Raw genomic sequence first — 144,179 nt, forward strand, 5'->3', positions numbered from 1 at the left:
GTAAGCAAGCTCTCTAACTTTCTATTACAATATCTATTAGCATAAACCTGCAGATTTTTCTCACTTACCTCAAAGGGCTTCCATAAAAAACAGAAAATAATATGGGTTTTTTTTTTACTGATGTGTTTAACAGCAACTTGTACAAGCTGCAGATTGATGTCAATAAAGGTCAGAGACCAATTAAATAGCCCTAAGCGGACATGCATCCATACATTAGTTTTACTCCTTTTTCTTTTTAATTGTTTATGTCATTATCTCAGGATAACGCTGCACCACAGTAACTGCTGCCAAAGCACAAGACAAACATAGAAACAGGCTTAACTTACCTCATTAGTGTGCGCGTGTCCTGGTCTGTAATATCACAGTGACCAGCCTGTTGTTTTGTTTTCTAGATGATCCCGTCATCACGAGAAAACCAGCTTTGTTATCTCAAGATAGCGAGAAAAATAAGTCAAGATCTCAAAAAACTTCCTCACAGGAAAAAGGAGTAGCCTAAATAAAAAGTATGGATGCATGTCTGGTTAGGGCTTCCGTACTTAAAGCTTATCTCCATCTTATTAATTCTCTGCCAAGGTAGTTTTATCTGATGAGTTAGTATCTACATGGACCAGCTCTCCATCGCTACATTGAATCAGAGGTGCCACAGAAGATGAAGGTTTCCGATCAAGGTCATAGGTCAACAGTAATTTCCTGCTCACAGTGGCCGATGCAGAAGTTAATTAAAAATGCTCAGAATCAAGTATAGAAATGATACTTCTTTTGGAGTCGTGTTCAAGTGAGTGGATGTGTGTACTAAAGCAACTCGTGACTGAACGATCGTTTAAAAGGATCAGGCAGGTTACATGCAGGTTCATGAACACCTCTGACCTTAATGATATTGATGCTATTGTTGATGATGAGGTTTATGCTCAGTAGGACTTTCATGATGATGATGATCACTATGCTGATCTTGTTGATGTTGCTGATGATGATTATTATTATTTAAAAAAAGAAAAACACCCCATACACTGCCTGTTGGCTCCAGTGTCCGATCGCACTCAAAGCTGTTTGTTGGCTCTTACTGACTTCGTTCCCTCCTGTCTCGATCGTTGCTTGTGTTGTATAAACTCTAAGATGTACATCGCTTTGGACAAAAGCGTCTGCTCAATGAGGACCCGATCAGACAGGACGCGTTTTAGCAGCTGGGGGCGGCTTTTTTGTCATTGTTTTCAATGAGAGGGACACTTTTTGCGCGCTGCTTTTGCTTTGCAGAGCGCCTCGCTTTTTTCTGCTCTGCGCGCCTCGCGTTTTTGAGGAAAAGCTCTGAGCGCCTCGAGTTGAAAAAACTTCAACTCAAAGCAGAAAAGCATCCGACGTCAAGGGCATTTTTTCTCATTGTCCAATCGGATGAAAGGAGAGACAGGCCTTCTGTCAGTTTACAATGTATCGGTTAGGTTAATGACAGTTAATGATTCAGTGGTTGCCTTAACAACAGTGGGGGAAGAAAAGCCGCCCCCAGCTGCTAAAACGCGCTCTGTCTGATCGGGTGTTTACTTCCACAAAAAAGGCAGTGCGGTGCGCCTCGCTTTTTACGGCCTGCAAAGCTGAAATTGTGACATTGTAACATTGTACCATGCACATACCAGCTGTTCAGCATCAAATATACATTTACAGTAAAGTTTAAGTCTCCCTCTTTTCTGTAACTTGAGTACAAGTTGTGGAAGTCGTACGTACGTGTGGAATCTTTAAGGTCTAACAAATGAAGCCACCAACAAAAAGGACACACAAGACAAACAAACAGGACAAGAACTGACTTTAAAAGAGAGAGTAAACACATTGATCCGTGTCCAGATCAATCTAACTTGGCAGCTCTCCCTACCTCAACCTGTTGCAGAAGTAGTGAAAGTACAAACAGAGTGAAGAGCGAGTGGATGCAGGAAAGAGTCCTTTCTTTCTCTCCTGAAAGCGCGTCGACAGAAAGCTGTGCGTAAGTGGCTTTTTGTTTACTTCTCTTCACATGTGAGAATATTTGTACTTGTAAGTGTAGCACAAGGTCATGTGAGAATGTGTGAAAGGTAGGAGAAGACTGACATGTACTTTTTCTTTTTACGATAGTTTAAAAAGCTTCCTGAATGCTTCCTTCCCAGGGCCGTGTTCTTCACTAAAGCATTCCCTCCAAACGTGCTTTTTAAAATCTTAAACAGCACATTTTTCTTTCTTCCATTCATGTTTTCACTCCTGACCCTCCCTCGCCCTCCTCAGCACGATGAACCGGCGACTGCGCTTTCGCTCCAGGACAATCTGTCTGTCCTTGGCCTTCTTCACCATTTTCCTCCACCTCCTCCTGGCGTTTGTCTCTCTTCCCATTTACCACCAACCCTGTGACCCCCCGCTGCCCCCCAGGACACACATCCTCAGAGACCTGGCACGCACCACCTACACCTCCACAGGTAGCAGCGACCCAGCTGAGACACCGACTGAAACCACACACAGAGTTTATTCCACTAAAGGTGCCAAGAAGGAAGCCAAAGGTCATGAGCAAACACTTTCTGACATGAGATTACCAGTGACGGAGGGTGGAAATTCTTCAGTGAACATGCCAGTTAATGTTGGCCGCCATGTCAGCCACAGAGCGGGCCTCGTGGAGCCTGGTCTGTTAAAGCTGGAGGCGTTGTTTGACCATCCTCTTTACAACTTGCCCGTACCTCCGATACCTGAGGAGGACTGGCTGCTGAAAGTGAGGACGAAGGTAAAGGCCAGCGAGAAGAGCTCCCAGATGTGGTCAGTATGAGAGACAGTTATTGTGCTAAAGACTCTCCATGCTTTCCAAATCACAGACTTTTCCCGTTCGCTAGCTAGCAGCTGTCCTTTCAAGGTAATCACTTTCCATGAAGTAGTCATACAAGGGAAACACTACTTTGTACATATTCAGTAGAAAGGAACCGCACCATCAACAAGGTGCGTTTGAGCAATTTATACCTGAAGAAAGGTTGAGGATAGGTCCTTACGTGTGCCGTCTGCATAGTGGGGAATCTTTGGTAGGGAATCTGCCATAGCACCTGGGCCCAATGGACCCCCCCAAAGGACCCTATACATAGAAGGAAGGACAGAGAATGAGAGAGGGAAAGAGGATGAGAGTCTGTTGCTACAAAGCTTCAACTCAAACTACTCTTGCCCAGGGCGCCGGTTTAGCTCAGCGGTTAAACTGTGTGTCTCATATACAGATGCTACAGGTCCGACTCCCCACCCTCAACCCTCGCACGCCATCCTCCCTCTCTCTTCCCCTGTCGTCCCGACACTATCCTAACTTTTGTACATATTTACATCACGGTCTGTAGCTTAATATTTCAATCTTTAGACCTTAGAGATGCTATTTGCTGAGCTCAACAATCGATGTGATGTGATGTATTTGACCTGCAGAGGATTATGGGGCAGAAAGCCAAAAAACTAGCAGGCTTGAATACGTCTATACATGGCTGTAGGACATCCTGACATCTTTTGCATTTGGGACACATGCAATCTTTTTCTAACTCACTAAATAGTATGGAAATGTGTGTATTGTGTGTATGTGTGGGACAGTGTGTGTACGATCGCTCCTTTGAGACCATCTCTCAGCGTTCTTGCTCTCTTTCCTGAAGCAAAACACACTTTGTTTAACTTCTGTCAGCATGTTTCAGCTCCTAGTTGATTCAGTACAACTCCATCCCCGCAGCAGCTATTATATTAAACACCTCTCTACCCAGGACAGTACGTGTACACACACAATGTCTAAGGAATAAAGCTTAACATTGTGAGGACACTGTTAGTCTGGTTATATTGCACCATTATGTCTCTGAAATAGAAATGCATGTATAATAGATGAAAGATTGTCAGCAGATGGGTCAGGCTGCGGGGACATGATGTCCTGTTGTTAAAGATGCTCTGTAGGTGTCACAACGTTGCCGCTATAGATTTCTGTATTCTATGTCGGTCCATGTACGTCCTGCAGAAGTCAAAATAAAAAGGGGTACACTGAATTTGTACACACAACAGGAACATTGACCGCCATCCCATTTTTTCGGGGCAGCCTCACCCTCCTTAACATGCGATCCATAGTCTCTGTACCATCTCTGTTTTTTATTATAGTGGCAAAGTATTGTGTTCATTATCAATCTAATTTATCATTTAATTCATTACATGTTTTATCTTTAATTGTAAGAAAATATTTAAAATTCATGTCACAACTGTAAACAACAGCTTCCAATAACCAGCAGTCCATAAAGAGACATATTAAATTATAAAAAAGCTTTTCATTTTCACACTTTTACTTGATAAATGGCCTAATCCGAATATTGATTAGCAGATTTGTTAAAGTCGAGGTGAAATAAAAAAAGTCATTTTAATCCTTTCAGATCACATCCCCGGTAATATTGTGCATCTATTTGACAATATAGGCCCAAAAAAATACAGAAAATCCATTTCTTCGTGTTCTTATATCAAAATCTGATCATTTTTTCTTCCAGTAAAACTAAATTTCACGCGTGCTTACGTAAGTTAGCACCGAACAATTTCAACCAATCAATCTGCAACATTTAGCCGCAGAGCACCAAGAACGCTCGGTCAGTTAGCTAGCTACTGCGCTGTGGAGAACGTCTGTCTACGCCCACTTCTCAACGATCAAATCAAATCCCTTTAATGATATGTCCCGCCTGCACGTCCTGTTTCACTCGGAAATACGTCACGATACGGAAGCTAGATAGACTCTCGAATACAGACTGTTTCTTTTAGGTAATTTTGATGGACAAATCATCAATTCTTTGTCTGATGTGCTCATTTCAAGTGCCAGTACCTGTGTCCCAAAGTCAGGCTCGCCCACGGAAATGGCTGGACCCATTAAAGGTGCAGCGAAAAGGCCCTTAACTATTGATTTATTCATATCAACTTGCTCGCTCCTATATAAACACATACAGTACATATACACTGAGAGGCCTTTGCTAGGGCTACATAGGCACAGGCATCAATATTACTCACAGAAGTCACTGTGGGTTTCACTTCTAGAGACAAAAAGAGCTGCGTCTTTAGCAAGGAAAGGGACTCTGCGGACAGAGGAGGGATATGAGTGAAGACCAGTCGCGCTGCTGCGTTCTGGATCATCTGGTTTGAGTGTGCATGCAGGAAGGCCTGCACAGCAGGGAGCTGCAGTAATCAATGCGTGATATCAGGTAGGGTAAAGGTAAAGGTAGGGTCTGATTTGCCTGATGTTGTACAGGGCAAATCGACATGACCGAGCAATCGAGGCCACGTGAACTTTAAAGGTTGGCTGGTTGTCAATTGTGACGCCCAGGTTCAGGGCAGACTTTGTGGGTATGAGTTCAGTCTGTGCAAGCTGATATTGATTTGCCATCAGTGTGTGTATGAAAAGGTGAATGTAGTCTAACACATGTAGTGTAAAAGCGCTTTGAGTGGTTGTAAGACTAGAAAAGCGCTATATAAGCACAGTGCATTCACCATTTATTAAGCTTATACAAGAATAACAAGGTTATTGCTTGCCTCCAGGGCCCCCCAAGCATCTGGGCCCCAGAAAGCTTTCCCCTTTTGCCCCCTTTATGGGCGGCCCTGCCCAAAGTTAGTCCGTTAGAATACCTCTCATTTTTCCCATTCCCCTCCTGAACCTTTCCCTCATCCCTTCCTTCCTCTCGCCAGGGTGAGTGCCAGTCAGGAGGGCTACGAGGACATCCAGTGGAACAGCAACAGTAACAGCCATCCTCCATGGCTGCGCTTCCACCTGGGCATCACCCGCTGGCAGCTGTACCCCCACCGTGACCCCAACATGGAGCTGCTCACCCAGCAGCTCTCCACGCACCGCATCGTCAGTGCAGGTGTGACACAAAAATTCTGAGATGTGTTTTTGCTTTCTCTTTGTCCTAGAAACGTCCTTGTCCTTATATTTGTTCAACAGTTTTACTCTAACACAGTATGACTGGAGCGGAGCACAAAGCCTGACGCTGTTACAACATCAAAACGCTCATAATACATGACAGAGGATGTGTCAGACGAGCAAAGGCGAGCTGTTTTTTGAGTTAAGTACTGGAGGAGCTGAGTCAGAACAGAAGGTGACTCAGTCTTCAATTAATAAGTGAATAAAAGACAAGAAAAAGGAGTGTATGTATCAAAACATGAACATTTTTACCCCAGACCTTCATGGTCAAGGAGGGTGGGCTTCATGTAGGCCGAGGGCAGATGAAGGGGAGGATTGTTGTGATTGTGTGACACCTGAGGTTATAGGCTTTCAAATGTAGGCTGGCTTTGAAGTCCTCATGAAATGAAAGGTAGCGTGAAGCTTTGAAGAGCCATCGAGGCTCAGCAGAGGGTGGAGAGGAATATATGAGCCGGTGAAGGGCTCCAGATGAACTTTGGTGGTTACTTTCTCAGTAGATTTTTCCCGCACCTTCGACTTGACTTGACTTTTGTCACAAGTCGACTGAAGACGATTTGGATTTGGTGAATGGCACTTCCTCTTTCAATAAGTTACAGGCAGTGTTGAACATGATGACCATTTCATTCTCCTCCATTGAGTGATTACTGGGTACGCTCTTCTTCAGTGAATCCTTCTTTGCTAACCTAACTGCAACGGATCAGGAGCAAAGAATCTCTATAGTTCACTAAGGTCACTCACAGACTCTTTACTCCATCTTGTCAAACTAGACATGGTTTGAGAGCACCAGGCATCACTTTCTGTCCATGGAAATATGAAAGCGTTAATCTAGAAGATCTCAGCTTTTTTCTCCTTGGGTGGCACCTTTGGCGATAAACGGTAATTGCGGGAGCACACTTCCCAGATATCCAGACAGTGCTGCATGTGTGACGTCCACGGTTGGCTCCGGTTGTAACTCTTGATTTTCCTCCAGACGGTCGCTTTCCTTTTCAGACTGTTTGCTTCATCTGAGCGTCGAGTTTGTTTCTTTTTCTTTGGATTTTCACTTATTGTTGAAGTTGTATCTGTCGTCATCCATCTTTTCTTTCTTTGTTCAGCCATAGTAGATTACTGTTTACTCGCAACACTTGCAGAGATGGGAAAAGCAGCCGCTTAGCTCCGCCTACCCTCTCTGGCAGACCAACCACTGCTGGCTGATGGCGTCACTAACTGGGCGCTGCTTGTGATTCTTCCTGCAAATGTAAAGGCTTTCATCAGTGGGCCATAGGCTCAATCACCATTGTGTTACCTCATTCAGTGATAGCTAGTGAGTTATTTAAATGAAGATTTTCAAGATTACTACTTTAAGGTTGCTTAAGTGGCTTTTTTTTGTAACAGGAAGACATACAAAAGAGTGGAAGAAACAGTTGCATTGTCATTTTAGGTTTACTATTCATTTATTTTACCTTTAACTTTCAAATAAGACAAAGTTTGTGACTAACAGCCCTGTGAAAACATGACTACAACCAGAAGAGTTCAAGGACAGAAACTCTGTGCACAAAAAGGGTGCTTGTTGCTGGGTCTAAACAACTTTTTCACTTTTAGATATCAAAATAAATACGTCACTGAGAAGAAGAAAAACAACATTCACTGGTGTAAAAAATAATGATGCAATGATGCACATATTTTTACATTAGTGTGTGTGTGTCTGTATGAGTGTTTGTGCCCCATTAATGGCCTGTGTGTTTAGTCAAGGCTTTGTGTGTTATACTGTGCGTGTGCTTTGTTGCTATGGAAACATTCTCAGTACTGTTTTTCAGTGCAGAAGTCTGGGGGGACGCAACTGAAGCTGGTGATGTCATTTCCCAACTACGGACAGGCCATGTTCAAACCCATGAAGTGAGTCTCGAGCGGCAAATCCAACATATCGCTCTTATTACAGAGAATGTATCAATATCTGATCTGTTGTTTTAAAATGAATCTATTAAATCTTGAGGGAAAAGTGTAAATGAAGCAAAGAGAGGGAATTTTTTAAACCTTCATACTTCACGGAAGTGTGTTGTTTAAATATTAAGAATGAAGATGTCTTGTATTTCATAATCTCAAGTGTATTTTGATAGATTTTAAGATGAAAGAAACTTCTATGTGAGCTAATCTAAAGCAAATGAGCAGACAGAAGAGGCTTAGCGTTATGTAAATTATTGAATGTATATATGTACTATTATTTGACGTTTGCTCTCCTCGGCAGGCAGGAGAGAGATGAAGAAACCAATTACAACCTCTACTACTTCTCTGACTTTGAAAGACACAATGCAGAAATCGCAGCTTTCCACCTGGACAGGTACCAAATCCATTATTCACTGCTTAGTGTGAGCAAAGACTGATGAAATAGCAACATAATGGCTACATGTAACAGAACACCAGTCTTCCCTCCTCTCTTTCATGTTTGGTCTCCTCTGTCTGTCTGTCTGTCTGTCCGTCCGTCCCGTTTGTCCTTGTCCTCTTATTGCACTTTCCTTCACTCCCCTGCAGGATTCTGGGCTACAGGAGGATCCCCCCGGTGGTGGGGAGGCTGGTGGACGTGGTCAAGGAGATCAAAGACGTCACCACCGACCGCAAGCTGGCCCGGACTTTTTTTACCTCCCCTGGTACCCGCTTACACAATCCTCCAATTATTCATTAACTCTGCTTAAAATCCCATTATGTGCCAACTGATTATAAATCTCTTTGAATTATGATCCTGTCTTCTAATTCTCTCTGGTCACAACCATCCATAACCTCTTTCATCCCAATTTTCCCTTTGTCATTTCTACTCCTCTCACTCTCTCTGTGCTCCTCTGGCTCCCCCTAGTGGGCTGTGTGTGTTTCTACGGTCAGTGCTCCTACTACTGTTCCACAGAGCATGCAGTGTGTGGCCGCCCCAGAGACCTGGAGGCCTCGTTGGCTGTCATGCTGCCAGATCTCTCCCTGGCGTCCCGCAGGTCGTGGAGATCCCCCTGGAGGCGCTCGTACAGCCGCAGCAAACTGGCAAAGTTAGTGGGTACACGGGTCAGGAGTTATAGAGGAACAAAAGTGCTGGGTGATATAAGTGAATCAAAATATCACCATAAAATGTCCCCCAAAAATCTATATAAATCCATAATAATAAAGAATGAATTACAGGAGATTATTGTTTAATCATGTTTCTATTTATGCTTCAGTTGCAGTACAGAAAAATAACAAAAAAATGGCAAATTGCAATAGCATCAATACTGCATCTGGAGGTGTGATTTTCAATAGTTACTGATTTGTGTTACAAATACTTGTAAAAAATGATTGGAAGATATGTATCAACTGTTTCAAAATGACAGTCAGAGGTCTTTCTGCATTGAAGTAATGAAATTACTAGAATGTAGTTTTAATTTGGAGTCATATCATCCAATTGTGTTTTTGTTTAATTATGTGAATTGCGTTTGTCTCACAGGTGGGAGACAGAATCAGACTACTGTTCGACAGTGAAAAAGACTGCGCCGTACGACAAAGGCACAAGACTGGTGGACTTCATGGACATGGTCATACTGGACTTCTTGATGAGTAGGTTAATGGTGTATATGGTATTTTTACAGGTCAGAATTAAAAGTCAACCTCTGTTAATACCATGGAAGACTTAAGAGTCTGTAAAAGGTTCACCTTTAAAAAAAAAAACGTTTTGTTTTAGTGTTAACAGATATTTTACAGCATTTTTAAAATTTCATAGCACAAAAAACCCCGGTGTAACTAATAGATTTATAGCTGCATTCATTTAAAGATTAGCGACTCCAAGGCTATAGACAGTGTTTTATAAATCACATAATCAGTTATTATTGCAATGTTACGCCAAAGGATGATTCATCTGAAAAGCAAAAACATACCAACAGTGCAACAGATTAATAAGACATAAAATGAAATTAATTAACTACTACTTTTGTCTCAATCTCAAAAACGTATTATTTATCTATTTAATAGAATTTATTTTAAAGTTTTACTTTTGTTATACATAGAATATAGATTTAAAGTTAGTATTTAACATCTATGAGGCGACATAGAATAGCCTACTGGAAATAAAAATTGTTGCAACCGTCCCTAGTGTCCCCTACTACTTATTTTACACTTTAGTATAACTTCTTTTCCAGATTTTAATTCAACATTTGAAAAATCACAGCTTAAATCTTCAGCTATTTCTCTTCATGTTACTCTCCACATACTAAAACCAGATTTTATTTCAACAAGGTTGTAGCCCCACAGGCAGCAGAAGAAATGGGCTGCTGGAATGATTTCCTCTGATTTCTTGTTACCTAGTGTTTTCTGCTGTTTGGTGTAGTTTTGACAAGCTTTATCGGATAAAGATAAGGCTATACAGCTTTGAACCGTTAAAGTTTGCCTTGCCTACTTGACCTTCAACCGGTTCCACAGCACAACTCGAGTTACTGTGCGTTACCATGGCAACAAGCCGTCGTCGTGGTTGCGCTGACAACTTCTCCACAGACAGGTAAGAAAGTCACACAAGTTAGTTTTGTTCCTTATATATGTTTGCTGTTAAGTGGTTTTTAAGTACTTATTTTACGTTAGAGAGTCACCATAGGCTTTCTATCGCTCTGGGTGACTGAACTTCAGCAGTATTAAGAAGAGGTGCGCCAAATAAGACGTATTTGATTTACTGACGTTTACTTACGGAATTAACCGAAGACGTTGAAATAGTTAGCGTGATCAAGCTAACGCTATTTCAAGTTACCTAGCAAAATGAGCTTGTTCCTAAGCTTTACAAGTAAACTTTGTGCAGTACTGTTATTGAGGAACCCAAAAGAGTTCAATTTAAATGATTTTAAACTTCTGTATACTGTACGTAAATTCGTATAGAGGTCTATCAGTCGAAACAATATATGTCAGTGCTTTATAGATGTTTACTTTATGTAATGTTAGCTAAGTGAAGGTAAATCTGTACAGGGACTTATTATTAATTGTTTGCATCTTCCAGAAATCCCTGGTGAAAACTGCTGATGGTATTCATAGAGACAGCAGCAGCATGTCCGCTGCCCCCTCAAAGGAAAGATCCCATGATGGAGCTTTTCAGACCTGTGGTAAAGACATTACTAGGCCTGGATCTAAGGCTAAGAAAAAGGCCCACTTACCACCTCTATGTCCAGAGAAACCCTCTCTCTCAGCAGCTTTTTTTACCCGGCCTCTGTTCAGTTGTACCCCCATCCTCAGCAGTATCCCCTCTGACAGACCTTTATCTGTGGTGGAACTCCCTCGTCTTATAGCACAGGTAGGACCTGGGAGAGCTGTAGGGGACACAAAATGGACAGAAGGACCTCGACTAATGGCCTCAGCATTGGGGACCAACGTCCCAATAAGAACTGTTGATCAGTCAACGGCACAGAGGTACTTGGAATAATTGATTTTAATGCACCCATATGAGATTTGCAAAGAAATGGTTTTCATTAGCATAATATATTTTAAATCACAAATTTATTTTACTTGAAACTTTACTTATTTTACAAATTCAGCTGTTGACGTTCACTATCCTAAAATTTGCTCTGTTGTTAAACTCAATTTTTATTGTTTCAGTCTTACAGGAAAAGACGAATCCATAAAAGTCACAACCTGTAATGATAAAACGAAAACTACTGTGAAAAATGGGAAAGCGACCAAATCAAATAAAGTACCTCTAACTGGCACAGAGGTACTTCATGTCTTTGCCAAGAAAAGAGACCTGGGAGAATTGGCGCTTTATTACCTACAAGAAGTGGATGGGGACTCTTACAGGTACACTGAAATAAGATTGTCTGCCACAATTTAATTTCACACAACCATAAATGCTCTTGTTAATACATTTGGTGTGATTTAATGCACACAATTAAACTTGTGTCCTCTTTGTTTTTAGACCCTATGACCTGCAAGTGGTCCATTCCAGTAAAGCTGGCACTGAGCACTACGTCTTCTCCCCTAATTCTGTACTACATGTTACAGAGAGGGGTTATGGTGGGATCGTCAGCCTGGCAGAGTGGTACAGAGAATCTCTTTTGTGGACAGCTTTGCAGGAAATCCCATTTTTTAGGGACTTTAGACTGCAGAAAGCATTCACATGGTAAGAACATATAAGCCGTCCTTTATGTTTTGTCACTCAGTTTGTTTGTTTTTTTATCTTCAACCTTTTCTTTCTTCTGTGTTTTTTTTTGTGGCAGGTGGCATAGAAATGTGCGCAGGATCATTTTTCAGCACAGGTGTAAGGATCTGCAGAATAGGCTGTTTATAGCTGTGCCTCAGTTCAGAAATGCTCTTTTCCTGTTCACCAGGTGAGTCTCCTTGACATGTTCAATGTTAAATTGTTGATTTGTTTTTAGACTTGAAGCCAATATTGGATTTGACCTTTTACTGTTAGAGTATTGTTCACACATAATCTGAACAACTAATGTTAAAGGAGCCATATATTTTAAATGGATATTCTCACATTTTGCATGGGTTTCAAATTTTTGGGTGTTTATTGTTCACAGTGAAAAAGTGAAAACTGCATAATTCCGTGTTTTTCCAGGACTACATTTTTAAAAGGTCGCCTCTGAAATGGGCCGCTCAGCTGCAGGTTTCTACGTAGAACCTTGCTTTCTCGGAAATTGACCAATCATCATTCACCGTCATACACCTCAGACTGCCTTCTTGCACTAGCTTGTAGTCAAGTTGTTGTCAAGATTTCAACTTACCATTCCAATACCTCCTGGCCGTTCTGGCTCGTACATATAAGACCGAATAACCGATCCTAGAGCAGCCATGTTTTCTTCAACTTTTGGCTGCTCCCCCATGTGGGATTGCACACAAATACTGTCAGCCAATCGTGGCTACGGTCTTAACCCTTGAATGGCAAAATGGCTTGGTCGTTTCCGGAGGAAGGAGAGGCTCTGAAAAACAATTTAATTAAAACATGTCTACAATTTTTAAAACGAAACAAACTTTACCAACGTGATTCAAGAACCCATTAGAATAAAAAATTGATTGCATAGCTAAAATATGTCCCCTAACATCTGTGTCTTATCTTTCACAGAATAACTGAAGAACTCAAAGAGACACACATGCTGCCCCAGGAGGAGTCTAAAACCTACACTTTGCAGGAATTCAAACATGTCCTCAAAACCCTGAATCAAGAGAGTTTTGAGATATTGAAAAAGCTGTCACATTATCGCTTTGTCATCTTAAATAAGGTACCACAACTTTTTTCATTAAAGAATAACAAAGATGAACCTAAATTAGGAAGAATGTTAAATTAAAGAATGTTAAAGAATATTTTAATGAGAGATCAATTTAGTGTAGTACTTTTTTTGATGAGTTCATGAATACAATTTCAGAGCATGCACATTTTCTAGAAAGCATTTTTTGAAGAAGTTTTTGAAACTAATATTTAGTCAGACACTTTATATATTTATATATTTAATGCAGTGACGTTCTTTTATCTCCAGGTGAAAGCTGACACCTACAAGGCACACCAGGTGCTGCAGCTGCACATGGAATATGCTAAAAAGCCAAATAAGTGCTACGAACCCATTCACCTCCATCTGGCTCACCAGCAGGAGCTTAGGCAAGAGTTGGTCTGGTCTGAAAGCATCTTGCAGAAAATGGGAAACTTTGCTGCTCTGATTAATCAGATGACTGTGCAGAGTCTCGTCATGAAGATCCGGAATGACGTCTCTTCTTTTCTCAACAATGTTTTGAAGGTGACAAGAAAGCCTTTTTTAACTTGTGTAGCACAACACCAAACATCCTGCTACAAACAAAACAACATTCTCACTTACGTCTGCACTGTTTTATCTGAGCATGGCTGCAACCTGCTCTCAGGCTGTTGGCAGTAGAGATATGGACAAAAGCTGAGTAACTATGAAGCACTACTGCTTCATAAAATAATAGAGGAAGAATCAGAAAAAGCAGACTCACAAATGATGTACATAGCTTCAAGATTAACTTAATTAATGTCACCAATGTATTTTTGTTTGTTAGAGGAAGGAATCTGTCCAGGGCTGTCTTTTCCACACTCAGCTGTGTTTAAGTTCCAACAGTCAGCTGATTGTGGAACCACCAATACATCTGTACCAAGAAGCAGTGAATGAAGCACTCCTGAATGTTGGAGACTCCATTATTCAGGTAAATTACACATTTTCACTGTTATAAAATACCCGTTTATTCATTTTTGTTCATAAAGGAATCATTAGCCTCATGATACTTATTGTCCTGTAGATGTGTGAGACTTGTGGATTCCTTAAGGAGAGCAGCAGCAGTGTCGTCAGCTCTGATTATGTGCAGGACTGTGGTATTGAGCACCCTTCCAATACAGGTACAGCCACTGTTTTGGTTGATTTGAACTTCTTAAACCTTTAAACGTGTGCAGGTTTGGGTCAGCAGAAAATGTACCTGAAATGGCTCAACGTTCTTAATTCACAAAGAATAAACAGTAGAAAGACTTTAATATTATTTATTATTCCAATTCCATGTGTTAACATTTCTAGAGAATTACAATGGTGGTATAAGTGGTCGTGGAAAGTCTTGCTGCCTGCAGTGTCTCAGAGACTTGTCATCTGGCTGGCTCGTGCTGCATAACGAGGCCTCACCAATGGCACAGGGCAACAGGGTGCATGGCTGCTACTATCCCCTTTCCAAGAGACAACTTGAGTGGCAGATCAACATCAATGACGTTAGAAAACAAGTTGAGAAAGAGCAGGCCAACCTCATGCAGGCAAGGCCCACTTTCAAATCAAATACAAGCCACTGTTAATGCATACACATTAGTTGTGTTTAAGAATTAAGATGTCTGGTCAGTTGTTTCAAGTAACTCTTATTGTTCTCTGGACAGGAAGCTGAGATAGAAATGCAGCAGCTGTGTGAGAGCTACTCATGGTTGGTGGACATCCATTTAGTAATTAGTCATTGGAGTCCAGCCTCTCTGGAATCCATGAAGGGTCAGCCTGCTTTACTGTATGAGGATTTTATAAAGAAGGTGCGCCACTGGTGTGAAAGAATCTACACAGTTCCTTCATCAATCTTAACCTCCAACCAACTGTTCATCATCCAGCTCACTAGCATAAAGACAAATCTTGGTATGTATTGTCTACAGTGCATGAATCGCTCAAGTGCTCAATTCATATTTAAGAACTTTGTGATTTGTGTTCCAAGCCAAGAATGAGTAATAAAACAACAAATGTGACCATTTGAAAACTATTCATCTGTATAGTCAGCTGATGGTTTCTTGTCTTATTGCTGGAAGCTCTAACTCTGCTTTGTTTTTTAAGGCCAGCAGCTGAGGTGCATTGAGAAGGAGGTGCTACAGCAGCTTGTTGAGCAGATAAAGCTACACTCAGAAAGCCTCGTATCCGACCTGGACGGGGCTGCTGCTGAACTCAAGATAGAACCCAGAGACTTACATGACATCTCGAAATATGCTCTAAAGGTATGGAAAGTCTTTAAAATTGTGACACAGTGGCATGGACAATACAATTGAGCAATAGTTTACCGTCCTAAATGGTTAGAAAAAGGGTCTCATAAAATGACAATACCCTGGTTTCCCCAGTTTTACCTTTACAAGGTTGGCTGAATGAAAGATTTAGATCCTCCAGGACTCCTTTTTTTCTGTCCCCCATCACATAGATTTAATTATTCATCCCAAAGGCTCTGTCTGGTCAGAGCAAATGTGTACCAAATTTAGATTCCATTATTCAAGAATAACAAGGTGATGCCAAGTCCAAGAGTTTCCTCAGTGCTGTTATTTTAAGGAAGAAAACATGTTTATACTTGTGTAACTTGCGTGGTTAGAACAACAATTAAGTTTAGTAAGTTGTTAGATGCTTTCAAGCTGATGTTCAAGTCAAAATGAGAGTTTAAGGGTTGGTTGTATGTGTGTCACTCAATTGTCCCCCAGCTTACTTTTCAACCTCATGTGTGTTTAAAAAAAAAAATCCAAACATTCAGCTATCGTTTTCTGGACTTGGCCTTGAACACATGTCCGTGTTGTTCGCATTCTTGCAAGTGGAAATACTGACAATATTTTAGGCAGACCATGACCTTAGGGTCAAGAGATACATTTAGATGACTCAAAAAATAAAGTTTTCCAGACATGCTTTCTTGTAAAATTGATCAAAATCCTAAATATGTCTTCTCTTTTCAGGTGACGGAGTCTGTGAAAATGTTGGCAGACACACAGAAACGTCAAGAGTACATTCACTCCCTCCAGGATATTGTTTGCATGAACTATAGGAAGATGACAGAACAGGAGGTGACTTTGGAAGAAAAGGTTTGTAGTTCTTAAACTGCATGCATCATTTGATAACATGACAGCTGTTTGATCACAAGCTATAAATTATTTTTAACATTGCAGTGTCTGCGCTTCTTTTTGTGTTATATTCTAGATGCTGACCATGTGGGATTGCTTCATCCAGGTCTTAAAGCAGGCAGAAAGCACTGTATGCAGCAAACGTCCTTCAATGTCCAACGCATTGGACACAATGTTCTCATATTTGGTCTGTGACCTCAAAAATACGGCCTCCAAGGCAACATCTGGACCTTTCCTTGACCCAACCCAGAATGCCAAAGAGATGGTCTCTGCATTGAACGTCATGTGTGTACATGTGCATGGTCTCAGTGCAAAGCTGAAAGAAATGAGTACGATCAGTCAAGACCTACAAGGTGAGATTGGATTAATAGTGATGTAAATTATATGCGGGCTAAATAAAGTTGCTGTTAAATTGTTATGTTTTTACAAAAATCCTGATTTTATCTACGTCTTATTTTTAATGCCTCCCATTAGAACATCCATTGGATTCCACTGTTTTCACGACAGATGTGCAGAAGGTAGATGCTCGTAAGGAGTTGTGGGAGCTGATAGTTGTGAGTACAACTTGGATGGAAGAATGGAAACAGCTGCCTTTTAGTGAGGTAACATGACAAAACCTTAAGTAAATGAAATCCCTACCTTAGCTAGTGTGTAAAAGTCAAAAACCGATGTATTAGCAATCACAGCCTGATCTCAGGCCTGATACATATCTGCAGAGTTGCAACACAATGCATATAAATGATTTTGTTTTGTGATGATAATAAGTCGACCACCAAACATTTTGACATATATTTCTGTCAGGTTGTGGTGTCACAAGCCCAGGAAAACATTTTCAAGTGGAAGGAGCAGGCTCTATCTCTTACAGGTGTCATACCCACCAATGATGCAGTGCTGCAAGAGATTTTAGGAGTCCTGGAAAGCTTAAGTTCTCAGCTTGCAGTCATGGCCAAGCTGCAGAGCAAAACACTCAAACAAAAACACTGGAAAGCTATTTTAAAAGGTCAGACACTTTGCCCATATTTTTACATTTGCATAAAAACATAGCAAATCTAAAATGATCAAAATGCATTTCATCTGGCAGGCATGGGCCTCCTGTATGACTCAGAGAAGATGGTGAGGGTTGCTGAACTGATGTCTCAACAGTATGAAATTGTCGAGAAGTTCATTAACAAGGTGAGAGTAGGAGAGATGCTACAGATTGATTATGGGTTTTTTTTTCAAAGTTCAACTAAAGTCATGAATCAAAAAGAGTGAAATAATTTGTTGAGATATTTCCTGGTAGAAACATACTCAGTAAACAACAAACTATCCTATCCTTATTTTTGTGTACCTTTTTACTCAGATATGCAGAGAAGCACAAGTCGAGTTTAACATGGAGCAGACCTTCCTTAAGCTTCAACAGGGATGGGAAGCCAGACTCTTCCAGCGGGATACATTCAGTCTCCCTGTTTGGCAGAACTGTGAGCCACAACATGGATTACTAGAGGCAGAGAAGTCCAGAGAGGGAACAATTTCAAATCTTCAAACTTCTGGTGGACAATCCTGTCAGGATGCAAGATTTACCATCATCATTGGTGAGACCATGTAACAAGCTGGCAAATTAATAATGCATATGTTGTCATTGATAGCATGCTTGTTGAATTACTACTTGACCTCCATTATTAGGGAGAGGGATGTTAAAAAGCAATATTCTGCTTTCAAGTTTCTGGCACGTGTTTTTTCCACCAAGGTCTGGAAGTACTCTTTGATGAGGTCGACAACGATTTGATGACTCTGTCTACTATGCTGAAGTCCCCACACAGCATTGACTTTAAGCATCAGATGGAGAAGTGGGTGCAATCACTACAAGATATTGGTATGGTGGATATTCAGAGAAAAGGGTAGATTTAGAAACTTTTCCACCAAGTGCAGAAACCTTATGAACCTTGTATTGTCTTTTATTTTCCCTTTAAATTTTAATAGGGAGGCTGCTTGATTTATTTGAAAGATACCAACAAATATGGGCCTTCCTGACCAAGATGTTCCATGGAACATCCTTAAGTGTTCAGAGAGTGGATTTGGTATGTACCTTTGTCAAACGTATCTAATGTTTGCCATGCCATGTAACTGGTAACTGTACAAGTCATATAATTGTTGTTTTTCTATCTTATCATAGATGCAGCTATTCCAACCAGTTCATAAGACATTTCAGGAAATTATGCACTCTTTAACAAGTGACCCTCATGTGTTGAACTATGTTCATCCCAAGAAGGAAAATGACAGATTCCACGGTAATAGCCTTTGCCAGATTCTCACTGATGGTCTGTCTACAATGGAGTCTATTTCCAACCAGTTGACGGATCAATTGGACACCCTCCGTGAACAGTTTTCAAGACTATGGTTCTTGAGTGACAGGGAAGTGATACAACTACTTTCATTTTACCCAACACCTTTCACGCTGCAACCCTTTGTGAGAAAATGCTTTGAAGGGGTGCGCTGGCTTGAAGTGGATTGTGAAATACCATCTAATACACAAGATGTAAAGAGCTTAGGGGCTACACTGAAAAGCCATAGACAGATGAAGGTACTGGGTGTCTTCGGCAGCCTCCAGGAACACATTACCTTTCTGTCTCCTTTGGAACCAAATCCTAATACCTCGGCTTGGCTTTGTGCCTTTGAGAAACAATTCAAGTTGGCCATGGTACAGCTCATGAAACAATGTGCTGTTGAACGAAACCAGCTTGAAGCATACAACCAAGATCTGAAGGTTGATAAAAAAGTTGGATACGTCCTGCCCCACATTGCTAATATGAGTAAAATTGCACTGCCTGTGCCGGATCTGCTTTCAAAATATCCTCTTCAGTGTCTGCTGGTGGCTGAGGAGGCCGTTTGGTGTACAACCGTTCATCAAGCTTTCCAAGAATCGAGCCCAGTGAAGTTTAGCAACATAAATGGATTCAACTCTGCAAAACTGGAAAACCTTGGACGTTCCATTAGGGATGGAGTCACAGGGGCTAAAAGGAAATCTCTGGTTTCTAAGTACATGATGATGTGTCTGCGTGCTTTAGTTCAACTTACCATGAATCATGCACAACAGCTATCTCGACTCATGGGGGTACAATATGTAACTTTGGAGTCGTCCTTTGAGTGGCTAAGTTTGATGAAATATCACATAAACACAGAAGGATTATGTCTGAACAGCAATGATGATCCAACATGCTATGTGGATGTTTTGGGCCATCGAATCCAATATGATTATGAGTATTTCAGCCCAGAAGATTGGGAAATGGTGCATACTCCATCCACAGATCGGGCAATACTGGGGATCCTCCTTGCTTTAACAAGCTACAGATTTGGGTTTGTGAGTGGACCTTCCATGTCAGGAAAGAAAAAGACTGTGGCCCAGTTAGGAAAAGCGCTTGGGCAACAGGTTATCAAAATACAGTGTTGTCCAAGCATTACACCTGCTGTTGTTCAGCGGATGCTGTTGGGAGGCCTCCAGACTGGAGCATGGCTTTTGCTGGTCTCTGTGGACCTACTTACACAAGGTGTCTTGTCATTACTGGGACAGCATCTAGAAGACATTCACCAATCCTTTTCTGTGTCAACAAGAAATAAGAATAAAAGAGAGAATGAGGAGCCAAAAGAGATGACTGGAGATTGCAAAAACATTGCTGATTCACAATGCCATATGACACTTGTCGGAAAAAGCATTTCTGCCAGACTAAGCTATGGATGTGTTCTCATCTCATCAAAGGGGTATACATCTGAGGTTCCAGAGAGTCTGCGATGTGCAACCAGACCCATTGCATTAACCCATCCAGATTACAGGATCATTGCAGAAGTAATGCTGACTTCAATCGGTTTCTCAGAAGCTATGTCCTTAAGTCAACATCTGGCATCGTTCATCAGCCAGGCTAAGAAATCGAATTGTCTGCCTGATTTTATCACTAACAACCAGACCTGTTTTCTTGTTGTCTTGCAAAAGATTATCTCTGCCTCTGACATGCTCTTACAACAAAGTGTAAGGCAACGTGAAATATCAGATGACCCTGAAGGACTTGCTGCAGAACAACCTGATCTTACATCACCAAGAAATGTGACATGTGATAAGTTTGTTGAGAATGTTGGAAACGAAAATAAAAAGCCTTCAAGGTTGCGCAGTGCTCATTTGTCAGTGATACAGGGGTTAATGGAGGAGGCAGCCATTGTCAAAGCAATTATTTCTGTCTTATTACCTTTTCTTTATGAGCACAATAAAGCCTCAAGTTTCAACATGATTTTCAAGGAAACATTCCCTTTCGCCTGCCAGTTTCCTTTTTTCCAACAATACATTGAGGCAGAGGAAAAGAACCAACTCAAAGATGCAGTTACAGAAGAATTACAAAGGAGAGGCTTTCAGTCTGACACTGAAATTATGTGCGGTGTTCTTACTCTCTACCAGACCATGAAATTCTCTCAGGCAGTTGTGCTTATAGGCCCCTCGGGTAGTGGAAAGACAACCTGTTACTGTGCTCTAGCTGGAGCACTCAATTGTCTGGCAGCCAAAACAAGCTTTGAAACCGACAATATGATTAAAGAAGATACTTTACAGGCAAAGCCAAAGAGCTCTGCTTCAATCTGGAACTTTGTTGACACTGTGGTCTTATTTCCTAATGCCGTGTCTCATGAAGAATCATTCGGCTTTTTTTGTGAGAAAAGGGGATGGCAAGATGGAGCAGTTGCAAAACTGCTGAGAGATTTGGGACGACGTGAAGAAACAAGTACAAACTGTAACAATAGGAAAACTGATCACACACCAATAATGTCATGGTTGGTAATGGATGGGAATCCTGTGGGACAGCCTGGCTGGTTGGATTACTTAACCACACTTTTCAGCCCAGAGGACCCATTTCTATACCTGCCATCATGTGAAACACTGCCATCCCAATCACACTTTAAGCTACTCATTGAGACCACTGACCTACGTCATGCAAGTCCATCTGCAGTGACACGTTGCAGCCTGGTTAATTTTACAAGTACCAATCTGTGGAAGGCTGTGTGGACGAGTGAAATAGATGCACTCTCAGTTGAGCACAAACCACATCAGGAAACCTTAACAATTTGGAATCGTCTAGCTCAAGATCTTTTCTCCAGCACTCTCAGTTTTCTTAGGGAAAAGGCTTTAACCTCTGCAGTCCATAAAGAAGGAGAATCTTCGAATAGCCTCCTGTATGGACTGCAAGAAATCTTGTCATTTTTTCGGATCCTTCGCGCACTCCTACAACATTTTGGGACGGAAGTGGAGAAAGCTGAGGCAATGCCACAAAGTGACAAAAGAGGTGATGCCAATACTCATTTCACCTCGTAGACATGCACACAAGCTAAGGTAGGGACTTCACTTTAATTTGTCTACTGATTCTCCCACCAGGTAGAGTTCAAGAGCTGCTGGCCATAAATCTTTTTCTGGTGGCCTATATTTGGGGATTTGGTGGACATTTACATCCTCGGTAAGTTAAATTACATTTTTGTACTCATGTATTTTGGAAAAACAAGATTATATATACATATGTTATTGCTGTAAACATGTGTAATCACTTTGTATTTTGAGAAAAAAAACATCCCAAATGAATATCAGGTACTCATTTGTCATGTTTTTTACATTTTACTGCAGCCACTGGCCGCAGTATGACTTACTAGCTCGTCAAGTGCTGTTTACTTGCCGGTACAAAATTGTGGTTCCAGATGAAGAGAGTGTATTCGACCACTTTTTCAACATAGACGGAAGGATATGCCCCAAGAACACACTGTTAACCAATTCCATCCGTCCTAAGGTTTGTCCTTGTATTGTGTATCATTCTAACATGTGTTGTGAATGTACATAAATTGCTTTTAAACATTTTAACTGACAGCTGTCCTCAATCTATTGACATAGTATGGGAACTACACATTCCTCATGAACCTCATGTTGGAGGCTAACCAGCCAGTGTTGCTCGCAGGAGAGCCTGGTTCTGGAAAAACTACACTGTGCAAAACATTGCTCAGCTTCGACAAGCCACATGTTAGCCTACCAGCTAGTCCCCTCCTGAGCTCCAGAGACATTCGGACTGTAATGCAGAACATCAGCTACAAGAAGAACTCTGCAGATGCCACAGGCCCCATGACAAAACAGCCCAGACTGCTTCTGTTTGTGGATGATTTGCATGAAGCCCCCTGTGGTGAGTCAACATTGAGAGCATATGTTAATTAAATTAAATGTAATTTTGCACCATGTGAAGCTTCATAATTAGTTCATGTCTCTGTTGTTCCTGTTAGATGCCTTTGGGAAGACCTCAACGGCTCTAGAGATGCTACGACAAAGTATTTCAAAGGGAGAGATTACAGCATTTGATACCTATCACTTCAATGTGACCAGTTCCAGATGTATCAGCTACATGGCTACCTGTTGTGTCTTTGGCTTGGGCAATCACCAGAGCGATGTGATTTCCTACAGGCTCTCACGGCTCTTCTCCATCCTTGTGCTCCCTAGCCTATCAGTAGACGTTATATTCTCCATCCATTCTTCTCTGATAAAACTCTGGCTTAAAGAAATGGCACTTAAGCAAAATAGTGAAGATATGGCATATTCTATCATCACTGCAACTAAAAGTTTGTATGATGCTGTCTATGACCAATTTCAGCCCACTGCGCAGAGGCCCCATTTCCTGTTTTCCCATCATGACCTTCAGAAGGTGTTTTTGGGGATGTGCCTGTGGCAGCCTAATATCCCAAAGGAGAAAAAGGAGGACTCACTCACAGGCTTTCCCCAAGTCCTGCCAGGGCCCGCAGTGTCAGTTCTTCACATAGCACATCTCTGGATGCATGAGTGCATGCGTACTTTCAGTGACAGGTTATGCTCTGAGGATGAAAGCAAAACTCTTGTGTCACTTATAGCGAAGACAGCAGCAACACACTATAGGGTACGTTTGATTGATGAAACCCAGCCTGTCTGTTCAGATGACCCAGCCTTTATCAAAAGCCATGCTATTGAAGAACATCCTGCAGTCACAACAGACACCTGTAAGCCAAGTCAAGTGGCACTAAATCTGCCTGAAGAGCCAAAACCAGTCAGCCAGTCAGCCCTGAAGAAATGTCATACATTGACAGAGCCTTCTGCCCCATCGGAGGACAATCTTTCAGAAGAGGAAAGTCTACAAACTCATCCTCTGCAGCCCCAGAGTCTTCAGGACATAGTGTCTAAACTTGTATATGCTCCTTTGCTCTCTGAGGCCCTAAAGACAGGGAATCAGGATGACAATTTTAGATTTACCCACTCTTATCAGGGACGAGACCTGGATGTACTGCAGAAGGAGCTGTTTGCACTCACTGACAGAAAAGAGGAAGGCAATGGACAGAAAGTTGATAATGACTACGACTTTACAACTAGATACATCGTACACAGACAGAGGGTGATTCAGCTGTTACACATCCTCCGGGTGTTGCTCATACCTGGAGGTCACGGAGTGCTGATTGGCACAGAGACAGGCACAGGACGTAAAACCACTGTGCGTCTAGCATCCTGTCTTACAGGCTACCAGTTGATGGAGGTGCATCCCGGTAATGAGGATAAGTTGCACAAAATCCTAAAAGAAGCAGGAAATCAAACTAGAGTGGAAGGAGTGAGTGTCATCATACTGGCCCATGAAGGAATTAGCTGGTCCGTCAGAGAAGAACTTCTAGTGGCGATGGCCCACAGAACCTACCCAGGGCTCTACACAGATGAGGAGTTGGGAAATCTTGTCTCCACAGTGACGCATGCGAAGTACTCAAGAAGATATATTATGGACAATTGGATGTTTGAGAAGTAAGTAAAGAATAACTGATTAATGTGTTAGTCCAAGGGTTAGTTTGCTGCATTGTTTAGGCCAAACACAGAAACAACTTGTATCCATTAAACACAATAATTTGAGTCATAAAATATTCGGCCTAGAGCTACATTTAATGTATTTGCTGAGCTCCAGATTAATCGGTTATTCTAGCGTGATTTATCCATGCACTAATTTGTATTGTAGTAGTACTTATTATTCACAAGAATGGGCTTATAAAAACATTTAATTTTCCTTCTGTAAATGTTTAAGAAGTTAATTGTTAACTAAAATGTGTTTCTTTTAAACAAAGGTGCTTGGGCCAAATTCACAGAAATGTCCATGTGTTTCTGTTGCTTCCCTTCGACACGACACCTGAAAACAATCGATCCAATGGATGGAATGTAAGTAAGAATTTTATTTAAATAACTACACTTGTTATTGAGCCTTTCTACCTGTATTCCACAAAGAAAACCTACATTTCAAACCATTTAAATGCAGAAAATCCTTTGATCCCTACAGGACCCTTTGTATCCTAACCATCACAATACATCTTACTCCTTAAGGTCTATGTTGTTGGGTATATGAATGCGCACCGCAAAGGGCTCTGTATACTAATTGCAAGTTGTGCTATTGAGTATGTTCACTTTCCAATGTAAATTGAAATAGTAGACTTGAAGTGATTATTTTTTATCCTCTGTGATCTAGGCTCAGCTGACTAAGGCCCTATGGTGCAGTTGTTGTGTGGAGGTGTACCGCCCTTGGTCAAACCAGTCTTTAGTCGAAGTTGCTGCTCAATGCTTCAAAGCCTGTTCACACAGAAGTGAGTCACACCACCAAATTAATACCTTCTTATTTCTTTCCCTTTTTTTAACGATGGTAACACAATTTTTCCTTCATTTTAATTTAGTTGAGAAAGAAGGGTCAGAGACCAGCCTGGCAGTGGCCATGGCAGGAATCCACCAATCTGCGTGTCAGTATGCTTCTGTCCTTCTAAGAGCTCAGCCTTTCAGCCCTCAGACTTATATGGAGTTCATCACCCACTTTGGTTACATCTGCAAACATCTGCAGAAGCAACAGCAGAGCAAAGCCGACAGGTTGGTCTTAAATTGACAGGTTGTAGTTTCCTATTTTTTCTCTTGATTCTCCAGTTTTTCTTCTCCAGTAATACACACCATTTTAGTGGATTGTAGGTGTTCAGGTCTAAATGATACTTTCTTGACACTATAATATAATTTTCCAAACAAAGCAAAAAAAAGATGCTGGTCTACAATAATCCATGTTTTTTTCCAGAGTTGCCACTGTTCTGTCTCATATGGATGCCATAAACAACACAGCTGTGCAGTATAAACAGGAGTTAACAAGACTACAGGAGGAGGTTGCTGAGACGCAGCAGGTAATTCAGCAGTTCAGCAGATGCAAGTTCAATCAATATGTTGTATAAAATTGCATCTGTATTGACTGCCGCAATTTATATACCACAATAGGTCATTTTTCACCACAGTCAAAAATGATCTAAACCACCTCGTAAGCAATATATTCATTGCACTCTAGAGGACTCTGGATGCTAAGAAGATGCTGCACACTGAGAAGATACAGTTTATTAATTTCAAACTGAAAAAAATCTTAAGAGTAGCATTCATTGTTTGTACATTAAGTACAATTAATGTAATGTAATAATACACTCTATCCTGCAGCAAGAGAAAGAGCTTTGCAGAGCTGTAGATTACCAGAGGAGCCTGCTTGAGGAAGCTAAGAGGACACGGGTTGTAGCAGAGAACAAGCTGTATCACTTGGAAGAGAAGGTAAATCATGCTCAGAAACAGGTAAACAGATTTTATATTTTGAAGGTAATACAAGATGCACTAAAAAGACTAACAAACCACATCATAAAACTCCTTTCCTTTTTCATCCTACAGTCGAAGCTCTTGAGATATTTTGTGCTCAGTTCTGTTAGAACAATTTAGAAGATATAGCATCATACAACATTTTAATATTTACACTTTTTTCTTCCAGATGAGACCTGTGTTTCTGTCAGGCCTCAAAATTCTGAATTGTCTGAATCCATCTGACCTGGAGGAGGTGCGCCACTACAGAGATCCACCTGATGGAGTGGTGAAAGTAATGGACGCCATTTGTTTGTTGTTCGATCGTCCACCAGGCTGGGAGACTGCTAAACAGCTTCTTGGACAACCCAACTTCTTCCAGGTGTGTGAAATATAATATCCATATTTGAAATACCCTTTAATGATAAACACAATCCAGTGGTGTCGGGCATTAGTTATATCCCTTAAGCATTGGTTTAATAATGGCCTAACTACTCTGAGTAAAATAACTTGCTCTCCTGCTAACGTTTCTCCTAGGACTTGGAATTTTTTGACCGCTACAGTCTGACAAATGAGCAGCTGCAGCAGCTCGGTCAGATAGTCCACAGTCCCCAGTTCGTCTGTGAGTCTGTGCGAGAGGTGAGCAAGGCCTGTGAGTCCTTGTGTCGATGGGTCCAGGCTGTGTATGAGTGCTGCTGTATGCAACACCAGCATCTGGTCAAGCAGCAATTGGAAGAGGAGGCACGACGACAGCTGTACCTGGCCATACAGCACAGGAAGGATGCATATCATCGTCTGGAGGATGTTAAGCTTCAGCTGCAGCTGGTTCAAAATAAACTGCAGGAGCAAATGCTCGAGCTGCACACAGCTGAGACTTTAGAAAGAGACGCTGCTAGAGCTGCAGGGCTGTATGAGACACATGTCAGAGCCTGGAGGGCATATGCTCAGGTAAGACAACATTGAAAATATAGATACCACTTAATTCATACTTTACTGTTGTGGTTATGGTTTATGGTTTTCCCTGTTTTCCCTGCAGGAGGCGGAAGTAAATAGCCAAACCTTACTCGGAGATGCCCTTATCCTGGCAGCAATCATCTCTTATGTAGGCCCATTTGAACCTGATACACGCACAGAACTGCTGAGCAAGTGGAGGGAGCTATGTCAGACTGGAAGCATCAACATTAACCCCAAGGAACCCAGAACTTCCCTGTTTATACACACTGACACTGAACCTTCTTCCCCCTGTCCTGGTTTTCCCATCCCTGTGTCTGAAAGGCTGCAGCTGCCTCTGGGTCAGGCATTAGGTATGCGCCACGATGCTCCATTTGACAGAATGCTTGTAAAGCTGCTGCTGTGGGGCTGCAGGAGAGCCTGGGTTCAGCACTGGCCTTTATTGGCAGACACCCAGCAACATCTAGCTATAAACTCCAGAGGCTCGCTCAGCACAGGTTGGTCCTTAGGAAGCAACAAATGGGTAAATCCCCATTTTAATAATTGTGATTGCTACTTGAACCAGTATTACAAGCAACATTACCTTGTTCATAAAGAATGCTTGTAGCAAATACTGCATTAATTACACAGTGTTTAACCCTTTGTTTAAATAGAAAACCCCTGCAAAGTCTATGTTAATTCTAGATTGAAGTGAAAAGCTTACGATCAGTACTATACGTTTTCTTCTCTGCAGGTGAGAATGCTGAGCTTCAGAAACAGACAGAGTGTGAGATGTTGATTTGTGCTGATGATCCAGAGCTGCTGGACAAGCTTGACGAGGCTGCAGTGAAAGGTGATGAATGAATGTAATGAATGTAGTTGTTAAGTTTGTACCCAATTTCATGCATTTACTAAATATGTTATTTTGTCACCCTAAAGCCATTTTAACCTGTTTTTTTTTTCCAGGTTTAAGAGTCCTGGTAACTCACGTGGAACGTGCGGCTCCCAGTCCACGGTTTCTTGCCAGATTGGCATGTTGTTCTCCAGGGTTTAAACATCACGTCCGGCCAATCCACCCCGAGTTCTGCCTCGTCTTTAGCACCCATCTGCCAGTCAAAATGCTAAGTGATGGTAAGAAGCCTCTACGTTATCAGTACAACTGTACAGGACTTGTCTCTGCTGAAGTCACTTACTTGACTGCAGGATTTTTAAATTGATCATCCCAGCACAAATAATACGTTTGTTGACGTGGTTTAGATTGTGATTGATGCTCAGATATACAATAACTTTCAACAGATTATAATGACTATCACTGTTAAGATAGCATGCTGCTCTGTTTGTATTCTGAGTTTAAAGAGTTTTAATCCTTACTTGAGGTATCTAAAATGTATAAATTGATGAAATGAACACTTTGGACATTTTGTAAATCCACTCTTCTAACTCATCTGAAAACAGATATACTTTATACTTTGTGTTTTTGCCTTTGTTCCACAGAGATCCATCCGTCCATCCTTGCTCAGGTAGGCGTGGTTGACCTCTCTCTGAGCTCAAAAGAGATCCAGGAGCTGATGCTGACACAGCTGCTGCAGTCTGAATGCAAAGAGCTGCTGAGTCAGCACTTGCGGTTCCAGAATGACAAACAGTTGCTGCAGGAGAAACTGGTGTCAGAAGAGGTGACGAGACCCTCATTTATAATCATATCGAGCAAATGCTTTTCCTGTTGGTTATGTAGTCTCATTTGATTCAGTGAAGGAGAATTAACTCAGTGTTGAAATTTGGGCTTCTTTTCTTTAGAACAAAACATTTTTTTTTGTTTCTTAGCTGTGCACAAAATCAATGTGCGAATGGGAGCCCATATAGCTGCAGATTTCTGCATTATATACAAATTTGCAATATCTCAAATACATTTTGAAAAGAGAGTTTAGAGTTCTGTAAGTGCCAAGTTGTGTCATCAACTAAATACTATTTGCAGGTTGTCCATCGTTCTTGCTGATAGCCTTCATGATTCAATGATCGTTTTCCAGACTTGAATCTTATAATGTTTCACCCTCAAGCTGTAGTCTGTCTTTGCATGTCCACACTAGATAATGGACAATGTAAACTTTTTTATCTGGGCTGCAGTTTAATGTGACCAAGTGGACTCAAGTGGATGATGTTGTTGTCTATTGTTTTTATCTGCTGTACATTAGTTGACTGTACACTATTTATTTTTAGGATGCTCTGATGGACGACATCCTACGCTGTGACACCTCGCTGCTGCAGGACTCGGATTTTCTCTCCTGTGTTTCTGCTTGTCAAGAACGGTTGAAGAAACTGCAGGCTGAGATCCTGCAGCTGAGTGAGGAACTCGAGTACCACGTGTCTCTGCTGGCTGTGCCCCGACAGTTAATGAGGCTGGCTGCTGATCTTTACCAGACGCTGCAGGGGGTGTCCCGTCTCTCCCCTGCATACTACTTTTCCCTACGTGGCTTCATCTCAGTTATGCAAGAGGCCTTTAAGGTGAAAGAAAGGCCATTGGTGCCGTATACCATTGGGAAAGTGCCAAAGGGAGTAAGACAAGAGGTCACAAACCGGATGGTAACCCAGCTGCTGCTCCAATACCGGCCTCTGCTCTTCAAGAGTCACTTCGCTGTTCTGAAACTGCTGGTTTCTGTGGCTCTACTCCAACACAACCAGCTCTGCTCTGAGGCTGAGAGGGCGGCTTTATTCAGGGGCCTTCAAGACATAGAACATCCTGTCACTAAGATAAAACCCTTTCCCCCTCCCTGTACTGTATCACAGTCCACTAGTGCTCTGCCCAGCTGGATACCCCCCAACATTCACGCAGAGCTCCTCTGCCTGGAGAAGGTCCGGGCCTACAGAGGGTTAATTGCCTCTCTCTCCACTTACCCCACACAGTGGCAGGAGTACCTGCGCTTCCCTTCCTCAACTGTAGCAGGAGCTGTTCCCTGTCAGTCTCACTCTCATCTGACCCTGCTACAGCGTGCCATTCTCTGGAAGACCATGATCCCGCATTGTTTGGAAGGACTAGCAGAGGCCATGGCCACCTACCACCCGTTCCTGCCTGGACAGACAGGAGGGATTGAAACCCCTAACACTGGGAACCCAGAGGCCCTCTTACAATATCTCGTCAAACATGAGGGACCCATTATTCTTACATTGCCCAGTCCAAGGGGAGATGAGATGACAAGCATTCAGCCTTTTCATTTAATAAATAAACTGGCCCACTGTATGGAAGACACAAATGAGGTAAAACACACCGTTATTTTATTTTTAAGTTAAGAATTTCAAACAATCAATCAATCATATTGCAGCAATCACACTGCAGTCATTTTCCTCTGATGCTGCATTCAAGGTTTGAGGCTGCTTTAATGCTGTTTTAATGTTTTGCTGATGTTTTGGAGTGTGCAAGTCGTGTGAATGAAGGGCATCTAACAATAGTCATTTCACTGCCTCTCAATTAATAAGCAACTGAAAAGACAATTTATAGGGAAAATCTAGAGTAACACCAGGCCAACATATTTGATAACCTATAAGTTTACAGTTAGATAACAGCTAATGCTACCTCTGAACCACTACCTAGGTGGTATAACGTGATCTAGGGCTTTACACCTTTCCCACTGCATTATGTAACACTACAAAACAAAATAGCTAGCATCAGTATTATCTATTAAGTGGCTGAATGTTATTTTGAATATCATTAGCTGTTGCCTGACTGTAGCTAATTGGTTACCAAATATATTGTTTCATTTTGAAATATGGCCCGATTTTATTCCAGATTTTTACTGTTCATTGTCTTTTCAGCAGAGAAATGATTTTGAATTTGAACTAATTGAATGAAGGAATTCATTTCTTAGTTATTTCAGTTGTTTTTTATTGAGTTTTTATTCAGACAGAGAGAGATATAGAGAAAGAGAGAGAACCAACAACCCACAGATGGTACCAAAAAGCATACTTACATATGTAAAGTACATAAGTACAGTATCCTACCCACCTGCTATTTGCAGTGTCAATAGAACAAACACATGAAGGCAAGGTAGGTGATACAATCATCAGGAAGGAACAAAAGGAGGGTGGGAAAAGGTTTGGGTAGAGATGCAGGGACCTACTAATCTAAAGTGTTTGTATCAAATTGGTTAGTATAATAATCTTAAAAAGGGGTGGCAAGTTTTTATGAACCTTTTCAAGGAGCGAGTTTGCGAACCAACATAACCTCACAAATCCAGCGTGAATGATATGGAGGAGTGGGTGATTTCCAGTTAAGAAGAATAAGCCAGCAGGGCAATGTTGAGAATGCCATTAGATCTGATTGATTACTGGGATTCCCGCTGTTGCTAGGAACAATAATTTCTTAGTTACCCTAAATCTATATGACCTATAACCTGGAACAAAAAGGTACGACATTACAACATTTTAGCTTCCCACCCTGAGCGTGACGGCAGAGGAACATGGCCGCTGTGTGAATATGGTCGATGCAGTGCTTGATATTTTCCTTAATGTTTTAGGTTCAAGTGAGAGTCATTTCTTTTGGGGCTCTGTGCAACAGAGAGGTGATTCTCTCAAAGCTGGACAAAGCTGTTAATGATGGCCACTGGCTGGTTTTTAACAACTGTCACCTCTTAGAACAATGGGATGATAAAGTAGTGGCTCGCCTCAGTCGGTTGGTCCCCTCTTTAAGAGGTAGGTGATCCACTGAGAAACAATTATTCTGTATCATCAACAAATGCTTGCTACATAAGTTTTAACCCAGCCTTAATGTGTATGTGTCAATCTATTTGCTTACTTAACTGCCTACTTATCGCTCAGGGGAGGAAAGCCTGATTCACCCACGCTTCCGATTGTGGTTTATAACTCAAGAATATGCATTATTATCCATACCAGGTAGGTGTATTATATAATATTGCAATTACTGCTCTATCCAAGTCTTGCTTTAAGTCAATCATGATAGCTACAGTCGTGACCCTCCACGCAACACACACATCAAGAGCATAAAGTTTGTCTACTCTTTTCGATTATACACACAGATACTGTTGTTGCCAGTCAATCTAGATTATTGCCTCAGGTTTAGCAAAAACCTCTGTCTTTGTTTTGCTGATGTTGTAATAATATAAATACGTTATTAATGATATTCTTGGGGTTAACAGCTACAGTGTGGCTGTGCGCCCTGCCTGTGGTCTGCGACTCTCCCTGGGATCTGAAGGAGGAGCTCAGCTGCTCTTTTCGAGAGGTGGCGTCCATCATGCAGAGTAAATCACTGTCAGGTGTCACAGCAGACAACATGGATCTCCTCCTCCGCTGTGCCATCTTCCACTCTGTGTTACTACAGAGACAGAGCTATAAATACTTAGGCCAAGGGAACATCTACAGTTGGTGAGGAAATAGCTCCACAGACTGTTTTCTTGAGTAAATTACAGTAGAAGGGTTGCCGTAATATATTGGATATTTGTGTTTGGATTAAACCAGAAATTACCAGAATTTATTTTTTAGTAATTTATAATAATATATTATTCTTCAAATGGTGAATGATCAATGACGGACTTAGATTTTATGCCTTTGTTTCTGTATCAAAGGTCTCAGGAGGACCTCCTGTCTTTGATGGATGCACAATTTCGCATTGCCAGCCTCTGCCAAGACAAGACTAAGGCTTTGCATTATATTGCAGGTGAGGCAGCATTAACAAATAATACTGTTCCTCTTTTTCAGTTACTTTATTCTTTAACCTTATTGTACCTTTCATTCATAGTCAATCTTGTGCATGGTGGCCATGTACTGGACTCTGCAGATTTGGAGGTGTTGGATAGCGTTGCGGAGACCTGCCTCAGCAGAGTGTCGCCTCTCTCAGGCAGTGGACCACACATCCTCTCAGATGTTATCAGCAACACTGGCAACTTTGGTACCCAAACAACGCATAGTATACATCTTATAAGCTAATCGATGAGATAATGAACTGACGAAAGTGGATCACAAGTAGCTGGATGTTCAAGCATTAGATTCCCAGTAGGTGTTTGGTTACTGTTCTTTCTAAATATAATGTATTGATTGTTGTTATATTTCACATCCACAGATTTTTCAGAACTGCTGCAGCTTTTGGAGAAGGATTCAGAAAACATAAATGATCCCCTTGTGCTGGGCTTCAGTGCGGATGTGACAGCTGAGATAATCAAGATCAATAGCCAAAACTTGAATATACACCTGCAGGCTTCCCAGATTCCTCTAGGTACAGTGAGGAGTTTGTGCCCCCAGCTAAACCAGTGTGCCACACTGCCAGCCTGCAGCCATGCTAGAAGCAGACTGCAGGCTCTGAAAAGTTGCCTCTTGAAAAAGAATGACAGCACAGATACAAATGAAGGAGCTGCTTCTCCCAGTCCCGTCCGTGACTTCCTCCAGGCTGAGTGGGATGATCTGATCGATTCAGTGTCCTCGCTCCTCTCACAGCTCCAACAGCCCGCTCAATACACCACGCTGACCTTCGCTTCCCTCCTCGAGTTCGCTGACTTGTCTCGTTTCGAGAGGAGGGCAGAGTGGCTCAGCGCTTACCTCTTGCACCTCAACACTTCAGATCCACCTGGTGCCTATCGACTATCTGCTTTCAAAAATGCCAGAGGCTTTCTGGCGGCAGTCATGAGAGAGGCAGCTCGAGTAAATCGCAAAAATATCAGTGACATAGCCCTGCATTTTCAGGTAAAGCATACAAACAATGAAATCATACTAGAATGTCATTTCAATTTTTGAACCCAGCTGATGAAAATACTAGTTTGATTTAGGTGCAGTTTGATTACTTATATTGTTTTCATCCCTCCAGGTTCTGAGTGACAGTACATACCCGGCTTCACTTCCCCTGGATGCTGTGTATTTGAGTGGCCTGGAGCTGAGAGGGGCATCGTGGGATACAAAGCTAGGAGCTCTACTTGACACAGTCTCTCCGCAGCCATGCTCACTGCCACTTGTTTGTGTCAAGGCTCAAGTCAGGAGCAGAAATACAGCCCGAGATACCTCCTCATGTAAACATTCACTTTCAAAAGAAGACAGCAATGTCTTTGTTGCACCGGCTTCTTCATCGACTGCCCCACAGTTACCTCTCTATCACTGCCCGCTCTATCTTGATGGAGAGCGGGACAGTGGAAACTGGGGACTGGCAGATGTTAACATCGTAACTACGGTTCCCCTTCATACAAAGCTAAATCCTGTGTTGTGTAGTTTGAGACGTGTGAGGCTAGTGAGCATGCTCTGACTAAACCAACCTGGTTACACCTGCTGTGATGCACCAGACTGACACTGTAACTGACTAAACAACTCCGGATCGATAAGGGTCCTTTCTAATACCATATGACAAATCTTTAAATGTATCACTAGGACTCCTGCTCACATGAATTTATATGACTTTCTGTAATTGATGTTGTATAATGTTTATTTTGTATATTTTTTAATGTTTTGAATTGTCTTTTTCATTAAAATGTTTACACAACGCCATAATGCCAGTGTATAGTGTTTTTGCTGATCCACCATCAGTGTTAGCTGTGGTCAGAGGTGTCTTAAACACACTGTAGCAGACTTCTGTATCAGCTGTTTAAAGCTAGTGTTACGTAAGTACTTTTGAAAGCTGTTTAAATGTTTATATAATTGCATAGGATTTTGCACACACACAATACTGTACTATTGCAAATTATGTGTTTGTAAAATTACAAGTTGTTTATGTTGGAACTTCTATTGTACAAAAGTTTAAGGTTTATATTGTTGGCAAAGAAGACATGAAATTGTTCTTTATTGCTTAAATACTTACAACATGTTTTATTATTATTATTTTATTATTAACAACAGAAAGTTCTAGAGGAGGTGTGAACTTTGTTGACAACATTGCCCAAATCCCTATTTCTCCTCCTCTAGGTAACATGGACAGACATCATTATGAAACGTTTGAGAAGTTTGGCAACGACACCTTCCTAATACATCTTGACAACGGGAGGGCGTGAGTATATTTTTCTAGCGTGTCAGTTTGTGTGTGTCCCCTTTGGTACTGGTTCCTTGGCTTGTATTTGTGATGTGGTTTGACTTACTCGGGGTGCGTTCTCTTTCAGATTTGGGCGTCACTCCAAAGATGAGCCTTCTATCCTGGCTCCTCTTAAACAGTGTTGCAGGTACAGTCAAGGATGTGATTGAATTTAGTGTTTTGTTTTTAACCTGGGGTTTTATGTAGTTACTTTCTTGTCTTCAGCAAACTCAGAAAGATGGAATAATATTTAATTTATCACAATTGAGGGAACCAGTTTTCTGTAATATTTATTAGCTAAACCTTGTTGTTAGGAAATAAATCAAACACAATATCACGGTACTATTTTCTCCCCTTTTATTTCCTCGTCCCTTATCACCCCATCCTGTCCTCCTGTCTCTATCTTTTTGCTCTTCCTCTAGAATCAAACACTCGACTTTGCTACGCCTCCGTCTGCTGTCTCTGCCACAGTATCGTCTAAGTGACGTCATGAGGGCCTCACTCTCCCTCGATCCCCTTCACAAAGTGGCCCCGCTCCTGTCAGAGCCCTATCTCGACGCTCTGGATCGGCGCTTGAAAACTGTGCTGGAGACTGTAAGTCATTGCCTCGAAAGACCCCCCGAGGACAGTGGTGGCGATGAGGTCATCTACGACGACATTGAAAAAGACATGGTGACACCTGCTGGGTAGGACGGACTGTACCTGTAAACTACTCTTGTATATTGTGATATTTAAGTGTAAGATAACAGGTTACAATAGCAGAGGCAAAATCATGTTAGTGGTTACATGAATTTCTTAGTTTAAGTCACAAGGACTTTTAATGGAAACTTTACATATTCTCAGTTAAAGTAATAATCTCGAAGATTTTCATTTACATAAATGTCTGTTAAGTCTCTATCTATCGCTGAATGAGGTAACACAATGGTGATTGAGGGTATGGCCCACTGATGAAAGCCTTTGCATTTGCAGTATTTCAGTGCGGGTGTCTGGTGCGACATTTGTGGATAAAATCACAAGCGGCGCCCAGTTAGTGACACGTTTTCCATCAGCCAGCAGTGGTTGGTCTGCCAGAGAGGGTAGGCGGAGCTAAGCGGCTGCTTTTCCGGTCTCTGCAAGTATTGCGAGTAAACAGTAATCTACTATGGCTGAACAAACAAAGAAAAGATGGATGACTACAGATACAACTTCAACAATAAGTGAAAGTCCAAAGAAAAAGAAACAAACTCGACGCTCAGATGAAGCAAACAGTCTAAAAAGGAAAGCGACCGTCAGCCAGGAAAATCAAGAGTTACAACCGGAGCCAAATGTGGACGTCACACATGCAGCACTGTCTGGATATCGGAGAAGTGTGCGCTAAAACAGATATCTTCGAGATTAGAACTTTAAAGTAAAAAAGTTAGTATAAAAAAGACAAGACATGAGGAGGGATTCAACCCAAACTAGTCAGTGAGCTTTGTCAAATTGTGGATTCAGCAGAAATTCATTTTAGCTGTTGTTATCAAACGGTGAACAAGGACTTTACAAATCAACAAATCCATGTCGGCATCCCCCCATTTTTTTTTTATCATACAAATGTGATGACACAAAATTGTGTTAGAATTAGGTTTGTGTCTGTGTGTGTAATAAGGGATGGGGTTTGAAACTGCATGTCAGACAATTTCCAACAATTTTATTTCTGTTTTGTCTGTTTTATCTGAAGGTGACAATAATATTTTGTTCTTGATATAAAAATAGTTCATTTACCACATTGGACTGATCTGTTTTTAAGGTGACTAACAGATAATGTCACATGTACATTTTCATGATTCAATAACCCATTTTATTTATTGGTTTATTAGTTTATTTTTCAGTGACAATGCAAAGACATTGTGACAGGTTACAGTAACATGAGACATATGTATTGCATATAGAGTTTCTAGCCGAGGCTAATTTGCAACCCCTGTCCCTGTTTAGGCATTTCTACTAAAAGGTCAGTACAAGTCATCTTTAAATAGAGCACATACTTAAGTTGCATTCTCATACATTATAATGTATTTAAGTTTTTAAAAATTACAACAAGAAGAATACACCTTACAAACATTTTAAAAGTGGCACATATAGAATGTGTGTTTAAAGTGTCTGTGTGCATGATTGGACTTCAGTGGTCGCAGGTTTGATTTAGTTTCAGCCAGTGTTTCACCTTTTCATTAAAAGTCTTCATATCAGTTTGACAAACTGACTGATGAAGGCAAACCGAAAATCGAGGAAGATACTGGTGTTTTTTTGTTACTTTTTATTTCACGAGTCAGTGTGGTTTGTTTACACTACAATAGGAAAAAAACAGCTTAATTTAGGGATTCAAAAATGATCAGGCCTCAGATTCTGGCACCAGTTGTTTTTATTTATATTATTACAATGATCTGTTTGGAGTTCTGCCTCAGTACATAACACGTGGGCAGAATAAATATTTGAGTAGACCTAGAATAGTTCAACTGCAGTCCAAGCTACACTACATCAGAAGCATCCTCTAAATGTTGAATTGCAGCTTCCAGTTTTTTTATGCGCATGTGAATTGTTTCAAGACCCGTTTTCAACCTGCCTCCACTCTTCGTGATTGACAGCTAGAGTTTTAGATTGCAACTTTCATTTAGATTAGATATGTTGCTCTGTTTATGCTCAGAGGAGATGATCATTATTCTTATATTATTTTCATGTTCTTGGTCTGTGGTGTTTACAGTACACAGCTCATAGATATTTGATAGTCTTGACAGTTTAAAGTCTCATAGTGCTGATGTGTCTGTGACAAGTATTCCTTATGGTGTGTGGAGCCATGTGTGTGTATCTAATTGTGTATGAGTTCCACAGAGGTCCCTCAGGTGTGAGTGTACGTCACAGTAAGTTGGGCAGCCTGCTGTCCCCCTTCTCCTTTTCTTTCAGGGCATCGATCAATAATTTACCTGCCCCGGCCGTATCGATGGCACCTGCTCTCTTTTCTCTTCCCCTTACTCGCTTGCTCGTTCTTTCCACGAAAACTGTTGATGACAAGTGGGGTAAAAGAGCTCAATAACGAATGACAGACGTAAAGAGTGGAGGGAAGAAAGAACTATCATTTTATCAGACAGGTGTTATCAGTCTTTAACAACCGCAGGGACAGTGGGACTGCCGTGAAGGTGACTTTCACTGAGGAAGCTGATACACAACGGACAAGAAACGCCTGAGGAATCTTAATCGGGAGTTTGAATGGGATTACAGACTCCTTACAGAAGTTCGTTCTGTCTCTGACGTTCATTTTTTGAGGCCTTTTCTTTGTTTGAAGTCCATATTTTCTTTGACATTTGTCACCATGTCTGGAGCCACCAGTGACCAGCTGCACCGTTCAACTTTAACCGTCTATGCGGTGAGTTCATGTCTTCTTTTTGTTCTCTACTTTTTGTGTCTGTCCACGGTGGCTATATATGGGATGCAATTTAGTATTTCAAAGGGCAGGAGGCCTTTTCTTTGATGTATATTTAATTGTGGCCTGGCTGGAGGGACTTGGCTGAGTTTATATCAGGTTCAAAATATCAGTGTGTTTACTGACAGCTGAGGTAACAACTGTGTCTTTAAGTGTGTTGGTTTGCATCCAATTCTGTGTGTGCGTGTGTGTTCCTGTAGAACCTGATGGAGCAATTCAATCCTGGCCTCCAGAAGCTTGTTGCTCTAGGAAACAGCTATGTCAAAGCTTTTCAAGGTGAGTGACTTATTGAACGACTGGTGGGCAGATGTGTGGGTGAAAGTGTTTTGGGGTATTTGCAAGTGTTACAACACGATCCTGAAAATCCTCTACTTTTTATATGATTGTTAGGTAACAGTCATCGCATATCAAACGGGCCAAAGGTACGGCACAGAACCAGAACAAAAAACGTATGAATTTCACATTAGGTGTAAAATATGTAACACAAAATCAATTGTTAATATAATACTGAAGTTGCAGTAACTGGTGTTTTCTGAGTTGGTCTTAGATCTAGAAAAGATGATTTTAAACACAACATTAAGACACCGATTGTGCAAGTACAAGGGGCCTTAAGAGGACGGTTATAAATATTACAAAGAAGTCACTAAAATATAAATGTGTATTCATTACTCATTTATAGCAAATCAAGTTTTCGCTGTTTTTATGCACCAGCAAAGTTCATTTAGTGTTTGTTAACAAGCCAGCAGCTTTTCCCTGGAGTTAGAAGTCACTGGGTTTGTGTGAGGTGTTGGCATTTTGGAGTCATAGAGAACACTTTGAGTAGTGAGCCGAAATGAGGTCTTTATTTTATAGTATGTAAAAGTGAAGTTTAACTTTCAGTTCTGGTTCCTCAGAACAAGACGTACCAAAGTTAGAACAGAAGCTGTTGCGTGTTACACACTGTCTCCGCCTGTCTGACCTCACTAATCCTTCCTGTCTTCCTTCAGTCTTTATTGTTTGTTACGCTGGTAATTGAATGAACAGAATGTATCATTAATGCACCTCCCTGCCTGATAAAACAAGAAAAGGCTGCCAGTCACAGGGCTACGAGGCAGTGGAGTAAAACTAAACCCACTGGCACAGGGCTTTTCCTAGATCAAAATCAGATATCACTTGTCAGCACTGCGAGGCTTGTATATGTAAGGAATGAAAGCGAAACTGACAGACCAAATTCAGAGTTGTTTAACTGGCTGTGATTTTACTTGAAGCCTATTATTTCATAATGTCAAGCATTTGAAAAGCTTTTGGTTTACTGTGCATTGCCGTGCGTGTGCCCTTCAGCTTTAGCTGTTTGCAGCGAGGCCTACTTCAGCGCTGTGGCTAAGATGGGCGACCAGGCCCTTCACACACTTTCATCTCGCTCTCTTGGTAAGTGTGTGTGTGTCTGTGTTTTATGTGTGATTGATTACTCAGCCTCTGCATTACAGGCTTCACACTTAATTTATTGCATTTATTACAGCAACATAATTGTCCTTTAGAGATTGCAAAGTGCTCTATCAAGTTAATGTCAAGTCCAAACATTTTAAATACCACAGGCACTTATTAACCTTAAAATTGCACCCTTCCACTTATACTACGTCTCTGTTTGTGCTCATGTGTGTGTTTTTATATGCACAGTCCTGAGTGCATGCATGAGCACGTATTTTCCACTAGCTTCACTTTCACTCTGACCCCGGGGACGTGTGATAGCATTGTTAGCAGTAATGAGCATCATGCTAACGCGCCCCCATTGAGAGTGTGTAAGCTCCTGACACCAGCGCTAGCACAGCATGACACATGTGGTCTTTCTGAGTTGTCTAACTGAGAAGGTCAGAGAGCCACAGCGTGACCAGGAGGCCCTATTGAGTGACGGCCTCTAAATTATAGATGGGCACAGTCTTTCAGCTGCACTCAATTCATTAGCTCACCCACAATCCAGGACAATAGACAAGCCCAGAGGCACCCATAATATCAAGGGCTTAGCTAACTTTCCACCATCTAAGCAGTCCAGCTGATATGATCAGAGGAATCCCTGGATGACTTGAGCGGTGTGTAACTGTGTTAAAGTCATGTATCAAATTAAACTGCTCCTTTCTTTTGTTCTTTTGTATGGACATGACTGTGAACACAGTGAGTGATAGATCATCATCATTAAAAATTGGGGAAAAAAGTGATGAAAAAATGACTATTTTATCTTACTTTCATCCAATGTTATGTTACAAGTACATATAAATAAATAATGTATGAAATATTTTATAATATATAAAGCAACATCACCTTGAGAAACAGTTCTCAGGTATTTGACAGTCACGTTTCTGAAGTGTTTTCGTTTTAAACAGGGGATGTCCTGATCCAGATATCGGAAACACAGAGGAGACTCACTGCAGAGATGGAGGGAGTGGTCAGTACACGTCTTCAGTCAATACTCATGTCCATTCAGACCAAAACACAAGATCCAAAAAGTCTTTGAAAAGCTGGCTGAACTCTTAAGTTTGTTTAAAGTTATAATCTCGAAGATGTCCGTTTCGTTCTCTCTTGCGGCACCTTATGGTGATAAACGGTAATTGCGGCACTTCCCTCATATCCAGACATCCACGGTCGGCTCTGGTAGTAACTCTTGATTTTCCTCTCTGACGGTCGCTTTCCTTTTTAGACTGTTTGCCTTCATCTGAGCGCAGAGTTTGTTTCTTTTTCTTTGGATTTTCACTTATTTTTGAAGTTGTATCTGTAGTCATCCATCTTTTCTTTGTTTGTTCAGCCATTGTAGATTACTGTTTACTTGCAACACTTGAAGAGACCGGAAAAGCAGCCGCTTAGCTCCGCCTACCCTCTCTGGCAGACCAACCACTGCTGGCTGATGGAAAACGCGTCACTAACTGGGCGCCGCTTGTGATTTTTTCCGCGAAAGTCGCACCAGACACCCAGTCTGTAATACTGCAAATGTAAAGGCTTTCATCAGTGGGCCATAGGCTCAATCACTATTGTGTTACCTCATTCGGTGATAGATAGAGACTTAACAGACATTTATTTACATGAAAAAGTTTGAGATTATCACTTTAAATAATAAAATTTCCTTAAAAGTGAAAAAACTCACACTCTAGTTTTAAATTCATAGTGCTACTCGAACCCTTCTGCTTGATTGCAGTGTGAATAAGCGAAATATGGCCTTTGATTAAAACATTGGCCTTAGGGAGAAACACATTTACATATAGATTTATTCAAACAACTCAACCTGATAAGTAAAACTACTGCTCGATTAAGGGGACTGTTTCTGTAATGACTTGGCCTTGTCACATAGACATTGTTTTTCTTCCTGCCGCAGTTTCGATGGTTCCAGGTAGAGGTGTTGCAAGCCATGGAGAAGAATGTGAAGCTGGACGAGGAGTACATTGATGTGAGTTTGCATTTATTGCATTATCATCAACATGAATATCAAACAAGCTTTAAGTCCTCATCTGCAGAACGGCCAAAGTACTGGACTCTGATTTAGATTATGCACCGCTTGAAATCCACATAAAGCCATTCTGCAGATTATAAACTTTCTGAGGTCACATATAAACATCAGAACTCTTTAAGGAGTTAAAATTAAAAGTGTCCGTAAAGTGAGATGTTTGCAGCAAATGTCTGATTGTGAACAAATTCAGAAACAAAACTTTTTCAATCTAAAATCAGAGCTCGTTAAATCAAAGTGTTTTCTGTGCTGCAGGGGAGTCGCAGAGTGTATGAGCTGGAGGTGAGGAACCAGGCGGAGGCTTTAGAGAAGCAGCTCCGACGAGGAGCCTACAGAGACTCTCTGGTAGTTACACAAATACACAAACACATAACCACTATGCAAGGCCACACACTCACTGAGATATACTGTACCAAATGTAGTCACACACACAGTCTGAGAGCAATACTTCTATAACTGGATATGTATAATTTCTTGTATGTGTGCATGTGTCCTGTGTGTGTGTGTGTGTGTGTGTGTGTGTGTATTTAGGAGAACAGTGAGTATATGCTGTATCTGAGGCAAAGCCAGCAGGAGATCCTGAAGGAGGAGGAGAGAAGGTATCGCTTCCTGGCAGAGAAACACTGTGGCCTCACTCAGTCACTGCTCTTCCTTATTAACAAGGTACACACACACACACTAACATACACACACCAGCACCACACAGCAACTCAGCAATCCAGAGCATCCTGCCTTGTCCATTGTCCTGTCTTAAAAAGTGAGATGAGCAGCTCAGTGAGCTAACTTAAGCCCCTACCCCACTGGTCAAAAACACTTGGCTTCTTTGCTTAGTGGGAAAGGCTACAATCGGCATTCAGACCGGGGTTAAATGACTCTGCCGTAGACCCCGGTAATTATGGACTCCGACTGGCATTGATGGGAACACAAAACCAGGGTCAACACGCTAATCTCCGCCCCCTTTCCGGCGCATTATTTGCATTAGATATAGTTGTTGCAAGGAACTATTCATCAAAGCTGTGAGCTAACTGTTGATACTGTAAATAAACACATTATCAACATTGTGGCCAAGACACTGGTCTGCACATCCTGTTTATTCCATTGATGTAATATTAAGTTAATTGCCTGATTATATAATGAAATTCGAGTCCTTGCTCTCAATACACGTTTTCCTTTTCATTTAGCTACTGCCTGATCTGGCTAAGATGTCATGACATGCTCACCTTTCATCTGTTTTCAGACCGGTGCATCTCTCCAGCAAAAGGCAGACGGATGGAAGGAGAAAGTGAACGACACCAGAGGGTCCAGACCTCGAACTCCCACCCATTTGGACCAAGAGGCACAGGTACCCATGCTTTATGGAGTTTTTGCAATTATTTTGCAATCCAATGGAGACGTTACACTCTGCGAATTATTGTTAAAAACAGCAGAAAGAAGCTGTTCTGGCTCGGGATGCTGCACCAATGTCTGTATAAAGCATCAGTGATGTGTTAAACCTACTATAAGTGACCAAACCATTGCCTGGATCTTTTTAATTATCTGAAGCGAAAACAGGTCTTAAATTGAAACAGGTTATCATTAGGCACAGTCCTTATTGCGTTATTCTTTATTATATATTAGTAAGAAGCATTCCCTGTTGTTCTTGGTTCCAGTGATTCAGGGCTCTCATTTTCTTCACTAAATTGAAAGGCTTTTAGTGAACACTCAGTGGCCACTTGACTGGACTGCATTGCATTGAGGGATGTTTGTAATATTCTCTCCTTGTATTTGGAAACATTAGAAATGTCTCTCAATATAACACAGGCAGTTAAAATACACTGCAAACTTCCACCACAAAAATAAACATATACTTAAGTTAATACCTCTCTGACAGTGACAATAAAACTGCACATTTTTGTCTTCGTAAAGGGAGAAGATATGGCTGAGCTGTTCTATTAACAGGTGTAAACAATAAAGGGCGGTGTGTGCATCATCTGCCAGAAGTGTTGATTTTCATAGAATGGATTTCAATTACTTACTCAGTGACTGACAAAAGTATTTCAGTTAAAAAAGGTGTGTACACATTAAGACAAGATCAATTTGGCTCTATACAGATGCTCCAACTTAGTTCCTTTATTATCCATCTGTTGAGAGCAGAGACCGTACTGTGCTAGTTCTCTATTAAAAATTGATAGAGAGTGGGCACAGCAGTTAACCTGTGTGTGTTGTTTCGAAGCAGCTGCGGGGTTCAGTGAGCTCCCTGCTGCAGACAGTGGCCAGAGATGAAGACATGTCCTGGGCCAGGAGGGAGCAGCAGGCGCTGGGCAGAGTGCCCTCTAGAGGTGAGAGGAAGACTCTACTGTGTGACAGCTACTGTGTGATTGTTGTAGAGTAATTTAATTACATTCTGGCAACATTTGCAACCCAGCAGGAGCAGCAGTATGTGCATCTGCAGCATCAGATAACACAATAACACAAACACAAGATACTCTTTTGTTTATTTACATTACAGAGTTCTTGCATTAATGTCTGAGTAATTTTAATTTTGTATATGAATTAATTCATGATAAGACAAAACATCTCCCCTTTCCCTCTCTGTCTTATGTCTCAATCTGCCTCTCCATCCTGTATCTGTTCCTCCTCCACTTCTCCTCTCTCCAGCGCCGTCTCCCATCCCCAGCCGCTCTCGCTCCAGCTCAGTTGGGGAATCGCTGGGTCTGGCCGGAGGGAGATCCATGAGGGCTCTGGTGTCTCACCCGTCCTCGTCCAACCCGAAGCTTCTTCCTTTCAACAGGGGAGAGACCATCACCGTGCTGGTCCAGGAGCCGCGAAATGGCTGGCTGTACGGACGCACGGACAGCAGCCTGCGGTGGGTTGCTGAGATAGAAGGCATATGTTTTATAGATTGAAATTAAGGTGTTTTTACATTGCACTTAAAGTTACTTTTTATGATTGCAAGCATCAAAAACAAATACTAACGGTCGTAGTGACTTATAGTTACTTATCACAACAAAAAACATGCTAATTTGAGCTGTAAACTAAGTGATTCACATGTGCTGTGATGTGCAATGCCTTATTTTATATTAACATTTCGTACAAATTGAACATGCTGAGCATTTACTGAGCATTGCCAGGCCAATGATAACAACATTTAGAGATATTGCGACTTATTAGAGCCATGAAATGTATTTAAAAAATAAATAGTATCAAGGAAATAGGAGGAGGAAGGAGTGCGAGTCGTTTTGTTATCCGTTTCCTCATTTGTATCTGTCTTATATTTTCAGTCAGGGCTGGTTTCCTGCTGCTTATGTGGCCCCTATCGAGGAGTTCTCCAACAATTTATCTATAAGGTGAGAATTACAGTCAACACACAAATGACAGGTTGTCAGATCTCAGCGTGTCAAGTATTTGGCCAGCATACAGGCTGCTTGAAGGTCAACATTTTTGGAGCACTCTTCAGTTGCAGATCATTCAGCCTGACACTAGTCCAATAGAAAAGAGTGTTGTGTTACAGGAATTACACCACAGAATGGATGTACTAACACCTAAAATGCACATCTAGTTTGCTGCTCTGTGTGGATATATACATAGGCTTGTGTAACCGTCACACCGTCTTCAAGGTCACTGTCCTGTAATTAATGACTGAATGTGACCCCACAGTGGTGGCTCTCTAAGAAGCCACAGTATGAACAACCTGCTGGACACAGACCAGTCAGAGAACAAGAGCTATGGAGATGTCCCTCCACCAGCCACGCCCAACCGCAGAGCCTCTGTAGACGTCCGACCGATCTCCCCTCACCCTGAGAAGAAGCTGGAGCCGGCAGCGGAGACAAAGCCCAGTCAGACGAAGATCTACAGCGAACACCCACCTCCACCTCCACCCCCACCGCCTCCTCCACCCCTGAGTCAAAATCTCAGAAGGGCCTCTGTGGATTTTCGGCCAATCTCTCCTCTTCCTGACAGGAAGGGGGAATCAGCAGCTGATGTCCAGGTACTGAAGGTTTGATTATGAAAATAATTTACTGTCAGATAACAGCTACATGTTTTTTCTGTCTCCTGATCAGGTCAAAGTAACCATGCTACACAAAAAACAGTATTTAATCTGATTGTTCACAGCCATCTTGTCTTTTCTCAGGCCTTATCCCCCCATGGGCAACCTGAAAACCCACTGTTTCCCAGGTAATCTCAGAGTGAGAGTTTTTACTCCCCAGATTCAGTGTTGTATCTGGGAAATCAATTGACGCAGCCTGTGCTAACTCAGCCAGAGATGGGTATGGATTTAAGAGGGAATAAAAATCATCGATTAACAATGTGGCAGGAATAACAATAGAATAACAATAGAACTTTTCTATGTGGATTGTGTACTGCTTTTGCATCACATATGACTACGCAAAGGCTTTGTTTTCTGCATTATATGTTCTTTCTTCTTATTGGCGCATCATAGAAAAAATACAGTACATGCACATACTGACATTTATTTGATAGGCTCACATCAGCTTGATATCGTACCAACAGATACACTCACCGGCCACTTTATTGCGACACCTTGCTAGTTCTTCCTGTTCTTCGCTGACAGGAGTGGCACCTGGTGCGGTCTTCTGCTGCTGTAGCCAATCTGCTTCAAGGTTTGACGTCTTGTGCGTTCAGAGATGCTTTTCTGCACACCTCGGTTGTAACGAGTGGTTATTTGAGTTACTTTTGCCTTTCCATCAGCTCAAACCAGGCTGGCTCAGACCTCTGCCATCAACAAGGCATTTTTGCCATGTGATTGGCTGATTAGATATTTGCCTTAACAAGCAGTTGAACAGGTGTACCTAATAAAGTGGCCGGTGAGTGTATATCAATCCGGTTTTACATTCAACACGATGACTGAATTTCTTGCAAGCATACATGATCATTCATTTGTCAAAATGTACCTCAGGTTGGGATCTGGTGTTACTTTTCCAAACATTGTGTGTCTGTGTTTTGTTCATGTTGGCAGAAAGCAGTTGCGAGTTGGGAGCTATTGTGTTTCATTTTCCGTCATCCTCTCGTTTCAGAGGCACAAACCCATTCGCCACTGTGAAGCTGCGCCCCACAACGACCAATGACAGATCTGCGCCTCGGATGCTCTGAACCAATAGCGCTCGTGCAAGCAGGGTTTGAAACTGAGGCTGCCAGATGAGGATGTGAAGTCAGAATATGTATTTCTGTTTCAGGAGAATATAATCGCTTCTCTGAAATATGACAGCTGTGAGCAGAAGGTTTGCTGAGTCTTTGTACATTGTTAGTTAAAGTAAGGTATTTCTTATACGAAAAAGTGATACTGTAGAATATCATTTAGTACCCACACCATTTTGAAATTGTTGTTTAATCAATTCTCTGTACAGTAATTTAGTTTTTATATAGATGGATCTGTTTTCATATATTCAAAATAATTAAGGAATAGTTAGATATTTTGAAGCTATGCTTACTCACTGAAGGACATTGATACCAGTCATCTGTCTGCAGGTTGTTAGAAAAAGGGATAAACAATTAGAGAGGAAACTTCCGCAAACTAGCACCTTGTTTTACTCTGGACAGAGCCAGGGCAGCTTTTTTCAGTCTTAATGCAAAGTTAACCTAGCTGGCTCCAGCAATAAATCTAAAACACGGACATATGATGAGATGGTCTCACATTATGATACATATCAGATCCTTTACATCAATCAATCAATCAATCAATCAATCAATCAATCAATCCATTGTTATTTGTATGGCCCCACTTTACATAAAGAGCAGGGGGGTATACTACGAAGCAGGATTTGCGGTAATCGAGGTAACTTCAGGGTTAACTCCGAGCTTTCAGTACTACGAAGGTGGTTCACTTCTTACCGGGATAGATCACCATGGTAACTTATGCTGAACACCTAACCTGATCCCGAGCAGTTTATGTCGGAGATAAGAGACTAACCTGGAGAGGAGGGAGAGCGAGTGTCTGGCTTTATGAAATATATATTAATGAAAGATATTCATCATGCTTTATTGATACATCTACAACAGAGACTGATAAAAGCACTGATGCCTGAAGTACTCTTGTAAGAGATATAAGATAAGATATGAAAGTGAGCATTTAAATTGTGGTTTTATATTTATTTTTTTTACTGTATAGCTTGATACGGCTGAGAGAATAAATCTAAATCTGTCATTAAGGCAACACAAATACATCTGTGCAACGTTTTAATCTAATGAAACACACAAGTGTTATAATAAATAAATCCAGATCAGGAACAGATACCCTGGGTATGTTGAACTTGCTTCATAGTATAGGCCCCTGGTCTAGACCGTACCCTTTTTTTATATATTTAGAGAGACCCAACATGAATCCACCACGAGCAGCAACATTTGGCAACAGTGGCAGAAAAACTTCCTTTTAACAGGCAGAAACCTCGAGCAGAACCAGACTCATGTTGAACTGCCTCGACTGGATGGGCCCAAAAGTGGGATGGAGGATAGAGACTGTTATAGTTTTCAGCCAAGGTTACACTTAGGCCACAGCTTCTCACCTTGTACTTGTAAATATGTGATCCTCTTCACTGTCCTGTGACGGACATGTTTGCGATGTTCAGTGTGTTTTGTGAGATTAATGTTTTGTGTCCGCGGTGAGTAACCAAAAGTAAAGAGGCAGTTATTACTCAAGGTTTTTTTATTATCATTTCTTACTCTCTTCACAGCTCTCCTTATATATAATTTTATTTACTACATCATCTGATCGGGGGCAGGGAGCGAGGAGGAGGAGAAGATAGAGGAGAGGAGGTGAGGTGAGGGAGGGTGGATGAGAAAGAGGAGTGGGAGGAAAGTGCACTGATATGTGAACATCTAGGAGTAAAACCAATCAGACAGAATGCACGACCTTAAATACACAAAGAAATGAAATTAAGAGTTAAGAAGTCTTTATAACATCTACACCATCTACAGCACTAGCACCACCTGTTTTCAGACCACAAACTATCTTCATGAAATCATTCAAATGATTCTGAAATCCATACAGCATGTGTGATTAAATATATATAAAAAATGGAATTGGTGCTTGTTTATGCCTCCTCGTGATAACTCCCGGTTGGCCTGCTTCTGTAGTGTTTCGTAGAGAGCAGGCCTGGTCTGACTCCATGTTCAGGGTCCCGAGGAAGGTGAGAGGAGTTTGATGGTGGCAGTTACAAAATATGAATGCAGGGAGAGGAGGAGGGAGAAAAAAAAGGGGTGTTCAGCTGCCCCCTACTCATGCACCAAGACCTCAAACTCTGAAAGAGAAAAAAGAAACAAATGATCAGACAAACTCTACTAACCTTAAATGATAAGGCTGCAAATATTTTATGTTTTCTCATCGTCAGCAAATCTTACGGAAAGATCAACAATAAATCGATGCTACAGCAATGGCCTGATTAGGCTGTTGGATCGTAATCCGCTGTGCACTATAATTATTACTAAACTATTGCACTGTATTACAACACAAACAAACACACATACGAGTCTATTTTAAACCAGTCCTGCATTCACCATCTCGCTGCAGTGAAGTGCCAAATGTACTTGGGGCTGGAAACGGGGATCTATTAAAAGATGGCCTTATGCTTTGTCAGTTTTGGTATTTTCAGGCAATTTGCAAACATGAAAACTACAGAATATTATCAGTCTTATCATTTAAAGCTAGAATGATATTAGGTGAGTTCATACATTTAGCTTTTACAATATATAGCCCCTCTTCGTAAGCCCAGCATGTTGGAAATTGTACTTACTATTTACTGGTACAAATTGGTACCCAAAGGATATTCTGAATGTACCCCACTTTCCACTTTTGTTATAACCAAGCTGTTACCAAGCAAGAGAGGTAAGCATGTGGCCACACAGCAACAGTATGCAACTGAGACTATAGAGTTGTATATTCTGTTATCCTAAAGCTTCTGAAATCCAGGTTGCATTTCTCAATGAGGCAGACCTTTAGCCTGCATGCTAACCTGAACCCTTCCAACCCTCTCTACCTTTTACTCTTCTCTTAAGAATAATACATTTTATTATTCTTTGCAGCTTTCCTCTGTTCTCTCACCATCAATGCCGATCTTGCCGTCTCCATCTTTGTCTGCGGCTGTGAGGAATGCTTTTGTCTCCGCGTCAGTCAGTTCTCTGCCCTCCTTGGAAAAGCCCTGCAGTACATACCTGAGTAAAGTACAGAGACGTATCAATGCAGGACACTGTTAATGAAGACCGTATGCAGGAAACACACTTCATGTATTGTATGTAAAAGGCCCAGCCTCCTTCCACTGTATTGTGTGTTTTCGTGTTCCTCACTTGAGCTCCTCCTCCTCTATGAAACCACTACCGTCCACATCCAGAACCTGGAAGACCTTCTTGACGTCTTCAGCTGACATTGCCCTCAATCCCACAATTTCAAAGAACTTTTTAGGGTCGAATGCTTCTCCTATAAAAGACACGACAGAGCTTAGAGACTGATTGATCAAACACCTCAAAGAGCAACACAGTGGTTTGAAAAGATAAGAAAAATGTCTGTGAATTTATTGTGTCTATAAGTATCTGAAACTTTGTTGGCTAACTTGTGCCAAGAATACGACGTCAACAGACCTGCAAAGAATTCAAGAGATTTCTTGATGTCCTCTGCTTTCAACAGATCCAACATTGTCAGTTTGCCAGCTGGAGAGAGGGACAGAGAGTGAGAGAGAGAGAGAGAGGACATAAAAGGTACAATGTGAGAAACAAAAGATCAATATTTCAAAGATTTGAGTGCAGACAACAGTCAGAAAGTCCGCGTAAGTGTGGAGAGTTTAGAAAAAGCTAAAAGCCGACGTGACTGTTAAGATGATGTGTCTGAAAATGTTTTTGTTGTTGAAAATGAACAAAAGGTCTGACCCTCAGATACTTATGGACTCTACTTATGATACAGTCTGTTAGTTGGAGATGACACAGACATACACAAAGAACATCTTGACCCTGTTTAACCTGTTACACTCAGGCATTCAAAAGATGGCCGCAGAGGAACTCAACGAGAGAGACCATCCAAGGTCATTGTTTATCATTTAAAACACAGGCATAAATACAGTCTGGCATACACTGAGGGCACACACACATACCACAATTGCACACACACACGCTCATTATCCAACGCCTTCTATATGCATACTTTTCAACTGTAAGCACAAGCACACAAATCTTTTACATCTTTATTCATATGCATTCTCTTTCTATTTAACTCTGTTTATAACTTGCCACCCTAAATATCTGTCAGACAGAAACAGTGTTACACAATTCACCAAGAAAAGATGGTCTCATTTGCACAGCTGAATGGAGAATTGCACCACTTGCTGGATGTTACTGCGCTTTGTTTCCTGTTCACAAACAGTAAATGACTCTGTTTTAGAAGTAGAGTGAACAATTTAATTTACCTATGCTGTGAAAGCAACTTTGCAAAATGAAGACAAGGAAAATTAGAGAGAAATATAACGTAAAACAATAAAACATTTAGACATGGATTGAATCCAATTTGTACAGAAGAAGAAGTATTCACTGAGAATGTCAAATATCTATACTCCCTTTAATCCAGTACTATATTTGCAAGTATTTAAATGCATGTTAACATTATAATGAGGCATAAATGCTCCATGTTAGTTATGGGAGTGATGACAGAAGTTGTCGAGACATTTAATCCTTAAACTTTTAAATGTTCAGTGTTCACACTGGAGTAATGGGCGTCGTGTGGGGTGTGAATGTAAAGCTGGATGTTGCTTAACAACGTGTAATCCTCGACTCTGTTCCCCTTAAAGTTAAATATGTTCCTTGGTTGCAGTACCCTGTAGTTGCCAATAGGTGTCAGAACTGAGCTGAAGGCGTTCCAGGTCCTTTATCTATTTAGAGCTCTGGAATCAATGTTGGTTTGTCAAGGCAGATGTTTGATGAATGTGTTAGTGCATGTAAGTGTGAGTGTGTGTGTCTGTTTGTTATGCCACATAGTGCTTCAATACAGACACCCCCACAGCCCCAGCCAAGTAGTTCTGATATTCCCTCTTCAGGTTGCACTGATTCGTCCCCTACAGAATATTTCACCAAAGGACAGAGTAACCTTTTTGAATAAAACACAAGGTACTCATGCCCCAATGACAAGGATAAGCACTCAGTGACGAAACCCCTCCCCTTGTGCCCTCATCCCAAGCATTGCCAACTTCAACAGACCCAGGCTCCGCCACGCGAGCTCCAGGTACTGACAACGCCGATACTACAATAATGTATTAAACACAACAGAGAAAAATAGAGAGAGAAGAGTTTGTCGAGAGAGAGATGTGTTCGAAAGAAGACAGGGAAGGCAGAGCTAGGGGGAGGTGTCCTGTCCGGGGGTTGTCCTCACACCTGCCGTACAATAGAAAGAGTGGACAGAATTCAGAAAGAGGGTGAAGGAGGTAGAGTCAAGGGGAGACGTCTTATAGTGACTGCTCTCCCCCCGCCTGAAGGGGCTGTACACTCTTCCCCTACTCCCTCATTTTCATGAGGAAAGAGAGGGGAGGAGAGAGAGCCAGGGAGATGAGGGATTAAGGCTAGGGTAGCGGGTGACCCTACCCCTAAGCTGATACTACCTACCCTACCACATGGCTTCTAATGGGCCCCACAACTCAGACTTGTAGTTACATAGGCGGCAAGAAGCAGCACATCAACAAGGTTATCAAGTGGGCACCTGTTCTGAAATCAAACGACCAAAGCTGTTGTCACCATTGCGCTCACAGCCTTTACCTTAGAATAGCTTAAAATGTAAGAAACTAGAATGAAGACTTGATTGCTATTTGTCCTGCAGAGAACAAAAATGACAGCTGTGTAGGATAGGTGAGGTCATATAACAGCACCATAATGTGTCTGCTGAACAAATGACACACTTTCATTAGAGGTTAAAAGTCAGTCAGCTGCAAACTAAACAACAGTAATTACACGTTAAACCTTCACTTGTAAATTTGCAATTAACTTTTGCCCAAGTGAGGGAGAAGTTTGGTCATTTAAAAGAGCAGGCCAACATCGATTTCAGAAAGCTGCATCACAAAACATCTTGTGATGGCTACAAAGACAGCAGTGAGCCCTGGCCATTGGTCAAGCGGCACAATAAGTTTCATTATTTTGACTGTCACTGAGGGGTTACTTTTACTGTTTAACCCAGAGAGAACATTATTGCCTGAGTGTACAGTTCCCCTGAACTCTAGAGAGAATGTTAGCATCTTTCAGCACACTGCTGTGGTTCCTAAGCTGCACCTCTACTGAGGGCTCTCATCAAGCTTGTTTCCAGCAGTAATAAACAGCTGTTTTCAGTTGAACTCACTGTAGGCTACATAGCTAGCACCAAACAACAGACAGATTTAAATAAATGTCTGTTAAGTCACTATCAATCGCCGGATGAGGTAACACAATGGTGACTGAGCCTATGGCCCACTGATGAAAGCCTTTGCATTTGCAGTATTACAGACTGGGTGTCTGTGGCGACTTTCACGTAAAATATCACAAGCGTCGCCCAGTTAGTGACGCGTTTTCCATCAGCCAGCAGTGGTTGGTCTGCCAGAGAGGGTAGGCGGAGCTAAGCGGCTGCTTTTCCGGTCTCTGCAAGTGTTGCGAGTAAACAGTAATCTACTATGGCTGAACAAACAAAGAAAAGATGGATGACTACAGATACAACTTCAACAATAAGTGAAAATCCAAAGAAAAAGAAACAAACTCGACGCTCAGATGAAGGCAAACAGTCTAAAAAGGAAAGCGAGGAGAATCAAGAGTTACAACCGGCAGCATCAAAGCGTCAAAATATGAACTAATTACAAATATCTAGAATGTACGTTACTATTGACTGCACAACATCATGGCTAAAGTGCAGTGGCTATGTGCATAGACATCTGTTCATGGTGACACAAAGAATCCAACACCTGCCCCTGATATTACCTTTTATTTGATTCAGGCCACTGCGCAGAGAACAGTAATTGATTGCACCATATAATATATTAGCTTTTGAGTCCGTTTTTAACCTTGACTTGAGGTTTACCAGAAAACACTCCTGCTAAAAAATATCTTATTTTTGTGTTTCACCTTTGCTTTATTATTCATACAAGTGGAAAGGTGTTTCATTCCATTGCAACATATCTGCTTGTCGTCGGTAACCCTGGCAATCACCGTATTTCAGTTTATTGTTCATAACTCATTCTTGTCACTGATGCACAGACCTCAGCTTTATATTGTGTGTGCGTTTTCAAATAACTACTCTCTGCTGAAATATTAAACATTTGTTTTCTGTCTTACCTGAATGAAGGGATGGATGAGTGCGGGATGAAAGGTGATGAAGAGGGATGGAGCAGAGAGAATGTTTGGAGATGAAGGTAAGATTGGGCTGGAGGAGACAAGAAGACTTTTATAGCTGCCTCTGAGCACATACACACTTACCCCATTTACCCCCAGCTCACCCATCACATCCCCAGCTCTCAGTATTCTCTCTATTTTGAGAAAGGTGGGGTGGCTGTCAAGACATGACGCACACAACGTTGGCCCTGGAGAGCGATCGCTTTCTCCGCAGCACTTACAAATCAAACGCAGGCCTATTAATAATACCACTTTATCGAAGTGACCTCAGACCACATCTCCCTGTGTGACCCTCTTCTTCCTTTGTCTCCTTCTTACTCTTATCTGCACTGATTTTGTATTTCGTTTTCAGTTGATAAAAGCTCTGATAAATTCACTTTAGGCTGCATAGCTAGCACCATACAACCAGTGGTGCACAAAGTACACAACGTCATTACTTGAGTCAAAGTATAGATACTACTGGTCAAATATTACTCCAATACAAGTGAAGGTTGTACTGGAGTACTTGCTTTTAAAAATACTTCAGTATTCAGACTACTTTATTTGTAGGCCGTGATGTGAACGGTAAACAGAGCGAACATGTAAAACGATACTTATTCTTTATTTCAAAAACCTCAAACATGGGCTGAAGAGATGGCCACGGGTGCTCAAGTGGAGAATCATCATCCTTAGCCATCATTACCACCACTAAATGAACTGCCTCATCAACACCACTTAGACAAACCACACGCAGAACTACACGAACACAGTTTGTTGTCTTTCTGATTTTGGAAAAGGAAAGAAAATTCATCAGCTGACTTCAGAGCAAACGTAGTGACGAGAACATTCATAGAAACGTCGTGGAGTAAAAGTAATACGTTTCCCCCCAAAATAAAACTCAAGTACAGTGCAGATACTCAAAAAATGTACTTAAGTAAATTTACTTTGTTACTGTACACCCCAGACTGAAAAAGTTAGCGACTAGATATGTAGTGTTAGCCGCTAAAGAGCCAGCTATTTCCCCGAGCAGATGTTGGAGTCCAAAAACAGACGTTAAAAAAGCCTAATAAGTAGACTCCCTGTACAAATTGCAGGGAAGAGTTTGCATACACTCTTTCTGCAACAACTCTACAAGGTCAAACAGTGTGAGTGTGATTTTAAGCCTGTTGTGGAGTTCTGAATCAATTACTCAAAAATACTGATGCAGCTTTAGAGAGGGAGACAATCGTAAAAAACAGCGTCTTTGTTCAAACTCAGTCCATTAAATTCCTAATCTCTCTTTCGTTTCTCGTCCTTTTCCATTTTCCTTTCTCCGAATCACAGAACAAATCTGCCTCTTTCTCTGCATCCATATCTTCTTACGCCTCTTCCTTTTTCACTTGTCAATCTTTACTCTTCCAGGACCCTGACAGCTTGTGTAACTCTTTGTTTCCTTCTTCTTTTTACTCACTCTGATTCTCTTTCCTTTGCTTTTGATCTGTCAAGGGGAAGAGAGGATTCATTTATGGTAGATGTATGAGAGACGGTACGAAAATAGGCATGAGGAGGCACAGACTTGGAACTGTCAATACTATCTGTCTGTCTTCCTCTTTTTGTGTCCTGTGCTGACCCTCTGATTCGTCAGTGTCCTGGCCGGAGACTTTATCCTTACTATTAAGTTACACCTCATCAGCACCCTGCAGCATTGTAGAAGGACAGGGAAGGGTGGGGCGAGGTTGTGAGGACAACACACTGGAAGGATTTATAGTGAGAAGACATGGTCAGGAGACGAGGACAGAGAGAGACACAGTGATACATATGGATGAGGTAATGTAAATGAAATGAGGCTATAAATAAAGATAAAGAGCAGCAGGCCAATAATTTATCAAGGACAGCATTGGAGACAGACAGGAGTAATGGGGGTATTGAATGAATGTTAAATGTCATTAACACTGGAGAACAAAGTAATGTAGTGTAGTTGAGAGGGAACAGAAAGAATCAGACAGATTTTGTAAGAAGACACAAACATTCTTAAATAGATAAAATATTAGTAACCAGGAACCAGGAGACCAAAATTTGAGTCCCGTGTGAAATCAAAAAGCAACTTAAGCCTATTATCTTTCCCCTAACGATCCTTCCTAAACCTAGCCGGTAGTTTTGGTTGCTCCACCTTACTAATGTGCACCCACTTTTACAATGTTGACCAAGTTGTGACAGAGTCCACTTTGCTTACGTTCTTTTTCCCCCAAATCTACTTGTTTATGTCTAGAAATGTATGAATTAGGTTTTGGTTAAAATAAATAGCTTAAAGACGGGATATTGTGCTGTTTCACATTTTAAGGCATATGTTACAATGTTACAATGATGGATGTTCATACTAAGTGTGGGCAGAGTTTCAAATCTGTAGGTAAAAGTATGTTATGAAAGTCTCAGTCTGCAGGCTGCTGTGTGCGCTTGCTATCAGACAGACTTCTCCAGATGCTTCACTTTGTGATGTCACAAAGAGACACAGCAGAACTTCCTGCCCCTGGCACAGTTCAAGGACACGCCCACCCGGCAGCTCAGTCTGCCTCGGATATCTTTTTCACTCCACCACTCTGCCCAACAGCTCTGCTCGTCAAGTTGGTTAAGAATGTGTTGCAGAAAGTGTTTCTTTGGCTGTGAAGGAAAGACATCAGTGTTTACTTTTCCAAAGGACGAGAGCTCCACACATTCATTTCAAATCGAAAAAGTGAAGTTTACTCTTTGCTGACAATTCTGTAACACGGCCACAGGGAAGGAATCGTGCCTCAGACACTGAGTTCTGCCCCTCGGCAGGCTTCGGAGAGCTGGCCAATCAGAAGCAAGCGGGCTTGAAGGGGCGGGGTTTCTTAAAGAGACAGAGCTGACTGAGTCGTTTCAGGCAGAGGCTGTATGAGGGCCTGCACAGAGCAGCGGTGTGAGAAAAATGTTTAGTTTTTTTAACTGTTAATTATGCTAAGGTACTCCACAGGTATCACAGAGTGAAATATAAAGCTTCAAAATAGCACAACACCCCACCTTTAAGTTTTGGTTTCACAAAGGAATCTAACCCAGGTCATTTGTTTGTTTCAGTCTTATGCACCCAACCTCATCCTCGTCAGGACTCTCTCGCACTTAATACTGGGTCCTTAAGGCTTCCATGTTGGACGCAAGAAAAATACTTTCAACTGTCACATAGTTTGGAAGTCGTGCAGACTTTGGCAAAAAAAAAAAAGTAAACTATAGATTACTATTCTATTGGTTACATTTGTGACAATTTATACTGCCATGAGAGTGTTGGAAAGATGGAATAAGAGATTAAATGTGTTTTCACTGTGCAAAACCCTCCAGTACCAGGTGATGCATCAAGTCACGGCAGGGGTAGTAGCCACAAGCCACAGTTGTGAATGTGTATGTGGCTCTGACGGGGTATCCCTTGCCTCTGGACAAGAGATTAGCAGATATTGGCCCTAAACATACACGTGGGGAACCCAGTGACTGTGTGCTGATAGGAGGCTCTGCCAAGTGTCAGGATATCTAATGAATGCAGAGTAGGCACTCGGTGACCCAAGAAGGAGGGTTTACAGTTTTATAGTTTAGCCCTGCAGGTTAATGGAAGTAGTTAGTTAAGGAACTACTTTTTCCATGGGTAAAATGCAATGAGTTGATTGACATAAAACGACCTAAACGTCGCTCAGAAATGGCCTCAGATTTGGACATTGTGGAGTTTCTAATCCTCAGTTTCTAATCATTTGTGTTGATGACTTAAACGCCCGGCACAACCTCGTGCGCTCAGTTCAGGCCAACATGTACAGTAGAGTGGGAGAAGGAAGCCCCACTCTTTGCCAAATGTGCATGACTGCACTGCAGGCACTGGTTACAGTGGTATATTTAGTGCTAATGTTACGGCTGGTGTGTGTGGGCGTGTGTGTGGGAGATGGTGAGTTTTAAAAGGAATGCACCAAGTTGTTGGCAGTTTGGCTTGTTACATAGTCAACCTGTTAAGTAATGAGGCACAGAACCATCCACATTCCCCTGTTAGGTTCCTCTTAGTCATGCTGATTGTTTAGTGGGCTCTATGTTCAGGGACCGGAAGACAATTACAATCCATGGATTTAATTTTAGTCTCATCGGTAGCAGTAAATTCATCTATGTATATAGCCTCTATCCTAAATTGTAAGTTTAGATTCTGTTTTGGCTGTATTATTTATATAACACAAACATATCGTTGTATAACACTCACACTGTTGCTATGGACAAACAAATATCTATTTTAGATACCACGAATGTTAAAAGGTCCTGCCAACCCTCACAGTTTTAAGTTATTCTGATTAAATAGACTTCTGCTCGGGTCAAAGTTGAGCAGAGCTATGCAGAATATTATGTAAGGTCAGCAGACTCACTGCAGATATTTCATAAGTATACAGAGATGCAAGTGCACCACGGGTATGTGGGGGCCGCTCCGAAACACCTTCAACTGTGAGGAAAAACATTTTTGTGGGAGGTTATTATTCCAATTTATCAACACAAAGCCCAGCGTGCACCACGGGCATATTGCAGGAGAGCCTACAGTATGATAAAACATAAATACATTGTAACAGGTTTTTCATTATTGTTAAAGATGCTTTACCCACGACAACACTAAGAAATAACAAGCTAATAGATGTTGCCAAATGTCCTTGTGTTTTATAATGCATTCACATTTGTATATGTGCATGTCGCTGTGTCACACAGAGACGTCCCTTTATCTGACCAGTGAGCGTGTTTTTAACACCTTTAACACCATCTCTGTATAAACAGTTCTAAATCTGATGTTTAGATTACATATAACTTTTTTTATATGGTTTTTAGCATTACAATGAGTATGTCAAGTTGTAGTTAGGCTTGCTTTGAATCTAATTAAATATAGTCAATACATACTGTTGATGCAACAGTTGCATGTAATCTATAGACCCGACATTTTCTAACAGAATGCATCCCAGTTTTAACCCAGGCACATAGATGTCTTCTGGCTTCTAAATCTGTGCATTAGATCTATTCTGGGAGCAAACTACTACGCCCCACAGTCACCATCCTGTTCTTCCTAATTATTGTATATGTAATGTGTAAGAATGTGTCATAGTTTGATATGCAATAATAATGTCCCTCATTTAATCGTTAACCACCTGGGAGTTGAAAAACAATAATTTAATTTAAATGTTACTTGTCACATCATATCAGATTAGCAACATCAACTCCACCTTTTTTGTCTAAAGTGTTCTAATTATGGCTTCAATTCCTCAACTACAGCAAGCGAGTTGGATCAATTTTACAGAGAATGAGTTTCCCTACAAATCCTCCAATCGCTGTTTTTGCAAGATTTTCATTTCAATAAATATCTGTGAAGTCACTAACTATCACCGAATGAGGTAACACAATGGTGATTGAGCCTATGGCCCACTGCCTTTGCATTTGCAGTGTTACAGACTTTTCCATCAGCCAGCAGTGGTTGGTCTGCCAGAGAGGGTAGGTGGAGCTAAGCGGCTGCTTTTCCGCTCTCTGCAAGTGTTGCGAGTAAACAGTAATCTACTATGGCTGAACAAACAAAGAAAAGATCGATGACTACAGATACAACTTCAACAATAAGTGAAAATCCAAAGAAAAAGAAACAACCGTGGACGTCACACATGCGACACTGTCTGGATATCTGGGAAGTGTGCTCCGGAAATTACTGTTTCTTGGCATAGGTGCCACCGAAGAGAACAAAACTGCCATGCTCTTGTATAACCCATTATCATTTTAAAAAGTTTTTTATGGGACAAACTTTTGAAGTTTTGACAACATACTGGAACAAAAAACTCTTTCTGTTAGCACTCGCCTAAGGCTCACCCCTTCCTCTTTCTGCTTCCCTTATGAGGTCTCCATAGTAACCAGCTGTCAACACGGTAAACACTTTCTGTCACGCTCACTTCTTCTGTTACTCTACGCATGTACATACAGTATGTTTGTGTGTGCTTTTGGTTTGTCTGTCAACTTAACGGCTTGTTTTATTTCATCATTAGACTTTTTACAATGTGCTTGTCTTGTCTCAAAAGTTTGACTCCAAAGTTAGCATGTAATAAATTCTGTACAAACTGTCAAACATAACATGAGATAACACACATAAACCTTCTTTCACATGTCAGATTCACAATTCACAAATTCTTATCTCACACACACACAAACACACACACACCAAAGCATGACAGACTCAGCAGCTGGCCTGACCTTGGAGATAGACACACCTTTTAAAAACATTTCTGCAATTCATGGCTGGCAATGGTTTGTTATACGAGCAGCATTTTAAAGGATCCATCTCAGGCTGCATGAAAATAGATATAGAGTCAATATGTGTCACACATACGCACACACACTTTTCTATGCACCATCACACTTTTTTTTCCTTGCACACAGCATCACTTACACTCTTTCTTTCAGATTTTATACAACAAACACAAGAAAGTATTCACACCCACCGAGTTTTCCTCACAAACGCTCTCACATCATCTCTTTCCACGGCTCTTTCCTTGTCGTTGATTTTGTTTTTACTCTTAAGTTGAGCTTAACCTGACAACGTCATGACTCTGAGACATTTACACCTTTATCTCAATGCATACAGTAAGTCAGACAGGTAAGATCAGTGAACATGGGGCGGGTTAACGCCTTCAACACACAATGTTTGATTCACTGAAGCATGTTATCACTTTTCTTTTCACCTTTGTCAGTCTGTGTCTGCAGCCCCTGAGGCAGCGCTTCAAGTGTTGTAATGACGAGGCAAACAACAGGCTGCAGTGCAGAACTAAAGCTTACATCTATTTTCTGTTTATAAGGGAGGGTTATTAGAAGGAACTGGTTCGATGAGTTTGATATAGTGTGTGATATGTTGACAGAAAGTCTGAAGATCAGATGGGTCAAGATTGATTCAGTTATAACCACGTTCAACCTACATGTCAGCTCAGTCACTTCAGAAAAAGATTAAGTTTGGACAATAAATGATGGCTAATATCTCTCTCTCTCTAACACACCCAAACTACAGCACAGCAAAGCCTCTGCTGACATCTAGTGTTGCAAGCTTTAATCACCTCCTGAACTGTGTGCCCGGAGTTATTTCATTAGAGTCATTTCAACGATCAGCGGCCCTCGTCTGCGTGTGCTTGCAGTTGTCAACTACAAAAGAAGAGTGCGTGTAAAGGTGTGCGTGTGATGTGGAGAATGTGTGCTTACTGCTTCGGATTAGATAAGAAATGAGAAGAATGTAAGCGCATGCTGCAAACAAGGAGTTGATGCTGACGTTAAAGGCGGAGAGGACAGACAGGTTATCTTAAAGGATGAAGCACACAAACATTCCGATCTGAAGTCAACAACTTAACAGCTATAAGTTTCTGGTGTCAGAACACATCCTACCTCATGTGAATGCAGCAACATTCATGTTTCTTGCATTTAAGAAACATAGCTGTTGTCTCACATGCTAAGCTTGAGATGCTCGTTCATGCTTTTAGTTCTTCACAGCTTGATTACTGCAATTCCCTTTTCACCTGCCTCAGTAGGTCCTCTATTGCCTGTCTACAACTGATCCAAAACGCCGCCGCTTGGCTCACTCGAACCAGCCGGACAACTCGCATCACACCCGTCCTGTTCTCTCCAAAATAAAATTCAGAATTCATTTTAAAATCCTTCTTTTTGTCTATAAAGCCCTGCACAACCAAACACCCAAATACATGGCTGACCTGCTCCGTCCGTTTATACCCCAACAGATCCCTCAGGCCCTCTGACCAGGGTCTACTTGTTGTTCGTCGTGTACGACTGAGGACAAAAGGTGACCGCGCCTTTGAATCTCTTGCTCCGACACTTTGGAACACACACTCAAATACGGTTTGCGGTTTCAACTGATGCTTTTACAAAGCAGTTTCAGTTTGGCTTTTGACCATGTAACTTATTGTTATTGTTATTATTTCATTTTTTTGTGAAGCACTTTGTGACCTCGCTCTGTGAACGGTGCTCTGACAAATCAACTTGACTTACTAACAATCATGTCAGTTTCATCCTAAATGTAAAGCAGTCTTTCACATGTGCTTCTGGTGTAAATATCTATCTGTTCCAGCGCTTTAGTTTGAAGAGTATCCAACAGATTATTATATGAATGGTCTTAATTCTAAAGAGAAAGTGACAGGCTAGTAGCACGTTCAAAAAGGGAATTTCTAAACTGGAGTATGTTGTGCTTTTTGTTCATGTGACATAATTAATCCTCCATTGTGTGCTGCAGTGTGGGAGGCTGGGAGAGACTAACAATAGACATCAACCATCTTGCTTGTTGTTTACGGTATTTAAACCAATCTGTCAAATTGGATGTGGGAGTGATTTGTAGATGTCGAATGTGGTGCATGTGGCACTACTGGCACTGCCTCTGCTGCACAGACTGCTCTGGATGTGTGTGAGTGTCAAACTGTGAACCTTTGAATCAAACAGTTTAAGAGCACTTCCTGAGAAGTGCTCGGGAAGTCCCAGGGCACGACGTGACCCACAGGTATCTATTTTTAATCGTGCTTTTAAAAACTAATTTACAGTGTGACCCTGACAACAGGTTCACAATGAAACAAGGTGAGAAACTACCTATTAATATCAATGTTTTCACCTTAAATTAGCCATAGATTATGTTTAGACTCTTCCATTGTGTTTAATTATTTCAGGTCAATTTGCACCTGATTTCTGCAAATGAAGAGGCACTTATATGGCTAAGTTCACTGCAAGCCATATGTTGCGGTCACATGGATTCAGGCAGACAGCAGACACCTTTTGCACTGTACGGGAAAAGTCAACAAACACTCCGACGGAGCGGATTGCAAACAATTGCAAACATAACATTTTCCTTAAAACGTAAGTTAATTCTTTCACTTACAATATGGATAGTGAAAAAGGAAGTGCACTGTGTATCACTTGTTTATCTGCATCTGAAAAAGAGACAACAAAAATAAAAGCTCATGTGGGTGCATCCTATGCATGACCGGTTTACCTCTCATGTGTCAAGATCGCCCATGTTTTCTTGTTGTGATAGGGAGGTACGTCACATCCGGCTGTAAATTCCATTGTGCAGGACGGCAAAAGGTGAAAACAATTTTAACTTTGGACGGCAATGCCGTCTACCGTTAGCCTTGCCGGCCTCACCACAGTTCACCGTCCTACCCTCGTCCACTAAAATGATATCCGGTTTGCCTTCTACCATCTGCTTGAATCCATGTGAACGCAGCATTAGTGCTCAATTCTGATTTATTGCTCATATCCAATTTTTTTCTTTGGCTATTCATATTATTTTTAAAATGTGGCCAATATCAGATTGCAGTGTGAACTGGTCACGGTCCTGAACTGACCCACATGCTCACAAGAATAACAAAGACTACGTGCAGCATGCTGTCATACGTAAACAAACGTGGGCGCCATGGAAGTCAGCGTTTACGGTTTCATGTATAAATTGAAGTGCCGTGGAAGCCAGAACCGAAGTGTCACCCCACACACTTATGAAGTCGAACACCTCACTATCCCTTCACTAACTCCATCGCAGCCGTCTTCCATGTTTACATTTACAGTTTGACTCCCGGCAGTGCAGAATTGTGACGAATGTCGATCAAGATGGACGTTAAAGTCGAATGAGTTTCGATATGACAGTTCAGACTCGAGTCGCACTGCAAAAAAAATCTCAGTCTAAATCTAGATTTAGGAGCACATGTGAAAGTGGCCCAAATCAGACTGAAAAAGATCCGATCCCATGCGATTTGTGCTGCTCACACTGTCATGAAAACAACAGACCTGGGTCACATATGAGAAAAATATCGGTTTTGGGCCACATTTGCCTGCAGTCTGAACATATCCTAGCATGTACCAGACCCTACATTTCAAGACACAGGCAAGATGCATGAATAAAGGTGACAGGAGTGCAGGTTTGAGGATACACGTGTTTGATTTGTGGCGGTTTTTTTTACTCTATTTGGCACACAACATGGTGCATGCTGCTCCTGCCAAATCAAACTCGTGGCAAGTAAGCAGAGAGCCATGTGTACCAACAGAAATGTCAAATATAGAGACCTGTAAACACGTCCTTGTGAAGGCGCTAACAAGCTGTCCAAACATGATACTGGCCTGAATAATGTTGATGATGAAGCCTATTATAGATGATTTTAATAATGACTGATATAACAGACTTATTTAACTCCAGTGCCATCATTTCTGGCTTTAGTTTTCATATATCCCTGTGATACTACACAATGAATGCTATTTTGTGTCTTACAAGTAACAAGTCACCAAAGCATTGTTTGCCGGGGCTTTTAACCTTTGTTAAAAATATAGTGTAGTGATTTTGTGTGGCAGCAGGAGTTTAAGAGTTTTATAATTAGAAAGCACAACAATGAAAACCCACTTGTCCATGGATAAATGGAAGTTAGGAATGTTTATCTTTTAGTCTGATTTAGATGACTTCTTTAACATAATCAATAACCGGCTTCTGGTGCACCATCATCGCCAGAGCTGCTACAAGTTGTTTGATCCTCAGCTGATAGAGGTTTAACCCGACACCTGCCGTCTCATTCGACACCTGCACCTCATTTCAGAAACTTTCCCCGCCCCTGCTGTAACTTCAGCAAACGTTACGTGAACGCACCATCCTCTGGTCTTTTTGGGGAACTCTCGCTTCCTGTTGCCTGGTTCCGCACGGCTGCGCCTCCAGACAGTTTCAGACGCAGTTCAGTCTGTATTAGTGTGACAGGGCAGGGTCTAAGACTCAGCTCTGTTTGAAGCGCTTGTCCTCCGCACAGAAGGAAAAGTTTCTCCGTTTGTCTGCCATCAATCCTGCAACATCATGTCGCTGCCGCAGCAGTTACGAGACGAGAGGTGAGTGTTTGTTTGGTAAAAATCACTAACACGCTGTATCAATGACCTTACGCTCGATAGAGTAGTTTTTAAAATATCAGTGCTCTGAGGACTCATTGCTCAAAGACCTAGTAGTCACATCATTTGATATCAATGTTTAGGTCACATCTCAGTTCACTCTCAGTTGTTGCCTTTTCTCTTAAAAATAAAGTACAAGAAATGTGTTGTTTATTGCATTAATGTATAATATTATTGTTTTCTGCTGCCATAAAGGGATCATGCAGCAAAAATATGAAGGCCAACAGATACGAAAGTTGAAACTCAAAATAATTTGCGTACAGGCAGATCTGTTGAGCTATCAGGCTTTTATTCTGTTTGACATGGTTTCAGATGTTTAGCATATTTGATGATTGAAAACAAGGTGTAGAAGCTGATAAATTGTTTGAAATTAAAGGGCCAGATCGCCGATTTTCAACCGCAGTCCAATCATGCTATTGTGGGGAGCTAATGCCGTTATGGTAGGAAAAAAACACAATTTCACTCTGTGCCTTTGGAGGAAGCTATCCGCTTCTCCAGTGGGCCCTGGAAAACCTCCACCAGACTACGTAAAACGCATCATCTGGCGGAGGGAGCTTGCTAAACTATACATCCTCAATCTGGGACAACCGCCTCCGATGTCATGTCTCGTTTAAAGTCGTCAGGTTTGAAACGTAGACTGCAGACCTGAAGATTTTTTAGACATCCAATGGTATGTTCTTGTCGTATTTCGGATTCTGTCCCGCTCTGAGCCATTGCCTGCAGCGATGAACGTCCTTGACTGGAAAACCATAGTATTTCACTCCAGCCTCTCTCACTGGGCCGTTCCTTTCAGAGGAAGGAATGCAATGCACGCTGGGTGTTGTAGGAATGTAGAATGGGCGAAACCACAAGCTGTATAACTTTCTCCACAGCTATGGTGGCAATTTCAAATATTCTTCTATATCGATTACAGAGAACACCAGCTTTGACTGACAGCGGCTTTTTCCAGGGGAGAATTGCTCCTTTAATAAAAATATATTTTCTGGCAGAAATGCATACAAAACAAGTATTACAGAGCTTAACTCTGAGGTTTGAATATATGTCTTTAAAATATTCTTACCAGATTATTTCTTTCACAGTGACTTCGATCAGCTGCCTCATAACATCCCCATCTCTGCCACCATCGCTGATATTGAGGAGAAGAAAGGCTTCATTGACTACTTTGTAAGTTTGAATACATCACCACAAACTTAAGATTCAGCAGAGATTACGTAATTTGACAAGAGTACAATCTGTGTTTCATTTACGTCTTGTTTTCTCTCTCAGATCTTTGTAGTTGAGGTGAAGACTAAAGGAGGGAGTAAGTATTTCATCTACAGGCGGTACAGAGAGTTTTTCAACCTCCACCAGATCCTCGAGTCCAAATACTCGCCTGAAAACCCGGAGAAGCCTGGTCCCAACACCTGCATCCTGCCCACTCTTCCAGGTGAGCAGCAGCATGCAGACACACCAGTATTCAACAGTGTGTCTGATTACACATTGTTTGAATAGATCAGGGGCTCATAGCTCAGCTGCAAATTCTTTTTGACCGTGCAGTCTGATTGTAATCTTTCAAGTATGACAGGTGAACAGGAGGTCACAGCGTCTGAATTCCAGTTTGGTCAAGTGGCTGTCTTTGAAGCACTTGGATATGTGCCTTAAAAACAAGACAACATGGAGTAAAATAGTGAAATACATTATCTGTCTGATACAAACCTACTGCAAATTTTAAGTTTTGTTTTGGGAGAATGTCCCTGATATTTTGTGTGTGAAGGCAGCTAGTAAACAAGCAAACACATAAAGTGTTCCAAACAGTGTGTTTCTCTGTCATGACCAATGACTGTATATATAGATGGACGACGCATCTCCATCTGCTCTCACTGCATGAAATTGAAGCCTAAAAAGCCCCCATGACAGGCACTGCCATCTTGACTGCCACTGCGCAGTAGAGGTCTGTGGGTGGAGCTGCATTAGCCACTTCCGCTAACCCAAACACACTCTTAACCTACCAGAAAAAACAGCAAAGATCCCGCACGCAGGCGTGTTTAACAGCTTCTTTGTGTTGGTCTGAAGCAGACGTTCACAGAAACTTCAATGACTGTGGTGATTGTTTTAGTTACGTCTCCTCTCAATGTTCCTCCTCTACTCTGCTAATCCGGAACTGATTGGCTGCAGGAGCCGTATTTGTCAACAGAGCTGTCAATCAAAATTTTTACAGCATCAAATAACTAAAAGTAAACTAGTCAGAAAAATGAACACTGTACAAAAATGTATTTTGATTTTATAGTTTGACTCATGTCCCTTCTTTTAGCATGGAGGATGCAGGCTTTACGACCTATACTGCAGCCAGTCAGCAGGGGGCGCTCCAAATGTTTTGGCTTCACTTATAGGGAGCTGTCATGTAGTCTATCTTTTTATACAGTCTGTGATCATGACATACATTATCCTGCTGGAAATATTGATGTGCAAGCCTCCCTAAAGGTGTTTTCATATAGATTAATTTCTCCCGAGTCAACTGAGGCCTCCAGCAAAGAAATCCTGGAGTGAACCTGGTTCAAATTGTGCAGCAACATACTGTGATGTGTGTTAACCAATCAACTATATGCAAGCACACCTTCCTGTCAGTTTACTTGGCACTGTGAGTTGTGTCACATTAAACCGCTGCAGTGTTTTGATGTGTGATAGGCCGTCAAACTATTAATCAAACTGGACTTCCTGTTCCTTCTTTCATTTAATTTTAGCTGCAACACACCCTATAACAACGCAGAATGTGCGTGTGTTTTATTGCACAGCCACTGGCCATCTGACTGCTAATGTCACTTGACCTGCTATTGCTTTACTTAATAATGGAAGTGCGTTTTTTTCCCTGATTCTCAAGTTCCTTTATTGCTACATGATGGGAACACATGTCAGAGTATTCTCATAAAGCAAGGTGTGTTTTATTAAAAGGATATGAACTGTTGTGGGAAATATGACAAATGTATAAGATTATTTTTTGGGGCTTTTTCTTCCTTTATTTGAAGAGAGGACAGTGGATAGAGCCGGACACAGGGGAATAGAGAGTGGGGATGACACGCAGCAAACGGCCGAGGGTGGGAGTTGAACGCAGGGCCATCGCGTTGAGGACTACAGTCTCTTTTTTTGATTGCTGATTTAACCTCTAAGCCAAACTGGCACCCAACACATGTGTTTCTTGTTTGAAACTGGAAATAGCAGTAAAATAACCTTGCGTATGGTTTATCAGCCTTCAGCTACAAGGTCATAGTTCAAAGTAATAAAACATAAAAAATAGAAATTGCTGTGAAAGGAAATAAGATTTAAAAAAGTGATAGTAATAAGTTGTTACATAATCACTGATATCCCTCCATAGCTCTTTCCCAGGTTGCACTGCTAAAGAAATTGTCTGTTAGATGCTTCACTAAAATGAAAACTGTAACTCTAAAAATAAAGTGAGGATGGAGTGCAGTTGTCAGGGCAACTGTACTGTAACTTCTATTTTTACTGCTATTGTGCAGCGTCAGGACGCTGCTGCTGACTGAACACAGAAGAAACATGGCATGTTACTGCATCATTTCTGCCGTGTACCTTTACAACCTTCACCTTGAAGACACACACGCTCTCATTCTGCTTCATCTGCCTCATGAAGAGCAACAGTTTGTGGTGACAGCTGGCTGTATTTTCTGCCCATGTGTGGAAGAACTGAAACTGATCTGAATGAACATAGTTTTTTTAAAAGTTAGAATCTGCTACTGTTGTTGGACTTCGATTCCTCCCGTCAGATACCACACACACACCTGTCTCGTCTGATCACCGGGGTTTCAGAGGAGATTGAGGCATGATTGGATTTTGTTGATTATTTTAAAAACAGATTAACAAAGAATAATTACTGTTGTGTGTCGTACAGACTTGATTACAATCCATCTCCAGTTTCACACAAACTTACTTTAAAAGTAAACTCCAGACTTTAACTCCAAATCTACTGAAGCCACAAGGGTTTACAAACTATATCTAAGACACATGATGCTGCATAACAAAGTGAAGTTGAGTCTCCAAAGAGATATCTGCTGTCCGAGAGGGTAAAACAGACTCTTTGAATATGTATTCAGGACGATTAATATTGTTAACTGGACTTTGTAAAGCATAATGGAAACGGTTGTTCAAGATCAACTATTTATGGAGCAGATAAAGAGTCACATCCAAAACTTATGACTTACTGAATTAACAGCTTTATCCTTCTCTCCTGGTAATCCTGGTAATCTCAAATATCTCAGCTGTTCTCTTTGGCGGCACCTATGGCGATAAACTGTAATAGCAGGAGCACACTTCCCAGATATCCAGACAGTGCTGCATGTGTGACGTCCACAGTTGGCTCCGGTTGTAACTCTTGATTTTCCTCGCTGACGGTCGCTTTCCTTTTCAGACTGTTTGCTTCATCTGAGCGTCGAGTTTGTTTCTTTTTCTTTGGATTTTCACTTATTGTTGAAGTTGTATCTGTAGTCATCCATCTTTTCTTTGTTTGTTCAGCCATAGTAGATTACTGTTTACTCGCAGCACTTGCAGAGAGCGGAAAAGCAGCCGCTTAGCTCCGCCTACCCTCTCTGGCAGACCAACCACTGCTGGCTGATGGAGAACGCGTCACTAACTGGGCGCCGCTTGTGATTTTTTTCCATGAAAGTCGCCACAGACACCCAGTCTGTAATACTGCAAAGTGGGCCATCGGCTCAATCACCATTGTGTTACCTCATTCGGTGACAGTGACTTAACAGACATTTATTTGAATGAAAATCTTTATTACTTTATTATCTTTTACTTTAACTTGGCTCACTTTTTTCTTAACTTTGGTGGGACATCAAGTTGCTAATGGAATTCATATTAAGAATAGCTAACAATAGCTTGAAGTTTGAACCAGGGTATTTTAAATACACTGTTGCTAATCAGAGAGAAGGAGCGATACCAGATTTGCATCAGAGTTTAGGGACTATTTTTCTAACCTCTCTGTTGCACTGGTTTAAATTTCTCACACTCAGATTTCCCACTAGATACGCGGCAGAATGATTGCACTGCAGCCTGTCACTAAAGAGAGCCGAGCTCACGTCAACAACACGGAGAAGATAAGAGTAAAGAAAGGATCAGATTTCTTTTTGGCTTGATTTAAACTGATAACGATCCATTTTAATAGGACCAGACTGGCCTTGATACCATCCTTTGGATCAACCCAGGACATCTCTAATAATGAGTAATTGTCCCAGAAAGGAGAACGTCAGCATCTTTACAAACTTTCTTCTATGAAACTCAATGAACCTGATGCAACTCCTGAAAAAATCTTGAAATAATTTTAGAACAGGCGAAAAAATCTACTGTGCCTGTAGCTAAGTGTCAGGTTGTCAGCAATGCAGTCAGTCATCATAGTGCCACTGAGGTGTACATTATTTAGGGTCAGCTTAAAACCCTGTTTCATAAGACTGTGACAAATTCAGAGTAGCCAGAAAAGTGCAGATGGATAGGACAGAGGAGTGGTACAGGGACATACTGCAGGGAAACAGCAGTGTTAAAGGATCTATCTATCCGCTAAGAAGTAGCTCATTCCACTCAGGTGTATGGGAGCTTGTTAAAATCAAATTTCAAATTAATGCAGTATTTTTTACAAAGCTTTCCCTCCGACTCAATAGGCCGTGAAATATTTCTAAACGGAGATAAACTCTAAGTCTGTCTGTGTTTGTCCTCTCGTCCTCGTCAGGCCCCCTGGCTCCGGTCGCATTCTGCACCTCACTGTTTTCCCATAAGTCTGTCTGTCTGGGAGCCGCCGTCAGTGTCTGTATTGATTATCCGAGGCTGGAAAACCAACATGTGCACCAATGAAAGCCTGAAGAGGGGCTCGGGTCATTGATTAAGGAGGGATGAGGACAGAATGAGGTATTTGTGCGCCTATGAATTACTCATTGATGGCGAATCAGGTTTCTCTGCTTTTCACTGTAATCACACCTAAGCGGTTTACAGATTCATATCTGTGCAAAATCAAATGGTTTAGTTATTGATTTTGGGACAGTTTTTTTGAAGTTGAAACATTATATTTGGTTTAATATTTAATGTCACAATTACTGCACGTGGAATATGCATTGATTTTGTAACAACACAATATTCTAACTGTAAGATGGCTGGCACTGCATCATCACATCTCCTACCAAAAGTCAAGTTTAATTGTTTTTCCTAAAGAGCTCTATAGTACTATTATTATTATTTAAGACAATAGACTTCAGTATTTTGTGCCATAAGTGACATTCAACTTCCCCCATTAGTCATAAAGGCTATATAAAGAACTGACAGACCTGTGTGTGTGACTGCCTGTGTGTTCTCAAGCTACATTTGTAAAGTAACTTCATCTCTGGCTGGAGCTCAGCCAATCCAGGCCTTTAAAACCAGGCTGTTTTCTGCTCTCTTATCTGTATCCTCAGCTCCTCTCTGTCCCCCCCCATAGGCCCTCTTCCTTCCCTTGATGTTTACTATATGTGTTGTGTGCCAAACAGGGGGTAAAGGTACAAATGATTCATATTCTTGGCATTTGTTGTAACCTGTTACGAGGAACAGACGGATTTGCTCCATAGTGTGTGTGCGCCAGAGAGTTTCAGCTGTTGTCGAAATGCATTTCAAAGTCATGATAGGAATGAAAAAGGACATCTTAGTTTATCTTTGATGGCTATTTTTCATGATTACGTAACTGTGTACCAATATCCTAAAATAGTCCTCCTTATATATCACTCGTAACCAAAGGTGCATCCATTGGGGATGTTTTAAATTCCCTCTGATCATTGTCCTCTGACAGCCAAGCCACCATATTTCACTGGTTTAAAAGAATTCAAATTATTTGGTCATCTGAAGTTTACCGTGGCAGCGATAATATTTTAGACACATACACAAACGCCCGGGCCTTTATTTAGAAATGTGTAACATTGACCCATTGTCACTTTCTATTCAGGGAAAGTTCTACTTTTCTACCAACTGATTTAGCGTCTGCCACTGAGGAGTCTGCCGGATGATATTGGATCTGATGGGTTTAATTGCAGTGCCAGATCTCATCAGGACGGAGAGAGGGAATAAGAAAGACAGGAGTGAGAGAGGAGGGAGGCAGGGGGGAGGATGGGTGATGGGTAAGGATGAAAACACATGATATAGGTCTGTTGGTCAAATTGAAACTGTTTTAATGAATGGAAAAAAAGTTCCTGTTCGCTCTCTCTAGATGTATATCCCATCATATTAGTTTTAATGTATTAGCTGCTATCTGTAAGTCAAACAAAGTCTCATCTCCTGTTAAATACAACATAGATATTAAGGTCACAAGGGCATTCTTACTCTGTGAGGGACCCAGAAGATGGTGTTAGGTGAGAGGATGAATGATTGATTCATCAGTAAGTGAGCGAGTGTGTGCCCGTGAGTGATTGAGTGACTTATCGTGCTTAAGAGTGAACGAGACGAGAGAAACTGAGAGCGGAGAGAGGGCTGGATGTTGGCGCTGAGGGTCATTAGGACTGTGCTAAATCTGATTTAACAGCGCTGTTAGATGGCCTCGGACGAATTGTTGAGGGTCTGATGTAGAGCATCGGCAGCATCTGGGCTGTGTCGTTTGGTTTTTAACTGGACGAGGTGATATCAAGAGGAAATGTGATTTGACCACACTGTCATGAAGGATATGTTGGTATTGCTACAATATCATCATTTTAACAAATTTTGCAAAATAGATTTTCTTTTTTATATTTTTGATCGTCTATCGCTTCCTGTTATTGTTTTGTCTAATTGCACGGCTTCTTTCCAATACACCTACCTCTATACTATTTAGTGTGCAAAATTTTAGCATCTCCCAATACTAATGCAGTAGGCCACACATACAAGGATGTCCTTCTACATCAAGCCGCACTTTGAAGTTTGTAATGCAACTTCCCTTTTTGCCACACTGACCCAGAATCCTCTGGGCAGCAAAAGATGTGTCACGCCGATTCAACCTCAGGGAGAGAACAGACAAGTGAACTAGTCCCTGAGAGGAATCTATGAGCAAGAGGGTAAAGGTTTAGAGTGCAATATAGACAAAGTGGTATTTCCCAGTGGTGTACATACTGCATGCAAAGTAGGTAGTGTGTAAGGGCAGCTGCAGAGCGTACTAAAGTAAGAAGAGAGTATGTGATGTGGAAGGCAGGGCGTGTTCGTCCACAAGTAGGTAATTTTTTCATCACTTCGTTTCTTGGTGCATTGCTCAGCACCTTTGCAAATGACTGCCAACAACTGTCAGTGGAGCAGCGTATGAGTATATATGAATTATCTGGATGCCTGTTGTGCTTGGGTCAACAATCCTGCAGGCTGCCTTTTTAAATTGGTTGGTGTGTAGACGGCAAAGAGTCGTTTGCAGAACGTGAAACTGACTTAGAGCCTAAAACAATAACAATGCATATTAGATTTAGTTAATCACCTGAATTTCCAGGCTCTAGATCTGAAGAACGTCTGTTCTTGCAGGAAGTGATGCACACCTCAACTACACGTGGCCCCTTGTGTTTTCCCTGGTGCACCTTTTTAATTGTAAACATGTCTCTCTTTAGGAAAGGTCTTCATCGGCAACAAGAGGGAGATTGCAGAGAGCAGGATCCCTGAACTCAACACGTACATGAAGGTAATCACATTTCATGCATGTTGATGTCTTTTACTTTGAACAAAGGCTTTTGAGTTGTTGGCATGCTTCGTATCTTCTGCATTGTGCAATGCAGAAGCCTACAACTTAGTGGGCTGAACGATGCAGTAGGTGGATAAGCACTGACTCGGATATTTCAGCAGTAGTTTGCAGATGGAGCTCAACATGTAGGCGTTGCTGCTCTCTTCTCTTTGCTCTGCCCTGTGCCCACATCACGTCTGACTGACTGTAGTTGCGGGACTTTTGACATGTTTCACTGTTGCTCCATCGCTAAAAACACGATCAGGTTCTCTTTCTCCCACTCACTCACTTCTCTTTTCTGCTTTGCTCTTTTTTTCCCGCAACCTACGTGCTTCTCATTTTGCCACACTCTCTCGCCTTCGCTCGCCTTGTACTTGTAATCTTACTCGCTTCATCTCCTCTATCTCATCCACTCCTTCCATCCTTATCGCTCCAATCTCCCACCACCCTACTTCTCCCTCTCGTCTTCCATTAAACTCCCACTCTCCTCGCACCCCTTTTGTCTCAGCGGACCTCGCTAACCATTCACTTCTTTCTGCCTTTCCCATCTCCCACCTCAAACACTGACTTGTTATCTTTCTTGCGAACCTCCTTTTCTTGATGTCTAACCCCTTAACCATCTCTCCCTCCTCATACTCCCTCTCTCCTCCCTCCCAGAGGTTGCTAGGCCTGCCAACATGGTTTCTGCTCAACGATGCTCTCAGGATGTTTTTCTACCAGACCGACCAGGACAGCGAGCACCAACCAAGAGCCCTCAGGCGCCTCCGCCCACCTACCCGCAAAGTGTAAGCCCCCCCTGCACTCAATGCCAGAAGGCACAAAGAGAGTGACTGGTAGTAGCACTAAACATTAAAGCTGAACCCCTTTAGCACCATTGAAGCTGTGACTAAACATGAAGAAGCAATCTCCATGACAGGAAGATTATTATTAAGAACATTAGGAGCCGAGAAGACCAAGAGCTAAGTATGTGAAGTGTTTAAAGCATTTGGAAAATGAGGTTTGAAGCTAAGTCGCTGTAATTAATGATGAAGGCGGTTATTTGTTCGTCTAAACTAAAACGCATTACTGTCTTTGTGAAGAAGATGACCTGTAGGATCTTAAGCATCTAAGGCCATCAAATTATGACCTTCTGTGAAATTTCTGAGGCGTAATTGCTATAAATCTTGCGTGTAGTGAATTAATTACAAAATGTTTTTCAAGTCAAAGAGTTGGAGTAGAGAGAGTTCAGGTCTTGGTTGAAAGTGGGCGATGAGCTCAAGAAGTGAGCGTAGTGAACGAGGAGAAGCTTTAAATTCTTACTGTTGGATTTCTAGAAATGAACTAAGGAAGAGACTTTTAACTTGACGGTGTAAGTTTAGTGTTTGTTTTTCCAAAGATGAACAAAACAGCTGATACGATGCTGCCTTCAAACCTCTAGAACTTTTTCAAAAGACTAAAGAAAACTGGACTAAAGAGAAAAGTTCATCAGAGTTACGTCCACACAACTTTAACACAGAGCTCTCCATCTAGGTGAGTGTCATTAGGTCTGTTTATTGATTAATGCAGGTCAATTTGACTGAAAATTCAGTTACTTAGAAGAAATTGAAGCCAGTCTGCAAATATTGTAACACAATTTAAGTTTTGCTGATGCATCTTTCTGGTTTATAGATGGGGTGTACCGGGACTCTGCTGTCAAAGTATAAAAATAACAAGATTTACATAAACATGGATTAATGTTACATTAGGGATGGTTACGCTTAGACCTGCTTAACTGCAGGAAGAGACAAAGAGAGAGAAAGCTTATTGCCTACAGGAGGCTATGATGCTAAGCTAATCCAGATTCACCTTGATTGCTCATAAAATTCTCCTTCACCCATCCTTCTCTCGTCCATGCTCCGGCAGATTGTGTTTTTTCAATTTGTCATATTGAATCAGGTTGTAAACCAGTTTAAGATGAGTCAAGAAGCAGGTCGCATGGTCTTTGCCTGAGGATATTGGAACAGTAATGCAGATGCACAATGTAGATTAGTCTGAAATACTTTGAGAAATATTCGATGCGAGAGTTTAAAGCAAACTGTTCTACATTTATTTTAAAAGAAGCTCTGCTCTTTGAGGAAGATTTGAGGACTCTACGGGGAGAACTGATCCACCAAAACAAACCCATACATGAATATTGTATCTTAATAAAGCACCAAATACTTGGAGCTTATCTCACAGAGAAAAGGCTGAGATGTTCATGGGGAGCTGCTGCAACAAACTGTGTTGAAGTTAAGGAAGCTGAGCCGTCAGTGCAGTTACATGAACACTTCTGTCTTCTGTCTGAACACACTGTCCTTATCGAATTCATTGGGGTTGAAGATTTTTGGTCAACTTTTTACATTGGATGGGATCTAAAACAGAGTTTGCATGTTCTCCCCGTGCATTAGAGGGTTCCCTCTGAGTGCTCCAGCTTCCTCCCACAGTCCAAAGACATGCTCGTTAGGTTCATTGGTGACTCTAAAGTTGTGAAAGTGAGCATGGAAGGATCCCTGTCTCTATAGGGTTATGGTTAGGGTTAGACTAGACTGGATTGGCTAGCGATCAGTCTGGGGTGTACACAGAAGCCCAACCTCTCACCGAATGACAGCTTGGATTGGCTCCAGCCCCCCGCGACCCTGAACAGGATAAATGGTATAGACGATGGTTGGATGGATGGGATCTAAAACAGTCTGGTGTTTACATGTGCTGACCCATTTAATCGGAACACCTGCTTGACGTACAAAAGTTATCAACACTTCATGCATTCATTGTCCTTAAGGGGTTAACGTTCAGCATCAGCCCATGTGGCAACGTCTCAGCACGTATTTGATCAGCTCCCTGAAAACGGATGTCTGTCATGTGTTCTGTAGTTGCTGTTACAGGTTAAGAAATTGTACTTTTGCAACAATGCATACATCAGACTGAAGACAAATGCAAATGGAGAGCCTAGCCAAAAAGTAATAAGGTTGTTACATTGCACAAGTTTCATTTTGATCAGTTTCTGCAACCAATGAAAATTCTATTTTGATCCTAACTGAGGTGTTTATATGGATCATTTTTATTCTAACTTTTAAACAAATTGAAATCTAAGTAATAGGCCCCCAAAATCTTCCGAGAAGCTCATGTTGTAAAGGCCGCCATGTTAGCGTGCTTGGATATATTCGACTTACTAGTCAGCTGGTGGCCAAAACAGCAAATGAGTCACTGCTAGTGAATTGAGTGAATGCTCTGCCTGCCAGCGTTTTTCACAAGTCTTTTTGTCCAAACAAATGGCAGCTTTTGATCGTAGTTTGGTAACCAATTTTTTCAAACAGGTGATACAAGTTAAAAACAATTTAAGTTTGGATATGATCGAACCACATGCTAGATGAATGGAAGTATCAATGCAGATGCGGTCAAGTTAAATTTGGCTTCGGGAAAGCTCCACCAAGACATATTACCCTTTTAACCGTTTCCTTCCTCATTCATAACGGCTTTTCAGGCTCCTGATTGGCCCATTTCCCTGTGTTAAAACTGCACCAGCAGGGCATGTGGTAAAGCAGGACTCTCTCAACAGGAAATGTTGCAAAATGAGACTCTGAGTACTTCCTCTGCTCTTGCATCTGACCTGCTTTTATTTACACGGAGATGTAATCGGTTTCTGTGTTGGAATATTACAAGGAACTGTGGGGTTTCCTCTTTCGAATGTTGCCACAGAAATAATGCTTTCATTGTCCTACAAATTAGATGCAACTTTTCGAGTCACCAATGAACCGCATGTCTTTGGACTGTGGGAGGAAGCCGGAGCACCCGGAGGGAACCCCACGCATGCACGGGGAGAACATGCAAACGCCAGAACACCTTTAATTTATGTTCAGAATTTCCCACATTAAAAGTTCAGAATTTGGATCAATCATAAACCACTTATTGATCACACCTGCGGCATTTTTGTGAGACAGCTCGTCCACTAACATCTGTTGTCTTTCCTTGTCTTTCAGGAAGACAGTCAAACCAAAGATGGACCTCTTCTCCTCCCCCAGGGCCGAGGTACGTGCAGTTACAGCTTTTTGGTTGTTGTTGCTTTGGTTACTATCTCCATGGCCACCCACAGAAAAACAACTTTTTAAAGTCTAACATCCACGCAGAATGCACTCCTTCACCCCGAGAGATACCATATGATCCGTCAGCACCCTTGGCATGACTCCATCACCTTATGACATGCACACTCACACACGCACAATCCTGCCCACTGCACTGCAATACTTTGTGAGACTCACAAAGAAGGCGGATAAAAACACACATTAGAAAAGAAACAACGTACACAAACTTATCGACAGATGTGACAAATCAATAAGGATGGCTTCATTTGTTAAACGCTGCCTGTGACTCCGTTGACCTCATCAATAGTTCCCGCCTCGCTTCACTTCCTTTTTTAATTTCTGTATCCATCTCTCCTTTCATAATGGCCTTCCTCTCCCTCCTCACTCTTCCTTAATTCCCTTCCTTCCCCCTTTTCCTCACCCTTAAAGAACCCTCACGTTTGTTTCCTTTTCCTCTCCCCTCCCTTCGTCTGTTTTCAAGGTTGCATCCGCTTTACATCTCTCTTTTCCCCTCTTCTTCTTCACTTCAGTCTGATTTTTATTCTGTTCACTCCCTCTGCTCCGACGCTGTAACAAGGGGAAGAAAGCAGTGTTTATATGTTGTGGTAGTTGTACCAGAAAAGCTGTGTGTTTGTTGGGTTGTGTAGCTGTTGCAGCTGAACAAGAAGGGAACAAAGTCAGGTCAGAGGTTAAAGAGGAAATCACCTGACAATTTTATTTTCCAAGGACACAACAATTACTTTTGTTCCTTGTACGATAAGCACAATCACTGACCTTTGAGCACACATGTTTGTTCTTCTGTCCCTTTGAGGACGATTATAGACGATGCATTCCCCAACTCTAACTTCACACTTAACCCTAACCTTTAGCCTGACCTTCGCCTGACCTTAATCTTAAACAAAGTTTCAAACAGCCCTTTGAAAAAGTGAAGTGCGGCTGAAATGTCCACACTTTCCAAAAACGTCCTTATCTTAAGGTCTGAAAGATCACAGTCATCATGAACGTCTATTTTTTAATGTAATAAAAATAGTGCCTTGTAACCGTGTGTAAAACTGTTCGTCCATGAGTAATATTGTTGATTGTATATTCTCACTGATGGATGGCAGCCATTACTTGACTATGATTTATTATTTTGGCAGAACTTTAGCTGCAAAACTCCGATTCTAATCAAGACAGTTTTATCATTCTGCTTTGTAAGTTTCATTTCCTCAAACACAAGTTGGAACAGTTTCAGAGAAAGATTATTACAAGCCCTATTATGCAAATGTTACGTTTTTATCAGTATGTGACCAAGGGGGGTCCCTGTTTGTAGACTTTATCTCATCTGAGTCTTGTTTGAGCCTCTGATTAAAGCTCACCATCAGTGACGTCACTGTATAAAATCTGTAAGTCGAATCAACTAATTGTTAATGTAAGAATTAACTGGGCTTTCAACGAATATTCTAAATTCCATTAGCTAAATTCGAGAGCTGTGTCATGAGCGTGTATGTCTTCGGGTGCATTTTCTTGGTTACAGAGCGTCTTTGAATGCCCTTTGATGAGTTAATAATTAACTTTAGTCTCGCTGAAACGAGCTAATACAACAACCGTGTGCCGTGAGGTAATGATGGCGGAGAATCATTACCTCACACAGCATAACAGACAGGTAGAGGTATGTTTGTTTTTTTTATGTTTAGACATGTTTATGTTTAAATAAATATACCTGTCAGCGCACAGCTCGCTCGGAGCGCTGAATGTCCGTTATGTCGTAACCTAATTATTTAATTTGTTTATTTTGCGAGGTGTCGATGCCTGTGTTGATCTTTTAAAGAGAGGGGTCTGACTGCAGACCTGCACTCTCAGGTCGGTTCCGCTGCAGCCTCCACTGTCAGGCCACCTCCACTGTTTATATATTTCAAATTAAAATGTAAATTAAAATAATTATTGGCCTTTATTTCCTCTAAAGGTCTTCAGGTTTACAGTACGAGCAGAAATATTAGGTTCTTAGACACTGGTCTGTTTTTCATGTTACACTGCTGCAACTGCAGGCTTTATTTTTTGTATAATTTTACATAATTCTCTCCCGTTTATCTCCCGTTTTTACAGAATACATCAATAGCGAGTGTAAATAAGATACTGTTAGCCAGCGTAATAGTGGAACAATTTAAATATATAAATGACTGAAACGCTAAAACTGGAAGTATCTACCCGATTTTATTTTGTAACGTCTTGCGTCCATTTCCGGGCCTGACGGTGGAGGAGGCCTGACCTGAACTGACCTGAGTGCAGGTCCTGCAGCCAGACTGTCTTGCTTTTAAAAGGCATGTTTATGTTTAAATAAATGTATCTTTGCAATTAAGTTTGTGTCTCATTGTATTGGTTTGCCTTCTTGTGGACATGCTGCGCAACAATAGACATTCGAATAGTTCAAACCTTTGCGTTTTTCAGCACTAGTTTTGGACGGTCTAAAAGGGAAAAAAGAGGCCTTTGATGATGTCAGCTATAAACTAAGACACTTTTCGCTCTTGTGAGAAGTTTAATCAGTTTATTGGTAAATCAAGAAAATAATGAGCTGATTGATTAGCATTAAAAACATTCACTGCATGCTGTGGCAGCACCTCGGCGTTCTAGGAGTGTTGTGTAATGCTTTTAGAACTTAGCTGGAGACAGAAGTGCCTCGAAAAGCTGGAGACAATTTTGAAATGTTGGTGCGTTTGATGCAACCTTTGCTCCTCTGTGTGAGTGGCTATGTCTGCACCCTATACTGTCTGAAATGTGAGTACATGTCTGCAGGTGACGCGTGTGTAGTTTTTTTTGCAGCTATTGAACGCTGTGTGCAAAAGCGTTTAACTTTCTCTAACCTTCCACTACACAGGAAAAGGTACAGCTATTGCTCATACATAAAACACGCACATACACTCTGTATCTGTGTCTCTCTGCACGCTCCAGTGGTGTTTTATTATCAAACCAAGAGCAACAGCTACATTTCTCTCTCTCTCTCTCGCTCTCTCTGCCTCCTCTCTCTCCCACACAAAAGTAAAACAGTGGTGGACTCTACTCACGAAGCAGTCAGCCTACTCAACATTTATTTTAGCTTTCTCTCTTTCTCTCAGAGAGAAAAAAAAGAGTGCTTCTGTGTGTGGTTGTGTTTGTCCTGCCGCGTGTCTTTTCAGCACAGGGAAGTGGCTGTTCAACTCAGTCCAAACAATGATCAATGGCGGCTCTGTGCCTGATGGATAAGAGGAGAACACAGTCATTTGTCACAGTAGAACTGGCGTGAGCATTTGCGTTTACGCTACAACACTTCATTCCACACCACTTAGTATTAGCTCAAGCTTAGCCCCAAACACAGCCATGAGTAATTGTGGTTGGCTGTGGCCCTGTGAGCGTCAAACAAGGTCAATGGGACACACGGCTCTCAGTTAGCATGAGTTTAACAAAGCACAAGCTCGAGGGCTGGTTCGTTCTGATGTGACAAAACTGGGATGAGAAAGACAAAGAGGCGGTGACGGATAAAAGGTAAAGTGGAAAAAAACATGAAATTAGAAAATTGAAATTCAAGCAGGTCCTAAACGACGGATGCTCAAACCTTCTTCTTTTGCAGTGAGAGCCATTAGCGCAGAAATTAGATCCTATTTTAGATAAAGACCTGCTGGAGCAAAAAAACTGATAAGGAGGAACGCTTCGTACTCATCGTCATCAGGGAGAAATATGACCACACAACTCGTTTGTTCACTGGTAACCGTATGATGAACTGAAACTGAGCACCTAAAGTCTCATTTGTGCATGTGGATGTGTGCCATTGTGATGGTAATACTATAGATTTAAGTTTGATGCTGGAGTTAAGTGGATCTACACAGGCTCAACTACTCCACTGCTCTTTTATATTAACGAAAAAGGTGAAGGGCCAAAATTATTCTGACAAGAGCAGCACATTATAGGCTATTTTATAGTCAAGCCCGTGGCTCTTGTTATCTATTACGCACGTTTTGTGGAGAGTGACATTACTTGAACTGACGTTGAGCTGTGGAGGGCTGGGTAAAGATTTAGAGGGAGGGATCCTTTACAGTTTTATAGAAAATAACTTCTCAATATGTAATGTTGATAAACAATGGCATTAATAAATTAGCTGCAGCCGTACTGAGCTTTCTAGCCTCTTGTCTCTCACTGGTTAGCTCTTACATCATATTAACTGTTTTGTGCGCTCTCACCACTCCAGTTGGCCGGAGTGTTGAGAGCATCCAGCAGCAGCTGTTTCCTGCACAATAGGTCTGATCATCCTTCAGTACCCTGTCTGCCAGGTACAACGCAGCACACTGACAAAGACAGAGTCTACCATTTAGCAGCTTAGGACCAAGATATGGTTTCTCTTTGGTTGGTGGAGACTAAACCAGAGCTTAAAGAACAGATGTTGGACTTGTTGTCATCAGGTGAATAGAGACATGACTTCAAACAGTTCTTATTATGCTCCATGTTAGCTGGATGGCTAAAAACACAATTGCTCGCCAACACATAAGCCATGACAAAAGAACAATTAAAGCAGATTTAAGTTGCCAAAGGTCTTTAACAAATATGAACTAACATTAGTGTTATATCTGGTTCCACTGTTGATAAAACCTTGTTTAATTGTAGGTTAATTTGCGGTTGGGTTAGCATAATCTGGTGTTCATTGTGAGTACTGATGTTTTCATCATCCAACTATTATCCAGCCATTATATCCCCAATTTGAAGCCATGTTTTAAAACCAAATATGTAGACATAAAATATTTTTGATTTAAACCAGAACATATTTCACACACCTGTGGAGTAGCTTAGCATGATGATAGCCTCTTTTTTTCTCACACTGGTGCTCTGTGCAGGCCCTCATACAGCCTCTGCCTGAAACGACTCAGTCAGCTCTGTCCCTTTAAGAAATCCCGCCCCCACAACCCCGCTTTCTTCTGATTGTTCCAGCTCTCCGTAGCCTGCCAAGGCTGCACTTTGTGACGTCACATGTAGAAAAAAACTGTGTGAAACCTGGCGTTCACAGCAGCCTGCAGACTGAGCTGAGAAGCCTGGGGATCACTCCAACATACTTTTAGATTTGAAACTTCACCCACGTTTAGTCTGGACATCCAACATTGTAACATTATATATATATGTCTTAAAATGTGAAACGGCGTAACACCCCCTCTTTAACTACTGCATGTTGTAGTTTCTCTTTGTGACATGTGAGAAGCCAAGGTGACCTGTGCAGCGACACACAACCTCTATAACCTGTGCTCATTCACTTCACTGCGTCCCTCTAAGTGGGCCATCTCCTTAAAAAAATACGCTTTCATTTAACTTCGTGGAGAGAGAGAGAGAGAGAGAAACTAAATTCTCATCTCCACCTTCCTTTTGCCAGACTAACGAGCTGAGGGTTTAACAAGCTCATTAAGGCGGGGACGGCGCCAGCCTAATTGTACCAGGTGATCGCTCTCCCGGGGCCTGGCTGAACCCAAGGGCTGTGTGGCTTCATTTAGAGGCCGGCACTTTACGGGGCACAGATGGTTCACCAACACTGAATCTCGAATAAACAAAAGTGTATATTTAAAGTTAGAGGAGACGGAACAAGCTAATCGTAAGGGATGCATGGCTGGTCAATATTTAAAATTGGAGGAAGATGTTGTATTTCACATTTTAGCAAAGACAGTTGTAAGTGTTCTTGTCTATTTAAACTATTGTGGGTAACAGGTGGAAGCTGGTGTCTCTGCTTCTTCTATATTAGATTGTATCCAGCTTGATTGTTGAGTAAAGTTGCAAAATGGTGAATCTAAACAAGCACTTTTTATTTAAAATACAAGATAGTGCCTTTGACTAAAAATTGTGTTGTTTTTTATTTCACTTATTTTAACTTGTTACACCTTTTCTCATGTCTGTATTTGTGTAGACTGACTCATAGACTTCTCCATTAGTCTTATGTAACATTATCAGCGTTGCTAGGGCAGTAACGTTGGCTCTGTTAGCATTACAAGCTAGCAGGTTGCTAGCTATGAAGTCCCTTCCTTTCTTTTATTTTAAACTTTTACAGGTTACGAGCTAACTGCCACATCAAAGAGTTTAACTATAATGCAAACAGAGTTTTTATTCTTCACTTATCAAGTCACCTGCTTGACTAGTTGGCTAAACTGTAGAGACAGAGAAAGACAGAGAGGAAAGAAAGAACAAATTGAACGACAGAAACCGATTGAAAGAAAGACAAAGAATAAGCGACAAGTAACAGCAAAGGAATAAAGATGTAGAACAATGATGGGGGCTGCAGGGAGAGAGATGAAAGGAGGTCTAGATAGAGGGGGAATTGCTTTGTCACATCATATTTAGTGTTTGTGTTACAGATAGTATCTTATCACCTCCAACACATTTTCACATCATCTATGAATTACAGCCAACGGCAGGTCAACACTATAATAACACAACGCCTGGAATGATATATTAAAAATAGCAGCTCTGAAATCAAAGACCCGGTGTGTTTGTGTGTGTGTGTGTTTGTGAGTGCGTGTGTGTGTGTGTGTGTGTGTGCGTGTGTGTAAGTGTGTTTGTGTGTGGATGTCCTCTGGGTCAGGGTAATCTCGGTGGATTGTTAATCCAGCAAGCTCCCTCTCTCCCCAGCTTCATTAATCTGCCACCAGCCTCTCTCATTTGGTGTAGACACACACACACACACAGAAGCACACACACATTATTGCACATGCAATCATTCACTAGCACACATCTGCACTTGAACATATGCTTACTTTTAACCCTTAAGATTCTTAACACTTTTGCTGCTTTCTCTGTTTGCTCTCCCATAGTGTAACATTTTCTGCATGTGTCAAACTTATACAATTTAGCATTTTCCTGGACGTTGCATAGTAATTATTGCTACCTTGACTGCATATGGAAAACTGACACTAGACGGGTATCTACAGCGAAATAGTTTCATAGGGCCACTAAACAAGCAGCAGTATTTGATGCCTTGTTTGTATTATTCCAGCACACCTGCTGTTAATAATACTAAGTCAACGAAGAGTAAAATTCTTAACCTGCATTATTTTTTTGGCCAGTAGGGGCAGCAACCTGCTTTAAACCCAGCACATGCAGAAAAATCACCTCTTAAAGGGCCAGTTCGCCGATTTTCAACCTCAGTCCTATCATGCTATCATGGGGAGCTAATGCCATTATGGTTGGAAAAAATGCAGTTTCACTCTGCGCCTTTGGAGGATGCTATCAGCTTCTCCAATGGGCCCTGGAAAACCTCCGCCAGACTACATAAAACACGTCATCCGGTGGAGGCCAGTGAGCTTGCTAAAATACACTTCCTCAATCTAGGACGCCCGCCTCCGATGTCATGTCTTGTTCAAAATCGTCAGGTTTGATATGTAGACTGCAGACCTGAAGATTTTTTATATTATATTAGTATATATATTATATAGTATATATATAGTATATTCTCGTTGTATTTCAGATTCTGTACCGCTCTGAGCCATTGCCTGCAGAGAAACGGTAGTGTTTCACTCCAGCATCTCTCGCTGGGCCGTTCCTTATTTAACAGCAGAGCAGCTTCTTGTGTCGGTCTGAAGCAGATGTTCACGGTTATGGAAACTTCAATGACTGCAGTGATTGTTTTAGTTACGTCTCCTCTCGCTGTTCTGCTGCTCTGGGAACACAGTGCTGCAGGAGCCGTATTCATCAACAGAGCTGTCAATCAATGTGTTACACTCCTTTTTATAGCATCAAACAACTAATTAAAACTAAACTTGTCAGATGAACACTTGGACATAAATCAGCATGATAACAGCTAAATATAACGACAGAAACCATGTTTGACAAAAATGTATTTGTTTGATTTTATAGTTTGACTCATGTCCCATCTGTTAACATGGAGGAGGCGGGCTTTATGACCTATACTGCAGCCAGTCAGCAGGGGGCGATAGAGAGGGTTTGGCTTCGCTTTTAGGGAGCTGTCATGTCATCCATCTTTTTATACATTCTCATGCAACAACTTGTGGACATATGTGGTCTATTAACGCTCCAATTTGTTCGCCTGGTGGCCATAACCTTGTCCTTATTGTGTCGAGCAGATGAGGTAGTTTGATTTGAAACAATGCAGATGTGAGCAGGATTCAATAGTTCATCACTACAGGCATGCTTTTTACATCTCACAATTATATAGTAATGTATACATATTGATATATCCAGCTTTAAGTTTTATAAATGCAACTTTATCTCACTTATTCTCATTGCAAGTCTTCACTCTCTCACCCTCTCACTCACTGTCCTCTGAGGATAATCACACCTCGCTCGCTCTGAAGCAACCACATGAAAACAGCGGCGATCCATCAGCCCTCTGCAGCCCTGCACCTCTGTTTCACTTTAACTTTTCTTATCTCCCCCTCCTCCCCCTCTTCCTCCTCTCCTTCCTCTGCCTCCTCCTCTTCTTCACCTCCCTCCCACTGCTTTAACCGCTACTCGTTCTTTTTTTGGTCTCGCTGTGCCTCTCTCCTGATACTCCAAACTCTCTCGTAGTTTCACCGTCTCTGGTGATTGCTCTCCTACTGTTGCTGTGATTCTCTCTCCAATTTCTCACTTCAGTGTAATTGCTCATCTTTCTTTCCTCCTCGCGTTCTTCCTCTTTTTCCTCTTTCTCTCTGTTTAGTTTGATGTTGATAACCTGTTTGTGTGTAAAGCTGCGTGCACATCTGGTTTCTTTTGCATCTACATATTCACATCAGATTCTTTTCTTGCCATTACACAATACAAGTACTGTCATCAGATTACTGAAGCTTGTGTCTGTGTGTGTTTGCGAAGGCTTTTATAGTGTGTGTGTGTGTGTGTGTGTGTGTGTGTGTTTAAAAGGCTACTTTATCACCTGTCTGTTCGAGGAGTCTCTTCGCTAAAGGACAGGGTTACGTATAAAGCATCGGTAATGACTCTACTGAGTTCTACTTAAAATGCAAATTCCAACTCTGGCAGGCTTTTATTCTAGACACACTGATGCTCACCAGGACGCTCGAGCATCCAACACATCCACACACACACTCTCACTCTCTCTCACACACACGAACGCTCAGGCTGTACCACTTTGCAAACTTCTCGTACATGCTTTTACTTCATCTCTCACAGACCATCACACACGTTCTTTCAAACACTTAACCAGCGCCCAAAAGCTAGCTTTTAGTAGCAAGTACAGCGTACTTTGTGGATGCACACCAAAGTGCTGCACGCACTAACCTGCTGCTGAAACGGTCAGCCAGGTTATCAATTAGTCAAAGAGAACAGATCGGTCACTTGTGTCTGAGCTGAACATTCGCTGGTTACAGCTTCTTCAAAGGGAGGATGTGCTTCTTTTCTCATCTTTGCGTCGCTCTAAATTTGACATATTTGTGATCAACATTTCATGAAATAATAAAATAACATTCATCACAGATTGCAGCTCGAACGCACAAACTTTGAAACACTTACATTCAACTATTGCATGTTGTTGCACGTACGACATCTGCTCTGCACAAACGCACAGAGAAGCTGCATGACTAAACACATGAAAGGATTCTTCTCCAGCATCCCTTCTCCTCCATCTCTCACTTTCTCTCACTCTTACAGACAAATCTCACAGGATCACTTCTTTTCAAGTCAATCCTCTCTCTCCTCCTCACAAGTCTTTACTTTTTCAAGTAGATAAATTCGTGCCTTCTTTCTTCTCTTGCATCCCTTCACTCTTTGTTCTATTTCTCTCTCTTAAAAAATACACACGGCTGTTCTCACGCCTAACTTTGTTAAACTTACTAAACTATTGCATCTATTCTCTTCATCCTCCGTCACTCACGCACACGTTGTTCTCCATCAGCAAAAAGTCTGATCATTCTTACCCATCCTCGCTCTCCGTCTCTTCTCCTCTTTGTGGTGAGTGTGTCCGTCTCTCTCCTCCCTTGTTCCTCTCTCCCCTCACTGACTTATTTTTGTGTGTGGTTTCTTCTGTGTGTTTGTGTGTGTGTGTGTGTGTGTGCGTGTTTGTCTGCGTGGTATGTCCCAGGCGATGTTTGACTTTCGCGGCAACGGCAAGGCGGAGTTGAACCTGAAGAGGGGAGAGGTGATCTTCCTGCTGCAACGAGTCAACGCCGACTGGCTGGAGGTAAGAACGGAGAGAGAGAGTGGGAGAGGGAGAGGGTGGGAGGGGGAGAAAACAAGAGAAAGAGGGAGGGAGGGAAAGAGTGGGAGAGTGGAAAGCAGTGAAAGATAGATGAGAGTGAGAGGAGGAAAGGGAAAGAAATAGAAGAGGTGGAGGGGGAGAGGAAACGTGAGCCAAGAAGAAAGAAAAAATGGAAAGAGAGAAGGAGGCATCTTGATTGGGACGGTGGAGGCGAGAGAAACAGAAAAGGAAAAAAGGAGAGTGATGGAGGAGGAGAGATGGAGAGAAAGAGGGAAAGAGAGGAGGAGAAATGGAGAGACTCTGAGATGAAAAGTGAGTGGAAAGAAGAAAAGAAAAGCAGAGGGTTCTTTTGTTACTACCTAAATGAGTGGATGTGCGAACCCCGTCCTCTTCATAACGTCCAAAAGATGGACAAAAATATACAAACAATGATCAATGATACAATGAACAATGATATCTGAAGTCCAATCTATAGTCTGCGTGTCTGTGTGGCCTCAGGGGTCGTCATAATTTCAATTTATTTACCCATGTCCAAAAGAAACCAACCTTCCGCCCTCGTGCAGCGTGACATGTGGGAACACCGTTGTGGAATTAACAGAATTAATTACACGTATGCACGAGGTGTATCTGCACGCTTTTGTGGGCTGCACGATAAATAGTTTAAGCATTGCAATTGCGTTGTGCACATATGCAACATTGCAGGACGTGCGATTGCGAGGCAAATTGACTGAAACACATCAAGCTGCTACTTTATTGTTGCCTGGTGCAAAAGGAGTACTCGCCATTTTCTGGTTTACCATCTCTAATCTACAACAGAAGTCTGTCTCACATTACGTTAGCGCAGCTCTTCAACAGAGCCCACAGAGAACTAACCGCTGAGCTGCTGATCGAGGCATGCCTTATATTATGTGTGGTGTCTTTTCAGTGTGTATATTGCTTTTATCAGCGGCATCTTGTCGACACTGTGGCTACATATCCATACGGGCTGGTAATGGAGCGAAGTACCGGAGTGTTTACTTTTAGCGGCTACATCTGCAGCTCACACAAGGCATGAGGTTTTGTGTCGACAGGAAGTAGGAGACGTGAGTTTTTGTTTCCAAAAGTTACCGTCACCGCTGTGTAACCTTTATTTTATAGAGCACTCGAAAATCGAAGTTACAAAGTTACCGCCTCGCTCTTTACTTTTTAATGTTGTGGTCAGAGTCGCTGAACCAAGTGTAATAAAAGTCGGAGCCGGGTTTGTTTTGTTAGAGGAAAATAGTCCCAAATAATAAGTGTGGTGTCTAATTGTTTACATGCACATGAAAACACACTGCATTTAGCTGGTATCATTTCCTGTATTCAAATAATAAATATCGCAGAGCAAAAAGTTATTGCAATGTCGCTTTCTTTCCAATATCGTGCAGCCGTAGATCTGAGGTTAGGGACGGTTGTGGTTCCAAAAAATCATTTTGTGCAGAAGAACTTGACTGCTCTGCACAGAAACCGGATCTCAACCCAGTCCAACACCAGTGGGATAAACTGGAAAGTTAAAAACAAGCTAGAGAAATCCAGGTGAAGAAATTTCCCCACAGGTTGATAAACTTGTGTTGCTAATTACACCTGATATTTTTCATGATTGCTGATGAAACTAATTACTGCATTCACATGGATCCTGGCAGACAGCAGACGGAAAAACCAGTCCTCTTCAGAATTTGCAGCCAATTATTACGAAGCTTCCCGACACGAGGAGAAACTCAACATTCTGCTGTGTTTGTTCCTGTGCCATTAAGAAGCTGTTGTCAGTCTGCCCTAATCCATGTGAATGCAACGGTCTTCACCGTTAGAACCTCTGCGATGCAGCTCTGCTGCTGCTGCTGCTGCTGTATAAAAAGATCTATCAGGTGTATGCCCTAACACTGCGTAACAGCGGTATTACCGGCTACCCTGGCAAGCCTATTGTTAGCAAGGTCTCATCATTAAACATCAGTCAGCGCCCAACATCTCCAATGCTCTACATCTTGTTGAAAGCCTTCCAAGTAGAGTGCAGGTTTTGGGATGATATTCAACAATTGAATGTGAGGTGGATTTAAATATTTTTTTTAAGATAAAGAAATAATAAAACAATCCCTTCAAAAGTTCCAGCTGTCAAAAAGTTGATTATAAGATATAATAACACTTAGAGCGGCGAAGCACAATAACCACAAAGTGTCTCCAGCGATGTGATTGGAGGCGCTCTGCTCCAGTTTCCTTCGAGATGTCCTGGTTACACACTGCACAAAAAGCAGGATGTGGGACATTTTAATTAGCCGCTCAACACAAGAATGCGGCGCTGGAACATCTGTGCCGGCAAATACTTGTCGCAGAAATTCTGCTTTGTCACAGAGTACTTAAAGAAAGGTCAGGAAACGTGTTGCATAAAAATGTGTAAGGTGTTGAGCTGGAGTGTGAGAGAGAAGCACGGAGTGGGTGAGTGGGAGAGAGAGAGGGAGAGGAGGTGGAAGCTGATGTGGTGGGAGAGAGAGAGAGTGAGAATCAACATTGAGGAGGAGGATGGTGCACTTATTCTGCCTCTGGCTTTTCCAGAGAGATCTAAAAATTGTAACAGAAAAGCTGGTAATCTGCTTCTCTAATACAACAGCGCTAAACATGATATTGTTCTTATTTTTTGGCTCCTTTCTATCCCTGCTAATAGTAAGTGTTTTGTTTTTTTGGGGAGGGAGAGGTTAATGCAACACTTACAACTTGTGAAAAGTTGACTGAGTGCCTTTGATTTAGTCAGTGGACAGAGCGGCTGTGGGTGGAAAACGTGACCAATCCAACTGGCAGACTGGTGCATCAAGGTAAATGTTTCAAACGCACCAGCGAAGAGAAACCTGAAGAGTTTCAGGGTGCCCAGAGAATATGAGAAAACGGTCTGGACTGAGGTTTGGCAGACTTGCGGGTATTATTTAAACTGCTCACTGCCTTTTTAATATGAAAAAATGTGAGTGGGATGACCTAACTGAGAGCTGGAGAGATGAGAAACTAGCCCCTTGCTGCAGCTTTACATGGATGGCTGGTCGTTTCTCCCTTGGTGAGGTCGTCCTTTGCACCACCATGAATAAAAAATGAATGGTGCAAAGATTTGGGTTTAAAAAAGAATCATTTGGTAGTTATTTTTTGATATTATATTGGCTGACAAAACAAGGGTCAAACCAACATAAAGTGACTCAGTAAAGTGTTGTGCCATCATGTTCAGTCAGATCAGATTCAGTGCTCTTTGGCTGTAGCCTTTTTAACACTGTGGTTCTGCCTCAGCGCCGTAACGAAGCTCCGCCGTCATGCAGCCTTTGCCACTTTACAGTGGATCAAGCAACGGCAGCAGGAAGCCACCCCAGTGTGTGTTTTTATAGACTGCTCCGGCATTGCGGAAGCAAAGCGTACGCGAGGTGTAAACAAACAGCGCGTGCTTCAAACACACATGGCGCTGTTCTGCCCTGCCGGCTCCGTTTCGTCTCTGTTACTACCAGCAATGCCGACTTCACTCCACCATTCCACCTCCGTGCGTTTTACACAGAAGACAAGGTGAAACAGAGGCGTAATAATCCCGCCTTGAACTGGCCGTGTGTAAGGGGCTGTTGATTCTCCAAGTCTCCGAACCCTTCTGGTATTCTTCCAAAATTATACCCTCATTTTGTAAGGTAGTGATGGAGAGTGTTGTCTAACACATTGGTCCAAAACTACCAATGGGCGTACAAATGGATCGAGATCTGGTGACCGTGAAGACAACAGTGTTTGATTCTTATTGTTTTCATACTTAACAAACGATGAGGTGACCCCTCGTGCCCTTTGAATGGTGGCCGTGTCATCCTCTGGGCCCGGTTGTTCAAAGGTAATCAGATTGGATTAAAGCTATCAGATAGGACCATCTTGAAAAATGGGTTGTTCAAGAAAGAAATGGATTATGTAAGGTTAAGATCAGGTAATACAATCTTGGCTTTTTTACAATGATGCTGATACTGTAGTGGAAAAAATAAAGGATTTCATCTACATAAGATATTTTGCCAAATATGTGTTAATATCAAACATAAAATATTCACATTAAAGCAACTGTTAGGAGGTTTTGTTTTGTGTGGATATTGGCGCCCCCTGTGGACAAAATATGTAGTCCCATTTATTTTGTGATCCTTGAAAGTCAGGTTGATCCAATCCAGTTTTCTTTGAACAACCGGGATAAAAGTAAGCAGGAATACCTGATCCTGGATTTTAACAAAGTGGATTTCTATATCCGGATAATTCTTATCCAGATTAAACCGTTTGAACAACTGGAAACGGGATAGCTTTTTTTTATCATAGGATTAAAGTGATTGTTCAGAAATACTTTGTATTAATGAGCAGAGACCCTTCAGTCTAAGGGGGCAATTGGACTGAAACCATTACCAAAGAAATACATAGCATAACAGAGCCACAGCTTTATGAAAGGGAGGTAAAAAATGTACAACTCAAGGAGATTTCTGGTCATGATTGTTGTTCACTGGGCGGCTTACAAAGAGGGGAAGAGAAAACACAAGCACATTGGACATTTGTAAACTGGATGTTTTGTAAAAATAGAAACAATTGGTACTTGTTCCCTCTCAAGCTTCCTGTTATTTTGCCTACAAAAGTGGCTCCACTGTCGTTCATCAGGTAAGCTGTTACTCTGATGTGCCGGTCTCATGATTGTTTCACTTACATCTAATGCAAACATCATTGGCTTGAGTTCAAATGCATGCATTGTTTACACTTGTGAAAATAGAATCAGGGATAAAATGATTGCAGCATCATAACGTTTATAATGTAATTGCTCTAAGTTGCATCATGAGAAATTGTTGTGCATTCAAGCAAATAGACTAAATATACAATATCTCAGTAAGTACTGGAAGCTCTTCTTATTCAAGCCCCAGATGATCATTGATTTTACTGTTGCCTGATCACATGGATGGTGTTACATAAAACTGTTGCCTCGTGCTGCACACACCAGGGGTCTAGTAAAAAGGCCTGTAACAGCAGCAGGATATTATGAACAGGCTAATTAGTCGGGAAGACTTCTCTCTAGATGCGTGTCCATGTTGCTTTCATGTGTTTCTCTTCTTTAAATCATCAACCATCTCATCATCGCGTCAGTCCCAAATCACTCCATCTTCTGGGAGCGCACTCGCTCTCTACATCTCATGATGTATTCTCTCTCATGTTTTCTCTCCTCTTTTCCTCTGTCCTCTGTCCTCGTGTCCTCTCCTCAGGGCACAGTGAACAATCAAACCGGCATTTTCCCACAATCCTTTGTGAAGATCATTAAGCCCCTCCCTGATAGTGACTCCGAAGGTGAGGGTGGAGGCCACACCTACAGCTGCCTGCGCTGCTTCCTGCTGACCCCCTCTGGAGTCCAAACCAGGTCTGTTTAGGAGCAGTTTGTATATAACAGTAATATCTGTGGATACTAAATGTAGATTTTTAACAATAATATAAGATTAACAATATTTAAACATTCAGCCTGTCACTAAAGCACAACTAAGGGTAATAAAGACTTGGATGTAGTGGGCAACAAAGGATTATTTTGCACTTCAGAGCCTGTATTATTTGTGATCAGATCATTTTTATGAGCAGAGTGCAAAGGCGTTTTGATAGATTCATCTGCAAAAAGAAATACAGTGCCTACATTGGTACTCTTTTTTTTTTATTGTTATGTAATTTCTTGGAGTATCTTCAAATGTTTCATATCCCTAAAAACAGTCTAAAGGTTATGTAAGTTTTGTAAGTTATGTTCTAGTTAGTATGGTTTTAACTTTAGATCAATTTAAAAACGATTATGCAAACATCAACCTCCAGCGGCCGGATCGCAGCAGAATAACCTTCAGAAATGTCTTCTTTTCTGATACAGTGAAGCAGCTTTTTCTGCACTATGCTGTAGAATAATAATAATAATAAGATGCTGTCATAAAGGTGCATTTTGGACACCATAAAGTATATGCCAATATCAAAATATACAGCTATGACTGTGAGAGGACGATAGTTTTATCGGCTCAATGTATTGTATACCTGCATCACTGGTGAATACTGATTTGATATTTACCAGTTAACAAGATTTATTCTGTAACATGATTTTGATTCTGTCATAAAATGTATATTAAAAAAAGAGGGAAAAAAGTTTTAATGCCAAAATTTGGCATCTTTCAAAAATATGTTTTTTTTTATTATGGTAGATACAGATTCACATATTTGACTCTTTCTGAACAGAATCTTTATTAAATGTACTTTTACAGCTCCATGTTGCATGTCTGATAGTTGAAGTAATAATCTCGAAGATTTTCATTTAAACAAATGTCTGTTAAGTCACTATCTGTCACCGGATGAGGTAACACAATGGTGATTGAGCCTATGGCCCACTGATGAAAGCCTTTGCATTTGCAGTATTACAGACTGGGTGTCTGTGGCGACTTTCAAGGATAAAATCACAAGCGGCGCCCAGTTACTGACGCGTTTTCCATCAGCCAGCAGGGGTTGGTCTGCCAGAGAGGGTAGGCGAAGTTAAGCGGCTGCTTTTCCGCTCTCTGCAAGTGTTGCGAGTAAACAGTAATCAACTATGGCTGAACAAACAAAGAAAAGATCGATGACTACAGATACAACTTCAACAATAAGTGAAAATCCAAAGAGAAAGAAACAAATCAGGAGTTACAACCAGAGCCAACCGTGAACGTCACAGATATCTGGGAAAGTGTGCTCCAGCAGTAACTGTTTATCGCCATAGGTGCCGCCAAAGAGAACGAAACTGGGATCTACGAGATTACCACTTTAACACCTTTAGGAACTAATATTTCACTCCGGTCTCTCTTCCTCTTACAGAGATGTGTGTGTACAAGAGGACCTCACTATCCAACCGACATACAAGGACCTCCTGTCTCGTATGAGGTGAGTGTACACCAGTCTTCTTCAAGTGGTGCTGCTGCCATTGTAAGAGAGAAACAAAGTCGATGACGGACATTTAAGAGTATATTTTATGTCATGTTTCATTTCATTTACACCCATGTGGGAAACGATGATTGAGAGAACCTGGGGATCAATATTGTGGGTGTGAAGAGCTGACTGTTGTTCAGATGTGGAGGGGGACATGACTGTGTGCAGCCTCACACCTGTGAGAGAATTACAGACACCTTCATACGAATGTGTTAATGGAAGGGATATGTTGGATAAAAGCTGCAAGTGAATGCAGCGATGAACTATTTCTGCATGAAAATTCTCATATTTTTGCATCATAATCATTAACAGTCTTATGTAAGCCTCTCTTCTCTTCTTCACTGTGTTAGGGAATTACATCAGGGAAAAATTCTAATTATTGACTGTTAACCTTTGACCTCAGCTTTTTAAAGCATCTGTGAAGTGTTCAACATGTTTTATTGAAGGCATTTGAATAAATTAGACTTTAAAAGAAGGTGATTTAAATGACAAATTGTGGTATTTTGTTGTTAAATCTTTGCACAGCGGAGCAGATTTGCATTTCCAGTGTTTCTCCCGCAGATGTTCTGATGAACTAAGGTGATGTCTGACCTTTGTGACCTTATCTTGTTGTTCATTCAAGAGCAAACAAGCGCGAGTAAAAGTCCATTAATTCTCTGGCCTGCCCTGAGGAGCAGCACATTTAGCCACTGTGCACCACAAACGTGCAAATTGCCGGTTGCCAATCATCACTGCTCATGAAATTAGTTCCTGCGGGACCTCTGACTCCCCCCACACCCCACCCCTCCCCTCCCACAGCCCCACCATCACAAGATGCAGATACTCATTACACTATCATATCTGGTCTTCTCTGTCTTTTACTCTTTCATTCCCCCTCTCCCGCTATCTCTCATTATCTGGTAATTTAGATAGGTGAGCGCCATGATGATTAGCCCTCCCCATTCATAATCAGTTCATTTCTTTCGCTTATCTGCTCATTATTGTTTTTCTGTGTTCGGGCCTATTGTGCCCTGGAGTAGGATGGATGAGACCCTGGTCTGGAGTTTTAATATGGCTTAGCAGATAAAGGGAGAATGAAGAATGGGGGAGGAGTGGTGGAGGTTTAGGGGAAGATAGTCAGTAGGAAAAGAGAAGAGAGAGGATTGCACCTGGTAAGACAGGAAAGAATATGAGTCAACGAAATGGTCAAGAAGGTGTGTGGCAACTTAAAATGTTGCTAAACTACTATATTATGAAATAAATGAAAGTATAAAAACTTCACTCGGGTTTAAATGAGTGTGAAGAAACACAAAGTATTACATTAACTTAAAGCTGCTATTAGGAACTTCCCTTATGGGTTTATTTGGCGCCCCCTGTGGACGAAAGCGGTATGCCTCATGCAGAGATGTTGATCTAGCTAGTGTGTGCATTCACTTAGGAAACAAGTAAAAGAAAGACACAACTTCTTTATAATACTATTTATAATATCTGCAGGATTTGTAGTGATGCAGTAAATAATCCATCTGTTGCTATGTACGTAAGAAGTAAAGATGAGAGTTTAGACCAAGTAAACTTTAAGCACCACTCATACTATAGCTAACTTAGCTGACAGCTAGCTTGCTCTGTAGCAAAGTCAACATGCATGTTACGTTAGGGGCCAGTTGTTTTACAATAACGTCCACTGTAGTGACTGTACACAGCCACATAGAATATTGCAATGTTATTTTTACAATGTTATATCTATATACATACCTGTCTCGGAGGAGGATGGCCTTCCTACCCTGCCGCTCTTTCAATCTGCTGCAGACCAACCAAGCTTCACTTTCACTCGTGCTGTCACTGTTTATTTTAGCTGTTTTGTTCTTCAGTCATTTATTTTCTATTCTTTAATGAAAAATCAACTAGCTAACTTATTACTCACTGTGAACCGTTGTTGGGGTAACAAAGGCGCTTCGTGCTTTGTGTTGCAAGTTGTTGGTTAGACCTTCTAGCTGTTGAGTCTGGTTCTATTTCTGTCGGCCTTTTAGAGGCATCCTTATTAAATTAAGACTTTCTCATAACCAGTTAACAACTCCTCATAGTCAGCTAAGCTTATAATAAATTATCATTCACATTCTTTAACAAATGAAAAACATATTTTTACATTTCATCGCACTCACACTATCAGCTCATAAAAGCAGCGAGAGACCTCAACACTTCAACAATGCTGTCTTTGTTTAGCTGGGTAACACTATTGTTATATTGGAGTATCTACTTGTATACATTTTAACTACTAAAAAAGAGACATGTATTAGTGCTTGACTGATATGGGATATTAGAGACAGATACAGACATCAATTTAGCAGGGAAAACTCACAGATTACCCATAAGGCGGCCGTTATAATCAATTTTTGAGGGCCAGCATGACTATGCAATGGTACTCTGAAGGCCGCTCTCTCGAACTAACTTCATTTAAAAATATTCAACATTATTATACACTGTTAGTCAATTGCAACATGGACCAGCGTTTGCGTAGCTGTGATGCTCCTCTGCATATACTGCAGACAGCACTGAGAGTATTGTTAACTACTGTATGTAGTCAGAGACAAACTCCATAATGGTGCTATAACTCAATCAGCCCAAATATGGTTTGATGCATTAAATAAAAGTTATCATATTGTGGCATATTAGAAATTGTATACACCGATACAGATATATTTGTGCTAAGCCTATATCGGCCCGATACTATCGACCAACAGATATATCAGTCGGTCTCTAATTTGTACATTGGGATTTTGAATTCTCAACAGGACTCGGATACAAAATGATTGTACTCTACAAAGTCCTTTCATTTCCAGTGGCAGGAAGTGACTTTGAATATTTATTTGCATGTCCTTCATCTGATGCAATATTTCATCATGTTCATGCCTCCAGGAATCCTATAGAAAACCTCATCTACTGTGTCTCTCTCTTATTAAGTCCTCGAGTGAAGCTTCCCTGTTTGCTCATTCCTCAAAATGCTAATACAGAGAAGGTGGAGCAGTTGTCAAACTTCATATCTACGCTTATTTCCCGTTTCCTTTGGTCCAGCACGTGTTTTCTTGGTGATAACTCTCCCCGCGAAATTTTAATTAAACTGTAATATATCAACAAAGGCCTTTTGAGGGCACTCATTTCCTTCACTGGAAGCACGGTGCAGCGTTTTCTAATAATGTTGTCATTAAATTACTTTTTATTGCTTTAAACATTAAAGTGCACGACTGCTCAATATTAAAGAATAATTAAGGTTTTTCTTTCATCATATAAAACTGACTAAAAAACAATCTCACAATATTATGACAATAAAAGTATTACAAAATAAAATGGGTATAAAAACAAAGAAATATGTAGATTAATACAGTTTTGCATCTCTTATCGTCCTTGGAGAACAGCACAAGCTTCTGCATAACAAATCACATTTATTAAAGGTTGTTACGTGTAATTTTCTGGTACAGCTGCCATAAACCACTTCTATTGCAGCTGTAACAGTCAAATGATGACAGTCAAACGAGCATGGATTAGTAGCTCTAATGATGTTTCAGAATGCACAGAGGTTGCTGCTTTTTGTCACATTCAATCTTTAATGCTTTGCATGTTTACGTAAAGATATATAAACATGTTGAATGCTTCATTTTAATTGTTTTTCATGCTTTTCTGTATGAAAAATAGAGGCTGAAAAATGTACTTTTAACTCATTTATAACATGTAAAGATTGTGGTTGGGTGTTTATTGAAGTTATAAGCGACTTTTACATTTTTATTCTCTCTTTTGGATGCATGTGACATCAGACGATTATTATATTTATCAAAATATGTAGTAGGGTTGTTTTAAGTTAAACCTTAATCCGACTAAATAAATATTTATGTTTAAAATATCACCTGAAGTCTGAATCATTCTCTTTTTTTCTGCCCTCTCTCTCTCTGCAGGAACGTCTTCAAGGAGGACGACGTCGCGCTGAACTACCGCGACCCCGAGGGCGACCTCATCCGTATCCTTGACGACGAGGACGTCCAGCTGATGATCAAGGAGGGCAGGAGACAACAGGGCACAGTCAAAAGACCTGTCAATCAGTTTCCATGGGAACTGTATGCGACCCTGACCTCTGACCTCTCGGTTTACAACTCTGAGGCCTGAGAGAGTCGAACCACAGGGAAGTAGACAAGGTTCAAGTATTCCTTCATCAGAACAATGAACTTGACCAAGTGAAAACATTGTTTCTGTTATTGCCTGTTTGTGGTTTGAACTGTAAATTCAACCACAGCCTCATTCATGTTAAAAATGTCACAACTGTTTCAATTCATGGCCTCAACATTTCACTTAGTAATAAACTCATTTTATGACACATTTACATTTTGCGTTCTTTATTGTTTCTCTTTTTGAAGGAAGTTAGTAATCCGTTTCTGTACACCTCAGAAGCAGAGCAGTATACAGAGTGGTATAAACTGTGTTAGCCTGGGAGCCCTGGCACGGGGCAAAGAAAACCTTTGATAACTCACATGTTTGCAGACAACAGCAGTCAGACATCAGACCAGTTAGCACTTTACAACCGACACGTACGCTGAGATCCTCGACCGAGGTCGTCTGTGTGCTCCAAATGCCAGACTGAGGACTAAAGGGGGCAGTGCGTTCGCGGTGATGCTATGCTCCGTCGGTAACTTCTGCGACACCTTGTCATCTCAGCTACAAATTCCTCCCGTCTCCATCCGAGCAGCGCTTGAACATCATTCCAAATTTGTCGGCGCTGAGTTTAATAAACAGAGTGAATGAGTAATAGATACAATAAAGACCTAGCATCTTCACTGTTTACTAACCCTGTTTCGTGCGCGTTTGTGACGTCAGACGGTGATGCAGCAGAAAATAGACCGAAAGGAGTATACTTCACTGGCAATGGGAACAGAGACAAGCTGCATTTATTAGCGGGTCTTCCCGGGTCAATGTGCTAAATTTAGGTGGGAAAGGGGTAATAGAGACAGGCAACCTTTCACATACACACTTTGGCAATTTAGAGTCACCACTTAACCTAACGGGCAGGTCTTGGGACTGTGGGAGGAAGCCAGAGTACCCGGCGAGAACACATACATGCACGGGGATAACATGCAAACTTCAAACGGAAAGGACCTGTGCGCTACCATGCAAGATTAGATAACTAATTGTTTGTGCAATCTTATTAGCAACTGCAGGGACCTTGATCCTTACACTATTCTCAACTTAATCTGCAGCTACCCAACATCATCTGTCAAACATCTAACCAGATTATTCTGTTCACCTTTTGAGATGTGAGCAGGGATCAAAATCGGATTGGTCCAAAACAAAGTAATCATTGAGATCCCTGATAACCAGTGGCCGACATTTAGAGTTAATTTGGTGCTGCAGGGGAAATCTCCGCTTCAAATTGCACTCTTAAGTCTATCCCCCCCCGGCTCTGTCTCGTTCACACCCTGCATTCACATTTTATCCATGTGTCTGCATTTCATTCACACTCGCCTCAGGAAATTCACAATGCCTTTGCTAGCAGGCCAGTTTTTCCTCATCTCTAATGCAAAGTTATTCCCCTCCTTCTTAACAACCTCTCCCAGGCACTCTGGAAGATATGCATCTTTTAAAAGTTGCTTATCGCACCGGAGGAGGCTGATACTTTCAATATTGGAGTGTAAACACGCTCATTCTGTTGAGTATTCAGGTGTGTCGTTGGCTCTTTTTTTTGGACAAGACAGAACATATGCTTGTTGATTCTTTGATGGATTGGATTTGACAGTAAATTTACATACTGTACGCCTTTTATATAGAGAGGAGAATTACATTGTTAGTCCAATGCATTTTAGACCGGTTTCCAAAAACAGCAGTTATTTTAGAGCCGCTTTAACGCAGTTCTCCTGATACACAGCTGGACTCCCTGGACACATGTTGGTGTTAATGGTGTTTTGTAGGTGTTAATGGTTTTTTGTGATATATACTCGATGCAAAAAGTGTAAGACTGTATAAGTGCATGTGGGCTGAAAGCATTAGAAACAGGAGAGGTGGACCCAGACACTGCACAACCAGAAATACTCTTGTAGAGACAAACACACTTTAACGAACAGGCGGTATTACATGGATAAAGGGGACGTGTCCTTGATGAACCAGTCCATGTGATAACTTTTTATACGTTTCCTTTTTCATTCCCAAAGAGCGATTTATTCAAGAAACTCACAAGCACAACATTGGTGTGACCTTGGCAGAGCTGCATCGTAAAAAGCACTGACACACGAAAGACAGCCATGCCTCATGACAACATTCACTTTGTGCTGCATATGTTGGTGCCTCCGCCTCATCAGGCTTTGCAAATGCTTTTGTTTTTCTTGTGATAAAAGGAAGAGCCCATCACTGCCACCACGGTGTTAACCTGCTGTCACATTTTCCACTTAATTTTAGCTGATGCTTTCATACAGGGAAACTTAACGCTGAGTGAGCATACGAGGATCCTGGTCCTGTTCAAGGGCACTGCTTACTAATGGGCAATGTGGCGGGTTGTAGTTGTTTTTCTGGAGTCAGAAGTAACCTCCTTGTTTAGGTTGAATTTTAAAACATTCTTTATTTAAAAATCATGATAATAACCGCTATTATTCATTTTAAGTGGATCAGGGTTGCTTGTCTAAGTGTGCCACTGAGAAACTTTCAGTTATGTTGATGATGCTAAGGGCCAGTTCAGATCAGTGATTCACAACGAGACTGGATGCACCTGCCAAAAGAATCCTCTGATATCTGATCGTAAACGTTCTAAAACTGGGCCGTTCACATCAAAGCAACGCAACGCACACAGACACAGCTGACTGTCTCCATAGCAACGAAGCACTGACATACCCCACTACTTCTGCGTTAATACTATAATGTTAGTTAATACTATATAACGTTAGAATTAGGCCTAGGTTACATGAATTAACCAGCTGGATTTCTGTCATCGTTATTAAAATAAGTGGATGACAGTGACATGCTCACAATGTTAGCTGTAACACTGATTCATTAACGCCAAAGATGGAGAGTTTGGAAAGAGAGGATCTGGAGCCGTCTTTGGCTACTGCAGCGCCAATTTATGCTGTTTCCTGATTGGCTGAAGTGAAATAGCGACATCATTCAGCTCTAAAACTGCATGTGGAAGTCAAATCTTCTGCAACTCCACCAACGGCTTCAGACGCTCTGCAACTAATCAGTTCACACCGCTGCAAATTTCTCTGCAACATTCTAAAACTGTTTTGTTGCGTTGCGAATCATTGATCTGAACTGGGCATTACCTTGTCAGTCATGGCATTTCCACAAACACCAATAAACTAATTTGGATCTATACTTATTCGCATACTTTCTAAGAGTTGGATAAGAAGATCAATACCATTCTCAGTGCCCTCTCTTAAACCTCTTAAAGTGAACAGCACATTGCAGCTGTTGTTGCTTATTCCGTCAAACGCGGTTGTCACTCAGCTAACATTTTTAAAGTGTTAATGTTGACATGCCCCTGTGTGCATTGGTTTTAGATTGAGGTGTAGGCAAATTGTTTGTGCATTGCTACTTGAAGACACCAGAAAGCTGTTGCACCATTGATCAACAAAAACCTGCTCTAAAGTCATGTGCACAGTATTTTCCTGCTATTTAAAGGGTGCATCATTAAATTCAGATTCAGGACGAGGACACTGTCACCTCAACCTTCTCCCACGCCTGCTTCACCTCAGGGAGCTTTAGTGGATTTCTGGCTGCGACCTGCACGGGCCAAAAACTCCAACCTGAGACTGACACCAAGCTCTCTCTCTGCATGCTCTCTCTAATACGTGTGAACACCCACACACAAACAAGAGGTTAATTTATTACAAGTCGAAAAAACAAAACTCTTCAGTGCCACTTTTTGTGATTGGCTTGCTTTGTGTTTCCTTGTTTCTGTGTCTCTTTTCTGTTTTGCAGGTCCCTGGTAGACGGGGCCTCCTTGCGCCTGGGAGTACCTGGCCAGCCTTCCTAGGTGCATTTAAGACCTGGCCATTCCGGCATGTGGTTCTCTCTTCATCTTGCTCTTCATGCTCCGGGCATCATGTCTTTGTTTGGCTGGCTTCAGCCATCTTTGTAGTTTTTGTAGACACCCTGATAACACTGGTTAACACACGCCCTTACCTTTGTGTACTCTTAATTTGTTTTTTTTGTAATAAACCTTTACATTGTTTAGTTTAAACATGGCTCATGAGATGGTGTCATGGCAAATTTTTGATTAGTAAGGTGAGGAGGCTAGCCGTTTCCCCCTATTTTCAGTCTTAATGCTAAGCTAAGCTAATCAGCTGCTGGTGGTAGCTTAAAAACGTTCGGACATACCATTGCGATCTTTAGACACAACTGTGTGTTGTCAAAGTTTAAAAGTCCAGTTTCTGTAAAACTTGAAGAATGATTGATCATATTACGGAGGCTGGCTGCATAATCTGTTGGAGAACATTTTGTTCCTGTCGGTTCATAAATTTCTCTCTGCCAATCTGACCCAGTCTGCCTGTTTGACATTCTGTCACTTTCACGCTCTGTATCTCTCTGTCTATCATCCTCCGTCTCTCTACGCCTGATAACCTGCGTGGAGAGAAAGGGCAGACTCTATCTAAGTAGCATGTTCTCAAGTCAACCTTTGTCCAGAACTTAATTACCAGCATTTGTCTTTTGCTGCCTCAACGGTCTGCTGTACGTTTAATTAAGCTCATAATGAATGTCCTTAGGGCCAAAGTCATGTTAGCCTGTGAACTACCCATGTACTTTAAACCGTCATTGGAACGTGGGACACATCACCAATTAGGAATGAGTTGGAATTGGAGAATGATTGGCGGCCAATTTGAGAGTTTCTGGGACAAAGCAAAATCACTAATGCCCAGGTTCATTTAAGGTGTCAGCTGTGCCTTGTAAAGTAGATGGATGGATATTGGCCATAATGGTAATGTGGCACATTTGGACCTAGCATGTCTAAGTCAACATGGGCCCTTGAACATGAGCTAAAAACACTGTGACCAATAGTGGACCGAGAATACCGCGCTCAGGAATCTGAAACAGAAGGGAAAATGACTGCAGAGGTTCTGAGGATACAAACAAGAGGTGGAAGCAGATTGGATTCTAGCAGATTGTAGTCGGTGAAGGTGCCAGATGGAAAAATGGCCCAAAGAGGTGTGGGAAAGAGGTAGCTAGTTGAGTGAGAATCTCAAGCAGGAACTGTAAGAGAACAACGTAAAATTGAGAACTATGAGACCAGGACTGACCTGGCCTCAGGACTCAACTGGTGCACCCTAACATATTCATTCCAGGCACTCAAATACAGACACTTTTCACACGCATATGGCATCTGTTTTCTTCCTGTTTAACAATTTCAAATGGTCCAGTTGGGCCACGTTACAGAAGAATTAGAAATAGCATGGTTAAGTTCAAGAGAAATATTACTGCATAGGTTCCAACAGGAAAGCTAAGTTTACTCTTGGTTCTAAACAGCCCGTGATGAACCCTGGTGTCATGGTCAAAGGTCCTTTGTTCTTTGGCCTATCCACTGCCCCTAACCTCCACCCTAAGTGGGCTTTTTCTGTCTTTCTAGTATTTCACATAGAGCATTTTCTCTAAAAGGTAAAAGGTCGGATTATCATCTGCATAACAGTGATATGATACACCATGAAATAGCTGAACAATTTACCCAGAGGAGGCATGTACAGAGAATAGGAATGGTCCAAGGATTGAACTCTGGGGAACTCCACACAGCAGATGAGGACAAATGATTGTTAAAGGATCAATTTGCCCCTGGAAAAAGCCACTGTCAGTCATAGCTGGTGTACTCGACGCTGGAGTGAAATACTACCATCTCGCTGCAGGCAGTGGCTCAGAGCGCTGCAGAATCTGAAATACGACGAGAATATACCGGTGGATCATCTAAAAAATCTACAGGTCTGCAGTCTACATTTCAAACCTGACGATTTTGAACGCGAGATGACATCAGAGGCAGGTGTCCTTGACTGAGGAAGTGTAGTTTAGCGAGCTCCCTGGCCTCCACCAGATGACGTGTTTTATGCAGTCTGTTCGAGGTTTTCCAGGGCCCATTGGAGAAGCGGATAGCGTCCTCCAAAGGCACAGAGTGAAATTGCATTTTTTCCTACCATAATGGCATTAGCTCCTGATAATAGCATGATAGGACTGAGGTTGAAAATCAGCGAACTGGCCCTTTAAAGCCGACTTTAAAATATCAATAACTCATATGAGTGAAACCAGTTTGAGGCTGTAACAGAAATGTGAACCCTGTGATGCAACCTATCCAATAAAATGACACAATAGATGGTATGAAAGGCAGTGATTTAGTGTAGAAGGATACTGGGTTTCGTTTGAAATAGTACCTAATATCTTTGGTTGTTCATCTTCCTGAGTTACTGGTGAAACAGACAAATGTAACAGACTCAGCTAACAGGTCGGTGTTAATTTCCCCACACTGGCTCCTGTGTGCCCTCTGGCTCCATTCACTTAATTCCTGTCTCGTTTACCTCACTGACCTTCCTTTCACCTCCTCTTCTTCTGTCGCCTATGTTTGGCAGTAATATACATCTTCTCTCGCTGGAATAGCAGTTTTACACTTAACAGTAGCTACCCTCTCAGCATAACACAAGAAGTACTTGAATCGCAGCCTGGTAAGTTGCTGCTTGTGCTCTGGCTGTTTTTTCATGACAGTTGTTTTGGGAGATTGTCTTTTTCACAGTCACATTACTCTACGGTCCAAATTGCTTTCTGGAAGAGCTTTTCAGTGAAGAGGAAATCCATTTAAAGTTCCCTGATAAAGTTAATCCCACCATTAGTGTAAGTCACTTAGCTTTCCAAAATTGTGTTTTGGAACTTTTCTCTGAAGGTGGGCTAAACATTTGTTGAAGATGTGCCTTTTGGCACGGCATTTGTGTTAAGCTTTGTCCTGCATGAATTCCGTATAGCTGCTTATTTTTACCACATTTTGAGCATTGCATTCACACTGGGAACAAAGGCAAAATTAAGTGTACAGGAAATGCCAAAATGCTTGGCTCCAGTTTGAGCGCAGGTTTTGCTCAGTAGTATCCAAATTTAGGATACTTGAATGGTTCCTCCAGCAACAGCTCTGAAAATGAAACACAAAAGGTGTGAACCCAGATGGAAGTATTTTTGGTGCCGTTTTTTAAAGATTTAAAATTTGCGTTTGGACCTAAAAACGTGAGCTGATTCCACTACTCCTCAAATAATATGAACTTAATTGTTGGCTCTATTGTGAGCAGTGAAGCGAGATTTCAAACACTCTCATTTGTTCTTTCATATATAATCCAGAGCATTGCACTGCGTGGTTTTCAGAGGGAATAAGCAACATACCCTGGACTTTGTTTTACTTCTACTGTTTTTAGATTTACTGTGGACATTTTGGCATTTGGCATTACGTAATGAGTAAATAAATAATACGCTATCATTATATAATATGTAGCTGTTACTAACTCTAGTGGATTTTATCAGCTTTTATTTAGAAACCTTTTGCTCATAGTGTGCAATCATTATAAAGCATTTAAAGGGGCAGTACACCCATCCCACGCATCAAGTTCACTGAACTGTTCATGAGGAATATTGCATGAACTGAAATACTGGTACATGCTGTAACAAAATACAGCATCAAGTAGCATTTTGGTGACTGTTGAATCCACAGTTTGAAAAATAGATGGATCCTCTTCCCTCTCTATCTTTGTAAGGTACGCCTGCATTTGTAGCGCTGTGAAGTGCTGCCACTCATTGGATGTTATGAGGTACTGCAGAGTCAAACCGCAGGCTGTAATGATTGCTGTTAATTGCTGCATTAACATTTACGATTCACAGTTTACAGTCTTCCTTATTGGTGTGAATTCACAGGTTACAGCAGGGCCAGCACAGCGTTGTTTTAGCGTTCACTGTTTATGGTGACACAAAGATAAATCAGCTCATGTGTGAATGCTCTTGTTTATCTGTTTTTCTTCTGCTCTCTACATTAGAAATGTAAAGCCTGACCACCCACACACACACACACACACACACACACACACAAACAATAACACACTCACACACTGCTTCATGAAGAATGTATCTGTCCATCTGCTCCTGTTTTTCAGTGATGAGTTCAATCCATCTTTATCTGATTTTGTTCCATTCGGCCGACATTAATGATCATGTAGAGATCAGTCATAAGGAAAGCACGAACACAAACAAACATACAGCACACAGCGCAGCTTCAGATTGACTAAATGTTGGATAAAGCACAAAGTGCATTTAACATTTGATGTGCAGAAAAGGAACACACAACAGCAAGGCGATATTTATGAATTCTGTTACATAAAGAAGTTCACAAGAGTTTTTTTATTTTTTTATTTCCATCAGTCCTACTTCTGTAGTGGGACAGGGATTACCAGGTAATGCCATCACTCTCTCTATCATCGTCTCTGATGCATGATGTATGATCGTCCCCGAATTGCTTGGGTATGAATCATTAACTCTCAGATGTACGTTGCTTCGGACAAAAGCGTCTGCTGAATGAAATTGTAACATGTAAATGTTTTTACAGAGAAAACCTTTAAAGGGTTGTATTTGGTGTGAGAACTTTATTAATGGTAGGCATTCAAAAAAAGAAATGAGCAAACCACATAACTCTTATAAGCCAGCAATAAGAAGTAATTGAAAAATAGCGGACTTGAGTTTCTGCACTGTTGAATTAGATGGATGAAGAAAGTAAACGGAGAGTACCACCATCTTTAATGTTCTGAAACTGCCTCTAAAAAAGGAAAGAAAAATGAAGAAAACTTTGAGACGAACGAATCTAATTCCTAATAAATTAGCTTCTGTTTGGTGGTAAGACTGCACGGACAACTGTCGCCTGACAGCTGGAAGGTTTCTGGTTATAATCCCGGTTCAGACATGGGGGCCATTCTGAGTGGAGTTTGCATGTTCTCCCCGTGCATGTGTGGGTTTCCTGCAGGTGCTCGAGCTTCCTCCTACAGTCCAAAGACATGCTCGTTAGGTTCACTGGTGACTCTAAATTGCCCGTAGGTGTGGGTGTGAACATGAAAGGTTGTCTTTCTCTATGTGTCAGCCCTGTGATCAGTCCAAGGTGTACTCCACCTCTTGTCCAATGACAGCTGGGATAGGCTCCGGCCCCCATTACGACCCTGAACAGGATAAGCGGTGTAGATAATGGATAGATGGATGTTTGGTGGTAGAGTTGCTTATGACTTAAAGAAGAACTTTACACTTAAACAAGTGTTTGAGCTTTTATAATTATCATGTGGCTATAACATAAAAAACATTGACATGAAAAGTGTCAGTGTTGGTCTAATTAGTGACTTCTTCCACCATTAAAAAAACACTTGTTCATGGGTTGAAAATGACTCAATAAACCAGCTACTGTTTAAAGTAGTAGTAAACTATCAGCCCTGAATCTGGCAAGATGCAGACACAGAGTCAAGGGGTTGGGACATATCTATGCAGTAAATTCTATAATAAAAAATAATGTTAACCCGCTCTAATCAGTGCCACTCTGGCCTCACACATCCAGGCCCCCCTCTTCCGCCCCTTCCCCCACGTTTTAGCATTCTTCAAAAACATGCAGTTTGGCTCAGACCTCGGGATGAAGTTAGAAGTTAATATAAAGAACGATGTGAAAATGTCCAATGTGACTTCTGCAGCATCACTTCCTCTCATCTTAACTTTCCGGTCCTCGCCACAGGGGGGCGCTGTTGATCTACTCTACGCAGATGGATGGTTAGATGACTGTACATGCTGCAGAGGCACAGTTCATCTTCATCAACATAATCATCACCATCAAGGTCGTCAGCATCAGGACCATTATGATAATTAACATCAGCAGCTTCCTGCTGATTAGGTTCTCAGAAAAGGAAACAAAATGACCTTTTCCCGCTCTGCATGCTGCTTTATTTGTGTTTCCAGGAGTTCAGCAGCAGAAATACACTCAGAGCACTCCTCTACGCTTCGTGGCTGTTTGGCAGTTTGTATAGAGTAGCCAGAGATAACTCTTCCCATACTTTTTGATCATCATCCAATTTTTGGCCTCGAGCCATTCTAAGCTAAAATGGAAAATATATATGGCACCGTATTGCAGTCAGAACAGAAGCATGACTGGATAAAAGTGCACAACTCTGCAGTGAATTTTCCATCAACAGAGAAAGGAAGATTTTCTATGGGGGAATCAGTCGATACTGTCATCTCCATTTAGGCCTGCAGGGTTTGAAGGGATGGGCAGACAGAAAAGGAGAAAGAGAGGGCAGATGAAATGAGTGGCGATGGACCAGTGAGCAGCACTCACACTGAAAATGTTCAAACAGGGAGACTGGAGTCACACAGATGGCCACACACACACAGAAGGTCAATTATGAAGCTGTGGAGGAGGCAGAGACTGCTGGGAGTCTGTTGTCAAGAACTTGGCCTGAGATGTTGGTGTGAGGATACTGCGTGCGTGCGTGCGTGAGTGTGTGTGTGTGTGTGTGTGTGTGCGTGCTGTTGTCAGGGGGGGTGTTTGTGTCTCTGCATGGATCTTAAATCTGTCTCTCTTAGATCTGAAAGAGGGGAAAGACAAGTGGGTGAGACAGGTGGGAGGAGGGAGAGAAATGAAGAGAAAGAAAAACAGAGCGAGGGGTTGAGAAAAGAGGGTTGAAAAAGAAACGGAGATTTTTGATGCAAAAGACAACAATAAAAAAAGAGCCCACACCAGGAGATTTACTGTAACAAATCTGTTTTCCTGGATTACAGTAAGCCGGGCGGATTGTTTATTTTGTGTGTGTGCGCGTGTGTGTGTGAGTGCGTGTGTGTGTGTGTGTATGTGTGTGTGTGTGTGTGTGTGTGTGTGTGTGTGTGTGCACAAGTAAAGAAGTGGTGGGGGATTTTTTAAGGAAAAGATCAAAGATCAACTTGTGACTACAAAAAAAGAGGAAAGTGACTGAAGTATAAAAAATCTCATTGTCTCTCTTCTCCTCACTCCTTATCACAGTTACTGTAAGGGAACTGAGGCTGCGACCTTTGACCTCTTTACTATAGAGCATGGGGCTATTCGTGACCTAAGGTGGGCAGCTAAGGCCTTTTTACTAGCTTCTGGCTGACCTGAAGCCTGTAATATTAAAGCACCTTACTGAGAAACAATGAAACATTTATCAAAGCTTCATTCTGTTTTTTCAGATATCCATCCATCCATGATCTGTACCTCTTATCCTGCTCAGGGTCGCCGGGGGCTGGAGCCTATCCCAGCTGTTATTGGGCGAGAGGCGGGTCACACCCTGGACTGATGACCAGACAACAGCTAGAATGTTATCTGTGCAGCCTTACCACCAAACAGACGCACATTTATTATGAATGATTGTTAGAATTATTAGTTCTGCAAAGTGTTTCTCTTACTAAACTGAGATGGGGTTCTCTCTGTTTACTTCCTCTGTCCAAAAAAATTCAATGAATCCATCCAGTTCAACAGTGCAGAAACTCAGGTTCACTACTGTCAACTTCCTCATATTGCTGGCTAATTAGACTCAAGTGGTTTGCTCATGTCTTTTTTTTAATGCCTACCATTAATAATAATATTCTTACACTAAATAAAGGCCTTTTAAGGTAAACCTCTGCAGACGATCCAGAACGCAGCAGCACAACTTCGCATCGCATCGCATCAAATTCAAACCCTGTTGCTCGCTTACAAAGCAGCAACAAAAACGTCTCCTGCCTACCTGAACGCCCTCATCCAGGTCTACACTCCGTCCCGCCCACTACGCTCTGCCAATGAAAGGCGCCTGGTGCTCCCATCACAACAGGGCCCTAAGTCTCTAACTAGACTCTTCTCCTCAGTCGTCCCCCGGTGGTGGAACAAGCTACCAAACTCCACTCGGTCCGCAGAGTCCCTTTCACCTTTAAGAAGAAGCTAAAGACCCAGCTCTTTATGACCTCTGACCTTAATGATACTGATGCTATTGATGATGATGACATCGAGGATGTGGTTGATGATGACTAGGATTTTCATGATGATGATGATGATTATACTGATCTTGTTGATGTTGCTGATGATGATTATTATTATTTAAGCTATTTTGAAGCTTTTTGTTGGCTCTTACTGACTTCATTCCCTCCCGTCTTGATCGTTGCTTGTGTTGTATTAACTCTCAGATGTACGTCGCTTTGGACAAAAGCGTCTGCTCAATGAAATTGTAACATTTTTAGGTAAATTTTACTTTGAAATTTGATGTTTTTGGATGAGATAGGAAGAAATGTCGATCAAAGCACAACAGTGGGACAGACATTTCATCATTCTTCCCCTGACAAAAAAACTTGTCAATTTGTGGAGACAAAACAAAGTCAGATTTGGAGGCGGAGTACAAAAGTAGGAGCGGATATTATGTGAGGGAAAGGCACACACGTACAAAAACACACCCATGAACACACTCACACATCCTCACCTCCACAGGATCTGCTGGATAAACCGTCCAATCCACTGACAAACAGGATCACACACGCCAAACACACACACACACACATAGGCGTGCATCAGAATAAACTGTTATCATCATCACATACCATCACTGTCATCTGAACAACCTGGCCCAAAATATTGAACACACACACACACACACACGCACACACACACAGATGTGGGTGTGGGTGTGGGTGTGTCAGTCTCCTGTCCACTGTAACACAGAATAGACTATTGTTTAATTTAACTGACACAGAAAGGGAAACAATTGGAAAAGTCCCTCAAAATTACACACACACACACACACGCACACACACACACACACACACACACACACAGCCAACAAGTGGAAACTGTTCGAAATTGCTCAGTAAAAATGAGCGAATTGTTCTGATCCGTTTCATCTCTCATCACTTCTTACACACCCAAACGTCATGGCGTTTCCCGCTGCCTGTGTGTGTGTGTGTGTGTGTGTGTGCGTGTGTGTGTGCGTGTGTAGTTGTTCCTCTCTACATCCATCATTCTTATCATGTTTCCATTTTTTGTTCATTCTTGTCTGTCTCCTTGTCTCGTCGTGCCATTTTTGTCTCCACCATTGTCTCCGGCCAATTTGCTGTTTCTGCCGGCTCGTTCTAAATCCCGTTATCTTTCCGCCGTTTCCTCCTCGGCGCTCCGCTCCTTCTGCTGCGCTGGCATCTGAAACAAAGGGAAAAAAATGAAAGCCTTTGTACTCCAATGACTTTGTATTTGATGTCGGAGCGGAAGCTTTTTCATGATGGTCCAAACTGTAATTAGGGTTTGCACATACAAAGAGCTGCTGCCCTTGATGGGCCTTGTGTGGATAAACTACTGAAGGACTCACACCTCCAGTGTTGTTTGGGGGCGGTTGGGTATCTGCGTCCTCCTGACCGAGCTGTGTTTGAGTTGGTTTCTGCGGTTTGCCTCACAGTGACACAGCTGAATCCACAACGTCTTTTATCAGGCCATCATGAAGCTCTTTAATGTGTGTAAACTCACGTACAACAAACTTAATGTGCGTCCTTCTGCAAAGCGATTTACAGAGAGTCAAATAATAAACTCCCAAGTTTTCTGTGCATGAATTAAAAACAGAAATTAAAAAGTAGTAAGTCCAGTATGTTATTCTATTATTCCACATAAAATAAGGTAAAAAAATAAAATCATGTGCCCAAAAAAGCACCATGTTTCACTAGATAATGATGATTGAAAACCTTGTCGCCATTAAATAACCAGAAGTTCTTCCATGTCTCCTTTAAGCCAGGTTGAGGTGAAACCTTTGTTCATGAATATGAACTGCGAGCTAGTTCAGGCAGACAACTCAAGCTGCACTGATTTAATAATTGATATACGTCACTTCCACAGTCGCCTGACAAACACTTCCTCCAGCATTCCCCCAGCATCCACCTGCAGGCTCCGGGGGTTTAAGATATTATCTCACCACTCACACAAATGTCTGCATGTACAATACATCTGCGAAAACTGATGAGGTCAGACCCGAGATGCCAAACACAAGCTATGCTCTGCTGCTGCAATAAACATTTCAAACTATAACAACGTGAGTTTTCTGGCTGAACTAGCTTTGAGACATCCCTCTTTCCATCAATAACTACTCCTGATGTTTGAAAATGTCTGCTAAAAGAGGACACACATTTGTTTTGTCTTAGCAATGAGTAAAAAAGTTATTGTATGTAACATTTAATTATACATATGGAATAAAATAGTGATGTGATTTCAATCTTGTGCAAGTTATTTAGTCCGGTCAGTTAAGATCTAACAAATACAGTTTCATGGACACTTTACACACACACATCTCTGCAAAGAAAGTTGTCTACTATTTAAACAATTATTTCTTCAAACACGGTTAAAACCAAAACATAAAAAGACAAACTCTTTGCTGGAGTGTGATAAAGTAAGCGTATAGCTGTGGGCCAATTCAAGGACTGCGTCCGTCGAAGGACGCATTTGAAGTGTCACAGCCCGGCTCAGGGGAGGGACAAGAAGGAGAGGACCACACATTACTTTTAACTCAAAGATTTATTTAACCAAAGATAAGTCGAACACTACCAATGTTAAACGTGTTCATCAGTAATATCAGTAATGTCCAGTGTGTTGAATGAGTGTGAATGTAATGTGAGAAACCAAGGAAACTAAATCAGGAAACAGTCTAACCCAAACCACAAACCATATGCCCAGGAAGAGAGAGCAAGACTGGCTGAATCCAGCAGCTTATATAGCTGAGGAGCAGCAGACACAGGTGCAATGATTAGCCGATTGCACTTCCTGGTTCTCTCCTAACAAAGGAAAAGACAGCCCCACACAGGAAGCCAAGAGGGCTTTCACAGAAGGTAGATTGCGTCACAGTGGCACGTTGAAGCCCGGGCTACGAAGGATCCATCGGGGGCATCCTTCGTGGCCCAACGTATCCTGAAGTTCATTGTGTGCAAATCCAAACGAAAGAGGCCGAGGAATACACTTTTCAAAGTCAAAGTTTTCGGTTTCATCTCTGTGAGGGGCACTCACTTTGGCCAGTCATTTAGCTTGGCAGAGGGATCATTAAAGAGCAGAGTCAGGTGTGTGTGTGTGTGCCTGATTTCTCTTGATTGAGAGCAGGTGGTGGGAGCTTATATATACCCTTGGTGTCCAGCACCCAGTGCTGACTCATTGTCTCACCTCCAGAGATAGTGAGAGCATCCCTCTGTGTCTTCCTGCGTTTTCAGTGTGTTTGTAAAAATCGCCTTTTCTGTTTTCCCTTCAAAACCTTTGGCCCATTTTTGTTTCACGAAGGACTTTTTTCCAGGGTCTCCCTGGGAGTTTACTTTTGGTTCAGCTGCTTGGAAGTGGTGGTTTAGTTTGCCTTACCCTGACTTTGATTGTGGTTAAAGGAGCATGCTTTCTGCCCAATATTATTTGTCCTTTCCCACTCCCTTTCAATCGCTTGGGATTTTCAGTGGCTATTCCTTCGGGATAGCTTTTAGAACCCCTTCCAAGTCCGCAATTGTGCCCCACTCCCCCGAACCTTGACAATCTCAGTCTAGTAGTTGGCGATACAAATGTAAAAGAAAACGAAAAAAAATTGTCTTTAAAACAAAGAGTTTTAAAGTTGAGAGACATTGGTTATTTCAGGTAGTTCGCCAGCTTGCTACCTGTTGCTGGGCGACACGAGAGGTGCATTGTGACGCGAGGGTAAGGGCGGGAACAGCTGGTGATGCAAACAGGAAGTCCTTCGTAAACCAGTTCGGTCTTTATGGTCCACGCAGGCTACAAATGACTCATCCTTCATAGACCGCGTCCCTCGAAGGATGCAGCCCCTGAATTGAGAGACAGTGTAGGTATTTGGGCAGTACGAATACTTAGAAGTGAGCCAGAGGTTTACAACTGCTACAGAAAGAAGCTGCGAGCCAAGAAATGATCTTTTATTCCTTATTTATACCCTTACAGATGGAAGAATTATTTATTCTGTTAGCCCTTCAAAACTTTCTTTTCAGAGTCTCAAAGTACTGTTCGTGTTTTTATGCACGGCTGTTCAATTTATTTTATTCCGTTAACGCCCTATTTGACCTTTTACTGTTACTTAAACTTGACCTTAACTTTAAACCCCATTGTCCTGTCAGCTCAGTGGGTTCACTTTACACCAGGAACAGATTAATACTCTCAGACACTTTGGATAAACAGCTTATATTATGCTCTATGACATTTGACCTTGGCCCACAGGACACTGACAAAGACTGACTGTTTAGATTAAGTCCATTATATGATAGTATAGTGAGGATTACTGCGTCGCTGAGGTCGTAACTTCCAGCACATGTGAGCTGCAAGCTCTTTAAAATGTCAGTTACGGTTCAAAGAGGAGCCTCTCTACTGTCTGCCTTTATGTGTGTTTTGTGTTGTCTCCTTCAACAGCCCTCAGCATGCAGCTGCGCCTGCACCACATTAACATTTCCACTTAAAGAGGCGACAGATGCAGGCTGTGTTCGTGTGCGTGTGTATGTGTGCCCGTATACACACAAGAAAGAGACAGAAAAAGCTCCACTTTCACTTTCAAAACATCCTGAAGAGGGAAATAGACACACTTCAGTTAAACCCTCAGCGTGTGCAAAGGATAGAAGTTAGCCAAAGTGCATTCAGCCCCTATCAACAACTTGACCTGATGGGTGAAGGATCCTCTTTCACTCTGAACCACTTCCACCACCACAGCTTTAAACACTTTAGATTGAACACACAGACACGTAGGCCCCGCAGATACAGAGCTCACAGAACCGGTCTTATTTTTCACCAGAGCAGGGTCGGAAATCAACTCATAAATCTTTGTTTATTGACTTGCCTATTTTGAAAACATATCACAGGAACCAGAAAAGTAATCACAAACTATTAGAATTGATTATTAATTAATAATTTCAGAAGAAATGCCAAACATTTGTTGAACCAACCTCTTAAATGTGAGAAGTTGCTGCTTTTCTGTGTCATTTACAGCTTTATAACAATAATAAATTAATAATATTTTGGTTTTGCAGGGTATGATGGACATAAGAAGCAAATTTGAAGACGTCCCTTTGAGCTTATATAGAGTCAAACATGCACTGATTAATTGTGAAAGTATTCAGCAGGTTAATTGATGATGAAAGCAATCGTTAGTTGCAGCCCTATTGTCAACGACTGCTTGCACATATTTCCAGATTTGAACCCAGATTCGGAGTGGCATGTGCAACTTTCCAAATGTGGAAGTGAGGAAAAACCAACTGTGTTCCCTGTCATGAAATGTCAGAATGTGACATGGCTGACTCGCTCTCCCGACACGTCCCACTGTGAGCTGCTTGCGCGCAGTGCTTGTGTCAATCACGCTGTCAGTCGTGTCAGTTTACTGCTTTTTGCCCGTGGTTGGTGCGTTTCAGATCGGACATGACTCAGCTGGGGGATTGGACGTGCATTTTTACATTAAATTACCAAAATATTACAGAGATTTTCATCCCCTTTCAAACACTTTGACCTCCTGCCTGAACGTCCCTCGCCATTTGAGTTTGCAATTATTCTCCTGGAAAGTGTTTGGCACCTCTCAGATAAATAAAATGGATGCTGTACTCTTAAAGGACAGTAAAGAAGTTGAAAAGACATCAGATGTGAAGATATTGGCATGAGTTATTCTATTATGGTTTTGATTTGTATTTCGGTGTACAGTTATTATTTCTTGTTTTACCTTGTCACTTTGTCTCTTGTCACGAGTTCGTTTAGTTTTGTATTTTCTTTATTCTGTGTTCTGGTCTCAATTTAGTTGTGTAGTAAAGTATTTCACTTGTGTCTCTTTGGTAGATAATTTCCTTTTTTACTTTGACACCTTGTCTCTTGTGATATCCACTTCCTGCCTTTGTGTGTTTCCCGCTTGTTTGATTGTGTGCCCTGCACTGATTGTTTTCACCTGCCCTTGATTGTCTCACCTGTGTCTAATTAGCCTCACCTCCCAAGTTTATTTAGTCTTTGCGCTCCCTTGTCTCACCGTCAGTTCGTCGTTGTCTTCATTCCCTGTCAGTCATCCTGTTTCCCGAACCTGTACCTGGACTTTCTTGTGGCTCCCCATGTTTCTGTTGGATTTTTGGCTTTACCTTTCAGTTGGATATTTTTATTGGATTTGTACCTGGACTGTTTCACGGTAAGCTTTTGTTTGTTGCCTTTTTGTCTTTTTGTTAATTAAGCTTTTAGTTTTGTCTGCACCTTGGTTCCTCTCCCTTTTTGTTTAAGTCCAAACCTTGACAGATGTGTTGGTGTTTTTGTGCTCTATTAAGTCACCATCTATTAAGTACAATTTGTCTTGTCTAACGGCAGGGTTGCCTAACTTTACTTTACTTTTTCCTGCGATAAACAGGTTTATATTGTGTTCAGCTGCAGTCATCTTATGAAACTGTGTTGACAAATGCGCTGGCAGATAATCCTTACAAAAGCAATCTTGCGAAGACGACATTCAGTTTCCTTTTTTTCCTGATATTTCCTTTCTTTTAGTGTAAGCACACAGACACTGGACTCTGAGGGTACACAGTGGTACAGTAAGTAGCTTGATGTGAATGCTGTGTTCCTTTGTGGTGTCAGGCCCTCTGTGGAAACAGAGCTGTTACGCCTTGTTAGGGCTGGAGTGTCGGCTCCAACAGTCGCCCTCATAAGATACAACAGAGCTTTGTTTCTCTTCTGAAACAGCAGAGTCACTGAGCCTCAAGCTGGAGTCAGATACACAGAGTGCTTGAACACTCAGCCTGAAAACACATTTGTTACTACGTCAAATAGGATGGAGGTAGCTTCCATTGTGTCTTAGAGTAAAGATCAATAATGCAATGTGAGTAAAAGACACATCACTAAGGATTCATTTTTCAGATTGTAATGGAAATGTTCTTTAATGAGTTATTTGCAGGTTACAAGTAAACGTTTAACTTGCTGCATGCTGTTGAGAGAAATCTTCGTTGCATCTCTCATGTAAGAATGCACCTGCTTCCTGTTTAATGTTATTAAGTCTTATAGTATTTGAAGTTTGAATACCAGGACAACATGTTACTGTTTAAGGTAACAAAGTATTTCAAAAAGTGCATTTACTTGCAATAAGAGTCATTCTTATTAGAATGGTAACTCTTCTTTTTTTTTTAATGGCACATTGTTGTGTTTTCTTTGTGTTTTGCCGCCTACTTTCTCTCCTGGTCCACTGAAATCTGGAATAGCAAGAAGACGCCAACAGTCGACCCCACGTTCAGAAACGGAAACCTGAAACGTTTTCAAATTTTCTCTGATCTCTGAGGCATAAAATCCCCTTAAACAAACATGTATCACACCAGACACATGCTCATGCCATGACCTGATTCCCCTTACACATGCTTATAGAGCACTAGTGACAGAGATGTGGACTTGAGACTTGGTGACTTGGACTCGAGTCGACTCGAGTCACTGCTTTGATGACTTGCGACTTGACAAAAAATAAATGACTTGAGACTCGACTCGGACTTGCAAGTTAATGACTTGAGTCTTGACTTGACTTGAGGCATGATGACTCGGATGACTTGCGTGTGTTCATAAGTTTGAATGGTAGCTGTGAAATATAAAATTATATAATTAAATGTTTCTGTCTAACTATCAAGTATGTATGCAGCGCAAACTGGGAGTCATGATAGGACGACTCAAAAAGCTCCCCCCGGTATGTGATTGTTATGATTGGATGGCTGTCAGTCAAACTCCTCGCTATGGCAACACGCAACATTAAAGCCCCCAAAGAGAAGCCTCATCAGTCGTACTCGTTACTACTCAATATGGTCTCAGAGCAGACCATCATCATGGCTGCGTCTGTGCCAAGATAATACAGATACAATTCACTGTCATACTTTTTGAACAGGTTATATAAATTGGCCAATAATATCATTATTAGACGAGCTACTAACACCTTGTCTTTTCTCTTCATAAAGACCGGATACTACAGGTAAGAGTGCTGGATCTTGGGTGAAAAAAAGTGACTTGACTTGCCTTAACTAAGGACTCGACTTGACTTGCCCAAGAAAAAATGACTCAAGACTTGCTTGAGACTTGAGCAAAGATGACTTGGTCACAACACTGCTGGATACAAATAAAACAAGGACCAAATGATCAAAACATGATGACCTCCACGTCACCAACGCTAGTCAAAAACTCCACCAGCTACATTTAATATATTAAAGACCAAATCAGCATATGTAAACTATCTCAAGTCATGGTAAGGGTTGCGTATTTGGAGGTTATTACAGGTAACATAAGCCGGCTAGCCACTATTGCTACTGTGTCTAAACCTCCATCTGCAGCTACTGTATGTTTGACACTGATTAACACCATGACTGCAGTGACGAAGAAGAGCTCCTTCATTCAGTTCAAAGCTCTTTCTGGTGCTCTCAATGTCGCCATCTGTAATGTGTGTGTGCATGTGTGTTACTCTTCTGTCTTTGATGTGTACAGTATAGGTCTGTGCATGTCTCTCTCTCCCTCTCCATGTAACTGTCTCTCTTTCTCCTCTGACATCTGGACGGGTGTGAAACAGCTGTGTCTGCTGCAGTCCCCTCTGGGATTTATAGCCTATCTACGCACACACACACACACACACACACACACACACACACACACACACACACACACACACACAAATACAAATACTTCCTCACGTAACCCCTCATCCCTTATCTTTCCACAACATCCCACCTCACGCTACACCCCTCCCTAACTCGTCCTCCACCTCTGTTTAAAGGACAGAGTTTGCAGATTGTACGATGTGTCTGCACACATCCTAACATGGTGTGTGTGTGTACTGATGTGCATAGTGTGTGTGTCTGTACCTGTGCATTTGGCAATGATTGCAGTTGCATGTATGTAATTGCATCACTCCTTTCATGCCTGTTTACTGTTGTATGTGTGCAAGCACATGCATGTGGTCATTCACAGTCTCGTGTGTTTCTGTGCCCCTGCACTGCCATTGCAAACATTCCACAGCCTCTGATCTTCCTCTCTTCTCCTCCTTTCACCCCTCCCTTTCTCTCCTCCTCTCATCCTCCTCAGGGCAGCCATTCATAATCAGGATCATTCTGGAAGAAAAGAGGTCTGTTGGGGGGAAAAACATCATATTCTTTCATCTTTTGCCCTTTTCTCCTTCTGCCATTTGGATTAAAATCTGCTTCAGTAAAGAGCTGCAGAGAGATTTATGGGAGGAAACTGGCTTCGTGTCTGTGATGGATTCAGGGTGATACTGAGAATGTGTGCAGATATCCAGTAACGGAGACATGAAAGGGGAGTTTTGATGATAAAAAAGAGATACATTGAGCTTTAATCTTAACATTTATCTTCACCACAAAGTGAAACACATTGATTATTAAAGAAAAATAAACAAAACTACATGTATATTACTACATCCTTCATATTATGCACAATTTAAGACCCCCTCCAGTGAAAATCAAGTGTTTAACCTTGTAATCAGCTCCATGGCTGGGCCCTGCTTTCAAACTGCAGTGTACCAAGGAGGCTGAACAACACATTTTCAGACTGGCAGGTTTGAGACGTCACAAACCTAAGGAGCCAATCCCGTTAATGGACGGGGTGACACTATGCATATCATTATGTGTAACCTATGGCAACCACTTTGGCGATGCGCGAGCCAGCTGTAACTGTCATCGTAATGTTTGCAAACTCACTACTGACTACTTACGTTAACGTTACTGCTACTAATGACTACATTTCAAGCGAGCTAAGTTTCAACAAGTTGCCACTAAACGATGGCAGAGACGTGTTTTGTTTTTGCGACGGAGGAGTCGGTTGGAAGTTGGTGTAGTGGGCGGTGACTATGCAAAGTCGGGAATTTTTAATGAGGGAGAAGGAGGAGACGCCTTATTTACTTAATTTATTTTGTCAAGCAGAGCATTTTATATGTTTTATGACTGGAGCTGGTCTTTAAGAGGAGAGTTTTTCTCCTATCTTAAATCTAGCCTTCAGAGCTGCATGACTTGGTCTTGACACAGGCTCGACATGATACCAAATGCAAAATGAATGCATGCATGCTAACCCTTTCGCCTTCATCCTACGGATATTCAGAGAGGCCTAGACTCCTGGCTCTGTTGAAATCACTGATATGAAACCAATAAAACTCCAATAAAAAATTCAGTAATGTTCTTGGAACCATTTGGAGATAAAACATCCCTTGACTTGTCTCCGATAGCTTTATTGTGACACACCCTCGATTCAGACACCGAAAAACGAACTTTAACACGCAGAGTTTGTCTCTTTTAAGAGCGAACTCGAACGCTTGAAGATTTCAAGATGTTTCAAGAAGTGAAGCTTTGCAAGCACAACTGGCATTCAATCTTTAATGTCTCCAACATAACTGATGCTACAAAAGCCTGTCGGCCTGCCTTATACCACACACCATGGTGATGTCATAAATAACTTGCTGGAATGCACATGTTGTATGAAGGTAGGGGGTTTACCTGACAAATTGCATGTGCCTGTCTGTATCAGTTTTTGTAAGAGGCCCATCTGCATGCACTAAACTTTTTATGTTATGATTTATATGAGCAGAGTGTTCTGCAGCAGAGACAGCAGGACAGGGAGTGTAACGGACTAATTGGAAACTGTCCTCGCTTGTGTGATTCTGTGCGTGTGTGGTTGGTGCCTGATGGACTGCAGCTCCCGTTATAGCCCCACAGCAGTGATTAGACTTGTCTGTGAGCTGATTAATATTCTCCAGAGACGCCGGGCGAGGTGAGGGAAACGATTATGGGATGGACTGATAATGGAAAGATAATGCCCCCATGGATCACGCTGTCAGAACGGAGGGAGACGAAGAGCGAGGAAGACGGGGGGAGGGAGGGACGCAGGTAGAGAGAGAAGGAGGGGGGGGGTCTAGTCGAAAAAGTTTTGTCAAAGAGTTTTAAAGTGCGTGGTGCAGGAGGAGAGTGCAGGAAGGGGAGGTTTAGGAAGCTGCCAATATGGAGGGAGAGGAAGATGATTATAGGCAAATGTGTGGCCAAAGTATCCGGCCAAGTGTTTGTGGATGCTGCTGCTGTTTGCTCCAGTTCAATAGCTTGAAAGCTAAATGTGAGCCAGGCCTTATTACACAACATGCTCATGTGGCTGAACGGGAGCCCCACCCTCCTCACTTTTTTCCAACACCTGTTAGAAGACTTTTGGAAGCTAGGAAACACTTTAAAACAAGTTAGGAAAACTTCCCCATGACACCATTACTCTATGGAGAAGAGGGGTATTTGTCTATACACCAACAATACTTGGTTCGTGAAGAAAACAATCAAGGTTGGGCTCACAATATTAGGTTAACTTTGACAGTCGGTTTCAGAAGGGAACAGCGGTCATCTCGGTGAAAGCACAGGCTGGAAAAGAGAAGTGGACGTACCCACCGAGGAGTCACACGTTGGTTTGTGGATTACGGTTTTGAAGCCCTGGTCGTCGTCTTCCTGTTTTTTGGAGCATAAAGTGACCGTATTTCAACAACAAGATGATTATCATTAATAAGCCTCCTGCCTGATTGACAGGTTCTTGGGGAGCTTCTTGCCACATATACCACATCAGGCATACCCTGCGTTATTGTCCGTTTAACTCCAAATGGGACCATCATTTACAGAGACACACATCATGCTGTATTGTAGAAGACTTGAAACTTGGGACTGAAACTATAAACTCATTCAGAAATGTTTACTAAGAAGTGAGACATAGACTTATACATAGACTATACAATCTAACTTCTTTATGCATATGTAAGGACCTTCTGCACTGGCGTCACAACAAGAATCTAGGTCAACTTCATTGATACAGTCTTTGGATGAAAGTGCTTTATCTGACCTATTGCCTTTCCTAGCCAATCACAGCCCAGTATAGGGCGGGAAGAGGCGGTACTAAATAACCCAGAAGAGAGTCCTCTTTTTGTTTTTCTTTGGATTTTCACTTATTTTTGAAGATGTATCTGTAGTCATCCATCTTTTCTTTGTTTGTTCAGCCATAGTAGATTACTTTATACTCGCAACCCTTGCAGAGACCGGAAAAGCAGCCGCTTAGCTCCGCCTACCCTCTCTGACAGACCAACCACTGCTGGCTGATGGAAAACGCGTCACTAACTGGGCGCTGCTTGGGATTTATTCTGCGAAAGTTGCCACAGACACCCAGTCTGTAATACTGCAAAGGCTTTCATCGGTGGGACATAGGCTCAGTCACCATTGTGTTACCTCATGCGGCGATAAATAGAGACTTAACAGACATTTATTTAGATGAAAACCTTTGAGATTATTACTTTAAAGCACAATATAAACGCCACAACTGCAGAGGCTTCCCATCAGCCACATGTTGACTCTCTCTTGTCTGTTTTCACAAACACTCTCAGTCTTCATGAGCTCCATCAGGACGTTCTGCGATGCTGCTGAATCCTGACAGCTTGACACATGATTCTGTCCCATTTCTGCTGTAAAGGGTTCAGGAGACACTCTTTGTGGTTTTTACTCGTCTATAATTGATTTAATCTGTCAGATAAAGTTCAAGTAATGTTTCGATGTCCATTTATCCATTTAGCCTGGTTGTGTAGAAAGGGATGTAGACTGGAGTAGAAGCAGAGTAATGAGCGATGGGGAGGAAGGAGAGGTGGGAGTCAGGAGAGTGGGAGGACAGACGAGGAAAACAGGTAGAAAAGCGGTGACAAAAGAGGAGTTAGAAAGAGTGCTGAAGAGACATGTAGAGGCTGAAAGTGAGCGAAAGACAATGAGAGAAAGAGAGGTACAAACACTGGAGGAGGTTGGATAACGTGGACAGAGACGGAGGGGGACGAGAATGAAGAGAGGGAGGAGAGCAGCAGCAGCAGCAGAGGAGTAAATCCAGCGAGCGTTTTGCCCGGCATAATCTATGCCAACATAATAACTTCACCCACAAGCTGACAAACTGCAAGGCTGAGTGAGCAGGGAGAGGAGGACAGAAAGAGCGATGGAGGGAGAGGTGATGCAAGGTTGCATGGAGGAGGAGGAGGAGGAGGTAGAAAGAAAAAAAGGGGGAACTTAAGGAGGAGTACAGAAGCTTTTCCAGAGCAGCTTACTTCTTAAAGACATGACATTAAAATCTTATGATGATTATCTGATCAAGCTAAAAATAAAGGCGTTAATGTAACAAAGACTTACTGAGAATCCGATCATGAAAACGACACGAGGAAGTGAGCAGAAAAGCCTCTGACCCCTTTGGAGTGTGTTCATACATACTGTTTAAGATTCCTGAAACGCTGGTCGTTATCCAAATGAAGTGATTCTGATGCTATAGGGGAAATAAAACAACTCATTAAGTTTAGGATTGGGGAATGTAAACTTTTATAGCTTGCACTTAAAGTTTGTTTCCACTCCTCGGGGGGACGAGCTCAAATTATGGAGGAAGAGATAAAGTCAGGCCTAATGTTTGCAGCCACACGGGGAAGTGTTTGTAGCCGTTGATGGGGAAGCAAAATCCAATCAGGACGGTCACGGGCGATTGAGTTCGAGGAGAGGGCTGGTGCAGGGAGAAAATGCAATCCACATAAGATACAGACTTCATCTATAGAAGTGGACTGATCTAAATAGAGCGTGTTATCATCATGGTTGATCAGTTGCTCCTGGTGCCATATCCATCGGTGTGTGAATGTGATGACGGTTGGGCACTTTACGTAGCGGCCTCTTCCAGTGGAAGTGGAACGCCACCTTCAGCTCAACCTATCCAACACTGAGCTCCTTGTCATCCCAGCCAGACCCTCTATGCAACCACAGATCAACATCCATCTTGGACAAACTGAACTCATACCCACTAAGTCTGCCCGGAACAATTGACGACCAGCTAACCTTTAAGGTTCACGTGGCCTCGATTGCTCGGTCATGTCGATTTGCCCTGTACAACATCAGGAAGATCAGACCCTACCTTTCAGAGCATGCAACACAACTGCAGGTACAGGCTCTCGTGATAGCACGCATTAATTACTGCAGCTCCCTACTGGCAGGCCGTCCTGCATGCACGTTCAAACCTCTGCAGATGATTCAGAACGCAGCAGCACGACTGGTCTTCAATCAACCCAAAACAGCACATATCACTCCACTGCTCATATCCCTCCTCTGGCTCCCAGTCGCCGCTCGCATCAAATTCTAAACCCTGTTGCTCGCTTACAAAACAGCAACAAAAACGGCTCCTGCCTACCTGAACGCCCTCATCCAGGTCTACACTCCGTCCCGCCCGCTACGCTCTGCCAATGAAAGGCGCCTGGTGCTCCCATCACAACAGGGCCCTAAGTCTCTAACTAGACTCTTCTCCTCAGTCGTCCCCCGTTGGTGGAACGAGCTACCAAACTCCACTCGGTCCGCAGAGTCCCTTTCACCTTTAAGAAGAAGCTAAAGACCCAGCTCTTTATGACCTCTGACCTTAATGATAGTGATGCTATTGGTGATGATGACATCGAGGATGTAGTTTATGCTGACTAGGATTTTCATGATGATGATGATGATGATGACTATACTGATCTTGTTGATGTTGCTGATGATGATGATTATTATTTAAACAACCAAAAATAAACGCCCTATACACTGCCTGTTGGCAGAAGCTGTTTGTTGGCTCTTACTGACTTCGCTCCCTCCTGTCTCGATCGGTGCTCGTGTTGTATTAACTCTCAGATGAACGTCGCTTTGGATTAAAGCGTCTGCTAAATGAAACTGTAACATTGAATGAGACAGCAGCTTTTAGTGGTATATAAGTGTAGTCCATTTATTTATCTCAGCCTATTGTCCTGAGAATCATCTTAATATTATTCCTTTAGGACATGATTAATGTGCATGTACATTTTCAGTGTGAACATTTTCTCGCTCTGCAAATATGTTTCCCCTAAAGTTAATCTGCATTCTGCACACTTACAGCAGGGGGACTCATAGACGACTATGACTGAAATGTTCCTGCTCGGCAAAGTTCCTTAAACTGTATTTCATTTACAATTGTTGAACAGGAGATGTACAAAGCAAAGTGATGACCATCAATCCATCACTATAGAAACCAGCTTCATCAATCTCTTTAACAGTCTGAAAGGATATTTCTTTCTTCACGTTAAATGATGCAGAGTCCTTCAACAAATATTGATACGCTCAACAATACAGTGGACAGTGTTCCTTTGACCTGGATCTGAAGGATTCAGACTTCTGTCTGAGGCCTGTGTGGATTATTTGTGCATCTGGTTTATTATTGCTGCGAGACTAGAATGACATTCCTGCTGCGACTGTTTCTGCAGATACGTGCGTATTCGCCCATATCCGCCATAATTGTCTTTTCTTTCCACGGCTTCATAATTGACCTTTTGTGTGTGTCTAGCCATCTGTGTGACTCAAGCTCTCCAGTTTGAACATTTGTGTCTTTTTGGTGAAGCTGTGTGCTGCTCATTGTTCTCTCTCTCTCTCTCTCTCTCTCTCTCTCTCTCTCTCTCTCTCTCTCTCTCTCTCTCTCTGGCTCTCACTCCATCGCTGGTGTCAGAAAAACGGTGGAATTCAAGGCACGCAGTTTGTACTTCCTGTGTTTTCCTCTTGTTGCTTAGGTAGCACTTCCTGTCTCAGGAGTTGGAAAACACTGCTCCGATGCAAAACACATACATGTGCACACACTCACACACACCGTACACACACACACACACACACACACACACACACACACACACACTTGCCCTTAAACTCTGTGCAAACACACTGCAGCTCTGCAGGTGTTAATGTACTTTGGCAGTAAATTGAACTAGCATGCACACGCAAACACATATTTCTTTCACTCCTTTTCACCACCTGTAGATTTACTGTACATATTGGCCAATGTGATAAACATAACTACCTGTTTTCTTGAAACCAGTGTGTAAATAAGGCGACCACAGAACACTATCTGACCTTAAATCAAGTTAAAGACTTGAGAGAAGCTTCATGAATAAGCTTCTTTAGACACTGCTGGAGGAAAAATGTCTGTGAGACATGCATGCTCCCCTCTTAGCGCTGGTTAGCACTGTTGCCTCTAGCTAGAAGGTTCCTGGTTCAATCCCCAGTTTAGATGTAGAGGGACTTTCTGTGTGGAGTTTGCATGTTCTCCCCGTGCATGCATGGCTACTCCGGCTTCCTCCCACAGTCCAAAGACATGCTCGTTAGGTTCATTGGTGACTCTAAATTGCCCGCAGGTGTGAGCGTGAAAGGTTGTCTGTCTCTATGTGTCAGGCCTGTGATTGGCTGCCGATCAGTCCAGGGTGTAACCCCGCCTCTCGCCCAATGACAGCTGGGATAGGCTTCAGCCCCCCAGCGACCCTGAACAGGATAAGCGGTGTAGAAAATGGATGGATGGATGCTCCCCTCTCACTTCTTTGTGTTGCCTGTTTGACACTCACACCGTCACCGTCCAACAAAGGTTAAGGTCATTAAAATATATTTTGAAAATAGCCAGCCAATGTTTGAAACTGATCCTATAAAATAAAACACTTTTCTTTTAGGAAAATTGAATAGAGTTAGACTTTGGTGGTGTTAATGATTAATGGCGTCGTTAGAGCTCACAGCTTTACAATCAAGTTCATGAAAATGCATTTCTTGTGAAGCACACACACACACACACACACACACACACACCTACACACACACACGAACGTTAAAATTAGCCCTGCTTTGTTTCCTCTCCTTGACTCTCCCTCTTTTCTTCCCAACAGTCACACCAGGTTCGTGACCCCGACATGGTCACAATGGAAGACTGAAATACAGTCCTGCTGTCACTCTCTCAGACTCATCCCTCGCTCTCTCTCTCTCTCTCTCTCTGGCCCTGACAGCCTGTGACAGTACAGAGGGGGGCACACACACAAAGTCACACACAGACTCACATTCTTTGAGTCTTAGTCACTTGCTCACAGAAAATGCCATTGTCAATATCCAGAGAAACAGACGGGGGGCGTGGGGGGGGTTCTGCAGCAGGGGGGTTAAGAGAAAGAGAGGATGTTGAGTGTTGACTTGTGAGTTTTTAAGAAGGCTGTTCTTATATCTCTCAGCTGTCAGCGGCGGAGAGATGCCAAGAGAGAGGGAGAAGGACTGATAAGTCTGGTGCTGAAGTGTGAAAGGGCTGATGATCTGTTAGAAGGGATGCATTTTGTGATTCACTTCAAAACGTTAGACGCACTTACTGTATCAACTTCTGTGATGGATATAGAGTCCCCTGATGGACATTTAACCTCATTTGTATTTAATCACACATGTTAGACCCCCGGCGAATGGCAGGCAAAAAGAAGAGGCTTAAAGTAAGCACAAGAAAAGGGGGGAACATTTCGCAGCTTCATTTCAGTTCAAATGTTAGCAATTTTAGCTGTCGGAGCATCCCTCTAGTGTCAGGTTAGCTCGGCAGGGCTCTGAAGTCAAGTTAGCAAACAATAAATTAATAAAAGTGTCAAATATGCAACATGTGGCTGCAGTGCTTTCAAAATAAAGCACTCAAGTTAGCAGTATTAAAAAAGCAATGTCAGGTCAGACTTAGCATCTCAAAGATCTCAGTGTCGTTCTCTTTGGCGACACCTGTGGCGATAAATAGTAACTGCGGGAGCACACTTCCCAGATATATAGTCATATCTAGACATTAATTCATTTGTTTGTTGTTGTTTTTTATTAGTGCAAAGCCAGTGACAACAAACAAAGCAATACAATATACTAACAAAAGGATAAGGGGGAAGAGAGTATTTAATAAGAACAGAAAAATGACCTCTGATCTGGCCCTGAGGACAGAGAGGCACCGGGGCGGATCTGAGGAAGGACAGCTAGATGTGGGCAGAATTTTGTATTTGTTTGTTTGTTATTTTCCCCTCTGTTCTCATTACCTCTCTCCTGTCTTTTCCCCTACTTCTCTACTGTGGTTTTTATGCTGTTGTCTGCTTTAGGCCGCCACCAGACCTGTGGGAGGTGGCTGGCCTGTTGCAGGTCAGATCTCCCTTGAGAGCAGACGCCACCTCTCCAGGTGGGACTGACAAGAGGTATGAACAATTAAACTAGCATGCATAATATAGTCTTCCCGACTGAACTGAACTTCCTGACTGCTAGAGCATCATTTAAACAAAGGAGTTTAACCCAGTCACTTCGGTGAATATCCTGTGTTAGACCCGTCCAACCACCCTGACCTCCTGCAAAGACTTTTTTTGCTGTGTTTACTACGTCACCAGACTTCAACAAAATCACCGCACATTAAGGTAGAGGAGAGATTTAGGAATTACAAAAGATAGGTACCTACAGCATCATATTTCAGACACTCACCAAGCACTTTAAAACACATTTGTTCGACCTTTGTCTTCATCGTGTTGTAGCATGTACATGCATGGTCAGATTGTGATATTAGCTGAGTGCTCAGGTTCTGAAACCTTTTGCACTAAAGCCAAGGAATCTGTTTGCAAGGCAGCAGTCATTCATCACAAGTAATAATGTCCATTGTGTGTTAATCATATTAATGTTTGAGTATTGATATGTGTGTGTTTGCACAATGGGTGTGTGTAAGGAACAGATACACCTGGCTTCTTACATAAGCTGTGGAACACCTTCGCTGTCAGAGTTTCCACTGCACTGACCTCACGCTGCTGATATGCAGCCACATGCACATACACATATTCAGGTACAGTATATGCAAAGTTACACACACATGCAAATACAGTGTTCCAACAGGTACACGGACAATAGAGCTGCACCGCACACAAAAACAAATGCACAAAATAAATAAACTTGAAGTAAACACACAAATACAAACAATATCCAGATTAAAATGCATGCATGTAGTTTTTATGCACACTGTGTTTACACAGTCTTGTTTTCAGTGCCGCAGGCTCTTTGTATAGGGCACGTGTCTTATAGTGTGTGACCCGATTGTTAATGGTTTAACCAGCCAGACTTGCTGAATCAGTACTGAGAACTCTTTAATCAAAGAGACGACACACACACACACACACCGAGTAAACGGGACACCACATGCACACACACGCCCTATAAGAAAAGGGCTATGACAGGGCAGCTGAGCTACAGCGAGGACAGCAGCGGATTAGAGAGTGACAGAGAGTGAGTGAGAGAGATCAGGGTCATTACAGAGTGAGAGCGCAGAGTGTTAGACAGGACTGACCACTAAACCAACCATGAGTAGCATGGAGGAGAGAGAGTAAAATGACAAGGAGAGAGATGATGGAAGTAAAACTGCTCTGTTTGTCATGAGTTTCTAGTTTAGTTCTGGTTTTGTCTTGTATTTCGGTGTTTTGTTTTACCTTGTCACTTTGTCTCTTGTCATGACTTCTCATCGTTTAGTTTTGTATTTAGTTTATTCTGTGTTCTTGTCAGTGTTTAGTCTTGTTTAGTTAAGTATTTCACTTGTGTCTTTTTGGTTAGATCATTTCCTTTTTTACTTTGTCACCTTGACTCTCGTGTTGGTCCACTTCCTGCCTTTGTGTTTCCCGCTTGTTTGATTGTGTGCCTTGCCCTGATCGTTTTCACCTGCCCCTTGATTTGCTCACCTGTGTCTGATTAGCCTCACCTCCTAAGTTTATTTAGTCTTTGTGCTCCCCTGTCTCGTGGCTGGTTCATTGTCTTTGTCTGTGAAAACCCTGCATATGTCTCCCTGTGTTTGCCTATGTATCATTTTGGATGTTGGATTACCCACCTCCTTGTGTTTTCACCTGTTTTTGTTGGATCTTCAGTTGGATTTTTGTTTTATTAAATCATTTAAGTCTGCATCTGGGACCTCACCTTTTTGTGAACAATAAACCGTGACACTGTTCTTCTTTTTAGCATCTAAACATCACGGATAAAGATGCAGGGCAAAAGCAGGCGGACATCTCTACACTCAAATTATATTGTTGGACGTCCTATCCTAAAAGCATGCTGCTATAGAAGCTCCACTCTTCTGGGAATCTGTCTGTCAGATTTTAGATCATGGCTGCTTGGATTTTCTCCAATTCATATACAAGGGCATTTCAGTCAGCTTAATTAAGTGATTAAGGGTTACTCCCTTTAGATGTTTTTTGGGCGCATCCAACTGAAGGAATCCCGATGTACACCCACTACACTTGCTTGAGGGGTTATCTATGCATCTATTTGTGCATGTGTGTATTTGGGGCCTGTGCCATGCTTGAAATAACAGAGTGAAAACGTTGAATTTCCCCTCTGGGATTAATAAAGTATACCTTCTTCTTCTTCTTCCATCTCATCTAGCAAAGGAACGCTTCGAGGGCCCCCAGATCTGACAGAAACACACATGAATTTCACTTGTGCAAAACATCTACCTTGCACATGGGAATCTTGGTTCTGAACATTCAAGTGGCGTGATGTGTGATGTAAATTCTAATCTCCACATGCGCTCCATATTTTGCAACTTGTTATCACAGGAGGGAAACAAGGGAAATTGGTGTTTTGTCTGTAAGGGTTGGGGCAGCAAAAGCTTTAGTTTTAGGTGTGCAGTGTGGCTGCAGACATTGCAACAAAGGAGTGAGTACACAATCAAGAGAATGCATTGGATATATGATGCAGTGAAAGGAAAATAAAAGTGAACTTGAAGTTGACTGCCTGAACTAGTTTGCAGGTTTTGAGTCATTAGTGAGTTTGCTTGCAGTCGTGTTCCAGCTAATCCCAAATGTGTTCTATGTGCTCCATGCAGGCCACTTGACTTCCTGTACACCAGACTCTAAAAATCATTTCTTTATGGTCGGTGTGTTGTGCACCAGAACATTTTCATGTGGTTGACACAGGAAAAGGCCTTCCTCAGACTGTGCAAAGTTGAAAACAAGTATTGTCTTAGAAATCAGAGATCATTGTAAGCCGTCAAACTGAGTATTCTAGTTACTGAAACTGTGGTTTAGCCAAAGACATGCAGAACTGCCCCAGAGCAAAGTCATCCCTATACTTGAGGTGTGTTTGGCAACTTCAACTTCTAATTAATCATCAATAATTAAAGCTCAGTCCCAGTTTCTGATTTAGTTTCGTTTTCTTGGACTGAACAATCAGGGACATGAAATTTCCAAGACTCGTTTTCTGATTAGTAACCATTGTGTGTGTGCGTGTGTGTGTGTGTGTTTTTCCACATTTAAAGTTATAATCTCAAAGATCTCAGTTTCGTTCTCTTTGGCGGCACCTATGGCGATAAACGGTAATTACAGGAGCACACTTCCCAGATATCCAGACAGTGCTGCATGTGTGACGTCCACGGTTGGCTCCGGTTGTAACTCTTGTTTTTCCTCACTGACGGTCGCTTTCCTTTTCAGACTGTTTGCTTCATCTGAGTGTCGAGTTTGTTTCTTTTTCTTTGGATTTTCACTTATTTTTGAAGTTGTATCTGTAGTCATCCATCTTTACTTTGTTTGTTCAGCCATAGTAGATTACTGTTTACTCGCAACACTTGCAGAGACCAGAAAAGCAGCCGCTTAGCTCCGCCTACCCTCTCTGGCAGACCAACCACTGCTGGCTGATGGAAAACGTGTCACTAACTGGGCGCCGCTTGTGATTTTTTTCTGCTAAAGTCGCCACAGACACCCAGTCTGTAATACTGCAAATGCAAAGGCTTTCATCAGTGGGCCATAGGCTCAATCACCATTGTGTTACCTCATCCGGCGATTGATAGTGACTTAACAGACATTTATTTAAATGAAAATCTTCACTGTTATCACTTTAAATATATAATTCATATCACAGTCACAAAAACAGACACTACATTTCTATAGAAAGAACGGGAACCAAATGACCGATATAACCATGAATTGAGGTTATTTTCGGTCATTATGTCACAGAAGAAAATTTCAATGCACAACAAACTATCAGGAAGATCAAGTGTGTGTGTCTGTGTGTGTGTGTCTTTTGAGGAAATGAGTATATGCAAAATGTTGCAACATGGGGGCCACCTTACGCCACATCCCCCAAGAAACCAGAGACAATTATAGTTCTGGTTAGAAAGAACAACTGGTTCCTCTTTCTGTGTTGCTTCCCTTCTGTTATCATGTGAAGAGCAAGTGCAGAGCAGCGTGATGAGAAGAGCATCATAAGAAAAAGGAGGGATTACAAGAGGGGAAAAAAATGGATTTAACACTTCTCTGCTAACAAAAGGGCGGGAGAGAGACCGGAGGAGCATGCACTTCTTGTTTCACTTCTGTAAAGCTCACTAAATACCTGGAAATGAGCTAATGCATAGTAACTGTAACCAAGAGCCCTGGGACAAATAAACGTGTTCTTAAAATACTCGGTGCTCTCCCGATCTGCTGGCTCTGGTATCACTCTGCCTTTTTTTTTTCTTTTCCGAGGACTGAAATCGGGGTTAATGATGAACTGACTTGAGGTCCCAGAGCAAATAAACTCTCTTCAAGTATTTTCAGACCAAGCATGAGGGCATGGTCAAACCCCTGTTCAGACCTGTGAACCGAGCTGCCAGTGGAGGAACGTTAATTTCCCTGTGGATGAAGAGCACATTCATTATGACGCCTTGTACAAATATGGTCATTAAATAGACAGGTTATACCGCTTCTCTGAGCTTGTTTTAATGATGCAGAATGAAGTCAGAAATGTCTTTTTCTGGGGGAGAGAAAATGACTCAGAGTGACTGATAGATGCAAGAAAAACGGATCTTTCTCTATATAGATTTTCTCTCTCCCACACATACAGTCCTGTAATCATGACTTCAGCTCCCTGTAAGATAATAACAGGAAATAGTGCAGGATGATGTGCGGGAAGAATGAGTACCAAGCTATTGTGTGTTGAGCGAGAACGATGACAAATATGGAGCAAGGACACAGCTGAAGTACTTCGCATGTGTGCTGTTTTTCCTTTGTATAATCTTTATAATTTGACTTGGTTTATTTTTTAGGAAAGAGAGGGCACTTGAGGCAGGCTTCACTGTTTTAAATGAAAGTTTAAGGAAGGTTAGAATAAGACTTCAGGCTTGGACTCTCATCAGTTCATAGCCAAATAAATTATTGACTTAAGGCTTGAGTTGGACTTTGACTTCTGTGGGACTTGACTTGCTTGGGAACTTACCCCCAAAATTACCAGAATAAGACACTCTGATATCTCTTTCAGCAGCCGATTCCTTTTTCTGAGCTGTTGCCAAGGCTTTTAGAATACAAAATAAGCAGAGGGATAAAATGAATACAGAAAGACAGTCGAGGTCAAGAGTTTGTCAGGGATGACTTCTGTGTATCTTTACCTACCAGGGACACTGCTCCTGAAAGATCTGAAAGAACCCCAAGAACAAAACCTTTCATATCCACATATCTAACTTTGAGGGCCCTTGCATTGTAAAGCCGGAGATATACTTCCTGCTTGGCCTTGCGTTTGCGTACACAACTGGCTGCGTCATGAACGTAATTGTTCACATACCTGTTCATGCACTACGTGTCTTACTGGAGGATACCTCTAGGGGGCACACCAGAGAGCTCAGGCAGCATGAAAGTACTGTATGTGCGGGGTGCAAACAACAGACATGGACACACTTGAGGAGGTTACTATTATGTTAATTCTGAGATCACGGCAGAATAAGTGACATGTTTGTCGCTGTGTAGCGGTAAAAACACATCATACGGATGTGGATAATTGTGGACTTGTTCGATCAGCTCTTCTTCAAAACGTTCTGCCTGCTGCTGTGTTGACCGTGACATCCCCTCTGCCGCTACACTGCCCCTACCAGTCATGTGCATACTGCAGCTCGCGTATGCATGATGCGTGATGCACCAAACAGACACGGGAAACGCGCGGCAGCCATCATGCATACGCGTAGTTAAAAGCAGGTGTGTATCTCTGGCTTAAGACCTTGGCCTCAGCAACGCATAAAGTAGAGTATAGTAGATTATTCAGAGCCATGAAAGATGCAAGTGACTGCTAGTTTGCTTACAAAGACTTAAGACTTTCCAGCGAACAAAAGTTGACATAAGACCCTTGAAATGTTTCTTGGACTAGTCTCAAAAGGGTCAAGCTCAAGGTTGTCGTTAGGTATGTAGTTGTTAAGGTCAAAGTTAAGGGCTTCATCAGGGGGAACAAAAAACACAGAAATTCGGATTTGAAATGAAGAACACAACAGCTCCCGAAAATCAAATCCAGCTCCTCAGCTAGTGTCTGTTTCAGAGTTAAACTTGCAGATGTGTCCAGAATAATGAGCACATGGGTTTGCATGTGTGTGTGTCCTGTGACAGAGGGCGGACTGAGGACAAAGCGGAGGGGGTTAGACAAGGCCGACATGGAGCCACAACACCCCCACAGCAAACACTAGGGAGACCAAACTACCAGCCCTGCCCATACAAACACAGTCCCACCACATGACAACACCATTGTGGTAGAGGGAGACTGTGCCTGTGTGTATGAGTGTGTGTTGTCAGTGGGGTGGGGTGGTCATTTGGGTTTCCTCCAGAGAGTGAAACAAACAGGGTGAGGGAGATTCACTTCCCCGTTGGGACAGACAGATAATATTGACACAGTCGGTCACAATTAGAAACAGACTGAGCCAAAATTTCTGACCCGCCAAGACGAGGAGTGTTATGAAAGTCTGCCCACAAAAGAACGAAATTTTTGTGTCGATGAATCTGTGAGACATTTTACTCATTAATCCAAACTGAAAAATGTATCAAATAAGAAATTACTTGTGTGGCTCAGAGTCAAACAAGATAAACAAATAATTGATTTCACTCTTACTAAACTCTGTTACTCCAAGAGGGCAGGTTTCAAATGTAATTACGACTGTATGCGGATGATACCCTCCTATTCTCCCACCAAAAAAATACACTGATGACCTTGTTACTGCCTTCTGAACTACAGAAATTAATAATGATGTTAGAGTAAGAAAAGGACAGTCATAGTAAGGTGACGTAGCCAATCTGATGTCACCCATTGGTGGTTAGGCAAGTGTTTTTAGGCCTCGAGTTTGTCATTCTGTATGTGACCATATTTGGATGAAAGGGTTGATTCTCGTTGCTACTCCTACAGTATATCCGGATTTAAAGGTTGCCTTGTAAGCAACTCATCAATCACACTCAGCTGTGTGGTGTTCCCCAGGGTTCATTCCTTGGACCATCCTATCCTATGATGTATCATATCACTGTTATGCTGATGATACCGATATATTTCTCTGCAAAACCAAATAACCTGAATCAACTGTCCTCCCTTCGTAATTGTTAAACTGCTATCCAAGAGTGGAAGTCTCTAAATTTCCTACATTTAAATCCTGAGTAAACAGAAATACTTTTAATTAGACCTGATAACTTCAACACTGCAGTTTAACAGTTTATTGGCCCACTTCAATCTAATATCAAATCCAATATGACTCTTGACCATCATATCACTAAGCTTGTCCAGTCCTGTTTTCTGCAGCTACAAGATATTGCTCTCGAGCTGTTAATTCACACTTATATTTTCTCCCGCTTAGATTATTGTTATTCCCTTTACACATGCCTCAGCCAATCATCTATCAATCGTTTACTAATCTCGGCCTTCTTTACATCCCTGAATTGCGATGGAGACCATGAACTCAATAGATAAATTTGTCATTTTCTCATAGACTAGCATACAATGTCACTCCTTTTGCAACCAATGAATCCCCCCTGTTGGCCTACTCTGCTGTTCAAACTGCCATTAAACTGTCAGATAATTATGTTGACTTTACTGTAATTAGTGAGATATCTAAAAAAAAAATGCAAGTGAAATGAGGCAAAGAACAGGGTGTGTCTCTTTCTGTTAGTGCGTTTGTTTATGTTGCACTGAAAATGCACATTCAGCTGGAGTCAACTCATAGTGAGTCATTCTCTGATCATCATATTGCGTCTCCCCTCAGGTGAAAGGGATGACATCTCACACACACACAAACATAAACACACAGTAGTGAGTCAGGAAGGTGTGCCTGCGTGTGTGTGTGTGTGTGTGTCTGCATATATGCATGTAAGCATCTCTGTATGTCTGCTAAAGCTGTGCCCTAACCACTGCGACCTCTCCTCCGAAGTGTGTGTGCGTCTTCTCAGGTGTTCGTCAAATGTAGGCGGGCCGACCGCGCTGTTTACACACGACGCCATGGTGTGACCTCGGAGGTTGCCGGTGGCCGTGATTGGCTGCCAGCAACCAGCTCATTAAGCCGCTCACACCGGGACACAGTGCCAGAGGACACACTCTCCATTTGTTTCACAACACACGGACACAGTCACACACACCCGTCAGAGGGACACCGCAGGTATGGCAGGCGGCCACATGCGCACTCCCACTCCTGCATGTGCACACACACAGCACAGTTCATCAGTAGCGGAGGGTCTGTCTGGCCTCTGTGACCTGTCTGAACTTTGGCTCACCCTCATTGGTTCATTACACCGCGTATCCTCACACCTAGTTGCCTTTTGGCTGGTGGACCAAACGGCAGGGTCATGACTTACAGGAGGAGAAGAGAGGAAAATAATTTGAGAATGAATTTGAACATGAGAAAAAAAAATTAGACAGAAGACGAGAAGAAACAAAGTAATTACAACAAAGAAGATATTAGGATAAGTGAGAAGAAAGGAGGAGAAGATGGGTGCACGTTTTGCTCTGGCAGTAATCATGAAAAATATCAGCGTTAGAGGAACCAAGAAAAACGGCTCGGATTTAATCTTGATGACAGTGTATTTTTCACACAGTTAAGTGGGCGTCTCAAAGAGTTTTGTCAGCAAAACAGGTTTGAGAATTTTCCCAACCTAGGGAAGGAGAGGGAGGGAGCAGCCAATCAATGACAGTTCATTTGTAGGCTTATTTAAATCATATATGACTGATTGAGTTTCTTGTTGAAGCAATGTTGTACCAGAACAAACTAATTACTTTGATAAGCACAAAATCATCATAACTTACAGAAATGAGTGTGACATGTAGGAGAATAATGCTGCGTTCCAGACAACTTTTTCCCGACCTCCGACTAAAAAAATTGCTCTGGAACGCTATTCAAATTCAGAGTTCCTACTTGTGAACTTCTCCAGTTCCCAGTTGTCCAGAATGCAGCATAAATCCGAGGTTATAATAGAATGATCCTTTAAGAAAAGGGAACAATTCTGTGAGTAACCCTGTTACGCCCCGCACAAGCCCCCATTTGTTACGCCCCACCCTATGGTGGCCCTATGGGGCCTAACAACCAGACATGTGGACTTGAGACTTGGTGACTTGGACTTGAGTCGATTCGAGTCACAGTTATGATGACTTGCGACTTGACTTGACAAAAAATAAATGACATGAGACTTGACTTGGACTTGCAAGTTAATGACTTGAGACATGACTTGACTTGAGGCATGATGACTCGGATGACTTGTGTGTGTTCATAAGTTTGAATGTTAGCTGTTAAATATAAAATGATATAATTCAAAGTTTCTGTCTAATTATGAAGTTTGTATGCGGCGCAAACTGGGAGTCATGAGTGGACGACTGAAAAAGCTCCCCAGTATGTGATTGTCATGATTGGATGACTGGCTGTCAGTCAAACTCCTCACTATGGCAACACGCAACATCAAAGCTCCCAAAGAGAAGCCTCATCAGTCGTACTCGTTACTACTCAATACGGTCTCAGAGCAGACCATCATCATGGCTGCGTCTGTGCCAAGATAATACAGATACAATTCATTCCCATACTTTTTGAACAGGTTATATAAATTGGCCAATAATATATAATTATTAGACGGGCTGCTAACACCTTGTCTTTTCTCTTTATAAAGACCGGATACTACAGGTAAGAGTGCTGGATCTTGGGTGGAAAAAAAGTGACTTGACTTGCCTTAACTAAGGACTCCACTTGACTTGAATTGAATTGACTTGCCAAAGAAAAAATGACTCGAGACTTGCACTAAATGACTTGAGACTTACTTGGGACTTGAACAAAGATGACTCGGTCACAACACTGCAAACAACTAGAACAATCTGACCCAAAATATAACCATGGCTAACACCTTAAAATACATGGAATTTTTTAAGGACAATCAAACAACCAAAACATCAGCTAAAGTCAATTGAAAATTAACCAAAACACAAAATCCCTGCTGGGAGGCCGAACCACAGCATTCCCCTCTCCAGAAGCGTCTGTCTTCAGATGTCACGACTGGGGTTTTTAAGCATCTAAGACCAGGTGCACCTGGGAAGAGCTGGGAAGACACAACAATGGGGGAAAAGGGACAAACAGTGCAGGGAACACATGCAGCCGTAGCACATGGCCCTAAGAGCTCCACACAGTGTAAGTGACATAGACAAAACACTTACAGCAAATACAGATACACTAAGCGCAGCAACACCAAATTACACAACACAACCAAACTGTGTTTTTGGATTTGGTTGTGTTGTCTTTATTTGCCCATTTTTGGTTGAGGTTTTCTTAATCTGCTTGTGTTTGTCTGTTTGCAGGTGTATTCTGAAACTGTGCATTCAGCTCTCAGGGCCACTGTAGATATGAGTGATTGCTGCCTGTAGTTTTGCATTAGTAACCTGAATCTGCAAAGAAGCTATCAACTCAAGTTATTGAATAGATGTATTGGAGTTAATCCCAAGTTCCCAGTTCGAACGTAGGCAGCCTTTCTGTGTGGAGTTTGCATGTTCTCCCCGTGCATGCGTGGCTTCCGGCTTCCTCCCACAGTCCAAAGCGGTTTAGATGATGTCATTAAACATCTTTTGGTCTTCTAATTGATTCGTCTTATGTGGGCTGGTGTTTGAACGTCATGGATAGCTGGGAGAGCAGCTATCCAGTGATGACAGTGTTCACCAACGACCAGCTAACACATTTTCACCTCCTCAGCCATCAGTCTCTCTCCGAAGTTCACACGTTCTTACTAAGGCTTCTTCTTTATTTTTATGGCTCTAAAATGTAATTGCGTATGAATCCTCCTCTTTCTATTATTTTCCCCTATTACTAGATCACATAATCTAAGTATAGCTTGCGTTATGTGTCACAATTAAGATATCTATTGGCACCATCTTTTTCAGTGTGACTAATAGCTACAGCCTGTGGCTGGACTTGTGACACTACAAAAATAGTCAGTTATAAACCAGTATTGAAAACAGGGACACTTTCATGAGCATCCCTTCAAACTAGCCCTCTAACCGAACCACATGAATCCCACCATTATCAGTTTAAAATTCTTCTGAAAACAGCGACTTCACAGTTCTTCATGACAAACTTGCCATATCCAGGCAGCCTTAAAGTGTGTGTGTTTGTGTGTTTATGCATGTAGGCCTGGTAAAGTACACGCTGAGTCATCGTTCTTAAAGAAGAGAATTTGCTGACAGAATTAGCTTTGCAGGGGGAACCCCGTTACACAACAGTGACATTTAAACTGACTCTCTTTCCTAAATTATCTCTCTGACAGGCCTGTGTCTTGTGCTCTCCAATGCATCGTATATTTTTAAAGCCTTAATCTTATATTACCATCATTTTACATTTCTTTATTATGTCCCTGCAGTCTTTCTCACTTTGCTGAGACGTCTCAGCTCAGTGCACCCCTCACTGGGCCTTCCGCCCTCTCTGCCGTTCATCTTCTCTCCATTCCTGGACTGACACCCCCCCTGTCCCTCCCTCGTCTCTCTTTCACCATACGATACTTCTCTGTTGACGTGTCCGTCAGCATGTTCCTATAGCGACCAGACATTTCTGCTGACCCCTGCCTCGCTTTGCGTGACAACAGAGCTGCAGGACGTTCAGGGCAAAGGGGGGTCTACTGTATGAGTGCATGTACACAGCTATACACACAATTCACAAGCACATGCACTCATATACGTGTATGCACTATGTTGAAAGAGGTCACTTTTTTGTCTTTATTTTGCAGAACATATATATTTTAAAGGGCAGAACTTTATTTACTGCAGGAAATTGATTTGAGAGCAAAACTATGAACACTGCAATCAAAAAAATGTTTATTTGAAAGTTTCAAAAAATGAAAGAATTTATTTAAATGGAAAAAACATGTTTGCAAATCCAAAAGTTTTACTTTTGAATCTGAAAGTTTTGTTTGCTACATCAAAAGTTTTGCCTTAAAATCCAAAACGTTGCTTTTTTTAAAAAACACAGTTTTGCATTTCTTAACAAAACTTTTGGATTTGCAAAAGTTTTTGATTTGAAATGTAAAAAAACCCCTTTCTAAACCCATTCTGTTTTAATTGCATAATAAACACACTAATATGCAACATTTGTGCATCCATTTACCAACACAACAGACAGAACCGTCACGTGGGCTGTGTGAAGAACTGCACAGGGCCTCTAAAGGGCCTCGCACAGGGTCTGCAGCAACACTTTAAAAGTGGTGGGGAATTCTGCGGGAAAACCATGATTCTGAAATGAATGATGGTTGAATGAATGAATGAATGAATGTTTGTCAATTCTATTATGCATACTCAAAAATCAAGCCCAACAAATTATTCAGGTTTTTTTAATTTTCCATTTTTGCGTCGTCACATAGTGCGTGCTTCATCTCACTGCTCACTGCAGGGATGAAGGAGACGGGGGAACAATGTCGGCTGCAAGAGAGCGCGACAGATTCCGTAAACACGAGTCAGGGTGCTGAGAAAAGGAAAATAATCTTAAAAAAGGAAGAATTTAATAAATCACTCCGAGGATCAATTTGTCAACACTTCCAGAGATGTGGTGGCTGACCAGGCGTATTAAGCTAGCGGGCATACATCTCTCAAACACACATAAATACATAAAACCTGAAACACAAGAAGAGAATCCCAAACAAACTATATTTGTTGTATATTTTTATTTTTTATTAAAAATAACATTCATAACAGTAACAGTTTTACAACCAATAATTATAATCTGAAACATGTCGGCAACAATAATTACACTTGAGAACTGGAGGACTTCAGATCCTCCTTTTTTAAATAAGTTAAGAAATAAAGTTTTTCTTCTCCCTCCAGAAATCTCTTTCTAGAAGCATTTATACATACAGTGTTGGCTATAACTGGCTCACAGCGATCTCTAAAGGCCAGGTCTTTAAGACTTGCTTTAATGTGGATATTCATAGCAGGTTATCTAGGCAGGCATTTGGTTGTTTTTCCATGTTGATCTGGCAGTAGTACAAAATGAGCAGGTTACGGATATTTTCCAGTACATTAAGCTACAGTACACAGTAGAGCACTTCTCTAGTCGATGTAGTATGATCAGTGTATGGCTACTCCAGTGTTAGATACAGTTAGATTCAGACATTGAAGGTAAAGTTATGTTTGGCATTGAGGCCTAAGCTGCACACTTTAGATTCCAGTTATCGTCCCAGTGTAGAAATCCAGTTCTCCACGTCTCCACTTTCATCTTGAGCTCCACATTTAGCCCCCGTAATTACTTCTTATTCCAGGTCACAGTCAAGTCCCCCATTTGTGGACCAATCAGTAGTTAAGCTAGAAGTCAGAACTGTTTAAGCAGCCAATCAATGGCTGCAAAAAGAGACCACCAGTCAAGCTTTAGGCATCTGATAAGCTTCCATCGATCCACGTTTATGGGATTTTTCATTCAAATTAAATCCAGTGTTTAGTGTGACAAATATCCTCCAATCCCAGGAGTTCATAAGATTGCACTTTTATTGTATCCATGAAGCTGGACGCTCTGCGGCAGCTCTGGAGCAGGACTCTTTCTTGAAGCGGTCCAATGAAAACAGGAGTGTCCTTCACCTCTGCATCCGTCCTCACAGTCAGTCGTCCCACATTCAAGAATCCCACGTTTCTCGTCTCTCCGTGTTCCTTTGGTGCAAAGTGTGCTGGCCAAAAGCTTTTGGTTAGCTTTACCGTTTCCTGTCAGGGGAAGAAGAAGACACGAGGTAAGTTCAGCTGTCTTTTGGATCAAGCTTAGAAAAGCAAGGTAAGAATGTTTTTTTTGTTGATTAAATGTTCTAAATGAATCCTACAAGTTTTGTTATTTACTACAAACGTCCTTGCATCTTACTTCCTCCTCTTTCCAACTTTCAGTACTAAATAAGCCTCAATGTGTTACCCATAATGTCTGTGTTGTAAAGCCCAAATGAAATGGTTAATGAATAATAGTCTTTTTAAGAAACAGGCAAACCTCTTTTATAGAAGTGTTTAAGAAGTTGTTTCACATAAATTAAGCTCAATAAGTTCAAATAAACTATATATATGTTTACAAAATCATGATTTTTGTCTTATTTAAGATAGTGAAACTAACTTCTCTTTTGACCTCCAGGACAGTCAGAGGTCAGGCTCTACTGTAGCTTAATATAGCCTCAAACAGAACCTCATAACTAAACAAAAGCATGCAGTGGATTGTCATGTACTCCTATTATTGATGCTATATAGCAAAGTTGCAGGAGCAGGACCACACCTCAACCATGCCTCTTCCAACCTAACCCTCTCCTCCTCTTTCGCTCTCGTATCCTTCTGTCCTCTCATCCGTAGGGCCCTTGAAGGGGTCCGTCGTGCCCAGGTGCTACAGCACATCCCCGGTAAAGCTTCCCCAAAACGCTAACCGCAAGACCTTCCACCTCTCCATGCCCAAGCAACATTATCATCAATCTCATGAATCAATAAGTTGTTCATTCATATCCTGTTGATGGTGTGGTCCTTGCTAGTGAATGTAAGGGAGCACCAGCGCCAGGCGTCCTGACCAACACTCGTCAATGTTTCAGGTGAAGATATCTTGGTTTGGCTTAAAAAGTATGTCGGTAACAGAAGTTCAACTACATGACATAATTGAGTCACTGCTGAATTATGGTGTCCTCTTAGAAAGCCTTGTTTGATCCAATTATCAACCCCAAACTCGTCCTTACGCAGACTGTCTGGATCTTCACACAATGTTAACTAACTTTCTCCTCTCCTGTGGCTGTAATTATCACTGTCCCAGTGAGTCACCGCCCGACAATGAGGGTTGTATTTTTGGGAGGACAGTCTGTCCCTTCAGCTTGTAGAGACTCAAATGATCAAAATGCCTTTTGCACAAACAAACAACATCCCCTCCTTTCATTACTCCCCCATGCTGCTTCATGTTCCTAAATCTAAATTATCACCCCTCCCTCTGTTCCCCAGGCTTTGTCCCCTCACCTGCAGCTCTACATGATCATGGCTCTGATGGCTGCTTTGCTGATGCGTTTGCGGTGTTTCCTCCTGCGGCGAGGCGAGGCCGGCCGGAACGGGGCCTGACGGGCCGAGGCCACGACGGGAGACATGGTGGAGGGGGCTGAGAGAAAGAAAGGGAAAGAAGAGGAAACAATAAATACAAACGTCTTTTTCGGACAAACTTTTAACATCAGCTGACATCTTTCCTGGCAAACACACATCCAAACACAGCATCTGACCTTATCATGAAAGCAAAACAAGTCATACTGCTGTATCACGTCTATCCACGTGAGTACCAAATTAGGGAACAAACACAGAGGAGAAAAAACTTAACTTTTTTAAACTGAAAAACAAATGAAACAGCTTCATCTTGCATTCAATATCAGCATGTAGCACCAGTGGATAATAAAAACTGGGTGTGTGGCTCCTGTAGTAACTCTAACACCTCTCTGAAGGGCAGCTGATAACCTTGAGGTCTGCCTAACAAAGCCTGCGACAGCCTGCAGGTTGAAGTCAAACACGAGGC

The 144,179-nt window shown here is 41.8% G+C and overlaps 6 protein-coding genes across 6 annotated transcripts in view; 4 read left to right on the forward strand and 2 right to left on the reverse strand.

Moving 5' to 3' along the window:
* The first annotated feature begins 2,245 nt into the window (after window positions 1-2,245).
* On the forward strand, window positions 2,246-35,431 carry LOC138595039 (extracellular serine/threonine protein kinase FAM20C-like). The gene is made up of 10 exons (XM_069666356.1): window positions 2,246-2,760; window positions 5,662-5,837; window positions 7,693-7,771; window positions 8,121-8,213; window positions 8,405-8,520; window positions 8,724-8,904; window positions 9,336-9,445; window positions 34,639-34,720; window positions 34,830-34,889; window positions 35,164-35,431. Exons 1-10 carry the CDS (start codon window positions 2,246-2,248, stop codon window positions 35,429-35,431), a joined length of 1,680 nt encoding a protein of 559 aa, XP_069522457.1.
* Window positions 10,330-33,985, forward strand: LOC138594303 (dynein heavy chain domain-containing protein 1). The gene is given in 44 exon segments (XM_069665366.1): window positions 10,330-10,379; window positions 11,081-11,272; window positions 11,459-11,656; window positions 11,775-11,978; window positions 12,076-12,186; window positions 12,927-13,083; window positions 13,339-13,593; window positions 13,874-14,017; window positions 14,111-14,207; window positions 14,380-14,606; window positions 14,724-14,967; window positions 15,160-15,317; window positions 16,032-16,157; window positions 16,273-16,549; window positions 16,671-16,798; window positions 16,998-17,196; window positions 17,278-17,369; window positions 17,539-17,656; window positions 17,926-18,051; window positions 18,159-18,256; window positions 18,352-21,529; window positions 21,592-21,664; window positions 21,829-21,988; window positions 22,090-22,372; window positions 22,470-23,997; window positions 24,312-24,402; window positions 24,707-24,821; window positions 24,909-25,095; window positions 25,292-25,394; window positions 25,696-25,824; window positions 26,015-26,206; window positions 26,362-26,772; window positions 26,861-27,272; window positions 27,509-27,607; window positions 27,721-27,885; window positions 28,249-28,427; window positions 28,969-30,003; window positions 31,260-31,434; window positions 31,561-31,635; window positions 31,899-32,124; window positions 32,325-32,416; window positions 32,498-32,647; window positions 32,819-33,435; window positions 33,557-33,985. Coding segments are annotated over 44 exon segments (13,305 nt in total).
* Window positions 35,432-38,063: 2,632 nt separating the features above from the next.
* baiap2l2b (BAR/IMD domain containing adaptor protein 2 like 2b) lies at window positions 38,064-46,734 on the forward strand. The gene is made up of 14 exons (XM_069666655.1): window positions 38,064-38,117; window positions 38,375-38,450; window positions 39,495-39,581; window positions 40,532-40,593; window positions 41,515-41,586; window positions 41,899-41,988; window positions 42,175-42,306; window positions 42,881-42,985; window positions 43,859-43,961; window positions 44,281-44,488; window positions 44,904-44,969; window positions 45,280-45,610; window positions 45,755-45,798; window positions 46,659-46,734. Exons 1-14 carry the CDS (start codon window positions 38,064-38,066, stop codon window positions 46,732-46,734), a joined length of 1,506 nt encoding a protein of 501 aa, XP_069522756.1.
* Window positions 46,735-48,265: 1,531 nt separating this feature from the next.
* Window positions 48,266-87,696, reverse strand: LOC138595331 (parvalbumin-7-like). The gene is made up of 5 exons (XM_069666701.1): window positions 87,462-87,696; window positions 50,212-50,280; window positions 49,921-50,050; window positions 49,679-49,788; window positions 48,266-48,878 (listed from the first exon to the last, which is right to left on the reverse strand). Exons 1-5 carry the CDS (start codon window positions 87,463-87,465, stop codon window positions 48,853-48,855), a joined length of 339 nt encoding a protein of 112 aa, XP_069522802.1. The 5' UTR covers window positions 87,466-87,696; the 3' UTR covers window positions 48,266-48,852.
* Window positions 64,667-99,023, forward strand: ncf4 (neutrophil cytosolic factor 4). The gene is made up of 10 exons (XM_069666702.1): window positions 64,667-64,812; window positions 65,949-66,033; window positions 66,136-66,295; window positions 73,431-73,501; window positions 74,198-74,325; window positions 77,515-77,563; window positions 87,626-87,724; window positions 92,983-93,134; window positions 94,583-94,648; window positions 98,617-99,023. The coding sequence occupies exons 1-10, from the start codon at window positions 64,781-64,783 to the stop codon at window positions 98,822-98,824; spliced, it is 1,050 nt and encodes a 349-aa protein (XP_069522803.1). The 5' UTR covers window positions 64,667-64,780; the 3' UTR covers window positions 98,825-99,023.
* Window positions 99,024-141,383: 42,360 nt separating this feature from the next.
* Window positions 141,384-144,179, reverse strand: part of pdgfba (platelet-derived growth factor beta polypeptide a) — an 18,005-nt gene continuing 15,209 nt past the window's right edge. The window contains exons 6-7 of the mRNA XM_069666357.1: window positions 143,639-143,774; window positions 141,384-142,375 (exon numbers count right to left, since the gene is read on the reverse strand). Coding sequence (XP_069522458.1) covers window positions 143,647-143,774 — 128 coding nt within the window. The 3' untranslated portion in view covers window positions 141,384-142,375; window positions 143,639-143,646. The remainder of the gene's footprint in view (window positions 142,376-143,638; window positions 143,775-144,179) is intronic.

The sequence above is a fragment of the Semicossyphus pulcher genome, unplaced genomic scaffold (assembly GCF_022749685.1).
Source record: "Semicossyphus pulcher isolate SPU_LCO1_2020_fin unplaced genomic scaffold, fSemPul1.0.p SCAF_17, whole genome shotgun sequence".
NCBI classification, from domain to species: domain Eukaryota; kingdom Metazoa; phylum Chordata; class Actinopteri; order Labriformes; family Labridae; genus Semicossyphus; species Semicossyphus pulcher.

Excerpts from the sequence above, each read along its gene's own strand:
- LOC138595039 (XM_069666356.1), top strand. The coding sequence starts at position 2,246 with ATGAACCGGCGACTGCGCTTTCGCTCCAGGACAATCTGTCTGTCCTTG. Across the intron at positions 5,838-7,692 it reads GCACCGCATCGTCAGTGCAG|TGCAGAAGTCTGGGGGGACG; the intron begins GTGTGACACAAA and ends ACTGTTTTTCAG. Across the intron at positions 9,446-34,638 it reads CATACTGGACTTCTTGATGA|GTAACATGGACAGACATCAT; the intron begins GTAGGTTAATGG and ends CTCCTCCTCTAG.
- baiap2l2b (XM_069666655.1), top strand. The coding sequence starts at position 38,064 with ATGTCTGGAGCCACCAGTGACCAGCTGCACCGTTCAACTTTAACCGTC. Across the intron at positions 40,594-41,514 it reads CTGCAGAGATGGAGGGAGTG|TTTCGATGGTTCCAGGTAGA; the intron begins GTCAGTACACGT and ends TTCCTGCCGCAG. Across the intron at positions 43,962-44,280 it reads GGGCAGAGTGCCCTCTAGAG|CGCCGTCTCCCATCCCCAGC; the intron begins GTGAGAGGAAGA and ends TCCTCTCTCCAG.
- ncf4 (XM_069666702.1), top strand. The coding sequence starts at position 64,781 with ATGTCGCTGCCGCAGCAGTTACGAGACGAGAG. Across the intron at positions 87,725-92,982 it reads TCAACGCCGACTGGCTGGAG|GGCACAGTGAACAATCAAAC; the intron begins GTAAGAACGGAG and ends TCCTCTCCTCAG. Across the intron at positions 94,649-98,616 it reads GACCTCCTGTCTCGTATGAG|GAACGTCTTCAAGGAGGACG; the intron begins GTGAGTGTACAC and ends CTCTCTCTGCAG.
- LOC138595331 (XM_069666701.1), bottom strand. Across the intron at positions 50,051-50,211 it reads ATCTCTTGAATTCTTTGCAG|GAGAAGCATTCGACCCTAAA; the intron begins GTCTGTTGACGT and ends TGTCTTTTATAG. Across the intron at positions 49,789-49,920 it reads ATAGAGGAGGAGGAGCTCAA|GTATGTACTGCAGGGCTTTT; the intron begins GTGAGGAACACG and ends TACTTTACTCAG.